The 144,179-nt window shown below is 45.3% G+C and overlaps 1 long non-coding RNA gene across 6 annotated transcripts; it reads left to right on the top strand.

The window, feature by feature from the left end:
• The first annotated feature begins 32,181 nt into the window (after nucleotides 1-32,181).
• On the top strand, nucleotides 32,182-138,204 carry LOC149122958 (uncharacterized). 6 transcript variants are annotated; one of them, XR_016217750.1, is made up of 5 exons: nucleotides 32,395-32,576; nucleotides 32,841-33,003; nucleotides 51,996-52,087; nucleotides 134,306-134,688; nucleotides 137,529-138,204. It is a non-coding gene; the product is annotated as an uncharacterized LOC149122958 (long non-coding RNA). The 6 variants fall into 6 exon arrangements; XR_016217746.1 differs by lacking the exons at nucleotides 32,395-32,576; nucleotides 51,996-52,087 and adding an exon at nucleotides 32,182-32,334 and having other exon boundaries at nucleotides 137,529-138,202; XR_016217747.1 differs by lacking the exons at nucleotides 32,395-32,576; nucleotides 51,996-52,087 and adding an exon at nucleotides 32,320-32,358 and having other exon boundaries at nucleotides 137,529-138,202.
• Nucleotides 138,205-144,179: the final 5,975 nt, after the last annotated feature.

The following is a 144,179-nucleotide window of genomic DNA, read 5'->3' as shown; positions in this document are numbered from 1 at the left end:
GTTCCTCTGGAACACAGATAAGGGCTGTGAAAATAATCAAATCTTAAGATGCCAGTTTCATTCTTACACTTTGTATTCTGTACTGACTACCACATATCAGAGAAACCATGATATTCGTTTTTTTGAGACTGGCTTATTTTGCTAAGCATGATGGCCTCTTTTGTAACCATTTCATTGCAAAAGACAGGATTTCATTCTTTTTTGTGGCTGAGTAGTATTCCGTTGTGTATATACACACCACGTTTTCTTTATCCGTTATCAGTTGATGTGCATCTGAGTTGATTCCACATCTTAGCTGTCATGAATGGAGCAGCATTATTTGTTTGACTTTGCCTTCTGCATTACCACTTTTGTCAGAACACCAATTGATCTGTTTCTGGATTCTCTCCTGCTTGATTTATCTATATTTTACTTCTTCACCAATGCCAAACTGTCTGGATTTCTGTAGCATTGTAGAAAGTCTTGAAATCAGATAGGGCAAATCCTCCAACTTTGCTCTTTGCTTTCTCCTTCTCCTTAATTCCTTTGATTATTTTAGATCCTTTGCATGGTCATACGCAGTTTAGAACTAGGTTGTCAATGTCTACAAAAACAAAAAAGCCTACTGAAATCGTATTGGTTTCTCATGGAGTGTGGCTCACATGGGGATAACACCATCTTAAGAGTAATGAGGGGCTGGTGCTGTGGTGCAGTAGGTTGAGCCACAGTTTAGGATGCCCATGTCCTATACTGAAGTGTTGCTTAAAATTCCAGTTTCTCTGCTTCCAATTAATGTGCCTGGGAAGGCAGTAGATGATAGCCCAAGTAGTTGGGCCGCTGCTATTCACGTAGGAGACCCAGGTGGAGTTCCTGGCTCCTGGCTTTGGCTTGGTCTCCACTCTTAGCTGCTGTGGACACTAGGAGAGTGAACCAGCCAGTGGAGGTCTCTCTCTCTCTCTCTCTCGTCCCCCCCCCCCACTACTTCTCATGCTCTGCCTTTCAAATCAATCTTTTAAAAAAATGGTAAGTTTTCAATCCATAAATCTGCTATGTTTTTACATTAATTTAGTTTCTGAGTTTTTTTCAGCAATGTTTTGAAGTGTTTAGAGTGGAGGTCTTGGTCATCTTTCCTCAGGCTTATTTTATTTCTTTTTATGACTTCTGTTGATATTGTGAATAACAGTTTTTGTGTTTCAGTTTCCAATTGTTTGCTGGTGATATAATTGCTATTTGCATATTAACCTTAGGTCCTGCACCTTGCTAAAATCATTTACTAGTTCTAGTAACCCTTTGGTAAAGCTCACCTTTTGATATTGTCTTTTTTTTTTCTCTCATTTGGATTTTGATATTGTCTTAAAAGTCTGTAAGATTTTGTTCTTTTCCTTTTTCCTGTCTTTTCTCTTTCTCTCCTACAGTTTGGATAATTTCTATTGATCTGTCTTCATTTTCACTTAATCTTTCCCTTGTTATCTCAATCTGCTCTGAGCCCATCTAGTAATGTCCACTTCAATTTCATTTTTTTTTTTTGACAGGCAGAGTGGACAGTGAGAGAGAGAGAAAGGTCCTCCTTTGCCGTTGGTTCACCCTCCAATCGCCGCCACGGCTGGCACGCTGCGGCCAGCGCACCACGCTGATCTGATGGCAGCAGCCAGGTACTTATCCTGGTCTCCCATGGAGTGCAGGGCCCAAGCACTTGGGCCATCCTCCACTGCACTCCCTGGCCACAGCAGAGAGCTGGACTGGAAGAGGGGCAACCGGGACAGAATCCGGCGCCCCGACTGGGACTAGAACCCGGTGTGCCGGTGCTGCAAGGCGGAGGATTAGCCTAGTGAGCTGTGGCGCCGGCCCTCAATTTCAAATATTGTATTTTTCAGTTCTAAAGTTTCCAAATGGCTCTGTTTTTGAAAGAGTTTCTATTTCTCTACTGAGCATTTTTGTCTTTTTGTTCATTCCAAATGTATTTGCCTTGGTCTTATGGATCGCAGTTACAATAATGCCATGTGAAGTCTTTGGTAGTTTCAACATCTGTCTCATTTTGGGGTTGCTGTCTGTTAACTGTTTTTCTCTTGAGAATTGGCCACATTTTCTGTTCTTCAGTTGTTAAGTAATTGTGGATTCTATGCTGAACATTTTCGGTGTTCTATTGGATAGGCTGAGTCCTTAGGAGAATGTGGCTGTTTTGGCTTTAGCAGGCAATCAACCCAGCTAGGCTCTGACTCTAAGTTCTGCTCACTTTCTGTGGGCAGTGGTTTAAATCCCAGTTCAATGATGTCAGCCTTTGCTATGTTGCTTTGGGTCTATCCTGCACATGCACAGTTCAGGGCTTTGTCTGAGACTTAACGCAGGTGGCTGACGTCTCAGTAAAATTCTCAAAGCCTTTGCTGCTTTGGTTGGTGTGTATCCCTTGCATTCTTGGCTCAGATATTCAACTGAGCTTAGGGTTCACATGCAGAATTAGAGGACTTCTTTCTCTAGATATTTCCCCTCTTCAATCCCCCCCCCACCCAATCTTGCCTCATAGAATCAATATTTCCTGGTTCCTCTGACCAGAAAGGCACACTTCTATCAGAATTTTAGCTGCTGCTAGGTCATACTGCTCTGAAAGGGGGCTATCTTCAGGAAAAAGAAAAGAAAAAAATAGGAAACTCACCCATCTTCCCAAATCCACCTGCTTTTTTTTCTTTCCACAGTTCTAGGGTAGCTAACCTGCCCCACCCCCTACCCTATGTTTTCATCATAGTGTTTAGTTGTTATCAGCAGGAGTGACAGGTTCCAGTAGGCTCTAATGGCCCTGGCAGAACCAGAAGCCCACTGGCCCATTTATTTTTCACAGAGAAAAGACCCTGTGGAGTTCTTTCCCAGCCCACTCTGAAAAACACTCACAGGCTCTCTGTGTTCTGGTTTTAAAATCTGTTATAATAGTAAAAGTCATTAAGAGCAAGGAAATTCTTTATTGATGTTGAAGAGGGTTTATTTAGCATTGGCACAGTAACTTTTATTTTACTTCTTTTCCAGGCACAAGCCTTTAATTTGGAAGGTAGGGAAGAGCTATGTAATTATTTGTTCCTATACAATTCTTTCTTTGGGAGCTAAGAAAAAAATAACATTCCAACACATAGGTGTATTACCTAAATTGCATAAGAGCACCTTTTGTTTCGTTGGGAGTCAATCCGTTTGGTTTCAGAACTGTCACTTTAATTATTTACCTGATCATCGTATCTCTGACTGTAATATAAGTACAGTACATAATTATGCTTTTGAAACGGTTATTTACTTCTTGGTCCACCGTGGGTTTTTTGGAGCTGTTACAAGCTATCTGTTAAACATAAGGACTAACAGCATGGAGCCCAAGGCTGATTCAGAGAATTATTTTAATCCAAGGACTTGTGCCCAGGTAAACAACAACTGCTTTGGAAGCATGGCTGAACCCTTCTATGACTAATTCACCTTTATATTTGACCACCACACGGCCGGCGCCGTGGCTCAATAGGCTAATCCTCCACCTTGCGGCGCCGGCACACCGGGTTCTAGTCCCGGTTGGGGCGCCGGATTCTGTCCCGGTGGCCCCTCTTCCAGGCCAGCTCTCTGCTATGGCCAGGGAGTGCAGTGGAGGATGGCCCAGGTGCTTGGGCCCTGCACCCCATGGGAGACCAGGAAAAGCACCTGGATCCTGGCTCCTGCCATCGGATCAGTGCGGTGCGCCGGCTGCAGCGGCGGCCATTGGAGGGTGAACCAACGGCAAAGGAAGACCTTTCTCTCTATGTCTCTCTCTCTCACTGTCCACTCTGCCTGTCAAAAAAAAAAAAAAATATATATATATATATATTTGACCACCACAGATAAAGATTTCAGGGTTACCAGAGTTAAAAAAAAAAAAAAGGCATCTTAACTATCACTCATTTATTTAGCTGTTATTTTTAAAGGGAATGCAGCTTGGAGGGTTTCATTGGGAAACTGGAATTAATGATGAACAAAATCAAAATGGTCAGAGAATGAATTTGGTTTCAGTAAACAACCCCAGAGTCTGTTTATTTGTCACACTTATGCAAAATGGATAAAGGGAATCTTGCAAAAACCATTCTTTCCCATGAGATTTTCTTTTAAAATTGGATTCCTTTCTCAGGAGGGGTGACTTCTGCATGTCTGCTTTCTAATGGCTTCTGGCGCTGTATGTGGAGTATGGGACTAAGCCAGACTGGGGAAGGAAAGACCCAAATGGTTAAGACTAAGGAGAGCTTTCTTTTCCAAAAAATTGAAAATCTTTTATTATTGCAAATATCACGTAAGTGTGTTATAGAAAATAACACAAGTATGCAAAAAGTAAGAAAATAAAGACACAATTTTTATTATTCAAAAATGACTCTTGTCAGCTCTGTATTATCTGTCCCTCCAGATCCCCTGTATATTTTTTATTCTGAGAATGATATCAACTTTACTTGCTATTTCGCCACTTTTTTTTAAGTTTTTTTTTTTTTTTTTTTTTTATTGGAAAGGTAGAGTTCCAGAGAGAGGGTGGACAGAGCATGAAATCTACTGGTTCACTCCCCAAATGGCCACAATGACCAGGGCTGGGCCAGGCTGAAGCCAGGAGTCAGGAGCTTCTTCCAGGTCTCCCATGTGGGTGCAGGGGCCCAAGGACTTGAACCATCTGCCACTGCTTTTCCAGGTGCTTTTTAGGGAGCTGGATTGGAAGTGGGGCAGCTGGGACTTGAACTTGTGCCCATATGGGATGCCAGTATCACAGGCAGAGGCTTAGTCTGCTATGCTACAACCTCAGCCCACTATTTGTTTCTTTTTTCTTTTTTTATTTATTTAATTAATTTATTTGAGAGGCAGAGTTAGAGAGAGAGGGAGGGACAGGAAAAAGGTCTTCCATCCGCTGGTTCACTCCCCAGATGGCAGCAATGGCAGGAACTGGGCCGATCCGAAGCCAGGAGCCAGGAGGCAGGAGCTTCCTCCAGGTTTCCCACGTGGGAAAAGGGATCCAAGGACTTGGGCCATATTCTACTGCTTTCCCAGGCCATAGCAGAGAGCTGGATCAGAAGAGGAGCAGCTGGGACTTGAACCAGCACCCATATGGAAATTCAGCACCACAGGTGGAGGCTTAGCCCACTACACCACAGCGCTGGTCTGCAAGAATCTCTTTGGGGCTGGCGTTGTGGTGTAGCAGGTAAAGCCGCCACCTGGGATGCCGGCATCGCTATTAGTGTTGATTCTAGACTCAGCTGCTCCACTTCTGATCTAGCTCCCTAAAAATGCACCTGTGAAAGCAAGTGCTTGACCCAGAAGAATGTCCGGGCTCTTGGCTTCGGCCTGGCCCAGCTCTAGCCATTGTGGCCATTTGGGGAGTGAACCAGTGGATGGAAGATGTCTCTCTCTCTCTCTCTCTCTCTCCCTGTAACTCTGCCTTTCAAATAAAAATATATTTTTTTAAAGACACTCTTTCTATGTAAAAAATTTTTTCCTTTTTCTAGTTGCCAATCCATAATTACATTTTACCAATTGTTTAGAGTAGCTTTCACAAACATTAAAAAATCTAAATGAAAAAATTTAATTTCCCAAATAAAATATCTATCCTTGATAACTAAGGATATCATTCTAGCTAGTGGCTTGGATTGATTTGGTTCAGGGAGTTTATGGGAGGTCTTTGGCTGACACTGGTGATCACGTAGCCAATCTCTGATACAGGTTTCATAGGCTCGGATCAAGGCCACAGAGATGCCAAAGTCACAGGTGACCTCCTTGTGCTGGGATGAATTGAGGGGCTGAAATGACACCTGTTCTCTCAGGAAGTTCCTAATAGGAGTGGAAAAGTGTGTAACGTGAGGAAGGTAACAGTGCTTACATTGGTAACATCTTCCTTTCTTTCTTTCTCTCTCTCTCTTTTTTTTTTTTTTTTTTTTTTTTTTTTTTTTTTTGACAGGCAGAGTGGACAGTGAGAGAGAAAGAGACAGAGAGAAAGGGCTTCCTTTTGCCGTCGTTTCACTCTCCAATGGCCACCACGGCCAGTGCACCGCGCTGATCCGAAGCCAGGAGCCAGGGGCTTCTCCTGGTCTCCCATGGGGTGCAGGGCCCAAGCACTCCGGCCATCCTCCACTGCACTCCCTGGCCACAGCAGAGAGCTGGCCTGGAAGAGGGGCAACCGGGACAGAATCTGGCGCCCCGACGGGGACTAGAACCCGGTGTGCTGGCGCCGCTAGGCGGAGGATTAGCCTAGTGAGCCGCGGCGCCGGCCCAATAGCTACCTTTCTGCTGTGTGCCTCGCACGATGTGTGAATAAGGTTCAACATGGAGCGCGTTAGGACATCGCAAGGACGTAGGTGATCGGTGACCCTTAGAGTGTATCCCACACATTCTGAGTTTTGTTCTCGAAATTATATTCCGTCTCAAGCAAGAGTTAAAATTCTTCCCAAAGAGCCAGAACTAGCCCAAAGGAGGAACATTCTTTCTCCAGGATCTCAGCAATTGAGATTTAGAGGAAAGGATTTAGGAGGCTAAAAACGTGGCTCATTGCCTAAGACGCACGCATCTTTCTTGAGAAGCAGACTTCGCAAGAGCAGACCTGCATTTAGATAAACGTACCCAATTTTCTTTTTGTTCTGCTACTCACATTTCAAAATATAAAATAAGAAACCTCTACATTAAGTAAAACTGAACAGAGAAAAGGCAAATCACCATTACTTTACCTTTCTAATCAAACCATGATTAGCATCTTGTATGCTTCCTCTAGATCCTTTTTCTATGTATATACCATCATTGCTATCATATAGATGTATATATACTAATATGTAAGTACACATTGTACGTACAACTCAGTATATATGTACATTTATATGCACATATAAGGACATGTGGTATATATATAGGGCACGTACTTAACGTAAACATATAAGGATATACCTATTGTGTGTGCATAAACATATATATAAATAAATATATGCTTAAAATTAGTCAGGGGTTGTCTCAGATTACTAGTCTTTTTTTTTTTTTTTTTGACAGGCAGAATGGACAGTGAGAGAGACAGAGAGACAGAGAGAAAGGTCTTCCTTTGCTGTTGGTTCACCCTCCAATGGCCGCCACAGCTGGCGCGCTGCGGCCAGCGCACCACGCTGATCCGATGGCAGGAGCCAGGTGCTTCTCCTGGTCCCCCATGGGGTGCAGGGCCCAAGCACTTAGGCCATCCTCCACTGCACTCCCTGGCCACAGCAGAGAGCTGGCCTGGAAGAGGGGCAACCGGGACAGAATCCGGCGCCCCGACCGGAACTAGAACCCCGTATGCTGGCGCCGCAAGGCGGAGGATTAGCCTAGTGAGCCACGGCGCCGGCCACTAGTCTTTCTATCCGCATTTCATAATGGCTACATACTATTCTATCGTGGTGTTCAGTAATTTATTTAGCCATTCCTCTGCTACTTTATCTTCTTTCTACTCAGGACTCAGAGTCTCCCAGCCCACCCACTGACTGTGCCTGAGACGCCCTGGAGAGGCTCCTTCCTTCCCTTCCCCACCCGTTTGTTCTCAGGGCATTTCTCCAGGATCCACTTTCTGGAACATTCCCCGAGGGCCCGGAGCTCAGAGGTCAAGCTTCATTTTAGCTCTCTGGCACAGCTCTATCCTGATGCACTTGACATCTTGAACTATTCCTTCTCATAAGTCTGTTTTGCCCGGAACTTGGACTAATTCTTCCTTCTTTTCTGACTGTTCCCAACCCTGTCTGTGTCTTCCCAGCCAGTCCTGAGTTTGGAAAACTGGGCCTGGGCGGTCTCCAAGGCCTCAGATCACCGTCAGATGGAGGAGGGGTGGAGGGAGAGGGCACTCCGTGTCTGGTTTGTGCATCGTAAACAACACCAGGGTGAGCGCCTTTGTGATAAGAATTTCCCTCCATACCGAGAAGTATTTTTTTAGGACAGAATCCCAGAAATGGAATGCCTGGATTAAAGAACATGGCTATTTTCAAAGCTGTTAATATTTATTGCCAACTGAATACAGCCAATATTTGTTAACCCTTTTGGTGACATTATCTCATTTAATTCTCACAGCAGTCCTATGCATGGCCCCATTATGGATAAGGAAATGGGAGCATTGGGGTGTGTAAGGCTACAAGGTTTAATTATGAACTGTTATCTGTGTTCACTATAATTTAAAAGGTTTCACGAGTAGGGCCGGCGCCGTGGCTCACTTGGCTAATCCTCTGCCTGCAGCGCCGGCATCCCATGTGGGTGCCAGGTTCTAGTCCTGGTTGGGGCGCCGGATTCTGTCCTGGTTGCTCCTCTTCCAGGCCAGCTCTCTGCTGTGGCCTGGGAAGACAGTGGAGGATGGCCCAAGTGCTTGGGCTCCTGCATCCATGTGGGAGACCAGGAGGAAGCACCTGGCTCCTGGCTTCCGATTGGCATACATCTGGCTGTGGCGGCCATTTTGGGGGTGAACCAACAGCAAAAGGAAGACCTTTCTCTCTGTCTCTCTCTCTCACTGTCTAGCTCTGTCAGTAAATAAATAAATAAAAGGTTTCAATAGCTTTTGTGAGTCTGTTTACCTGTTTGGTCTTTTTTGCTTTGGAGGGGGGAGTATAATAACAGAAAAGTTTGGTTAAATCATTTTTCTTTATTTTAAAAAAATAGTTGTAATTTTTTATAAAGCATTGGTTGTGTGATAATTCTCACTTAAAAGCACAGAATCCGATTTACACCAAAGAATAAGTAGGAGGGCTTGTTGTTGCCTTGTATGTCAAATACTCGTGTTGCAGGGCCAATCTGGTGCCTGGCTAGGAGCTGTGAGGAGGCTGAGCTAGAAAGGGTGTGCAGGGACTCTGCCTGTTTTCCTTTTTTTTTTAGACTTATTTATTAATTTGAAAATTACACAGAGAAGGAGAGGCAGAGAGAGAGTTTCCCATCCACTGGTTCACTCCCCAGATGGCCGCAATGGCTGGAGCTGCGCCGATCCGAAGTCAGGAGCCAGGAGCTTCTTCCGGGTCTCCCATGCAGGTGTAGGGACCCAAGCGCTTGGACCATCCTCTACTGCTTTCCCAGGACACAGCAGAGAGTGGGATGGAAAGTGGAGCAGCCAGGACTCTAATTGGCACCCATATGGGATGCTGGCACTGCAGGCAGCGGCTTTACCTGCTGTGCCACAGTGCCGGCCCCTCTGCCTGCTTTCTTAGCTGCTGCATTTCTAGAGCCAGAAAAAGTACTTGGCACATAGTAGGTGCTCAGAACATGTTTGTAGAATGAATAATAAAACAGTGACTGTTTTTTACCAGTTAGAGTTAGGTTCAGCTGTGAGTGATGGAAAACCCCTAATAACAATGGCTTAAAATGTTTGGAAGCTTGTTTCTTATATGAAATAAATCTAGAGAAATTCAATTCTCTGGATTAGGGAAAGCGTTAGGAAAAGTTCCCAGTATCCCCAGAGTTTAGTCTCCTCCTGTCTTGCTGCTCTGTGTTCCTCATCATGTGCCTTTTGCTTCAGGTTCCTAGCTCACCGCTTGGCTCCAGCCACCAACATTTCCCAGGAAAAGGTATGGAGCACTTCCTGGGGATGGATGTCGTGGTGCAGCAGGTGAAGCTGCTGCTTGGGGGTGCCCGTGCCCCACTTTGGAGTGCCTGGGATCCAGTCCTGCCCCGGCTCCTGCTAATGCGCACCCTAGGAGGCAGCGAATGAGAGCTCGGGTGTCCGGGTTCCTGCCACCCGTGGGGGAGATCTGGATGCAGTTCCAGCTCCTGGCTTTGCCCTGGCCCAGACCTAGCTGTTGTGGGCATTTGGGGAGTGAATCAGCCGAGGAGCGGGATTCTCTCTCAATCTCCGTCTCTCCCTCTCTCTCTCTCTTTGTCTTTTAAATAAATAAACTTTGAAAAAGAGCACTTCCTGGAGGTTGCACACTACCCTTGTACTTACATCACATGGGTCAGAACTTAAGTCACGCGTTGCAGCTGGTGGCAGCAAGGCGCAGCTTTAATACTGCTGGTTGACCATGTGCCAGAATGAAAACGAGAGTCCCATCACTTCAGGAGAAGGAGAGATTGTATTTTTTAAAAATATTTATTTATTTATTTGAAAGTCAGAGTTACACACAGAAGGAGAGGCCTAGAGAGAGAGAGAGAGAGAGAGAGAGAGAGAGAGTTACACACAGAAGGAGAGGCCTAGAGAGAGAGAGAGAGAGAGAGGTCCTCTATCCAATGATTCACTCCCCAGATGGCTGCAATGGCTGGAGTTGTGCCGATCTGAAGCCAGGAGCTTCTTCTGGGTCTCCCACTTGGGTGCAGCGACCCAAGGACTTGGGCCATCTTCTGCTGCTTTCCCAGGCCATAGCAGAGAGTTGGATCAGAAGCGGGGCATCCGGGACTCAAACCGGCGCCCATGTGGGATGGCGGCACTGCAGAAGTGGGTGGCTTTACCCTTATGCCACAGCGCCGGCCCCGAGAGAATGCATTTTGGGGGATGATGAGCCAGGATCTCTCGAGAACGAACTTCCTTCTCCTTAGGAAGTGAAATCATACCCAAGTTAAATTTCAGATAGCCACATAAAGCTGTGTATTATTGGAACCAAATGAGCAGCGCAAGTGCTGTGAAGCACAGAGAGCCAGTCCTCACAAAATGCTGGTTGAACAACTAAAAAACATAATCAAGAGCAGCATCGCGGGCCTGGAGATTCGGAGGGTAGCAGGGAGAATTGGACCCGAGCCCAGGGGCGTTTTAGATTGGGTAGAAGCGGTAGACACACATCATGGTGGCTGTGACTGAAAGTCTTCCTTTGATCATCAGGGAAAGGTCATGGCAATAGTTTCAAAATCAATATATTTTCTTTAAAGGGGACTTTGACCTCCTTTAAACAAGTCTTCAATCCTCCTTGCTTGGCCTTCCCCCTTCCAGTCTCCTGCGGTTCCTCCGTGTTTGATCTGGGGTTCCCCAAGGCCTCAGTTTGCTTTGTGAGGCTCTTCTGTTCGCTGGCAGGGCCCTGGGGCACTCCAGGAAGTCCTGTGGCCGCAGAGCCTGGCTCAGAGGTGGAGAACTGTGGGGCCCCTGTCCTCCAGCAGCGTCCCCAGGCCGAGGCGTGAACGCCGGTCCACATGGTTAGAGGCTGGATTTCTTTTTTGTTAACTTAGTATTTTAAAAAGCACACATTCGTCAAAGGATAGAGAAAATGAGGGACAACAGAAAGAAGAAATAAACGGAAATGCCAGCCTCCAGAGATGAACCCTGCTAAGCTGTTGTTGTGAACCCTCCCTGGCCTTTCAATTTTCTAAGATTTATTTATTTGAAAGGCAGAGTGACAGAGAGAGAGGGAGAGACAGAGAGAGATCTCCATCCGCTGGTTCATTCCCCAAGTGGCCTCAGTGGCCAGGGCTGTGCCAGGTTGAAGCCAGGAGCCTGGAATTCCCTCTGGGTCTCCCATTTGGATAGTAGGGGCTCAAGTACTTGGACCGTCTTTCTCTGCTTTCCCAATGCATTAACAGGAGCTGGATTGGCAGTTTAGCAGCTGGTATTCAAACCAACACCACAGGGGCCGGTGCTGTGCTGCAGTAGGTTAATCCTTTGCCTGAAGCGCCGGCATCCCATGTGGGTGCGGGTTCTAGTCTCAGCTGCTCCTCTTCCAATCCAGCTCTCCGCTATGGCCTAGGAAAGCAGTAGAAGACGGCCCAAGTCCTTGGGCCCCTGTATCCACGTGGGAGACCTGGAAGAAGCTCTTGTCTCCTGGCTTCAGATTGGCGCAGCTTCGGCTGTTGCAGCCATTTGGGGAGTGAAGCAGTGGATGAAAGACCTTTCTTTCTGTCTCTCCCTCTTACTGTCTGTAAATCTACCTCACAAATAAATCAATCAATCAAAACCAATAAAACCCAAACCAACACCCCAACACAAGATGCCAGCATTGTAGGCAGCAGCTTCACCCACTGTGCCGCAACACCGGCCGCTCTTCACAACCTCTCAATATCATCTATGAATATATTCACAAAAACATTTATGAAAACACTGTCAGATTGATATTTTACAATCTGCATTTTAAACACATCAATGTAGTGTGATTTTTTTTCTTTTGTCAACAGATATGGGCTACGTCGTCGTCTCAAGTTGCGTGCAACATCATGGAAAGAACCGGGTTTCAGCGATAGGAAATCTGTCTGCCAGGCTTCTTTGATCAGAACTCAGAACTGCGAGCTGGCAGGAGCAGAAGGCCGCGAGGAAGGTCACAAGCAGAGGTTAGCCGCACAGCTGCCTGGGGCTGCGAGACTGAACCTAATACCTGGGCAACTGGTCCCTCCCAAGGAGGCGCCGCCAGCACCATGCGGGTGGGTATTTACTCCTTAGCCTGTGGCTCCCCGAGCAAACCCAGGTGAGGGCCTCTTTGGAGACAGATGGCTCTCGGAGGCGTCACCTCAGGCCAGCTGGTGTTCTGTAAACAGCCTCATCTGCCGGGGCCTTGTCTTCTCTCCAGCTGGTGTTAGGGAGAAGGAGCTTTCTCTGGCTGTTTGGATGTAGTTTGAAAAGCCTTAGTAGCTGCTTCCTCATTGCCCAGTTCCCTTTCCCCCAGCGCTGCTCACACTCTGCTACCAAGAGTGGCTGTGCATTGGAAGCAATGACTTCATGAGCTAGGTATGTGCACTGCTTAAGTCTTCCACTCAGGAGCCTTTAGAAATGAAACTCAGATTAGGTAGCAGCGAGGGCAGGATAATGGAGGCATTTTTTAGCGGTGACATAATGACTTTACTCAGTTATTTCCCATTGTTTGAAGGGGATCATTATCTCTCTGGGAACCCACATCTGACATTAAGGCTCAAGTGAATTTCTGAAATACCGGCCCTTACCTCTGAATGGTAAGAGCCCACCTGCCTCCTTCTAATGCGTCTGTGCCATCAGGGCACTGAGTGGATGCTGGGCGCTTGCAGGCTGCCCTGATGTTATGCATTAAGGGTACATATCTTACAGGGTGAGGACTACATCTGATACAGATTCTGCTCCACAAGAATAAACTTGTTCTTTCTTGAGGATAAATGACCTCAGGGATCATTGGCTTTTAAGTGTTATAAATTTTTATGACAGTATGAAAGAAATGGGGGCTACAGTAAACCACTTAGGGTTGTGTTTCCATTTTCTGGATAATGGATTAGATGTAAAGCCCCAGCACATGTGAATAGACTACAGAGGGGAGACTAGAAATAGAACAGGAGAGAAAAACCCACATAACAATGTTACCCGAGAAAGTCAAGTGAATGTTCCTCTGCTACGGTGCAGTATTAAAATACAGGGCAGATGCTAGGGAGAACCGCTCATGATTGATGGGGAATTACATTAGAGTAAAACCTGATTGACTTCTTAAGCTAAAATAAGAATTTGAAAAAGGTTAGGGAAGTCAGAAAGCAGAGATTAGGGCTACGTAAGAAACAATGACGCAGGGAGAGAGCAGAAGAAAGAAATCGGGAGAATTTGGAGGGGGGATGCCAAGATCCGAACTTGAAGGGGAAAAGAAGAAAGGAGCGAGGGGAACTTTGCCCATGGAACCGTCAAACAGGGCAGAAATGAAATATTTAAAAATACTGAAAAGGGCTTTTGAGCTGGGACAGCAGGAATTCGAGTAGGAGTCACAGTTATTTTTGCCCTTTCTCAGAACGGGGCAATGAAAAGGCAGGAAGAGGCCTTCTAGTCCCAGGGGACTGTGTTTTTGCCTTGTATTGCCTGGAAGCCGCCCCTCCTGTTTCTTTGGGGGAGGAGGGCTGGGTAGGGACTGAGATTAGGGACGGCAGGAATCTTGTGGTTTGGCAATCAAAGCCACTGGCCACTGGGCCACATGTTCTAGCGCTGGGTTTTACAGAGGCAAAACACCTCGAGAACCGTGTGAAGGTCACACTGCTGAAAACCAGCGCGGCACACGGCCCAGTGAGCCGGATATTGCTAAGGTAATCGATGACCCTAGGGGAGGTTGGAGACTGATGGGCGGAGTCAAGTGAATAGGATGATTGAGTACATTTTGATGCCTGACACTTTATGATTTTCTTTTTCTTTTTTTTAATGATTTATTTTATTTTATTTGAAAGACAGAGTTACAGAGAGAGGTAGAGACAGAGAGAGAGGTCTTCCATCCGCTGGTTCACTCCCTAGATGGCTGCAACGGCTGGAGCTGTGCCGATCTGAAGCCAGGAGCCAGGAGCTTCTTCCAGGTCTCCCATGTGGGTGCAGGGGTCTAAGCACTTGGGCCATCTTCTACTGCTTTCCCAGGCCATAGCAGAGAGCTGGATTGGAAGAGGAGCAGCCATGACTAGAACCGGCGCCCATATGGGATGCTGGCACTTCAGGCCAGGGCGTTAACCCGCTGCGCCACAGCGCCAGCTTCTATGATTTCTTTCTTTCTTTCTTTCTTTCTTTCTTTCTTTCTTTCTTTCTTTCTTTCTTTCTTTCTTTCTTTCTTTCTTTCTTTCTTTCTTTCTTTCTTCTTTCTTTTTGACAGGCAGAGTGGACAGTGTGAGAGAGAGACAGAGAGAAAGGTCTTCCTTTACCGTTGGTTTACCCTCCAATGGCCGCCGCGGCCAGTGCGCTGCGGCCGGCGCACTGTGCTGATCCGAAGGCAGGATCCAGGTGCTTCTCCTGGTCTCCCATGGGGTGCAGGGCCCAAGCACTTGGGCCATCCTCCACTGCACTCCCGGGCCACAGCAGAGAGCTGGCCTGGAAGAGGGGCAACCGGGACAGAATCCGGCGCCCCGACCAGGAGTAGAACCTGGTGTGCTGGCGCCGCAAGGTGGAGGATTAGCCTAGTGAGTCACGGCGCTGGCCAGCTTCTATGATTTCTTAATCTCCATTTTCATTCTGTAAAATGATAACTTTGACACAGGTGGTTGCAAAGGCTGAGGAGAGGGTTGGGACTGTGCTGTGGCAAAGTTGATACTGTCTAAGATGATAAGGGATCGTGTAGGCAGAGCTGTCCAGGAGGAGCAAATGTACAGGAGTCACGAAACTTGCTGGGTAGAGGGTCTAATTTGGAAGGGGGATTTCTTGGATAGGTCCCTAGCTATGGTCAAGTGGACATGCTTTGGCATGTTGCTTTTTTTTTTTTTAAACTTACTATTTTATTTACTTGAAATGCAGAGCAACAGAGAAAGAGACAAAGGCACACAAAGAGAGATCTTCGATTCACTCCCCAAAGCCAGGATCCTGGAACTCCATCCAGGTCCCTCACGTGCATGGCGGAGACCCAGTGAGCCATCATTTGCTACCTCCAAGGTGCACACTAGCAGGAAGCTGGATAGCAAGTAGAGGTGGGACTTAAAGTCAGATCTGGAATGCCAACATCCCAAGAGGCACCTTAGCCATTGTGCCACAACACCCACCCCAGCATTTTGCTGTTAAGGTCTTCTTTCTGTCTTTCTCTGTCTGTGAGCTTTATCAGTCTGCAAGCAGCTATGTTTGGGAGCAGCTGTAAACCACAAATAGTGCAAGTGAGAGAAGTCTACAAGCATCAGGACACAGAGGAGCCAATGCCTGCAAAAGAGAGGCCCCTACTCTTAGGAGAGAGGAGAGCCCTGGGGCCCGGGGAGCAGACTGGAGACAGAGACTAGAAATCCGGTGGAACTTTCATTTCTGGTCTTTTTTCCTGCCTGTGTTTCTGCTTGGTCTGTCAGGCATAATTGTATTCCAATCAGTGTGTCAGTACATAGCTGCAATACAGGGCCCAGGCCTGGGCTCCGCACCCTGAGGGCAGGCATGAAGACTGTTTAAAGGGAAGCCATAGGAGTGATTACAGCATTAAAAAAAAAAAGTTAGGCATGAGATGAGATGCTAAAAGGCTGGGGAGAATTCCTTGAGAAGTTTGCTATTAGGTGTAATAACGTTAAGCTTAAGATGGGTTTTCAGTGTAAGAAGATGGTGACTGATTGCTTTTTGTCTTCATTAAGTACAAAGCAAGAGGGAAGAAATATTTAATTACAACGAACAAGAGTCGGATTAGAGGGGCCGGCACTGTGGCGTGGTGGGTTAAGCTGCCACTTGCAATGCCTGCATCCCACATGGGTGCTGGACTGAGTCCTGCTGCTCTACTTCTAATCCAGCTCCCTGCTAATGCACCTGAGAAAGCAGCAGAGGAAGGCCCAAGTCCTTGGGCCCCTGCACCCACATGTGAGACCTGGAAAAAGCTCCTGGCTCCTGGCTTCAGTCTGACCTAGCCCTGGCTGTTGTGGCCATTTGGGGAGTGAACCAGCAGATGGAAGATCTCTCTGTCTCTCCTTCTCTCTCTGTAATTCTTCCAAATAAAATAATAAATATTAAACAAAAAATACCGAGTCAGGCTAGAAGAAAGGAAGGGGCTGGCAGCAGTGGAGACTGCAAGCATGGTTGGAAGAAGACTTGAGACCTCTCCTGGGGCTACTTGGACAAAGGGCTGATTCTTGTCTCTCTGGAGCAATGTCTGCTCTGTCTTCAGGCAGGACCATGGCTGGGGGAAGACTTCGATTGGGTCTCTTCCTTTTTTCTCTGGCATTTCAGTGCCTGAAGGAGCTGCCTAGGCTCCCTGGTACTTTATCAGGCTTAAGACCATTACTGCGCCATCAAGTAGCTTGCTACCCGCTGCTCCTTGGTCTCGCATTTCAGTGTCCAGCTGACAGAGTGCATTCAGGTTAGATTTGGAGGTGTGGGACGTTTTTATTGCTGGTTAAGTAGACAGATGATTAAATCACATAGAGTCCACGCTGCCATTTTGCCTTGAAGGCAGTTAGTTGATTACTTAATAGGAATTGGAAATGCTTATTTATTTTGCGTTCAATCATATGATTTTAGTTTTCAAATTAAAATAATTAATGTATGCCTTTGTGTGTGTGTGTGTGTTTGACAGGCAGAGTGGACAGTGAGAGAGAAAGAGACAGAGAGAAAGGTCTTCCTTTTGCCGTTGGTTCACCCTCCAATGGCCGCCGCGGCCGGCGCGCTGCGGCCGGCGCATCGCGCTGATCTGAAGGCAGGAGCCAGGTGCTTCTCCTGGTCTTCCATGCAGATGCAGGGCCCAGGGACTTGGGCCATCCTCCACTGCACTCCCGGGCCATAGCAGAGGACTGGCCTGGAAGAGGGGCAACCGGGACAGAATGTGGTGCCCCCACCGGGACTAGAACCCGGTGTGCCGGCGCCGCAAGGTGGAGGATTAGCCTATTGAGCCATGGCACCGGCCAATGTATGCCTTTCAATTGCAAGAAAGAACAAATAAGGGAGCTTCCTCACTGCTAAGTGCTTTAAACTCAGTATTTACGTCATTTGGGCCCTTGGGACTCCAGTATTGAAACCTGCTCCTCTCACAGTGTGAGGGTGGAGGGGAGAAATCCATTCTGCAATGAAATCCTCCAAACTAGATGTTGCGCCCCATGTGTGCTACACGGAAACCCTCAGCTGACAGAGAAAAGCCTGTGGAAAGCTTCGGCTGGGATTTCCCGGGGAAAAATGGTGTCTGATGTTCTCCAGTAAAAACACCGTGGTGCAAAAATTACAATGAAAGAGCAGACGTGCTGTTATGGGAATTTCATGCCTAGAAGGTGATTAGAATAAAATGCGCCCTCCATCCTGCTGGCCTCTCGCCGGTGTGTTCATCTGTGACTGGGGGCCCCCGTCGAGGTTGGTGGTGTCTGACCAGCTGGAAGTAGTTTTATTAGTGAACAGGGTTCTTTTCTGACAAAGTGAAGCTGTCACCAAAAAAACAGGCCTCCGAATCAAAATAATGACTGCATCTGATTCTACACCACATCTGTATGAGCCGCACGTTCTGACATTAATAGACCATTTTGCTTCCAGAAGGATGTCGCTGTAAGTCACCCTATAAAGTCTACTCCGTATACATAGTACCGACTTTCCCACCATAGTCTCCAATGATAGGAATTTCGAAATTGCTGTGACCCCGATTTGTTCCATTTGCTATGTCTTTGGGTTTCTTTTTTTTTTTTTTTTTTTTTTTTTTTTGACAGGCAGAGTGGACAGTGAGAGAGAAAGAGACAGAGAGAAAGGTCTTCCTTTGCTGTTGGTTCACCCTCCAATGGCTGCCGCCGCCGGCGCACCGCGCTGATCCAAAGGCGGGAGCCAGGTGCTCCTCCTGGTCTCCCATGTGGTGCAGGGCCCAAGTACTTGGGCCATCCTCCACTGCACTCCCTGGCCACAGCAGAGAGCTGGCCTGGAAGAGGGGCAACCGGGACAGAATCTGGTGCCCCGACTGGGACTAGAACCCTGTGTGCCGGCACCACAAGGCGGAGGATTAGCCTGTTGAGCCACGGCGCCGGCCTGGGTTTCTTTTTCTATGTTAGGTGTGGGTGACGTGCTCGAGAATCTGGTTCAGAAGTATGCTAGCCTCCCTCGGCACCCGTCGCCTGGCTGGGTGGCAGGTGTGCAGACGCTGGATGCTGCCTGAAGCCATGTGCCACCAAGAGGCAGAGGCCGGTGGCCTGGTGAAGCTTCTGGGAAGGGCTTGTGTGGCTCTGCAGCACAGAGAGTGAGTAGGGCTGGGAGCGGGGGAGAAGTGGCACAGGCAGTGGAGACCAAGGCTGAAGGGTGACTTGGCTGTCAGAGCCCTGTCCCAGTGGTGTTGTCCCTAGACACCTGCACTCCAACCTTCCCCCCCAAGCCCCTTCAGAAATGTTGCCACTCTCCTTAGACAGGCTGTTCCCCCCAGTGTTCAGATGATCCCCAAGTGTTTGCACCATTAGCTTTCTCTGTTTTTCTTGTGATAATGTCCTGTAACTCAGCACCACTGCTGTTTGAGCGAATAGCCCAAGGGCAAGGCTGAGTGCTGGCCACTCTGCTGTTTATCCAGGCCCACAGCCCCTGGGAGACCGGGTTGTGTAGGTGCTCTCAGGTACAGGGGTCTCCCCAGCTCTTAGGTTAAGGGTCCTGACCATGTTAGGAATCATAGAGCCACACTTCCATGGTCAGCGAGGGAAAATCATTGCATGTTCCCTTAGACAAGGCTGGCCCACCACAGTACACCTTATTATTTTATGTTTTTAAGAGGAAGAGAGAGACAGAGGCAGACAGAGTCAGAGCGTCAGAGAGGGAGAGAGAGGGAGGGGGGAGAAGGAGAGAGGGAGAGAGAGAGAAAATGAAATCTCATCGGCTGGTTCAATCCCCCAAATGGTTGCAATTGGCCAGGGCTGGCGGGGGCGGAAGGTAGGCACTGGGGACTCAATCCAGTTCTCTACATAGATGGCTGGAACCCAGTTTTTTGAAACATCATGGCTGCTTCCCAAGGTCTGCATTCGCTGGAAGCTGGAGTCAGAAACCAGCAACAGGAATCCAACCCAGGCCTTCTGATACGGGATGTAGGTGTCTTACCCAGCATCTCAACCACTAGGCTGAGCACTGCAATTTAGGTGGCATCAACTCCCTAATTGGTTACAAGTAGACTCTCCAAGGTGATTAATCCATTTTGAAGAGAGAGTTGCAACAAACAGAAATGCATATCTCTTTTCCTCTTCCTCTTAACAAGGCAAACGGGGCAGCTGATACATGGATATTGACACAATACCACTTTCATCAAAGTTACCTGGTGACACATTGCCCACGTCCTATCCCTAAAACACATCTGTGCCATTGTACCCCTTGTCAGCCCTGGGATGTTGGTCTTGAGGACATAGCAAAGAACAGGGATGAGGTGAGTGGGTGAAGATGCCTGGTGAGATCTTGAAGTGGTTAACGCTTAATTTTGATCTCTTCCTGAGGTCTGGTTTTGGACTTGCTTGGGGTAGAGGGCCAAGGTTTGAGGGCATGGCAGAGAGGGAAGTGCTTGTTAAAGAGGTGTTGAGATGATGGGGTCGGAGGGCCTCAGCAAAGCCAAGGGTTTGCTTATTAAGAGTTGGGGCAGTGTCCGTGTTGCCACTTGGGGGTGGGTGAGGAGTGAGCCCACTGGCCCAGTGGTGCTGCAATCAGATTGTGCCCTGCTGCCTGAGCTCCCCGGGGTGGGGTCTGAGCACAGTGGGGCCCATGTTCCAAGCATCTGACAGCTGGAGCTCCTGATAGGGAGCCCTGGAGAAAGCGTTTGCTGGAAGGGGCGCCTGGGAAAGTCTCCACCCCCAGGCTGTGGGACAAGCGAAAGAAGGCCTTGCCACCCTCGAGTGACAGCTGAAGATCACGAGGGCGCCTTCTGTTTGGGAGTCACGACCTTTCGTGTCACATGTCTGCGTCCGGCAGGCTGTGTTGCGGAGATTGGTGTGACAGGCTCATCTTTCAGCACGCCTTCGTCACACCACTTAGATTGCAAGGGTGAGGAGGAAGGGGGGAGGAGGGAGCCTGGCTCTGCTTCCCAAACAGCCCTTCTCTCCGGTCAGCAGCAGGTGACGGAGGTCACCAGTCACGTGGTAGCATCCTGATGATAAGGCAGAACGCCCCCACGCCATGCCTCCTGGGGCGGCGTTTGCAAGGCTGCTAAGGAAGAGGCTACTGGTCTCACCTGGGCCATCGTCCATGTGCACGGGTATCAGCCCCTCTTCCAATCCCACCAGTGAAAACACCCACCTCTGTCAGAATCCAGGCATTCCGTGGGGAACCCTTGACTTTTAATTATGTGGAAACCACTTTCTTTTTCAAATGATAAATGACTTAGAAAAGGCAGACACAACCGTGTCTTTTCAGGATTATTGAGGAGATTTGGAGGTAGAAATATGATGGATTGGATTTGAATTCGCTTAACTCTGACTAAGATGAATTGTCACTAAAATCATAAGGTTGCATATTTCCCTGGCCAAGCCCAATCCACTTACAAAACTGGCTATTCTCTGTAGGCTTTTTGTCAGCACGAGGAAAGAAACGTGATCAGATTAGAAGAAAACCATTAAAATATTAAAGGCTATTCCTTTGCATGGTTGAGGCATTTGGGGAGGCTACTTGTCTCCTGGCTTCCTGGAGTTGCGGCAGGAGCACTGCGAAAATGATTGGTCCCTGCGGCCACCAGGATAATGAGACTTACCCGTTCCTATTATAGCAAGCACCGTGCTGTTCTATAATACACTGAAAGCAGTTCTCTGTTGGCATAATTTAAAAATGCATTTCTTTGTAAAAACAATTTCTTTCTTTTTGAGGTAATGTTTTAAAAATACACTATGGTCAAAAGTTTATTGGTTCTACTAAATAAAGATGATCTATTAGAAATATATCTATGAACTCCATTAAATCTGTAGATTTTTTAAAAATAGTAAAAACATTATAGTCCAGTGGAAAAATAGGCAAGAACTATAAGTAAGAAGCAAATGAAAAGATGTTCAACGTCATTCATACAAAGTAAATTTTTAAAAAGTCACAAAATCATTAAAACTATAGTAGTACACAATTTCTATCAATTTGACAAAGATTTAAAACAAAGTTTGACAAAACAATGAACTTGCAGAAAAAACTGATATACCTAAGCATTTCCAACTTTAAAAAATACATTTCTAATTTATCTTAAGACAGTCAGATAAAAACAATTGACTTATTCTGGGCACAATTTGTCAACTCTGAAATAATACACAAGAGACTGATACCTTTGGCTGCCTCTGTGGAGTGGAACTGCATGATGCAGAGTGAATTGTTATTTAATACTTTAAAGACTAATCATTAAAATATTACCCATTAGCATATTAAACACATTCCTTTTAACAATGCCTTTCTTGAAATTGGGACACCACGCTGACTGGCTTGCTTTTTTGGTTCATGTGTGGGATCAACACTGAGTATACATTGACCCCTTTTGGCTTGTGTTGAAGACAGATGCAAACTTCCAGGCACAGAGTAGCAAAGGAGTCGCTGGCAGCAAAATTGAACAGGGGAACTGTCCAGCCTACAGAATCTCCCTGGAGGGTCTGCGGTGTGCTTGGCCAGCGACTGAGAATGACTGCTGATTTAAACATGGATTTAAGATAAGCCACATAGATATTGTGTCTGTTTAGAGTAGATCACCTAGAAATGCTGATGAATGGAAGAACATCACCCATAATCTAATTACTCAGGGACCAATGTTGTTAATGTTTCAAAATATATCGTGTCCATTGGTATAGCCCCTTTGTTGTTTTTAATTTTCTATATGTTTGGCTGTGTCTGGATAAGCAGGTGCAATGCTATCAACTAAGTTTCCTCCCACAGCCAGGCAGATAACATGAGTGTGTGAAATCAACTCTATGTAGGTAGAGAATGATAGGAATTATACTAACTTGGGCAGTCTAAGCCTAAGATAACTCAAAGTTTCAATAATATGTGGCCAAATAGAACAATGTAGGCTGGCTTTAGCATGGAGGCCCCCAGTTGATGTAACCAAGATTATTTCCTTTATGTCCCTTCAAAGGCATCATATGTATGTGTGCATGTATGTGTTCACACGTGCACACACACATATAAATCCATTCTCCACCACTCCTCTTCCCCTTTTGTTTAGCAAATGATAGCATGTGCATTTCAGTTTTGCCTCTGAGACTCAGTCAAGTCTTTTGGCTGAGAATTTGTTTCCATCCGCGTTATACTAGTTACCTCTCTTCCCATCATCTCTTAAGAGTCTTCTTGGTTCTCTTCCAAGATTGTAGGCGTTCCTCCCTATGACAGTGTGCTTGCTTTTACTTTTAGTGAAAAATATCTGTCCACTTTAAACTCTGTGCAATTTCCTATCCTTTATCTCTGCTCCTTGTGTCAAGGTCCTGTTATGTTCTTTCTCCTCTTTATCACTCTTCTCACCTACCCTTACAATCATCTTTGGATTCCATTAGCATTTTGTTAAGCACGCAGCAAGACCCATAAGAGATGTTAAACAGGACTAAGTCTGATCTCGACCCTTGGGGTCACCCTATTAGACAGCCACCTTCCCCAAATTGAATACTATGTCATCCATCATTGGACTTGCTAACTGCTCTTGCCAACAGCTAGTTGAAAGGAGCTGCTTTCGCATCTACCATCTGCTACCAACTCCTATATAACAACTAACAAATTTAATGAAGAATCTTTTTCAGCCAATATGATTATCTGGCATGATTCTATTGACAGTGCACACATTGGCAGCTTTTCTTGGATGCTTTTAAAAAATTGTCTTGGATGCAGATACCGTAGCACTTTCCCCCCAAGTGCTTAGAGTTACCAAAGTGCCATGAAGAGAAAATTCCAGTTTTGGTTTTATGGATGTGTGTTCTTGGTAGGCATCTAACCACTGAACCTCGATTTCCTCATCTACAAAACTGGGCTGGTAATACCCATTCTAGTTATGTCACAGGCTTGTTGGAATAGTTACAACACAAATGCAAAAGCACCTTATTAAATGCTATGTGAATTGATCCTTTTTTATTCTGGGGTTGCTCAACAATCAACTGAGAAAATAGAGTAGCAATGGACTCACACTGATGTGATCTAAACCTGTAGTATCTCCCCTCCCCCGCCAAATCACTCCACTTTGCTTTAGCCTCTCTCCAGGGTCTGTGTTTAGCATCTAATTTTGGCTGACTTCTTAGAGGCTCTAGTCCAAGGCTTCCTCAACATCTCTCTTCTCTGCTGGGTTCACCTCTTCCTCCCTGTATGCTCTTCCCACTATGCTCTGTGTTCCTTCTCATCTCCATCCTGACCCTGTTCCAGCTTTCTAGGGAATTTTGTCCATCTCTCCTACAAATGTTTTCACATTTCTTCTAAAATCCTTCCACTCGGTGCATCTATTCCTTCAAGGCTACCCCTCGCCCCATCTCCTTCCTCCCTCCCACTGCCAGACATCTGCTCCTTCCATTCCTCTCTCACTCTCTTGGACCTTAGCTTCTTGTGGTCCCATCCTCCCCTGTCCCAGCCTGCCAAGGCCATATTCTAACAACCGCATCTACTGGTATTTACTCCACTCTCCTCTTTCTTGAATTCTCCTCAATGTTTAACCCTATTAGGCATGAAGCATAATCTTGTGTTCATTCCTAGCTTTCCAATAAAAGCTGGCATCTGATTCTCTTGCTGCTTACACTTTGATGTCCTTAAAGGTTCTGTCCCCTAACCTTGGTGGTCTCTCAAGTCTCATCAAAAGCCCAGGTCATATCCTCATGGTCATCTCAAATTTCACTCTGCCTTCCCAACAGCTGACTGGTATCTCCAGGGGAAGGTCACGATGAAGCATTCAGACTCTGTATCTCCTACATCGCATCTAGGACTGTTCCTCAATCTTCCTGTGTTCTTTAGTGATGGGACACTTTGAAAAAGTACTGGCCACTAGAGAGATGAATTACAGATACATGTAACTAGGCTTTTACACACCCATGTTGGTACATGTGGTCCAAAAGCAAATTAATTTTAACAGTAGTAAAACATGCTCTTATGGGATTATTCCAAAGTTGTTTATTCTTTCAACACTTGATAGACATCTGATTGTACTCACTTTTGCTGTTTAGACATATCCTTCTAAGCTTTCTCCTTGATCCATTATGTTAGAGTTTCACTGGGCTATATATTAGAAGTGGAATTACCAGACCCTAAGGTAAGCAGGACTTCAACACTGTTAGATGTTGTCTCCAAGATGCTTGTTTTTCACTTACATTCCTACCAGCAATGTGTGAGAATTTCTGTGTCTACAAGTCTTCACCAACAATGGTACTGTCAGTCGTTTAATTTTTTTTTGCCAAAATGGTAAGAGTGAAATGATATTTGTGGTTTTTATCTCTGTTTCCTTGATTGTTAGTGAAGCTGTGCATCTTTAAATACTTATTGGCCATTGCTCCCCTATAATCAGCTTCTTAATCCTCTGTCCGATTTTTGTTGGGTTGTCGTTCTCTTGTTGATTGCAGTTTTTTCTTAAGTTCCAGCCAGAGGTACTCTGCTTGTTATCTGTAATGCAAGAATCATCTCAGTGAATGGCTTGTCTTCTAACATTGCTTGAAGTGTCTTTTTATCCTTTTAATTTCAATTCAGTCTTGGAGCGGGGTTCCTAATTGGACATGTTAATGAAGTGGCCTTTGGCATGCTACTCATAAATCAATTTCATTTACGAAATTTGTTCAACAGGACTTTGAAACAATTGGATGAGCTTAAAATGAATTTTTGGACTCAAGGATCAGAAGTCCACTCGGAGATGTTTAAAAAAGAAAGAAAAAAGCAGCTTTGATCCTTTCACAAGTGAGGTGTAGCCCTCATCTGTTTCTTTGTAATAGAATCTGAGGCTGGAAGGGGGCTCTTTGATATCTGTAATATTCAATTTAAAATTCACAGAATTCTTGAAATAAAGTCCTAGAAGGAACCACAGGGACCATCTGGTCAACCCTCTCATTTTACAGGAAATAGAGGTTCAGAGAGATGAAATGAAATATTTAACACTGAGACCTAGTTTCTTTTCCCTGCAAAGATTCCAAATTTTAAAAGGATGAATTTAGGTCTTCATTCCCCCGAGGGAATGAGAATTTCATGATTTGACTCTGACACATATAATCTAGGAGTTTCTCTCTTCTTTTGAGGTGCCCTCTCTCACTCCCCCATTACTAACACTTTCGGAACTGTAGATAAATCCTAGTCAAATGTTCTGGACACATAGCAACTAATATTCCTCTGAACGTAATGGGGATTATAAATCTGCCTGCAGAATGGATGGGGGACTTCCGTTTTTTCTTTGTTTTCTTTCTTCTTTCCTCTCCCCCCCCCCTTTTTTTTTTTTAAAATTAAGATCCATTTCCCTTCTCTAGGGAGAGAACACAATAATATTCTTTCTTAGACTTTGGAAACTTTTGTTAGAAATAAATCTTTCCAAATTGTTAGATGAGAGTCCCTTGAGCCAGACTAAAAGGCTTCGATATTTTTTTCCCGCTGATTTTTTCTTATGCAGAGTTTGCAGCTACATGGCCTAAAGGTTTATTTGGTTAAATCGGTTTTCTTTTCTAAATAAAACGCTAAATGAGAGGTTATGTTTCTAGTTAGAATCATTTTTAGCTCTGAAATGTCTGTGAATCTAGGATAAGATACATCAAAAGGATTTTGAGAAAAAGCAGAGCAAGCAGCTGAATAAAATATCCATTGGGATTACTAGTAATGACCATCTATCTTAACTGCCCAGGGTTGTTAAATCACTCCTGGATTTCTCCTGCTTTAACCTGCTTTCTTAGTAATTGCTAGATTTCACTGGGCCCTTACTTTACAAAAAAGCTCTGCACAGTCAACAACTCACATGCTAGAACCCAGATGGTCGGCTCCTAGAGGCAGCACAGGATCTTAGTCACCCCTGTTCACTGGTGCTGCACAGTGATGGCGATAATGGTGAGTGGTGATGGTGGTGGTGGTGATAGTGAAAAATAAAATAGTCATGCTGGTTACACACCAGGCACGGCTGTAAGTATCCCACATATATGAAATAGTCACTTAATCTCCACAAGTGCATTTATTTTTGAATGTTTCTTTTTAAGGCTTATTTTATTTGTTTGAAAAGCAGAGTCACACACAGACCACATATACACACAGGAAACATTTTGTGCCCGATACGTTGTTTTGAAATATGTGTACCTGTGGAATGGCTACGTCACAGTCATTAACATATGGATTACCTCATAGACATCATTTTTCTGTTATGAGAACACTTAAAACCTACTCTCAGCAATTTGCAAGTAAAAACTACATTGTTAACCAATCACCATGTTGTATAACACATCTCTTGAACTTCTCTCTCCTAACTGAAGTTTTGTATCCTTTGACCAAAATCTCAATACCAATGTCCTCCACACCTGGTAACCACCATTCTTTTCTCTATTTCCAGGAGTTCAGCATTTTTAGATTACACATTCATGCTAAGTGAAAGAACACAGTATTTGTCTTATTGTGCCTGGCTTATTTCATTAATATAATGTCCTCCAGATTCACCCATATCATGGCAAATGAAAGAATTTTTTTTAAAGGTCGAGTAGTATTGCATTGCAAAGTCCATTTCATACATGGAGGCACAAAGAGGCATTTCTCCAGAGCCACAGTGGTTATCAGTTGGGGTCTGAATAGAACATCATTGGCTCATAAAAATAGATGACTTGGGAGGTTTGTATGCAGCGTGAGCTAACTACAAGTGTGGGTGTTGAGGAGACCTGATGGAACCAGGGGCCCACGAGCTTCTAACACCCTCTGCCTGCATGCATGAGAGAAGGGAGCGGTCAGCAGAACGCAGAAGGAGCAGTTGTGTGAAGCCAAGTGCACCTTGCGTCTTGCACTGAATAGGGGTCTGTGGTCAGGGACACTTCAGCCCAGTGCTGCCTTGCAGAGGAGCCAAGGAAACAAAACCTCACTGCCCTCTCCTCGTCCCTCTGCGCTCCTGACGGGACCCTGTGCCCTTGGACTTCAGCGGAGCTTCAACATCCTGAAGTCTGCTGAGGTCCCCACAAGTCTGGTACAAGGGTAGGCAGGAGGTCCATGTGGAACATTCTAGATAGTAAATGGCAGGGCCGGGATTTGAACCCGAGAAGTCTAGCTCCATTGTTTATATTCCTAACCACAGTACACAGTGACTAGCATGTCACGGGAATGTATTAGATAACTCATCTAAGAGGCAGTGACTTGTTCAGAAAATGACTGGAGTGGCTCACAGGCTGCCAAAGTATGTCCTGATGGCAAAAGAGCCAGCACAACCATGTTGATTCCATTACTGGCTTATTTATGTGTGCTAGCTCGATCCAGACAGGATTAGGAGCTGTTGGGCTCATCTTCCTCCCTGTCATTAATCATATATCTGTCTACACTTTTGAGGTGGAGGAGCAACCATCTATTGGATTTTCTCCAATTATGTGCTTTCTCATTGTTGGATTCTCTTGTTGATGATCCCAAAAGAATTGGAATACCGCTGACCTGTTGTTAAAATAGCAAAAGGTTAAATTGTTCTTTTAGTTCGTTTGAGGGGAGATCATGTAAATTGACTTGAAGACATAATGGGATTTTTAAAAAGAGCTTTATATATTTATTTGAAAGAGAGAGAGAGAGAGAGGGAGAGAGAGAGAGAGTGAGATATCCCATCCTCCACTGGTTTACTCCCCATATGCAGCCAGGGTTGGGCTGAGGCCAAAGCCAGAAGTCAATCTGGATCTCACACATGAGTGACGGAACCCAATTACGCGAATCATCACCATTGCCACCCAGGATCTGCATTAGCAGGAGGCTGGAATCAGGAGCTGGAGCAGGGAGTCAAACCCAAATACTTCTATGTGGGATATGGTGTCTCAACTGGCATCTTAGCCACGGGGCCAAACGCCCACCCCTGTGAAATGCTTTGATGTCCTTGTTTTCAACTTAGATTCTGTCTTACGTAACAGAAAAACCCCGGGGCACCCTGATGGTTGTAGAGAAGGAAAATTGGCGTAAGGGATGTTTGGTTAAGTGAAAAGTAATTGAGGAGAGGGATGGAGAGCGGTGCCACCCTGGGAAAGTGGCCCGAAGGTAGGTTCCACACCAGAGCCTGCAGCAAGGCGCTGGCCCAAAGGGAATGCACCATCCTACGGGGAGCACAGGAAATAGCAGCCAGGAGAACAGAGCGCAGCTCGAGAGAGTTATGGGCGCCTTTGATGTTCTTGTTTAAACTTCGAGACTTGAAAAATCGCCAACAGGAACCAGAATTCGATTCACATATTCACGTTGAGATGTGTTCTGAGCTTCCCAAAAGAGGGTGTCGTTAGAGAGGCAGGTACAACCCTCTCCAACTCCTTCGAATCGTGTGTACCCACAGCCTTTGCCCAGGGGCCCAGAGCAGGGGAGGACCCTGGCATGGAGAGGGCCAGGAATGGAGCTCACCACGTGGGAAGAGAGCAGCCAAGGCGCTGGGCTGCAAGGTCTTGTCTTTCACTTAGAGAAACAAACAGCTCTTTTTTCTGCCAGGAACGTGGAGAACGGTTTCTGTGAGAAGGAGCACCAGCCGTTTATGGATTGCTAGGACTGTGAATAGCGTGGTTCCACGGACAAGGCCGGTGCTTTGACAGCAGTGGCTTCTGTTCGTGGCACCAGGCTGATTGGGTTGGGCAGGGGAACGGAGGCTCTGTGGCGTGCAGGAGCTGCTGTGCCAGAGGAGGTTCTGTGTTCCTGCCCTGCCACTTGGACCAGGAGCTGGCTGGCTGTTTCACATGTAGGCAGAGACGGAACACAACTTGGAAGCGCATTTCCCTTGCACTCTGAAAGACTTGCTTGCACAGCCTCCCTTGGTTGCACGTGTCTGTGAGCAGGGGTCACAGTGTGGGGCGAGGAAGGGTGGGGGTCCTCCGTCAGCCTCCCTGGGGTTGGCTTGCTCGCTTGGAAGTAGCTACGCACGTGAACTGATCCCTAAGAGGGTAACACCTGGGGGCCTTTTGGAGGGGGCTCTTGTTTGGGAGGAAGCAGGCACCAAGCCTTACAGAAACCATCATGTTCCACGTAGCTATTTACCACGTGGGCTGTGTGCTCTGCCGTGGTGCACAGCTGTCACTCCTTACTTCTCATCAACTTTTGGAGTCTTTTTCCTGGTGCAGGGAGCACCTCCCCTCCCCCCAGCTGGTGTCTTAGTTGAAATTCCATTTGCCCCACACCTGGGAGAAATGACATTTGAGCCCCATACTCCACCTGTCTCCACAGTCTGATTTACACTAGGAGGGACAGGCGTGTGGTGGAAACAGCTGAGTAAGGAAGTGAAAAAGCCCCGGTCTAGGATGTACTGACTGGTTTATCAGGGAGCCTTTTTATTGAACTCAAACATGACATCCTAGTTTAGAGTACTGGTTCAAGTCCCGGCTTCTCTGATTTTGATCCAGTTGCCTGCTAATGTGCCTGGGAAGGCAGCAGATGATGGCCTGAGTACCTGGGCTCCTGCCACCCACATGGGAGACCTAGATAGAGTTCCTGGCTCCTGGCTTTGGCCTGGCCCAATCCTGGCTGCTGTGATCATTTGGAGAATGAACCAGCAGATAGAAGATCTCTCTTTGTCTCTCCCCTACTTCTCTGTGTCACTCTTGTCTTTCAAATAAATAAATAAATAAATAAATCTTTTTTTTCCCTAAAAAAGACTTCCTGCTATTTTTTTTTTAAATTTTATTTATTTATTTGTTTATTTGACAGGCAGAGTGGACAGTGAGAGAGAGAGAGACAGGGAGAAAGGTCTTCCTTTGCCGTTGGTTCACCCTCCAATGGCCGCCGCGGCCAGTGCACCACGCTGATCCGATGGCAGGAGCCAGGTACTTCTCCTGGTCTCCCATGGGGTGCAGGGCCCAAGGACTTGGGTCATCCTCCACTGCGCTCCCGGGCCACAGCAGAGAGCTGGCCTGGAAGAGGGGCAACCGGGACAGAATCCGGCGCCCCGACCGGGACTAGAACCCGGTGTGCCAGCGCTGCAAGGCGGAGGATTAGCCTAGTGAGCCGCGGCGTCAGCCTTCCTGCTGCTATTTCTATGTGGATGATTCAACATGACTCTCTAGGAATTACTGTTGTGTGTTATATGGTGTGTGTAATCTTAATGGTACATATTGTTCCTTGTTTATAGAGCATATAATCCCCACTCTGGTAGAAGATTCTCCAATTGTAAAATTGTTTGTGAAAAATGTAAAGGATAGCTAGACATTTTATCCTGTGCCAAGTGATTTGAATGCTGGCATGCAAAGCATTGTATAAGTTTTAGTACTTTTTTTTTTATATAACTACAAGAATCTGTAGGACCACGGGGAAGGAGATGAAATCCTTCATTGATGGTGCCATCTTTGCGCCTCCTTATTTGACACTTGTTTCAAAAACTGCCAGGCTTCTTTTGGAAAGATTTCTGCTGGCCTTGACATTCTTCAGCCAGCCCTTGTGGGGAGCAGGTAGCACAACGGATGTCTTCCTACCTGACACGGGGGCTTAGGTGCTCCACAGTAAGCAGGTGTCATTGGAATAGGCAGATTGGAAAAATTGCTGTGTTTTCCGATTTTATTTTTTTAAATATTTATTTATTTATTTGAAAGGTGGAGTTACAGAGGCAGAGAGAAAGGCCTTCCACCTGCTGGCCCACTCCCCAAATGGCCACGATGGCTGGAGCTGGGCTGATTTGAAGCCAGGAGCCAGGAACTTCTTCCAGGTCTCCTGAGTGGGTGCAGGGGCCCAAGAACCTGGACCATCTACCGCTGCTTTCCCAGGCACATTAGCAGGGAGCGGGATCCGAACTGGAGCAGCTGGGACTCGAACTGGCATCCACCACAGGTGGTGGTTCTACCCGCTGAGCCACAGCGTCAGCCCTGTGTTTTCTGATTTCTAATACCCGGGCAAACGGCACAGAATGCTCCAGTAATCAGGCACCCAAAGGCTGCTAGTGGCTGAAGATTCTACCCACTGTGCTTTGTGGAAGACGTCAAATCCCCGTTCTACAGAAGCGGCACAGGGCTCCAGGCGCGGCTCATCTATGTGCAGCACTGATGCCCTTTTCCGTGTGATCCGTTAGAGCAAAGATAAAGCTGGAGTATTAGGACTTCGGGACAATGGGGCTCACCTGAGGAGTGCAATGCTGCACTGTGCTGGGGGGTGGGGGGTGGGGAGGAGTCACCAGGTTTGCTCTGAGCACCCTGGGGTGAGTGAGTCATGTTCTGTGTCACTTGGGAGGGAGTGAGCCTGGGCCCCACAGCTCCCTCTTTTGCTCCTCGGGATGTCTTCTCAGGTGGCCCGAGGCTCTGTCTCTGGCCTTTGAAACAAGAGCTCTTTCAGATATGACCCTGGGGTGCTTTCCCCGCTGGGAAGCAGGCTGTCCTGGGAGACTGCAGGAGAGGGCTGGAGAGACAAGCCTTTCGTCCCATGCCTGGTGGTGCGCCTGACCTGGTCCCCGTGCAGTGAGAGGTCAGGCCCGGTGCAGGCTACAGCGTCCTGTCCCTGCCCTCCTGGGACTTCGCGCTCTTTGCTTGCTCCTTTCAAATGTTTTGAAGACAAAGTGGTGCTACACTTCAATCATTTCAGGATTCAATTAGGCTCCAAGTATTTACTGTTTACCTACCTTCTGTCTAACTCCATGCTGTGCTCCTCTGGTTCTTCATTGAAAATTATCCTAGCTTTTAAAAGAACTTGAGAGGAGGAAGAATTAGAAAATAATGGGGCTGGCATTGTTAAGCTGCTGCCTGCAGTGCTGACACCCCGTATTGGAGCACTGGTTTGAGTCCTAACTGCTCTTCTTCCTATTAATGCATCTGAGAAATTAGCAGAGGAGGACCCAAGTGCGTGGACCCCTGCCATCCATGTGGGTAACCTGGATTGAGTTCCAGGCTCCTGGCTTTGGCCTGGCCATTTCAGGAGTGAACCAGCAGGTAGAAGATCTCTCTCTGTTGCATTGCCTTTCAAAAAAAAAAAAAAAATCTGAAAATAGCCTGGAATATTCTGGAACTCAAGCTTCCACAAGTGGCTGATGCCCGAAGGTTTTGTGCACAACAGAGGCAATGGTGCACTTCATGGAGGACGTCGGATCCCTTCACATTTCCCTCCCTCGCCTTGCGTCCCAGGTGCAGAATCAGGTCAGTGTCAGCGGCTTCCTTTGGGTTAGTAATGGGCTCTGACTACCTTCTATGTATTCATTGCTTTATTCCCTTATATCCTCAACAAATATCTGAATGCCTTGCACGTGTGAAGAATTGTGCTGGGTATGGGAGAAGGGTGCAGTGAGCAGGGAAATGCTTCCCGGAACCCTGAGCTGCCTTCTACACAGAGACAGCTGCTGTACATCCAGTTAGACACTGAGTGACCTGACTTGCATCAGGTATGACGTATAAAGGCAAAATGCATCCTCTGGAGCTTATGACAGAGGGTTTGGAGAACCAGGGGAGGGACTTAGGGTGAGAGATGTCGGAGCTCCGTGAGGAGTACTGAAGTCTCACTGTAGGCCCTGCGGCTTCAGCTCCCTGCCCCCTGACATCTTCCCCGGAAGGGAGATTTTATTCTAGACTCTCCTCTGTCCTTTGCCCCGCCCCATTCGAGGACACTTTCCTCTAATCGTCTCTTGAATCTGACTTTCTCCTCGCAGGTACAGTCCTGATGGCTTTGCTCCAAGGCAGCTGCCAGGATTTCTCTATAGGGTCCAGGTGTCCACGTGCAGACTCGAATCAGTACCCCGTGGAGGCCACAGGGGTGAGTGATGAGTAAGGCCAGTGAACCGGCATCCAAGTCTAAAGGAGAGAAAGGAAAGGGTATGTTACTTTGTTTCCTTTTGTTGTTGTTGCTTATTTCTGTTGTTATTTGATTTGGCTTGATTTGGTGTAATGGGTTTTAAAGCAGGAAGTCATTAACTCCAGCTGAGTGCTGCCCTGAGGGAAGACAGGATCAGAGTTGACAGTTCGGATTTCGTTTTTAAAAGGGAAGCTGGGAATGTGCGCGCTCATGTGAGCGTCACTGGTTTTTGAACGTTGGCTGATTATTCACACGTATTTCACCCGGCTTTGCTGGCCCCCCTACATGTGGCTTTGGGTTATCTGTGGCTGGGAGACGGCTCGCTTGCACCCTCCGTTTAGGCTTTTGGAAAGTAAAGGGTGGAGTGTCTGGCAGGTGATTTCAGTTTTGTTGTCAAGTCCTTCCACTGAAAAGCGAGCCCGTGGGTTTGTGTAGGAGTTCGGAGTGTTGGAAGGCGGAGAGAGGTACATAAGGGAGAAGAACTCAGCTAACGTGGAAATGTAGTAGATTTTAAATGCGGCAGATCCTAGCGAACACGGTCACTCCTCGCCAGAGCGTGCGGCTGATGAGCATGGTTTCCTGCACGGGAAATTGGAATCTTCATATTCCATGTATTTTTTGGCGAGATATGGTTATTTATGAAACAAACGACTTGGGCCTTTCAATGGCATGGTTCTCCCTGAAGCAAGGGGCTTCCAGCTGTCCCGCCATTCCTCCTAAGAGGTCCTCAGCCTGCACAAGCAGCTGTGTTTGCATTGGGAGAACCAAATCCAGGTACCCCTCGGAGCCAGAGGAAACCCACAATACAGTCAGCATCTAAGGATCTACACCAGGATTGGTGAGTAGGTGGCATGAATGCCACAGACACAGGTCTCTCCTTGTCCAGGGCAGACATCACTGATGTGCAGCTGTTTGCGACCAAACAATGACATTTGTAAAAGTTGTGATGTGTTGTCTGACTGGCAAATGACAATAAACACTTCGGTTTTTTTTTTTTTGTATGATAGGAGATGTATTACCAATCCTAGCCAGGTTTTTCCAGTGGTCGTAACATGTACCTGGCATCCGGGGTACTTACTAGCTCTTAATCCTTGGATTAGCTGGGTATCGACTTGGCAACATGGCTCCATTTGCCCCTGTGAGCAGAGCACTGTCACAGCCCTGTTGCTTACGATCACTCCACACTGGAGAAGTGAGCCCTGCCCACCTGAGGTGACTGCTTTTTCAATCACATGTATTGGCCTGTTTGGCAGTTTAGCTTTTACTCCTATCTGAAGTCAGACCGTTGGTCTGCAACTCTTGGGCTATTTCATCATGGATGCTAATTTCAGGGTTCCATGGGGAAAGAAAGGAAGGCAACCTTGTTTCCCATGTTTGGTGGCTTAAGCCCCCGAAGGTTTTCCTTGGAAGACTGTCCTGTACCTTCCCAGGAATATTAGGTGTGATGGGATAGAGGTAAGTGTGATCTGTTTTGGAAACAGGACTCTGCGTCTTGTTAGGTGGTGTTTGCCATGTATAACCACTGGCTAATTGTTGAGTTACTGAGTGGCCGGTAAATCCTGCAGAGTTTTAGATGTGATTACAGGGTCACAAGGGAAGTCAAGGTCACTGAGCAAAGTGACCCGTTTAACTGTCAGTTGGGTTTGTGTCTAATCAATAACCAAAGCAAACAGTTTACACGCACACAATCCGGTATGACCGAGAGACATGTACTAAGCTTTCACCACTGGACATCTGGAGATTAAAGTTATACAGAACTTGATTTCTGTCTTTGGAACCCCTAGCTTCTCACTAGACATGTGGAACTTCTGCACAGAGAGGTGACCGCTTGAGAGAGAACATGTGAATCTGTAGACATCTGTGTGGGATGGGTGCGGGGAAGGATCCGTTTCCAAGATCCTGAGCCCTAGGAGGAAGCAATCCGAAAGGAGAGATTTGGGCAGCCTCCCAAGCAAGGGTGGGAGTTGATCAGGATGAGTTGAGATGGTGGGAGTGAGTGGAAACCACAGAGCTGGAAGAGGCTTTTCTGGAGTTTAGAGGGAAAGGAGGAGATATATTTGCCTGGAAATATAAGGGTTCATGTGTAGTATTACAGAAGAGGCTGGAGAAATAGGCCAAGGCCATACTTGAGATGCCCTTGAATTATTCTAGTCCATGGCACTGGGAACTTCTTATGGTTTATGGACAACCTCTAATGATAGGTTAATCTTTTTTAAATGCCCTCCAAAAGCTATCCGTGTTGTTTAGGAAAAACTGGAGTGGTGGAAGGACTAGAGGTAGGTGACGTACGTAGGAGACATTTAACTACTCTTGTAGTTGTAAGATTTTTATTTATTTTAAATCTAAGAGCAAAGGAACAAGTTGAATACCTCTTACTGGGATAAGGACAAGGCCAGGCAGTAGGTATTTTCCGATTGTACGTTTTCTTTTCGGTTTATTACTTGTGAAAAATGAGAATGACTGGATTTAGACTGCTGTGGCTCTGATCTGTGCAGACCTCTGGATTACAGCTGGGTTTAGTAATGGGTGAGAGACGCCCTCATTTCCTGGAAAGCCCTCTGAGAGTGGGAGAGCTTGTGCTGGTACATCTCTGCACCCTCAGGGCGGGGAACTGTTGGTGCTGAGCACTCTTCCCTAAATAATTGAAAGCCATTAAAGAGAAAAGTGGATAAACAACAGAACGGACAGAGGAAAGATTCGGGAAGAGAGTAAAAGGTGGTCCCAAGAGACAGGAAGGGGTCCCTACAGTCCCTCAAGCGGTGGAAGCTAGAGAAGAGAGACAATCGCTGATGGACGGTTTTCCAACTTTATAACGACGTGAAAATGATGCACATTCAGGAAACCATCCTTTGAGTTTTGACTTTGATCTCTTCCCAGTCTAGCACTTTGCCGTCTGATCCTCTCCTGTGATGATGGGCAGAGGCGCAAGCATGGCGTCTGGGCCGCCCCGTCGTCCCAGGGAAGTGACGGATGCTCTGCCGTGTGCTGTGTTGCTAAGCTATGGTGTTGGGGAGGTTCGTTGTGTTAAATGCACTTTCTCGACCTGTAATACTTTGCTTTTACACTGGCTTATCCGGACATAAGGCCATTGTAAGTGGAGGAGCATCTGATTAGCATGTCAAGGCCATTGTGTTAGAGGTTGCAAGGTCAGAGCTCGGTCTGCTTGCCTTTAACGGGGATTTATCATAGGGATTCCAGGGAGCCTTACGGAAGACAGGAAATGCTCTCCCTGTAGTTAATCCTTGGTTATCTGGTCAGCTGTCCATTTAATAAACAAAAAGATAAGCATTTACTCTGAGGAAAAAGAAGTTAGGATGCCTGGGTTGAGGAGCAGTATTTGCAGAGGCGTGAATAGGTACATAAAAGCCAAGTGTCAGGGCACTGCAAGTATTTAGGAATTGCTAGAGCAGCGAAAGTCCCAAACTGGCTGCCTGCACAAGTGTAGTATTTGGCTGAAACCGAGTTTTATTTTATGTTTAAATTTATGTTAGCTCTCAACGCTACAATTGAATCGCACACACAAATACCTGTTTCATTTATCAATTACTAGGTAAGCAATCATCCTCAAGCCTAATGATTTAAAACTTAACCCTCGTATTATCACCTCTCTTATTTCTCACAGTTCTGGGGCTGGCTGGGCTCAGTGAGATGATCCTTATTTGGGGTCTGTTAAGTGGTTGCTGTCAGAGGATGACTGGGATTGAAGAGGACTTCAATTCTCTTGAGAGCTTCTCGCCCACGTGTCTGGTGGCCAATGGGTCCGGAGCAGGGGCTGTCAGCCCACATGGTCTCTCCATGCAGCCTGGCTTTTTCACCACATGACTACTGGGTTCCAAGAGCAAGTGTCACCCAGGCGGGGATGTGGGCACTCTTCAGTTTCTTACTGCATCACTGCTAGTCAGTGCTGGGGGCTGAGCTGTGTCTTCTCCAGGTTCACATCTTGAAGCCCTCACTCCCAGGGCCTTGGATTGGGATTTGGGGGTAGGGTCTTTTACAGAGTTAATGTTTTAAAAAGATTCATTTATTTAAAGGGCAGAGTTACAGGGAGGGGAGAGAGGGAGGTATGGAGGGAGAAAGGGGAAGGGTGAAATCTTTATTGTGGGTTCACTCCCCAAACGGCTGCAATGACCAGGGCTGGGCCGGACTGAAACCAGGATCCTAGAACTCCACCCAGGTTTCTCATGTGGGTGGTAGGGCCCAAGTACTTGGACTATCATCTGCTGCTCTCTCAAGTACATTAGCAGGGAGCTGTATCAGAAGTGGAGCAGTCAGGACATGAACTGGGATGCAAATGGGATACAGGTGTTGCAGGTGGCGGCTTAACCCTGTATACCACCACGCTGGTCCTTACAGAGGCAATTAAGTAAAAGGGATGTGTTAGGGTTGGTTGTAGTCAATATGGTTGATGACTTTATAAGAGGAGATTTGGGCATGGAGAGACACCAGACGTGCACACAGGGGACCATGTGAGGGCACAGGGAGTGAGAAGGCAGCTGGGGAGAGGGTCTCAGGGAAGAGACCACATCTGCCACCAACCCTGGTCTTGAACTTGCAGTCTCCAGAATTGTGGGAAAGTAAGTTTCTGTTGTTGAAGCAGTCCAGTCTGTGGTATATTGTTATGGTAGCTCTAGAAGATAAATATGAGCAGTTATCATATAACTAACATAAACTAATATCCACAGAATACGAGGAAGGAACTCTTCCAGTCAAATCATTTTGGGAGTTTTAAAAAAATTTACTCATTTATTTGAAAGGCAGAGTTCCGGAGAGAGCGAGTGAGCCATCTTCCATCTGCTGGTTCATTTCCTAAGTGGCTGCAATGGCCAGAGCCGGGCTGAAGCCAGGAGCTTCATCAGGGTTTCCTACGTGGGTGCAGGGGCCCAGGGACTTGGGCCATCTTCTACTGCTTTCCCAGGCTCTAGCAGAGAGCTGTCTTGAGCTGGCGCCCTCAGGGGATGCTGGCCCTTCAGGCCGGGGCATTAACCTGCTGCACCACAGTGCTAGTCCCCTGGAATATCGTTTTAAAACTACTACATTTCAGGTGCTCAGCTTCTGTTTAAAACATCAGAAGATGTAACAACACAGAGATGATAATGTGTGTCTATGTGTATGGGAGTTTTATGAACTGAGAGCTATAACACTAGACAGGCATGTGGTGCCTGATTAACATACTTGGAATATATTGCAAGGGTTGTGGGGCGTCCTTTGTCACAGAGGGAGTGCTTGTGTGCCTCCCAGGTTCATATATTGAAATCCTAATCCTTGGTGTATCTGTATTTGGAGATGGGAGACTCCAAGGAAATAATTAGGGTTAAATGAGGCATAAGAGTGGGGCTTTGGGTTACTGTCCTTATGAGAAGGCACTCAGCAGTTTCACCCAGTGCGCACACATGGAGGGAGGGCCGTGTGTAGATATAGTGAGACTAACTTTGTCTACAAGCAAAACAAGGCCCACCCCAGAAACTCAATTGGCCAGAATCTTTTTTTTCTTTTGAGTTTCTATTATGTTTTTTTCTTTTTTCCTTTCACTTATTTATTTGAAAAGAAAAAAAAGAGAATGAATGAATATGTCTTCTAGTCTCCCATCTGCTGGTTTATTTCCCATGTGCCTACAATACCTAGGTCTGGGCCAGGCTCCAACCAGGAGCACAGAACTCCAGCCAGGTCTCCCATGTGAGTGGCATGGACCCAACTCCTTGAGCCTTAACCACTGCCTCCCAGCGTATACGTTAGCAGGAAGCTGGAATTGGGTGCGGAGCTGAGCTTGGACCCAGGCCCTCCAGTATGGATGCAGACATCCCAAGTGGCATCTTATCCCCTGCGCCAATGACCCATCCTGTTTGTTCTTTTTAAAATTTTTTAATTGACAAATCATCATTGTATATACTTAGAGTACAATGTAAGGTTTTGATATATTGACACATGGAATGATTAAATCTGTGAATAGATCCCTCACCTTGGCTACTCTTTTCTGTGGTGGGATATTTGAAATTTCCTCTAAGAAATTTTGTTATCTACAATACTCCTAGATTACTATGAACAGTGCTCACTCTGCCATGCAGTAGCTCTCAAAAGTGTATTCCTCTTGTGTAACCGAAACTTTGAACCCTTTGGCCAATACGTTCCCATTCTCCTTGGCTGCCTCCCAAGCTGAGTTCTTGATCTCAGATCTCTAGTCTCCAGGATTGAGTGGCTTATAACAGAATTTTACTTTTTCACAATCTGTGGTATTTTGTTACGGCAGTCTGGGCAGACCAATCCACCGCTTACGAGTTTTGGGCCCTCCCTGCCCTGAGTCTCTCGTCATCCACCCGCCCATCTATCTAGCACTCTGGTGGCAGTGTGACAGGTGTGGTGCACGTTAGCAGCCTGAGGCAGGGAATCCGGCTCAGCAGTTCTTTCAGTAGTTAGGTGATGAACAGGCATTTATCAGAGTTGGATATTAAGTCAGATGTCAAATATCCTCCAAAGATCCATGTGTAAAAGTGTAGTTCCCAAAGTCTTCTGTTAATGGTACTTAGAGGGTAGGGACTGAATTCAATTGTGGTGTTTTTAGGTGGGGCCTTTGGGAGGTGATTGGATTAGGTTGGGTCATTAGGGGGAGCCCATATGATTACATCCTGATGGCTCAGTAAGAGGCTGCATAGACACCCATACCCGCTCTGGCCATGTGATGCTCTGTATTGGCTCTAGACTCTGCCAGCAAGAACAGCATCACCAGAGGCCAAACCAGTGGGGCCTGCCAGACCATGGACTGTGAGCCTCCAAAAATGGGAGCCAAAATAAACCTCCTCCTTTGTACAGCTGGTTGCCTCAGGCATTTCATTGTAGTAATAAAAAGCATATTGAGGATAGGGGAAGCAGAGAAAGAGTTACTAAGTAAAATTGCAGTATCTGGTGATGAGAAAATCGGTGCGGCAAATCCAGATGGAGACCACTGAGGCCCTGTGGAGGGGGAGATTTGCTTGGCAACTTTCCAAAGCATCGTTTGTTGACAGAAATCTACAATGGTGTGAAGTCATACAAAACACCCATGGGGATGGGGTCCAGAACTGAGAGCCCTTGATTTCACGCTCTTCCTTCTAGGGTAGGTGGGCAGGTTCTGTTTAGGTGAAGTGATTGGCAAAGGGCATTTTACTGCTTTTCTGTTTACTTCTTTGCCAAGTTGATCCCAAGCACACTAATACCTGGGGAGTAGCTGGGTGTCCAGCTGGGTGGGCTCTGACCCCACAGACACACCTAAGATCAGAGATGGAGAGGAGCCTCCTTTGCCTTTGTGGCTGTCAGCTGGCCAGATATGAACCTCCTGACACCCCTATCCTGTAGGTGTCTTGGTTGGCTTTGTTCTCAGGGGAACCTGTTAATAAGATTCCACCGCAAAGCAACTATGATGGTAAAACCAGATGTGTGGGACAAATATTTAAACAGGGAAAATGGATTAATTTGGAATGTGTGATCATTCCAACAAGAGGTAATGTTGACTTTTACTTTAGCAATACTAGGAGGGGAAAAAACCCAATGAGTAGAATAGACAAGATTTCCATGGAGAGTTTACCTCTCAAGGAAAGGAAGCCTAGTTTAGTGCATTGAGTAAGTCATTTGCATACAAACAAAACATTTATGGGCTGAGGCTGTGTGAAATCCAGGAGTCACTTTTCTTCTGGGCAAAGCAGCCTGCCTTCCACTGCATCTCTCCTGCATTGAGGCTGCCTGCCCTTGAAATTTTAAAAACTCACATTCTCTCATTCAGACACCATTTCGGACTTTAAGTAAGTCTTCCTCAAACACTGGAGTGCAAATTAAGGAGGAAGAAAAAAAATGGGTGCTAGGAATTGACAAGACTTTAAGTGCAAATGAACGCACCTGTTCTCACTCCGTTGCCATCTCCCTTGCTGTCTCTCTGCTGCTGGAAGTCCTGAGCTGGGCACTTTGCCCTGGGTCTCCACGAACACATCGCCAGCCAGAGAGTGGTCTCCTTCTAGGTTGGAGCTCTGGCAAGCTGCAAATCTGCTATGTTGTACATGGCAACTCAACGGGAAATTTTTCTCCCTAAAAGATGCCCAGAGATGGTGCGTTTTGATTTAAAGGGGGGGGGGGGGGAGCCTAGAATTTTTTTTTCCACTTAAGGTTGCAAAATCTCCCAATGGTGTTGTGCATATCCAGATATGCTGCTGGTGTTTTCTTGGCCTGACCCTTCAACTCCTGGCCCAGCATTTCCATTCCCGGACGTGAAGGAGAACACCGTCCATGATTGTTAGTCACCTCTCTAGCACCCCTTGAACCTCTCCCCAGCCCCCCCCCCCCCCGCCTTCCTCTTGGATCTGTTTAAACATTTCAGCTCAGCGTGCAATGTGTCTGAAAATGGCTCTGATGTAATTACTTACAATGATACCTCTCTGCTGAAGCCTGTAATTCCCTCTTGATTAAGATGGCGATATTGATTTGGCTGGGATTGCATGCAAATAAACCGTGACACCGGGAGAGGTGTAGCTTTTCAGCCTGCCAGTGTGTCTATGATTTCAGTTGAGTAGTCAAGTTGCCCTTGCCCATATGGTTTGACTACAGCATTTATAGAGATTAATAACTGTCTCCTAGGCTCAGATGGAAACCATAGCCATCAAAAGTTCTCATCTGGAGCCTTTGTTTAGGTTGTGCCTATCAACTCCCGCCATCTCTGCTCTTACATTTATCAGAGTAATTAAAGACAAATGGGCTCCCTCAGCCGGACTGGCTGTCAAAAGGTCATGGCACTTCAGAAGGAGACAGGTGGAGGAGGGGACAGAGAAAATATTTTGAAAGCAATGGAGCGATTTAGTAATTGACCACCACAAAAGGGTCTCTGCTGCATTCCCCAGGCATGCATGGGTGAATACAGTCTTGCAGCAAGTGGCTACCAGTTCACAGTCCTTTGCAACAAAATTTGCAGCTATGGACCCTTCCGAAGATAAGGGGAAAAAAATGCTTTGAGAGAATGTAAGTATAGCTTCTGCCCCAACAGATTTTCTGTTACCTGGAGTTCCTGTGTGAGAGACATCTGGCAGGATCGAGAGCAAATCTGTGGGGCAATAGGTTGGCAGGGAGTCCTCACAACATTAATTTGGAAAGCGCAATTCAAATAAAAGTTGATGTTTGAGTCAAAAGGAATTCTTTAATGTTCCGAATTAAAGGACACCAAGGGGATATGACAACTAAAGGCAATGCTTGACCCTACACTGGACCCTGATGTGCTAGACGAAAAAGCACCTGGCTCCTGGCTCCTGCCATCGGATCAGTGCGGTGCGCCGGCCGCAGCACGCCGGCCGTGGCGGCCATTGGAGGGTGAACCATCGGCAAAGGAAGACCTTTCTCTCTGTCTCTCTCTCTCACTGTCCACTCTGCCTGTCAAAAAAATAAAAAAAAAAAAAATGCTACAAAGGACGTAATTAGGTCAACTGACAACTGTAATGGGGACACTGGATTAAATAAAATTACTGCACTGATGTTAAAATTGCTGAAGACAATGCACAAGAGAATGTCCTAATTTTGGGAAGTATACATGATATACCTGACTTACTCTTAAGTGATTAAAAATTACATGTATATGGTACTTGTCTGTCTATTGGGAAAAAGAGACAAAGAAAAATGTTAAAGTAAAATATTAATAGTAGGTGAATCTGATTAAAGTGTATGTGGATGCTCTTTATTCTTGCAGTTTCTTTGTACATTTAAAATTATTTCTAGATGGGAAACAGAAAAAGAGGGAGATTGCTCTAAAGTTTGCCCGACTCAGAACTCTGACCCGGAGCTGGCGTTGAGGTTAAGCCTCTGCCTCTGCCTACAGCACTGATGTCCCATACAAGCACCCATTCGAGTCCCAGATGTTCCAGTTCTGATCCAGCTCCTTACTAAGGCACTTGGGAAAGCAGTGGAGGACATGCTTGGGCCCCTGCCACCCACAAGGGAGACCCAGATGGAGTTCCTGGCTTGTGGCTTTGGCCTGGTCGACCCCTGGCCATTTCAGTGAATTGGGGAGTGAACCAGTGAATGGACAATTTCTCTCTCTCTGTCTCTCCCTTTCTCTGCCTTTCAAATAAATGAGATAAATCTTTAAGAAAAGGAAAAAAAAAAAACTGACCCAAAGCTTGCTCGACTCAAACCTCTTTTGCTGTGGGGTAAGAAAAATCTAGACTTTGCCCTCTTGCTGTCATTGAATAAGTGTTAGTGTGCTACTTCCCTCCTGCTTTCCTTTCTACACTGAACTGGGGAGAAGGCACCAAATCTTATTTGTGGATGAGATTGATGTTGAATTACTCCAGACGCACTGCAGAGCAGACGTATCTTGCTAAAGTCGAAGTCGTGACCAGGTGAAAGGACACTGATTATAGATGTGTGTGCACGCGCAAGTTGATTTTGCTTCCAGGAATGTTTGAAGCCCTTTGTCTGTTCTTCCTCTCTCTCTTCTCTTCAGCAGACTTCTTCCCAGCTGTGAGAACTGCCTTCACCCAACGTTGGTTTTCTTGCTTGGTGTCCTGGCTCCAGCACTTAGAAATCCTTGTGTGCGTGCTTTGTCCATTCTCAAGTTCCTCTTTTTTCGTCATGCTTAATCTCAAAATAGAACTTCCCTTCATTCTGCTAATCCACCCGACTCAAACTTTACATACTTCAACCAAACAAAGCCCTCAGATGACTTTTATATTCTTCCTTTTAAATAATGTGACTTTTTGTAACTTATGAGAATAATGCAAGTTTATATAAAAGATTTGCTAAACACATGAAGGAAAATGAATAAATCACTGATAATCCCACCACTCAAGACAACCACTGTTAATATTGTGGTATAATTCCTTTCCTGTTTTTCTGTGCATACATTGGGTATGTGTGTATAGATTTTATATGTAAGATTTTTTTTCTACTTTTCATTGTGATGTCACTAAGCATTATTTAAAAATACAATTTCTTTTTTAAAAAATTATTTATTTGAAAGGCAGAGTTAACAGAGAGAAGACACACACACACACACACACACACACAGATCTTCCTTCTACTAATTCACTCTGTAATGATTGTATCGGCTGGGGCAGGGGCAGGGGCAGGCTGAAGCCAGGATCCTGGAATTCCATTTGGGTCTCCAACGTATGTGACAGGGACCCAAGCACTTGGGCCATGCTCTGCTGCTTTCCTAAGTGCATTATAGCAGGGAGCTGGATCAGAAGTAGAGCAGGCCGGCGCTGCAGCTCTCTAGGCTAATTCTCCACCTAGCGGCGCCAGCACACGGGGTTCTAGTCCTAGTCGGGGTGCCAGATTCTGTCCCGGTTGCCCCACTTCCAGGCCAGCTCTCTGCTGTGGCCTGGGAGTGCAGTGGAGGATGGCCCAAGTGCTTGGACCCTGCACCCCATGGGAGACCAGGATAAGCACCTGGCTCCTGCCTTCGGATAGGCGTGGTGCACTGGCCGCAGCACGCCAGCCGTGGTGGCCATTGGAGGGTGAACCAACGGCAAAAGGAAGACCTTTCTCTCTGTCTCTCTCTCTCACTATCTACTCTGCCTGTTTAAAAAAAAAAAAAAAAAAGAAGAAGTAGAGCAGTGGGAACTCGAACAGGTGCCTGTATGGAATGATGACATCATAGGTGGCAGTTTAGCACATTGTGCCACAACACTGGCCCCAAAACATGATTTTTAACAGTTGCATGATTTTGGCTACATGGCAAGGCCTTCAGCTGATATCTAGCTGCTGTTCATTATGGTGGCTATATGTAAGTTTATTTACACCTTCAGTCTAATTGGTTGGTATCTTTGTTAATGATTCATTGGTCTATTGGTTTTGGTTGGTTGGTATGTCCATTCTTTTTCTTTTCTTTTTTTTAAGATTTATTTATTTATTTGAAAGTTCCAGAGAGGCAGAATTAGAGGCAGAGAGAGAGAGAGGTCTTCCATGCGCTGGTTCACTCCTCAAATGGCCGCAACGGCAGGAGCTGGGCTGATCCGAAGCCAGGAGCCAGGAGCTTCTTTCGGGTCTCTCACGTGGGTGCAGGGGCCCAAGTGCTTGGGCCATCTTCTACTGCTTTCCCAGATGAGAGCAGAGAGCTGGATTGGAAGTGGAACAGCTGGGACTTGAACTGGTGGCCATATAGGATGTGGGCAATGTAGGTAGCAGCCTTACCCACTACTCTATAGCACAACCCTAGTATGTCCATTTTGATTGGTGTATTCATTATAATTATAAATTTATTGGTGGGGCTGGCACTGTGGCGTAGCGGGTAAAGCTGCTACGGATGGAAGACCTCTCTCTCTCTCTCTTTCCCTCCCTCCCTCCTTCTCTCTCTGTGTAATTCTGACTTTCAAATAAATAATAGATCTTTTAAAAAAAAATTGATTGGTGCCTTTGCCATCCCAGGTGTTAACTATTTTACATACTGCCTGTGGTCATACCATCTCGGAGCTAACCTTTTCCCTATCATTGGACATTTAGTTTTTTTTTTTTTAATTCATGCTACAAAATCCACAAAAAAAAAAAAACAAAGAAAAACTAAACACAACCATTTTATAAGAATGTCTTTGTAAATGGTTGGTAATTCCTCGGGTTACATTTCTAGAAATGCAATAACATGTTGATGATACACTAATTCCAGCACTTTGATGCATGCTGGCCTTAGGAAAGGCTGGATTCAGTTATGATAGACTTGCCGGAGGAGGACACGGCTTCCACCAAGCCCTGTAAGCCTGAATGTTATCGTTTGAAAAAGATCTTTGCCAATCTAATGGTGGCAAAATGGTGTCTTGTTTTAATTTGTATTTCTTTTGGTTATACTTTTAATGTGAGCATTTGATGACTTTTTTAGAACGAGCTCTGCCATTTCCCTCTGCTCACTTTCTGTTCCACATTTCATCAAGGCTCCCAGGCCTTGTCATGAATCTCTCTGTGTGTGTGACAGCTGTTCGCTCACTGATTGCCAGCTTTGGTTTGGCTACTTTCCTTGGCAAAACTGGTGCCGCTTTTTCCTTTTACAAACTCAACTGCGGGCCTCCTAAGACAGTCTTTTGCTTAAAAATATTGCTTTTGTATTTGTGTTTGTGGGTGAGTTACGTTGTAGGGTATTTAGGTTGCTTTCTGTAAAAGTGTTGCTGCCTTACCTGTAATCCAAGTTCTCCCAGGGCAAGGCCTTTGCCTGTTGTTTTTTTCTTCCTATTTCTAACTGACACAAATTTTACATATTTTTGGACTATCATGTAATATTTAAATACATGTATATAATATGTAATGTTCAAATCAGAGTAAATATCTATCTCATTTATCAATTATCGATAGTAAAAACATTAAATTCTTCTAGTTTTTTTTAAAAGAAAAATGTACAGGCCATTATCATTTTCTATACTCATCCTGTAGTGCAATAGAACACCAGAACTTTTATCTATAACTTTGTATACATTAATCAGCCTTCCCACTCCCCCCCTAGCCTATGAAACCTGTTAACTTCCATCAGATCAATTTTTTCAACTCACATATGCGTGAGATCACACGATGCTTGTCTGTCTGTATCTGGCATATTTCACTTAACATAATGACCTCCAGTTCCATCTACGTTGTTGCAAATGACAAGATTTCATTCTTTTTAATGGCCAAACAATATTCCATTGTGTATACACACCACATTTTCTTTACATATTCATCTACTGATAGACACTTGGGTTATTCCCATTTCTTGGCTATCTGAGTAGTTATAAACATGGGAGTGCAGATGTCTCTTCAACAGGTTGATTTCATTTCCTTTGGATATCTGTCCAGTTATGGGATTGTTGGATCATATGATAGTTCCTATTTTTATTTTTTGAGGCAAGTTCAGTCTGTTTTCCACAATGGTGATACAATAATTTATATTCCTTTGACTATTAGTAGAAGTACAATAATTGTTTAGAATTGATTGATTATGAACGTCTCTGTAACAAACCACCCTTAAATGCAGAGGTTTATAATGCATTAGTATTTCTCATGGTGTGTGTGTGTGTGTGTGTGTGTGTGTGTGTGTTTTACCTGGGCTGTTTGTGCTTGACGTCCCTCACGCAGTAGTAGCTGGGTGGTAGAAGAGAGGAGAGTCCTTCGATGGCTTAGTGGATGAATGTACTAGATGGCCTCCGGTCTGCAGGAATGGCTTCTTGAATGACATAGCCGGAGTAGCTAAGGGCAACCAGGATCTCGGTTTCTCTCTCTTTTCCATGGCCTCTGCCCAAGGCCAGCTGCAGCTTTCTCAAAGCATGGCACTCTGAGCATGTCTGAACCTCTTCCTGGTGGCTGACTTCTCCCAGAGCAAGCACTGCACAGAGACGGGGGCGGAAGCAGAGTTCTCATTTCTCATGACCTAAATTTAGAAATCCTGTGCATCACTCCAGCCGCGTACTAGTTCTGCAAGGGGAGTCAGAGAGTCTCAACAGTGAGAGCTCAGATTAAAGAGGAGGAGATTACATGTGCGTGAATTCCGGGAGGCCCGGCGGCGTGGACATCTTTGGGGACAAGCTGTCACACGTTCTCGGCGTTGATTGTGTCAGGTTCATATTTAATACTCAATACATGCTTATTGGATGAACAGCCCGGCAAGTGGACATACATTGTTTTCTGAAAAGCCATTTAATTTTTAATTTCCTTTGCTGGTGGGGAGGGTCAAGCGAGTGAGCCATGAAAAATGAGACTTTGGCTTAGCAGCAGTCTCATCCTGGAAGAGTAAGCGACCTCGAAGAAACTCGCTTGTGGGTGTAAATATATCCTACTGACAAGTGGATGTTTCATTCCAAGACCACTACCCTGGGTTATCTAACCAGCTTTCCTATTTGCCTTCTTTCTCTGCTTCCGAGCAGGGCGACATTGGCAGTGATGTCAAATCTGCCGTCACACATTCTGTTGCTAAATGTTGCAGAGTTATTACCCAGCCCCTGCATACGTTGTATAACTCACAGCGATGGGAAGTTGGGTGTTGGTTACAAGGGCAGCTTATCTGGTCAAGGGAGACCTTGATCTCAAGGTTTGTTTCTTACTATCAGTTAGGGGCAGGGGCAATTACTGTGTCTGGTTGAGTCACTCGGAGATGTTTTTGGTCAAGTCTGCTTTGGGCTAAAGTGTAAAACTGATCCATTAATTTCCCATGCAATGACCACTTACCCTGATAGCATCCAAATGGAAAACACATGTTGCTTTAAGATATCATTAATTTAATTAAAAATTATTGCTTATTTGCTGTATGTAAGATTACACCACATTCTTTGCAGAAGCTTATAAGAGAGGGAGAGATAAGACACACATACCTAGATACCAGGCAGCCCACACTAGGGGTCATATAAATGGCACAGATTAAAATGTCACAGGATTTCAGAGAAGGAAGAAATTACTCAGACTATGGTGGCATTTGTTGGCTTCTAAGCAGTTTTGATAGTGAGATGATTTTGTCCAATTTTCAGAGCAAAAAAACTGTCTTCACACAGAGTCCCACACAACTGAGAAACGAATTGAGCTTTTTCTGGCAGCATTTTTTAAAAAATATTTTATTTATTTACTTGAGAGGCAGAGTTATAGACAGAGGGAGAGACAGAGAGAAAGGTCTTCCATCTGCTGGTTCACTCTCCAAATGTCTGCAATAGCTGGAGTTGGGCCGATCCTAAATTGGGAGCTTCTTCCAGGTCTCCCACATGGACCCATGGGCTGAGGCACTTGGGCCATCTTCCACTGGCCATAGCAGAGAGCTGGATCAGAAGAGGAGCATCTGGGACATGAACTGGTGCTCCTATGGGATGCCGATGCCGCAGGCAGAGGCTTGACCCACTATGCCACGGTGCTGGCCCCTTCTGGCAGCATTTTCTAAGCATGCTTAGGTGACATGGGGAGACCAAAGAAAGTCAACCTACTCCATGCCCTCTCAACAGAAGGCAGACAACCAGAGGAGGAGCCTTCGTGTAACCCCACAGAAGGCTGTCTCATGTCCTCTCCACTTGCGCCAGTATGGGCAACCGCAGTAAGTGTGGTGGTCTCTCTGCTGTAGGCTTGCAGGTCCCCACATGGCTGGGCAGCCCCGGCAGAGGAACAAGTCCAGCACACGTTGGGAAACAGTCAAATGTTCATTTGAGAGGCGTGGAGCAGCGCCTGTCCATTTCCACTCCTGAGATGGCAAAGGTCCTCCCCAGGGAAGCAGTTCATGCAGGACAGGACGCTGGCCAAGTCCCAAGAATCTCACTCCCTTCCCCCCAGCAGGGGCTGGCTTCTGACGGGTTGAGGGGATTTGGAAGGGATTTGAGGTGAGTGTGGTCGTGCTGTTTCAGTTTCTAGGAAATACAGCCATCCTTTCCGTTGGCCTTTAATGTGAGTCTTACACAGAGCATCTTCCTGGCCCGAAGCTCTCAGCACAGGCTCTCAGCATAGCCGCCGGAGCCTTGGGTTTTGCGCTTCCTCCCTCTGTTGCTAGCGGCCTGAATTCCGAGTGGGAAGCTGGGGGCTTGGGAGGTCAACCTCTGGCTCTTGTATTGGCTGATGCTCAGGAAGTTCAAAACCCAGCCCAAATCCTGACTCATCAGGTAATTGCTTTTCCTTCCTTATCTGTCAAGGCTGGAGGAGACTAGGCCTCCTTTAACACTTGGTGAATGACAGAATTACAGGGGCTTAGGAAAGGACTTGCAGCCAGCGACTGGCTGCTCAGGAGCCACACTTTGGAATTGTCACCTAATCCCACCTGGTGCACATCAGGCTCTTCGGAGGGAGGCTGAAAAGCAAGAATCCCACAAAGCAGGGACAAAGGAATGTGCAATGAACTCCCTCACAAACCAGGGATTTGATTAATCCCAATGGAGTCACGAATCTGACTGTGGCGAGTTCTGTCTGTGGTGTGCTCCCTGGTGCTGAATGCCTGTGCTGAAATGGAAATCCTCCTGTATACTGAGTGTCCTGCTCAGGCCTCATCACACTCTGACTGTTCAATTTGCAGCTGAGAAAGGAGAACGTGTTTTTACATTGCATCCAAAATAAAAGCCTTGGTTGCACTGTTGGTAGCTTTTAAAATACATATATGAAAGATAAACTTTTCCAGTGTTAAGGAAACACAGATTTTTTTTGGGAAAAGATTTATTTTAGAGGCAGAGTTATAGAGAGAGGGGGAGAGACAGAGAGAGAGGTCTTTCATCTGCTTATTTACTGCCCAAACGGCCACAATGGCCAGAGCTGCACTGATCTGAAGCCAGGAGCCAGGAATTTCTTCCGGGTCTCCACATGGGTGCAGGGGCCAAGCACTTGAGCCATCTTCCAGTGTTTTCCCAGGCCATCAGCAGGGAGCTGGATCAGAAGTGGAGCAATCAGGACTCAAACTGGCACCCAAATGGAATGCCGGCACTGCAGGCGAAGGCTCAGCCTATTATATCATAGTGCCATAGATCTTAAGTAATGGAGCTAAACAAGTTCACCTACAACAGAGGTAGGTGATCTTCTCTCAGTGATAAAGACTAATTGTTCAAACTGAAGTTAGCTAATGTGCAGAAAAGTGGTATGGAAAGCACCAAGAATGGCATTGTTTGCCCAACTGGGCGGTTTCCAGAGCTTCTGATCCAGCAAATCTATGTTGATGGCCAGAAAGCAGAGTCATAAGCAAGCATCTTGGGAAATTCTCATACACAGAGTGCACAGAGAAGCAGAACATAACTCCAAAGTGGATTTTGATCTTCTATGCAAAAATGCCAAGATGGAGATTCAGATCCCAGGTAGCTTAAACCATAATCGGGATCAGTCCCTAAAATCTCACCAACATTCTCCAAGTCAAGCAGTCTAGTAAGGGAATGTATTTGGCTATTAGCTACAGAAGTTTGAAAAGTGGTGGCTTAAACCAAAAAGCAATTTTTGGAAGGTTGAGGGGTGGGAAGTGAGCAGTCTTGAGGTAGGCAATCAAGATAGAGCAGGTGGAATGGTGTCTCCTCCCCACCCCCCCACCAAAAGCTATGTCTATGGCCAAATCCCTGGACTTGGGGAATGCTGCTTTATTTGAACAAAGATTCTTTGCAGCCATAATCAAGTTAAGTATCTTGAGCTCATCCTGGATTATCTGAGTGGGCCCAGCTATCAGACAGACAGACAGAGGAGGTGGCAATGTGATTACAGAGGCACAGCCTGGAGAGATGTGGCCACACGTCCAGGGGAAGCCATCAGAAGCTGGAAGAAGCAAAGAAGGGAGTGTCTCCCGGAGCCCCAGAGGGAGCACAGCCTGCTCAGTTCCAGACTCGCAGCCTGCAGAACCGTGAGGGAGTGCATTTCTATTTAAGCCATCAAGTGGACAATGGTTTGTTACAGCAGCTCAGGGAACTCATCCACCAGCATCAGGATGGAGGCTCCAGCAGCGAACCTTTCTCCTCTTTCTGCTCAGCATTCTTACTGTGGACTTGCTGCCTGCTCTCTGTCTGCTCCAGGAAGAAGAGGGAAGAGCAAAGAGAAAGACACGGGCTGGTTTAGTTTGCCCCTATTTTAAGCGACTTCTCCGGAAGCCTCACTGCTATGGTTTGAATGTCCCCTCCAAAGCTCAGGCTCAAATGTACTTGCCACTAGGATGGCTTGGGAGGTGGGAATGTTCAGAGCAATTAAGGCTGATATTTCGGGAGTGCATTAGTTTCCATGGGAGTGGCTTTGTTATAAAAACGAGTTGAGGGACATTGTGGTGTAGTGGGTAAAGCCATCCTTGCTATGTCAGCATCCCCTATGAGGACTGGTTCACATCTTGGCTACCTCACTTATGATCCAGCTCCCTGCTAACGGCCTGGGAAAAGCAGCAAAAGTTGGCCCAAGTGTTTGGCCCCTTGCCACTGACGTGGGAGATCCAGGCGAAGCTCCTGGCTTTGGTCTGGCTCAGTTTTGGCTGTTGCATCCATCTGGGGAGTGAACCAGCAGATGGAAGATCTCTGTCTCTCCCTCTTTCTCTCTCTGAAACTCTTTCAAAATAAATAAATAAGCAATAAATAAATCTTAAAAAATCCCATAAAACAAGTTCAGCCTCCTGTTTTCTGGCTCTGTCTTGTTCCCACAGCCTTGCCGTGTGATGTCCACTGCTGTGTGACAACACAGCCCCTCACTGGATACTGGCACTCAGTCTTGGACTTCCCAGCCTCCAGAATGATTGTAAGAAATCCTTTCTAAAAGTTAATTAATTAGTTAATTTGAAAAGCTTAGAAGGTGGGGGGGATCTAGTTGCTCACTCCTAAATGCCCTCAATTGCCAGGGCTGGGCCAGGCTGAAACCAGGAGCCCAGGACTCAGTCTAGGTCTCCCACGTGGGTAGCAGGGACCCTAGCTCTGCTGCCTCTACAGGGTGAACATTAGCAGGAAGCCAGCATCAGGAGCAGAACAAGGCCTCAAACCCAGGTACTCTGATATGGGAAGTTGGGGGGGAGGGGGTTATCCCAAGTAGCCCCTTAACTGCAATTCCAAATGCCCACCCCTAAGTTTTTGTATGAGTTCAGTTACCTGTGATATGCGGCTTTCTGTTACATCAGAAGGAATGCACTAAGAACCTACACAGACGTTTTCTATTGACTCTCTGACCAGACTGCCACCCCATGTGCAAGGGATGCTTGGGAAAGCATTCTTTATTTATGTTGGGTAAATTTTGACATCCAGCAAAACTGGGGTCTTTTTAGCAAAGGGGAGGATGGGTGGGTGAACACTGCGGAGGCAGTCAGAAAACTACGTCAAGGCGGGGGTGTCCAACACAGTCCAATGTCCTGGTGACTCAGCTCTTTGGTGCAACCTGAACAGAGACAGATTGGCTGGATAAAGATACCTGAGGACACTAGTGAGGAGCAGAGGTTCCCTCTTGACCAGTCCTTGGTGATCAGTATTTTAATAACTTTATCTCATCCAGCAACATACGGTTAGGGAGCTTCTGTGACCTATTGGCTACATTCTGTGCTTAAAAGGGATTTTCTGGGACTGCTGTTGTAGTGTAGAGGGTGAAGCCTGAGACGCTGGCATCCCATATGGGCACTGATTTGTGTCCTGGCTGCTCTACTGATCCAGCTCCCTGCTAATGTGCCTGGGAAAGCGGTGGAAGATGGCCCAAGTGCTTGGGGCCCCGCACACACATGGGAGACCCAGAAGAAGTTCCTGTCTTCAGACTGACCCAGTTGCGGATATTTGGGGAATGGATCAGTGGATGGAAGGTCTCTATCTCTCTCTCTGTCTCTCCACCCCTCTCTGTCCACCCCCCCCCCCATAACTCTGCTTTTCAAATAAATAATAAATCTTTTTTTAAGGTTTATTTTACTTGAAAGAGTTACAGAGAGAGAGGTCTTCCATCCACTTGTTCACTCCCCAGTTGGTTGCAGTGGCTAGAGCTGAGCTGATCTGAAGCCAGGAGCCAGCTTCCTCTGGGTCTCCCATGCTGGTGCAGGGGCCCAAGCACTTGGGCCATCTTCTGCTGCTTTCCCAGGCCATGGCAGAGAGCTGGATCGGAAGTGGAGCAGCCGAGACTAAAACTGGTGCCCATATGGGATGCTGGCACTGCAGGCTGGGGCTTTAACCTTCTGTGCCACAGCATCAACCCCAATAAATGAATCTTAATAATAAAAAGAAGGAATTTGCTTTTAACCCAAAACTGGCAATTGTGTGGTATATGACCCATAAGTTTTGCAAACTTGGATCCCTAGAATGAATTAATAAAAAATTTTTAAAACAATTTTTTCTCAAAATATAATGTTCTTTCCAATGCTTCCTTTTTTTATATTTTTTGTTTTATTTGACAGGTAGAGTTACAGACGGTGAGAAAGAGAGACAGAGAAAGGTCTTCCTTCCGTTGGCTCACTCCCCAAATGGCTGCAATGGCCAGAGCTACGCTGATCCAAAGCCAGGAGCCAGGAGCTTCTTCCTGGTCTCCCATGTGGGTGCAGGGCCCAAGCACTTGGGCCATCCTCCACTGCCTTCCCAGGCCACAGCAGAGAGCTGGACTGGAAGAGGAGAAACTAGGACTATAACTGGCGCCCACATGGGATGCCAGCGCCGCAGGCAGAGATTTAACCAAGTGAGCCATGGCGCCGGTACCCCAATATTTCCTTGTTATTAAATTAGGGGGCTGATGTGGTTGAAAGCAGTTAAGGTAGTCCTTCCTTGGCTGTGGGAGTTTAGAAAGAGCTGAATATGGTAAGGAAATTGCATTCTTTAGAATTCAAGTTCAAGTTTCTTGGCCAATACCCAAGTTGCCAAAGGGTCCGTGGCAGTGGGGGCTGAAGTAGCTGTGAACTACAAGCAAGGCAGGCCAGACAGTGCCTGACTGCAGCAGTGGCCGCTGCGGCCTCGCTGTCCGGTTTTGACAGCTGGGTTACTGTGCCGAACGATGCACTTCTGAGAAACGGAGCTCCTGAGAGAAGCTTTCGCAGTTAGTGGTGCTCCAGGCAGAGCCGTTTTCGCTCGTCACAACTCGGGGGTGTCTTTGGGTGGGAGGAAGCGCTACTGGTATCCGGAGGTTGGAGGCCAGAAACATCCTATATCACCCAACAATTCCCACAGGAGTGCTCTAACCTTAGATACCAACAGGGTTGAGGCTGGCATAAATCGACAATAACTTTTAAGGGAAAAAACATAAGAAAAACTCTAGGTTTCAATAAAAAGACAAGATAGTTCCCTAATGTCTTTCTAATTCTGCCATAGAGGCAAAAGAGGCAGGAAAGAAGCAAATTGGTCACTTGCTGTGAACAGGATTATTTTGTCTGCATGAGAAGAGTGTACTTCCGAGGAAAGATAAAAGTAGATAAAGATTAACCATCTGTTTTTGAAAATCTTTTCACAGGGTTGTTCTGCTTGACTTTTGTACAAGTTTTATTTATTTTCATTTTATTTGAAAGGCAGAGAGACAGAGACAAGAGACAGAGATCTTCCATCTGCTTGTTCACTTTGCAAATGCCTGCAACAGCCGGGGCTGGGCCCGGCTGAAGCCAGGAGCTGGGAGCTCCAAGCTGGATCTGCTTTGTGAAGGCCAGGGACCCAACCACTCGGGCCATCTACTGCCTCCCAGCAGCAGAAAACTGGGACTGAGTGTGGAGCTGGGACTCCGACACAGGCACTCTTTTGGGCGATGTGGGTACCCCAAAAAGCATCTTAAGTGCTGTGCCGAGTGCTTGCCCCGTGTAGGTTTTAAGTGGAGAACACTGGACGGTGCTACAAACGTCTCTCATCCTGGCAGCACTTCCCAGGAGGCAGATGGCTGAGACCAGCCTGCCAGAATATGGGGACAAGCCCTGGGCCGTCCTGACCATGAAGAGGGACAATTTGCTTCCTATTCAATAAAAATATAATTATTATTTCTAATAATTACAAATGCGTAAGTACATATTGGTCCCAGGGGGTAAGGCTGTTGCACAAAGTAGACATTTTTGAGAAAACTTGTGCGACACCGTGGAGTAACAGTGTTAGTTTATATTGTGTGATTGCTTTTTCTTTCCTTTCGCTGGCCTCTTTAGTTCATGTCCAAGTGAGGATCTGTGAAGTAGATTAACTTAAACCCAAGAGAGATAACATTACTATTTGAAACATTCCAAGCAAGCTTGTATGGCTTTGTTTCTTAAACTTCGGTTAATTTACAATAAGAGCTGTTTCCCAATGAGTTGATGGCATATTAATCACGTGTATCAAACAGTGTTCCATGACCGCTTTTAAGTTGCTTCATCATCTTCCCATTGCAGCTTTTGTCTAGAATCCTCCAGGGTTAGTAGGCAGACAATCAGATGCCTGGTAATAGTTACACCTACTCTGGACGCTCCCAGAGAAAATGTTGGTGAGAACATCTGCGGAGAATTCAGCCCTTCACTGCCCACAGGGATTAACCACATGAGAAAACCGTTATGAATCATGTTTTTTCCTCCTTCAGGCACTGTTTGCATCCAAGCCTTACGTGAGCCCTAGTTAAATACATTTCTCTTCCTGAGTATTGTTATTTACATAACTCTCTGGATCTTAAAGTTTAAGCTTAGGAAAGCCAACTTGTAAATATCTCCTTTAAGGTTTTTATCTTTTTGGAGATGAACTTTGACTACACGAGAACTTTGACATTTTGAGAAAAGAAGTCTATTAAATGTCTCCTTTTGCTGTAAAATATAACTAAGCTTGGCTGGCTGCTCTATGATGAATGCTGAATTCTCTCTGGGCAGTCTTAAGTCTGTTTGCGTCTCTGACCCATGGTCAAGAAATGCAAATATATGTGAGCTTGTGTTGGGAAATTGTTCTGTGCCAGTGGAGAAGTGTGTGGAATTGATTTTATATCTGTGTCTCCAGGTGGATGCATCTTTTCTCTTTCCCACCCTCGGGTTCTACTTCCGGTCTTGTTGCTGGCCATTTCTGCCAACTTACTGATCTGATGTTAAGGGAATGCCTAGCTTTGAAAATCTGGCTCCATGGTTGTTTCTAGTTGCAAAAGGACTTGCTCAGTCTTGTTTGGACTTAGACAAACAGTTAAATGTTCTTTTAAAAAAACTTTATTGAAATGGAATTTGTATTTCATAAATGTCCCTACATGAAATGTGCAATTCATGGCTTTTAGTGTATTGACAAAGTTGTGTCTCCATCATGACAATTTTAGCACATTTGATAAGCTTTCTTTTTTTATACCATTTTAAAAAGATTTTATTTATTTATTTGAGAGGCAGAGTTACAGACAGAGAGAAAGGTCTTTCATTTGCTGGTTCACTCCCCAAATGGCAGCAACTGGTGGACCTAAGCAATCCGAAGCCAGGAGCCAGCAGCTCCTTACAGGTCTCCCCTGTGGGTGAGGGATCCAAAGGACTTGGGCCATCTTCTGCTTTCCCAGGTCATAGCAGAGAGCTGGATGGGAAGAGGAGCAGCAGGGACTCGAACCGGTGCCCATATGGGATGCTGGCACCACAGGTGGAGGCTTTACCCACTAAGCCACAGCACCAGTCCCTTGATAAGCTTTCTTAAGATCCACAGTATTTTGCTTCTTTGAGTTATCCTAACAATCCCCAACTGGAAATTTTACAACCTCAATTATCTGAAAGAAAGGAAACAGTTTGTTCTGATCCAGGATATGTATTTTCTAGTTAACCACCAAAGGCCTGTATCTTAATCCCTCATACTGCAATCAAGATTTTATGATTCACACAGTTAGATTCATGTCATTTGGGCAAATCATTTAACCTCAATATTTCTGTCTCCTTATCTATAACATTAGAGAAAGTAAATCGTGACCTCTAAGGTTTCTTAAAGGTCTAAAGTTATGTGAGTCTACAATTTATTTTCCATATGCACGTTGCCTTTTGTTGAAGTGAAGTTCAAGGTCTCCAGCACTTTCCACAAGGAAACAAGTGCCAGTTTATACACGTGGAACAAGATCTCAGCTCCTATTTACTACACAAATTTTAACTTCTTGAACACCTCCACGAACTGAATTCCTTTATCCGTGAAATGTGAAAAGTATTACCGATCTCAAAAGATTCTCATGAGAGTCAGAAGAGATTTCATAAGGTAACTGAAATAGTGCCTGGCACGTAATAGATGCTCAATATATGTTAGTTCCTTCTCTTTGGGAGAGTTATAATAAAACTCTCTTAGATTCTCTGACTTCTTCCCCTCTGTGAGTCATTCATCAGCAAGCAGACATTGGCGTGGCCACTCATTTCAGTAAGAGACGGCCAAATGGGACAAGGTGAAACTCAGCCCACGAGGTCTGTCTTTTGCTGTAGACACAACTTCCTCATTTTTGTCATTAAGAGCTTTCAGCAGCAGAAGCAACTTGGGATTTAACAGGAAAAAGCTATCAGCCAGATTGACTCCTGTCAAAGGCTCCTCGTCCACAAACATTTACAACAAGTGAAGCTTGATAAGTGTGGCCCTGTTCCAAGAATGCATGGCAATGACAGCTTTGTGTCCAACTTTGGGATCTCTCCAGGTTGTTTTTCCATTCTGCATCAGTTTTCCTCCAGGACAGGAGTCCTTGAAGCCGAGTGCCTGTGACGAGGTTTATAGATAGTGACATTGCCCAACTTTAACCAAGGAAAACAGTAACAAAGGAAGACCATTCCTCCTAAGATCGGACTGACTTCCCCCTGCACTAAACACTGAAAAATCCTTGCCTATCGCTAAAGGTGAACTTGCCATTCTTCACGCTGGTCAAACATAGCTCAGGTTGATTTTGTCCGGAGAAAACTTTATTTGTTCAAGCCTGGCTATGCTGATGGAATCTCAGGATTCTGGAACTGAAAGAGCACTCCAAGATGACTGACTCCTTCTTCCTCAACTTGAGATTGAGTGGGGCAGGGAGGCCCCCCCAGGATGTTGGTGTAGTAGGACCCAACCCAGAGTGATATTTGAGGAGCAGCCAAGCTCATTTTCCTTCCAGGGGAGTGAAGAGACAAAACAGCAAAGTCAACCAGAGAGGGTGGGGATGCTTGTGTCTGAGCAGAGCAGGGTCAGGCTGCTTGAAATTCCACGGAGATGAGAAAGCCCAGTGCCTCCACCTTTGAGAAGAGGAGGCTGCTGCCTAGAGAAGTTCGGAACTAACATTAATGTTGGTATTGCTTATCTGGGGCAGAAGGCGTGAGCTCTGGGGTTTCCAGACTTCTCATCTGTCTCCCTTCCCATGATTCATTTAATTTTTGGAATTTCATGTGTGGGACCCACTTACGCTTTTGATTTTTTTTAATTGCAGTGATTATTTCATTGACATTTTTTGGTTATGGTGGGTGCTGTTCAGGATGATGTATATATTGTTTTACAAGATGAAGTTGTGCTTAAACCACATATGTTAGGGACCTACCTGTTCAGAAATGGATTCTTTACATAGCACATTTGTAAGGATGAAGTGATAGTAAATTTGGGAACAAATTGCCATAAATGATTTTACTGTTTTTCATTATCATTTCTCTATGAAATTAAGATTTTTACTTGGTTTTTGACTAATAGAGTTCTGTTAACAGTTCTGGGATCAAGTGTAACTTATTGAAAATTATTAGAAATTTCCTTAGAATAATTTTTATTTACCCGTTTCTTTTAACTTTTAATTAATTTTAACATATTAGGATAACTTTCTTAAACTAATTCAATTATATTTGTTTTATTTTTACCAATTTAGGAGTCTCCATAATAATATTACACTGGTTAACACATCACTTCACAAGATAATTAGTTCAGGAAACTCTGACTAACCATGGACAAAATGAATGCATTTTTTTTTTTATCGTATTCCTCTGGAAACTTTGTGAAAACAAGAGGGACTTTGGGGCTTAAAAGAGAGATTAAACCCAAAGAACAAAGATTACCGGCGAGGCGACACGAGGGATGGCCACACACTTGGAAGACAGAAGTGGGTGACTGAGCAGGAACTGACCTGGCAGAGTGGAACACTGAATCCAATGTGAGCAGAGGAGGGCCTCACCCCCAAAAGGCACCCCAGTGTGTGCTGCAGAACCCCAGCAGAATCTGTTATATTTGGAGACAAGAGTGATGGGGGTTGGGAGCTGAAGACAGAAACCAGATTGGTTGAATCTCAAGCAGCTGCAGACTCGATACCATTTGGTCCTTAAGAACTGCTGAGTTTCCTCTCTCCTTTTGTTTACAAAGATTCACCACATTTTACACAGGGCCACGGCTCCACACGCAAATTGAATTGGCAAAGAATTGGATTTAAAAATGCTTATTTTGGAATTAGTGGAACTGAGCAGACATCTGAGTGTCTACTGTGCTGAGTGCATTCAAGGGTGACTCAGCCAAAACCTGCTTCCCTCCGGGTCTCAGAGTCTAGCTGGGGAGACAGACGGCCCAGCTCGCTGTACACAGCACAGAAGGTGCCTCAGGCCTGTGTGAGAGGAGTGAACAGGAGAAGGAGCCCACGCTCGGGTCTGGAGGGGGCGGGGAGTGGGGCACCTGGAAGACCTCCGTGAGAAGGGGGCTCTTAACTGGGTCATGAACAATAAGTAGGCTGCGACTGGGGAGGGAGAAGCTTCCTGGGAGCCAAGGCTCATGGACCTCCAGGAGTGTTCTTGGGAGTATTGGGCTGTCGGAGTGTGGTAATGCAAGATCTCCTACAGAAAGAGCAAGTGCGTCAGGCTTATACTGTGAAATAGGTAGAGAAATGTATGGCCCTGGGTTGGGAAATGAGAAAATGGCTTGGCTTTGCACTTACTTGCCTCTAGTTCTTTGGCTCCGCCTTCACCCGAGGGTGGCGCTCCAGAGAACAGTCAGGCTTCACATGTTTGTGGCAGGTGAGTTGTTGCTGCTGGCCTTCAGCCAGGGGTACCCCGAGGGGAGCAGGCTGGTAGTCATGGATAAATTCCTCTGAGGGTGTCAGCCCCTGGAGGTCCAGGTCGTCCTTTGAGGGCCACTCCGTGGGTTGCACTTGCAGATATCCTGAAATCCTGTGGGGAGGAAGCTTGGGACGCACAGAGCTTCACAGGGCTTAGAGGGAGGAACCTGTAAATCAGACTGACCCTAACTCTCCATGCTCTCCCGCCCAATGCCGCAGAGAAGAGAAACAAGGAGACAGGGACTGAGGGAGCGCCATCATCTGCCGTGGTGGCTCCTGCAAGGCGAGGCCCGTCATGAACATAGCTTGCCATCTCTTGCGCCCACGTTGGCAACCTGCCACGCTGCAATGCATGGAACTGAGTTTCCCCTTCCAGTTGGTAGAAGTTAGTGATATTCTTACCTGTTCATTAACTTAGCCACTCTACAGTACTTAACTAATTCAACAAATCATTGTTGAATAGTTTCTCTATGCCAGGCATCGTTATTTGAGTTTCTTACCTCTTGCAAATCACATCTGCCTTTCATGGTCCCATGGGGTTTGCCATGATGAGCCTTTTCCTGAATTGTCTTGCCTAAAGTCCCTCATTCCCCAGTCCTGGACAACCTAGACTCAAGTCACCACATTGTGTTTGCCCGATTTTATGATCCAAAACTTATATTTGACGATTAAATGCTCAATTTTATTGGCTATTTATAATGATTTATGTTCTACTTATTTACCTAACCATTTGGAGTTACAAGAGTTGTTTTATAAGCATCATAACTTACTGGTTTGGATTAAGTATCCATTTCTAAAAGTTCCTAGCATTTGCTACAAATCCAAAACTTAACAAGCACAAAGTTTATTTTGAAATCACAGCAGTGAAATTGTATGGTCTTCAATGTTCACAAGGGAACAGACTTTCCCTGCATTCTGCACCACAATTTATTATTGTTTAAATCAATGCACGACTCTTTGCATACCAGCCTGTACTTTGGGTCATACGGACTTAACCTCAGAACAGAATCACTTTGTTCAATGAAAAACAGGGCGCCTCCAGTCCTCTGGACTCCTTTCCATGTATTCCGTAAGAAAAAAGTTTATTTGACTGCTTGATAACCTCAAGCATAATTCCTCATAGAAATAAACCTGACAGAGGTCCTGCCCGCCCTCCCACAGAGGGGACCTTAAGGTCAGCTCCAACATTAGCTCCTGCAAAGCAGGTAGACAGTGCTCTGAAAGTCGGTAGTCAGGAGGGTGGACCCAAACGCTCAACAGCAGAGCAGAAACAACGTTTCTCGAATTTGTGCCAAGTCCTTTATGTACATTCTCTATTTTATCCTTTGCAGCAGGTCCCTAATGTTTTCATGATATGTGGCTACTGAAGACATTGTCTTGAATTATGGAAATGACTCCAGGTTTAATTTTCCCAGAAGGGAGGTAGTTGGTATGTCTGCAGTTTACTGACCCCCTTTAAAAAGCGCTCACCCAACAGCCCTAGTGTTTCATGTCATCTTAGAGATTTGAACCTACCCTGTATAATCTTGCTTGGTTCAGGGTGTCTGAGATACTTGCAAGAAATGATTTGATTTAAATATTGAAAATTTGCAGCTTGGCAGGGCCAGAGTTCTGAACGTCTACTTTTTTTTTTTCAGATCTAGTTACCTCCATGTCTGAGAAGTCGAGAAGGAACAGTATTCTGTAGAATCGCTTTCAAGTCATGGATTCCTCCCTGCGGGTCCCTCCTCCCTGGCCTGGTCCCTTCAGTCCCTGTCTGTGCCTCTGCCCATCATTCAGGGTCTATGTGTAGCATGCATCCCAGCATTCAGTTTGCTCTTTATAGCGACTTTTATCTGAGAAGAGCGACCCCTCCATGACTGAGTTTTCTGAGGACGTCTCCCCCCTCACTCTCACCAATGCAGTCCCGGTGAAACTGCCATGGTCTATGATGTACAGGCACTGTGGCCCCTGTGACCGCAGCTCGTTGGCCAAGAACTGGAATTAAGTCTGGGCCAATCAGAGTCTCCTCAGGCAGTTTTCTTTTTCTTTTCTTTTTTTGACAGGCAGAGTGGACCGTGAGAGAGAGAGACAGAGAGAAAGGTCTTCCTTTTTTTGCAGTTGGTTCACCCTCCAATGGCTGCTGCGGCCGGTGCGCTGTGGCCGGTGCACCGCGCTGATCTGATGGCAGGAGCCAGGTGCTTCTCCTGGTCTCCCATGGGGTGCAGGGCCCAAGGACTTGGGCCATCCTCCCCTGCACTCCCTGGCCACAGCAGAGAGCTGGCCTGGAAGAGGGGCAACCGGGACAGAATCCGGCGCCCCGACCGGGACTAGAACCCGGGGTACGGGTGCCGCAAGGCGGAGGATTAGCCTAGTGAGCCGCGGAACTGACCTAGGCAGTTTTCCAACTGGTGTGAAGAGGAGTCAGTCCCTCTTTGGTGCGGCTGTGGTGGTACAGGTCCTGAGAGCCCTGGCAGCTGCAGCCTTTGCAGGGAGAGAAGCAGAAACAAGAACTGGAGCAGTGCGTTGTGTGGCTGGTTCCCAGTACTCCCTCGCCTTTCTTTCAGATTGGTCCTTCACCATTTCTTGGATTTTCTGAACCAATACATCGCTCCCTTCAATGCTTCTAGTGCAAATAGAATCTCTATCCCTTTACAACACCAAAAGCTCTGTCTGATACCCTGTACCCCACTCCTGCCTCCTGTGTTTGACAGGGACCCACCTTGTGATTCTTTTCTGTGCCCCAAACATCAGCTCTCGGATTTGGTTACACAGCCAGTTCATCGTGGTCTATAGGAAACACGGATGAGTTGCTACTGACTTGACCCGGGGGAACCTTCCCTGCTTGTTACTCGATCACTTGTTGATGCTAAGGTGGGGATTTTCAGGTCTGGGAGAGGATTATGAAGAGAACTGGTGGTATGCCTCAAATCATGGGGCACTGTCACGCATGAATACCTTCTGCTCTTGGAATAAGGGAGATCTCAGCATTTTTCAAGTGCTGAAGATACGTGAACCTGAAGGAATGACTGCGATTATAGTTGTGCTGCATTGTGCAGTTTATAACAGTATGTTTTCTTGACAATATTTGAGTCAGACTCAATAAGGAATTTTATCTACTGACTTTCAATTGTGCTTACCAGCAGGATTGGTATTTTATCTGAATATTGTAACTTCAGGTTGATCTAACTTTCTGGGAACAAAAACATTCATACTTCAGACGAGATCGGGCGCGTTCAGGGTGGTATGGCCGTAGACAGAAACATTCATACTTCAAATAGGACATGGAAGAGAGAAAATGCAGAAACTGAAAAGGACAAAAAGAATGGAGAAGGAATGCAACACACATGGGAAAATGAGCAAAGCAGCACCAGGCAAGGATTTGAGCAGGGAATGAGGTAGAAAGATCAGGAAAATCAAAAAGAAATGAAAACAGGGAGTTTGAATCCTCTCCCTCTCTGTTAGAAGAAACGGAGCAGTGCTTACGCTTTCAGAAGAGAAAAAAAGTCAAAAGTAAAAGCAAAATTCTAACCCACGATTTCCTGTCCAGCTGGAAGGAGTTTTTAGCTGAGGATGGACGCCAGCAGTATTAGCCTCGTAACATTTCCCACTGGCTTGCAATCCAGGTTGGTTCTAATTTCGTTCTGGGTATGAAGTCCTGAGCCAAAGTAAGTTCTGTCCGGTTTCACCTGGATCCTTTGGTTTGGATAGGTGCTGGGAACAGTTTGACATCCTGAGTGTCATTCCCTGAGCTCTCTTGGTGAGAACGATTTGAAGACAGGGATCCATGTAGCATTCCAGCAAACTTTCTCCTTGACTTAGAACTCCAGGCGTGCGTCCACCCACCACCTTTTGTAAACGCAGCCCCTAATTTAGGTTCTGGACTGAGTGAGCTGAGCACTATAGCTACAGGATGCTGTATCTGTCTTGTGGTCTCATTTTTCCCCTTTGTTTTCCTTTCCTTGCCATCAAGTGTTAAATAGATGAGCTATTTTCTTGCATTTTCATTAACGGATGCCTCTATTAGCTTGTAAAACACAAAGAATCAGCTGATTCATCTAGAAAACAGCTTCATGCTTCCTACACTCTGCGGATTCAGCAAAAATACAATTTAATCCTATCATCTCCCAGACAAAGTCTGTCTTTCAGTTCTTTCTTGAAGGAAGAACATTAATAACAGCATGTTTCAGTGGTTTCAGGGTGGTTAGGAGCAAGAATGTTACAAGCCATAGAATATACAAAGCCTTTGCCAGCCAATATGTTTGATAGATGGTAAATGTGTTTGTAAAATAAATCCACTCTTGGGCAGAGACCCATTATCGACAGCTGCAAAGCTTAGGGAAGATATCCTGCAGGGGTGTCCTTCACAAGCACAAAAACACATAAATAAATGCCAGGGTGGTTTCAGATGGATCCTGTCACCACTAAAAGTTCACTTTTTCTAGATAAAATGTTACCACAAGAGTTCATTGCTGCGGAATGACCTTCGCCATGGTATTTATATGCTACAATGTCCGATAAAGCCTTTTTGTCAATATGGTGCTTTACGGAACTGGAAATCCAAGGGAGCCAGGATTGTGGGGAGGAAATGTTTGTTTGCTGTTGTGACTGAGCAGTGTGAAGATCCCAACTGCTAAAAACAGCTGCATCGTAAATAACCCATGGGGAACAGATGCAACGTGTGTGTGTGTGTGTGGGTAAGGGGGTGCAGGCTACAGGATGAGTTTATTAATGGAATGGTTAATCACATAAGACCTTCTATAAATATTGAAAGATTCTAAATTTGCTGGCATGCATTTTATTAGAAACCCGAGTTGGAGAGTTACGCTCTACACTTAATGGTGATGCAATGGCCAGTCTTCATAGATTCTATATTTTAATGAACCTTTCCATTTTGTAGTCTTCCAGGTCAGCAACTTGAGCACAAAATCTTCTCTTTCTCTTGCATTCCCAATATCCTGTAATCAGGCCCATAAATTCTAGGTTTCTCCTGAGTCCAGACCATGTGCTACTCCCCACGGCCAATTCCCTTGGCTCAGGTTATGTAAGAAATCTTTGAGATTCTACTCCATTCTCCTTACTCTCATCTCACCCATCCAGCTCACCTTCCATACTGCTCAAGGGGTGACACACAGTTTTTAAACTTTCATGTGTGTGGGATGATGTGTGACATTTGTCTTTCTGTGTCTGGTTTGTTTCACTTAATCTCCAGTTCCATTCACTTTGCTGCAAATGTCAGGCTTCCATTCTTTTTTATGGCTGAATAGTATTTCATGATGTACACGTAGCACATTTTATCCATTCATCAGTCCACAGACACTGAGGTTGACTCCATATCTTGGGTGTTGTGAGTACACATAAGGGTTCAGGTATCTTTTCCTATGCTAGTTTCATTTCCTTTGAATGTATACCCAGAAGTGTGATGGCTGGGTCACAGAATAGGTCTAGCTCTAGTTTTTTTTTTTTTCTTTAAGATTTATTTTGTTGATTTGAAAGACAGAGTTATACAGAGAGAGAAATCTTCCATCCCTGGTTCATTCCCCAAATAGCTGCAATGGCCAAGGTGGGGGCCAGATGGAAGCCAGGAGCCAGGAGCTCCTTCTGGGTCTCCCACATGGGTGCAGGGGCCCAGGGACTTGGGCCCTCTTATGCTGCGTGCTGAGGCACATTAGCAGGGATCTGGATCAGAAGTGGAACAGCTAGCACTCAAACCAGTGCCCATATAGGGTGCCTGCATGACAGGTAGCAGCTCTACCTGCTGTACCACAACACCAGTCCCTTTCTAAGTTTTTTTTTTTTTAGAGAACTTCCATACTGTTCTCCACAATGGCTGTACTAATTGCATTCTCACTGGTAGTGTATAAGAGTTCCCTTTTTTCACCATTCCTGTCAACATTTGTTATTGTCTGTATTTTTGATAATAACCATCCTAACTGGGTTGCATTGATCTTTACTGTGATTTTGATTTGCATTTCCCTGATATTGAGCATTGTTTCATGTATTTGTTGGTCATTTTTGAAAAAAAGAAATACCTGTGCAGATTCTCTGCCCATTTCTTAATTTGTTTTTACTTTTGTTGTTGTTGAGTTTTGAGTTCCATATATATTCTAGATATTGGTGCTTTATTTGCAAATATTTTCTCTCATTCTGTTATTTATCTCATCTCCTCACTTTGTCAATTATTTCCTGTGCTGTGCAGAAGATTTTTAGCTTGATAGAATCCCATTTGTATAGCTTTGTTTTTGTTCCTTGTACATTTGGATCGTATCCAAAAAGCCACTGCCTAAATCAATGTCTTGAATTATTTCCTCTATGTTTTTTTTTCCAGCAGCTTCATAGTTTCAGGTATTACATTAATGGTATCATCCATTTTGAGTTGATTTTTTTTATGCCAGTACCACACTGTTTTGGTTTCAATAGCTCTGTAGTGTGTCTTGAAATCTGGTCTGATGATGGCTCCAGCTTTGCTCTTTTGCTCAAGTATCACTTTGGATACTTAGGGTATTTGTGTTTCCATATTAATTTTAGTATAGTTTTGTTCTAGATCTATGAAGAATATCTTTGGCATTTAAAAACACTTTTATTTATTTATTTGGAAGGGAGAGGAGGAGAGAATCCCCATTTTCTGATTCATTTTTTTATGTAAAGGTAGCTATTGTTATTTGCAATTCTTTTTTCTAAAGATTTATTTAATTTTTTTGAGGGGCTGAATTAGAGAGGGAGAGAGAGAGAGAGAAAGAGAGAGAGGGAGAGACAGAGAGGTCTTCTATCTGGTGATTTACTCCCTAAATGGGTGGAGCTGGGCCTATCTAAAGCCAGGAACCAGGAGCTTCTTCTGTGTCTCCCATGTGGGTTCAGGGGCCCAAGTATTTGGGCCATCTTCCACCTTTGCCAGGCCATTAGCAGGGAGCTGAATGGCAAGTGGAGCAGCCGGGACTTGAACTGGCACCCATATGGGGTGCTGCCACTGTGGTATCAGCTTATCCTACTACGCCACAGTGCCAGCCCCTCTGATTCACTCTTAAGTTGCCTGTAATAGCTGAAGTTGGGTCAGGCAGGACTTGGGAACTGGGAATTCAACCCATGTCTCTCACCTGGGTAAGAGGGACCCAAATACTCAAAGTATCACCTGCTTCCCAAGTGCATATTATCAGAGTTAAAATTGGGAATGGAGCTGGCACTTAAACATAGGCACTCTGATATGGGATGCAATAGCCCACCTGGCACTTTAACTGCTACACCAAAAGCCTGGTCTTCTTTGCTGCTTATTTGGGAATTGTGTTGCATTTGTACGTCACTAAGAGTAGAATGGACAAGTTGCAACATTAATTCCTCCAGTCCACACGTATGGAAGATGTTTCCATTTTTTGTGTGCATGTGTTAATTTCTTTCAGTAGTGTTTTGTAAAAGTTTCAGATTGAGGGAGCATTTTGGATTTGGATTTTAAAATTATGACTGCTTAATCTGTAACTACTATCCTATTGCTACTTCTGTGAGACTCGCTTTTTTAGATTCCACAAATGAGAGAGATAATATGGTATTTGTCTTTCTGTGCTTGGTATTTGTCTTTGTGTGCTCTTGATAGAGTGTTCTCCAGGTTCATCCATCTTGTCTTTCATATATGTATTTTTCTTCATCCACTTATCCATTGTTGAAATACATATAAAAAGGGGGCTGGCGCTGTGGCACAGCAGGTTAAAGCCCTGGCCTGAAGTGCCGGCATCCTATATGGGTGCTGGTTCTAGTCATGGCTGCTCCTCTTCCGATCCAGCTCTCTGCTGTGGCCTGGGAAATCAGTAGAAGACGACCCAAGTGCTTAGGTCCCTGCACCCACGTGAGAGACCCAGAAGAAGCTCCTGGCTCTTGGCTTCGGATAGGCCCAGCTCTGGCTGTTGTGGCCAATTGGGGAGTGAACCAGTGGATGGAAGACCTCTCTCTCTGTCTCTACCTCTCTCTAAAACTCTATCTTTCAAATAAATAAAATAAATCTTTTAAAAAAAGAAATACATATAAAGAAGATAAATATACCTTTTATTTATCCATTCATCCATTGATGAGCACATTGGTTGACTCCATATCTTTGCTATTGTGAATAGTTCTCCAATAAATATGGGAATGCAGACATCTCTTCAATGTAATGAATCCATATTCTTTGGATATTTATCTATGGTAGTTGTATTTGTAAGTTTTTGAGAACTCTCCATACTGTTTACTAATTTACATACTACTATCTAATTTCCATTCCCATCAACAGTGTGCAGGGGTTCCTTTTTTTTTTTTTTAAGATTTTATTTATTTGACAGAGTTGCAGACAGTGAGAGAGACAGAGAGAAAGGTCTTCCTCCCATTGGTTCACCCCCCAAATGGCCGCTATGGCCGGCACTGCGCTGATCCGAAGCCAGGAGCCAGGTGCTTCCTCCTGGTCTCCCATGCAGGTGCAGGGGCCCAAGCACTTGGGCCATCCTCCACTGCCATTCCAGCCACAGCAGAGAGCTTGACTGGAAGAAGAGCAACTGGGACTAGAACCCGGCGCCCATATGGGATGCCAGCACCACAGGTGGAGGATTAGCCAAGTGAGCCACGGCGCTGGCCCCAGGGGGTTCCCTTTTCTCTACACCTCTGCCTAAGAAGCACTTCTTGACCACCCCTGCACAGCTGTGGAAATGCAATGTTTATTAACTTTGCCATTCAACACCTGTACAATGTTCTTGGAGACGCAGCTTTATTTAATGGCACCTTTCCCTCCATTCTCAATCTTTGACTTCATCCTGTACCTGCGAGAGTGGAGCATGTAATTAGTTTAGGCTGAGTCCATCTGTGGACTCCATTTCTAGACAGTAACCTCTGGACATGTAACCAAAAGTAGACCAGTGGAAGACAAAAGAAATCCGATTTTGATACTGCTCTTTGAACATTTTCTTCCTGTTGGTTGGGGGTTGTGAAACCATGAGCTTGAGCTTGAATTTGTCCTTTCAGAGGCATAGACTGGAGTTAATTCAGAAAGAAAACTGCTATAACGAGGAGCCCAGAAATATTGTAACTGAGCCAAATTCCTCCAACAGGCAAGATCCATTGTGGATTTTTCAGTTTTGTGAACCCATAAACTACCCTTTTTCTTCTTTTTTGCTTATACATCTTGGGTTGGGTTTTTAGCTACTTGTAACCAAAAGAATCCCTGCTCTGTATCAATTATTTCCTCTGTGCCATAGCATATTTCACATCCTTTTATTTTGCCCTTGCCCTACTGTTGCCTGACATTTGGTGTTTGGCTAAGGAGGAGAATCTAGGGTTCTTCTGTCTAAGGGAGGCAGGCATAGAAGTCAACTAGCAGGGTCTTCCCTCAGTGGAAATGTTGAGTTATATTAGGTGTCTGTTACAGAATGTGTGTGCCTGAAAGAAGGAAAAAATGGAGAGAACAAAACTGGAAGAAAGAAGGGCAAGGAGAGGTGATTTCCATACTAAATGAGAGGCTATGGAGTTATCTCTGGCTGTTTGCCTTTACTCAGATACAGAGAAAGAGCAGGACTGCACTGGGAAGGGAAGTAGACAGGAGAGACAGGAGGAGGTTCCTACATAAGCCACTCACATTCACAAGGAGAGTCCTTGACTTTAGAATTTGAGAGTGAAATCGGGCAAGGTAATTTCCAACGGTGGTAACCTGGAAAATAGGGACTGGCTTAATATTTTTTTTTAAGATTTATTTTATTTATTTGAAAGACAGAGTTACAGAGAGAGGTAGAGACAGAGAGAGAGGTCTTCCATCCACTGGTTCACTCCCCAGATGGCTGCAATGGCTGGAGCTGGGCCTATCCAAAGCCAGGAGCCAGGAGCTTCTTCTGGGTCTCCCACATGGGTGCAGGGGCCCAAGGACATGGGCCATCTTCTACTGCTTTCCCAGGCTACAGCAGAGAGCTGGATCGGAAGAGGAGCAGCCATGACTAGAACCGGCACCCATACGGGATGCTGGCACTTCAGGCCAGGGCTTTCACCCGCTGTGCCACAGCGCCGGCCTCCTGACTTAATATTTTGGTTGGAAGACAGCTTAGTGATCACAACGATGTTCAGCTGGGCCCTGATGGATTTGCTCCTGATGCCCCCAGGAGCACTGCTTGATAAAGTCTTATTACTTCTTGGACTAAGCCTAGGTTTTTCTTGTTGGGGGAATTACAAGTTTGGATATATTCTCACCAGATCATGTGGTGGATACTAGAATAACACATTTAGAAGAAGTGTGTTATCTCAACATTCTCTTGGATTAGAGACAATGACTGTTCGATTTCAGTGTGAAAATGTCCACTTAATTGTCCTTATTCTTGAAGGGCGAAGCACTATAGGCAATAATTAAGACTCCAGGGCAGCTAGTCAAATGCCCACATGGAATCTAGAGACAGTTTGAACTCACTGCTTCTAGTGTTCAACCTGAGAGTGATGTTCCTTTTCCTTTCAGTTCTCTAGGGTGGTAGACATTGGACAAGTCCGCTTGTCCCTGAACTCTGCCCATGCTGCTGGGGCCTTCATCTTAAATTTTGGGACACATCATGTGGTCAACCTCATGGACAACTAAGAGGCTTTGACGCCTCCCTCTTACAGCCTCTTTGCTATCCAGTTTCCCAGGGCTCTGCTGCTCTGTTCTTCCCTTTCTGCCTCTACTTTCCGGCTCATTTGGTTTCTAGCCCTCGGGAAAGTTGACTGTCCTTCTCTGCTAGTGGGAGGAGTTGGAGTGAGATGGGGCTGTTAGATTCTAAATGGAGAGGAGGGGAGGGATGGAAAATATCCTCTTTGAAGATAATCTTAAGGTAGATTTATGTAATTGGGTTACAAATACTATTTTTTTAAACTCTTATTTAATGAATGTAGATTTCCAAAGTACAGCTTATGGATTACAATGGCTTCCCCCCCATAATGTCCCTCCCACCCGCAACCCTCCCCTTTCCCACTCCCTCTCCCCTTCCATTCACATCAAGATTAATTTTCGATTCTCTTTATATACAGAAGATCAGTTTAGCATACATTAAGTAAAGATTTCAACAGTTTGCTCCCACACAGAAACATAAAGTGAAAAATACTGTTTGAGTACTAGTTATAGCATTAAATCTCAATGTACAGCGCACTAAGGACAAAGATCCTACATGAGGAGTAAGTGCGCAGTGACTCCTGTTGTTGACTTAACAAATTGACACTCTTGTTTATTGCATCAGTAATCACCCTAGGCTCTTGTCATGAGTTGCCAAGGCTATGGAAGCTCCCTGAGTTCACTGACTCTGATCATATTTAGACAAGGCCATGGTAAACAATTAAGAGTCATTTCTTTAAAAAAAATTTTATTTATTTATTTGAAAGAATTACACCAAGTCAGAGTTACAGAGATAGGAGAGACAGAGAGTGCTGGTTCACTGCCCAGATGGCCACAATGACCAGGGTTGTGCTAGGCTGAAGCCAAGAGCCAGGAGCTTCATGTGAGTCTCCCACATGGGTCCAGGGGTCCAGGAACGTGGGCAGTCTTTGGCTGCTTTCCCAGGCACATTAGCAGGGAGCTGGATTGGAAGTGGAGCAACTGGGACTTGAACCAGTGCCCATATGGGATGCCAACCCTGCCGATGGCAGCTTAACCCTCTGTGCCACAGTGCCGGACCCCACCCCCCAACCCCCATTGGTTTTTGGTGCTCCCATCTTCTGAATACAAGGGTGAAAATAACCACACGGCAGAGAACGTCAGGAAGGTTTATTTAAAGTTCTCAGAAGAAGTGTGGGGGAAATGTTCTTGTTTTTCTCATGTGTGAGACATCTTCAGGGATAAAAGTTTGTTTTTAAGGAAGCAATGATAGAAATAAATATAGAACCGGCGCCGTGGCTCAATAGGCTAATCCTCTGCCTTGCAGCGCCAGCATACTGGGTTCTAGTCCCGGTTGGGGCACTGGATTCTGTCCCGGTTGCCCCTCTTCCAGGCCAGCTCTCTGCTGTGGCCTGAGAAGGCAGTGGAGGATGGCCCAAGTGCTTGGGCCCTGCACCCCATGGGAGACCAGGAGGAAACACCTGGCTCCTGCCATCGGATCAGCGCGGTGCGCCGGCTGTGGCGGCCATTGGAGGGTGAACCAACGGCAAAGGAAGACCTTTCTCTCTCTGTCTCTCTCTCACTGTCCACTCTGCCTGTCCAAAAAAAAAAAAAAAAAAAAAAAAAAAAAAAAAAAAAGAAATAAATGTGAAGAGTTCCATCAACTGAAAACATAGTCCGTGTTGACAATGGTTCTCAGAACGTGGCTTCTGCCAACGTCTCTTCCTCCTGCCAGCGGGCTCGTGGTCCACAGGGCTGTTTTTCTCTCTCTAATTTTGTGTCCTACAGCCCCTAACTCTCCTACAGTTTATGAAGTGTAATTTATTTTTGCTTCAAGTCAAGGGAATCCTGTGGGACTTCTAGTCGTGAAGCCACAGAAATAGAGTGATTTCTTCTGTGCAGCCGGTGAGTCCCCTCCTCAGATCTTATCTGGCGCTCGCCTCCCTGTTTTAAACATCCCGTTTGAGATGGAGCTAGTGCCCTCCCCCACCCATGTCAAAGCAGATGGAAGAAAGGTCGGGGAAAATGAAGTAAGCATAGTTTTTTTTTTTTTTTCTGAAAAACAAATGCACCTCAAGGATTTTTTGCTATTTATTTCATTAATATGATCATCAAAAATAATCCCCAGGATCAATGAATATTTATATTGCAAACACAAACTAATGTATCCTCAGAGATAGCAGTTTATAAATTCTACCCAGAAGCCATCAAAAAGGAGATACTTTTCTCTGAAGGGAGGAGAGAACTTCCACTTTGACTATGACCTTGTCTAAGATCGGAGTCGGTGAACTCAAAAGGCTTCCATAGCTTTGGCAACTCATGACAAGAGCCTAGGGTGATTACTGACGCCATAAACAAGAGTGGCAATTTGTTAAGTTGACAACAGGAGTCACTGTGCACTTACTCCTCATGTAGGATCTCTGTCCTTTTTTTTTTTTTTTCCATTTTTTCATTAACTTTTATTATTTTTTTTAACTTTTATTTAATGAATATAAATTTCCAAAGTACGATTTATGGATTACAATGGCTTCCCCCCCATACCGTCCCTCCCACCCACAGCCCTCCCCTTTCCCACTCCCTCTCCCCTTCCATTCACATCAAGATTCATTTTCGATTATCTTAATATACAGAAGATCAGCTTAGTATACATTAAGTAAGGATTTCAACAGTTTGCTCCCACACAGAAACATAAAGTGAAAAATAATAGATGATTTTTTTTAAATGATGATGAAATCAGATCAGACCTATTGTCATGTTTAATCCCAGTGAGAGTCAAGTTGGGAGTTGATAATTTCTTTTCTTTCTTTTTTTTTTTTTTTTTTTTTTTATACAGAGGATCAGTTTAGTATGCATTAAGTAAAGATTTCAACAGTTTGCACCCCCATAGAAACACAAAGTGAAATATATTGTTTGAGTACTCGTTATAGCATTAAATCTCAATGCACAGCACATTAAGGACAGAGATCCTACATGAGGAGTAAGTGCACAGTGACTCCTGTTGTTGACTTTACCAATTGACACTCCTGTCTATGGCATCAGTAATCTCCCTATGCACCAGTCATGAGTTTCCAAGGCTATGGAAGCCCTCTGAGTTCTCTGACTCTTATCTTGTTTAGACAAGGTCATAGTCAAAGTGGAGGTTCTCTCCTCCCTTCAGAGAAAGGTACCTCCTTCTTTGAAGACCTGTTCTTTCCACTGAGATCTCACTCACAGAGATTTTTTGCCAGAGTGTCTTGGCTTTCCATGCCTGAAATACTCTCATGGGCTTTTCAGCCAGATCCGAATGCCTTTAGAGCTGATTCTGAGGCCAGAGTGCTATTTAGGACATCTGCCATTCTATGAGTCTGCTGAGTATCTCACTTCCCATGTTGGATCACTCTCCCCTTTATTTATTCTATCGGTTAGTGTTAGCAGGTACTAGACTTGTTTATGTGCTCCCTTTGACTCTTAGTCCTTTCATTATGATCAATTGTGAACTGAAATTGATCACTTGGACTAGTGAGATGGCATTGGTACATGCCACCTTGATGGGATTAAATTGGAGTCCCCTGGTATGTTTCTAACTCTACCATTTGGGGCAAGTCAGCTTGAGCATGTCCCAAATTATATATCTCTTCCCTCTCTTATTCCTACTCTTATGTTTAACAGGGATCACATTTCTCTGTCCTTAATGTGTTGTACAATGTGAATTAATTCTATAACTAGTACTCAAATAGTACTTTACACTTTGTGTTTCTGTGTGGGTGCAAACTGTTGAAATCTTTACTTAATATACAGAAGATCAATTTAGTATATATTAAGATAATTGAAAATGAATCTTGATGTGAATGGAATGGGAGAGGGAGTGGGAAACGGGAGGGTTGCGGGTGGGAGGGAAGTTATGGGGGGGGGAGCCACTATAATCCATAAGCTGTACTTTGGAAATTCATATTCATTAAATAAAAGTTAAAAAAAGAAAAATGTAAAAAAAATACAATATTCACTTTGAAAAAAATAAATTCTACCCAGAAAATTAAGAATTATAAGATGCATATTTTGCTTGACACACATTTTACTTCTTTTTTTTTTAATATTTACTTATTTAAAAGAGTTACACAGAGAGAGGAGAGGCAGAGAGAGAGAGAGAGGTCTTCCATCCAATGGTTCACTCCCTATTGGCCGCAGTAGCCAGAGCTGTGCTGATCCAAAGCCAGGAGCTTCTTCTGGGTCTCCCACGTGGGTGCATGGGCCAAGGACTTGGGCCATCTTGTACTGCTTTCCTAGGACGTAGCAGAGAGCTGGATTGGAAGAGGAGCAGCTGGGACTAGAACCGGTGCTCATATGGGATGCAGGCATTGCAGGCAGTGGCTTTACCCTCTATGCCACAGTGCCACCCCCCTTCAAGACTTATTTTTTTTGTGTCTTTTTTATTCTCTTTTTGGTGGGCTATAGAATCACTTTGCTTGGTATATTAGGGAATAATTGCTTGGCAAGTTCACAAAATACAGAGTGGAAAAGAATTAGTTTCTAGTCAGACTTTAACCAGTGGACATGAACCTGATATTTGTAAAGGTCAGCGGTGACCAGCATGTGTCCCATCTGCTGAACGGTTGCTAAAACACACTGGGGCGGAGGAGAGTGTCCCTTTACACCTCCTCGCTTCCCCTCCCCTCTTCAACCCTGTAATCCTGTCTCCTTGTTTCATCTCTCTCCTCTCTCTCTCCCTCCCTCCCTCTCTTCCCCTCTTTTTCTCTATTTTCTTTCTCTTGCTCATTCTCTCTCTCTCTCTCTCTCTCTCTCTCTCTCTTTTTGACAGGCAGAGTGGACAGTGAGAGAGAGAGAGACAGAGAGAAAGGTATTCCTTTTGCCGTTGGTTCACCCCCCAATGGCCGCCACGGCCAGCTCGTTGCGGACAGTGCACCGCACTCATCTGAAGCCAGGAGCCAGGTGTTTCCTCCTGGTCTCCCATGCGGGTGCAGGGCCCAAGCACTTGGGCCATCCTCCACTGCACTCCCGGGCCACAGCAGAGAGCTGGACTGGAAGAGGAGCAACCGGGATAGAATCTGGCGCCCCGACCAGGACTAGAACCCAGGGTGCCGGCGCCACAGGCAGAGGATTAGCCAAGTGAGCTGCAATGCCTGCCGCTCATTCTCTTTTCCAGAATGTTCCATATTAAGGGAAAACCAACTACTGGGTTGGAGCAATTTTGTGTCCTTAGTCTCCCTAACTGTCTGTGGTCCAGGCTGTTAGGTTTCTAATGTTTTGCAAGTTGCAGTGGTGTTTGGTAAAGTAAAGCTACTCTAGTGCCACGTGGGGAGAATCCAGAGTTCCGTGTTTTGTACATTTGATGACTGCATCTGGGTGGGGATGACAGAGGGAATGTGGAGGCTGTTTGGCTGGGGATGGGACAGTGGTGAAGGGGACAAGACATGGTTCCTTCAGACTGTTAGATGGAGTTAGAACTTTGCCTAATCATCGCTTTATAAATTAAGTTTTTCCAACTCAAGAAAGTAAGACTTGAGGAGCTCAGAGCGTACCTCTCTCCTCTAGGTTTCCTGTTTTCCTGGGCCAGTTTCAATAACATGAACTTAGCATCAGCTTCCTCCATGGCTATCTGGAGTACAACCAAAGAATCATAATTTAACAATTAATACTCTTATGTGTGATGTCAGTGATCACCTGAGGCTCTTGACATGAGCTGCCTAGGCTATGGAAGCCTTTTGAGTCCACAAACTCTGTCAGTATTTAGACAAGGCCATAAGCAAAGAGGAAGTTCTCTCCTCCCTTTAGAGAAAAGTGCATCCTTCTTTGATGGCCCCTTCTTTCCACTGGGGTCTTTCGTGTAGGACATTTTGTGGCACAGTGTCTTGGCTTTCCATGCCTGAAATGCTCTTGTGGGCTTTTCTGCCAGACCAGGAAAGTGCTACTTAAAGCAATGGTCATTCCTTGAGTCTGCTGTGTAGACTATGTCCCATGCTGGAGCATTCACTCCTTTTTAATTCTATCTATTATTATTACCAGACACTGAATCCTATAATCCTATCTATATGATCACTTGAACACTTAATCCTATCCATATGATCATTTTGACTTTTTAAAAAAAGTATTATTTATTTGAAAGTCAGAGTTACACAGAGAGAGGAGAGGCAGAGAGAGAGGGAGAGAGCGAGAGAGAGGTCTTCCACCTGCTGGTTCACTCCCCAGTTGGCTGCAATGGCTGGAGCTGTGCTGATCTGAAGCCAGGAGCCTCCCTGGGGTCTCCCACATGGGAGCAGGGGCTCAAGGACTTGGGCCATCTTTTACTGCTTTCCCAGGCCATAGCAGAGAGCTGGATCAGAAGTGGAGCAGCTGGATCTCAAATCAGCACCCATATGGGATGCTCGCACTGCAGGCCGTGGCTTTATCCTCTAAGCTATAGCACCGGCCCCCACTTTAACATTTGAGATAGTATTTTTTTTTTTGACAGGCAGAGTGGACAGTGAGAGAGAGAGACAGAGAGAAAGGTCTTCCTTTGCTGTTGGTTCACCCTCCAATGGCCGCCGCGGCCGGTGCGCTGCGGCCGGCGCACCGTGCTGATCCGAAGGCAGGAGCCAGGAGCCAGGTGCTTTTCCTGGTCTCCCATGGGGTGCAGGGCCCAAGCACTTGGGCCATCCTCCACTGCACTCCCGGGCCACAGCAGAGAGCTGGCCTGGAAGAGGGGCAACCGGGACAGAATCCGGCGCCCCAACCGGGACTAGAACCCGGTGTGCCGGCGCCGCTAGGCGGAGGATTAGCCTAGTGAGCTGCGGCGCCGGCCGAGATAGTATTTTTACTACTCAGCTTCATACTTGAGTGTTAATTGTTAAATTAAAAAAGGGTTCATTATGCACTAACTTCCCATGCCGGACCTCTGTCATCAAAGAGTTGTATTATGAGAGTTAACAGTAAAACTTGTTCTCGAAGATTTATTTCATTTTAGTGTATTAAATGGAGAATATTCTTATATCTCATAAGTTTTAGTTATGCCTAAGTGTCCAACTCCATTGCTTGTTTTCTTAGGTGCATCCTTTTTTTTTTTTTTTAATTTTTTGACAGGCAGAGTGGACAGTGAGAGAGAGAGAGACAGAGAGAAAGGTCTTCCTTTGCCGTTGGTTCACCCTCCAATGGCCGCCACGGCCGGTGCGCTGTGGCCGGCACACTGCGCTGATCCGATGGCAGGAGCCAGGTACTTCTCCAAGGACTTGGGCCATCCTCCACTGCACTCCCTGGCCACAGCAGAGAGCTGGCTGGGAAGAGGAGCAACCGGGACAGAATCCGGTGCCCCGACCGGGACTAGAACCCGGTGTGCAGGTGCTGCAAGGCGGAGGATTAGCCTAGTGAGCCGCGGTGCCAGCCTAGGTGCATCCTTAATTAATGATAAAACTTGTCCTCAAGGACTTATTTTCTCTTAATATATTAAGTGGAGGATATTCTTATGTCTTATAAGTTACGGTTATGTTTAAGTACTCGCAAAAAATGTATCATTCTTAGGTGCTTCTTTAAAAATTAAGTTTCTTTAAAAAAAAAGTGAAATTAACTTTGAGATGCAATGACTTTGAATAGACCTTGTCTCTACTATTGAACAGTTTTGTGTGTGTGTGTGCAAATTACTGAACTCTTTACTTAGAGTTGGTCTTTTGTGTATAAAGTTAATTGAAAATGAATCTTAGTGGAGAATGGAACTGGGAATGGGAGAGGGAGGAGGAGGAGGGTTGGGAGTTGGGGAGGAGGGCAGATATGGTGGGAAGAATCACTATATTACTAAAGTTGTACTTATGAAATACATGAAGTTTGCATTCCTTAAATAAAAGATTTCTTTGGGTCCAAACAATGAAGTTAGCTTAGTATCAGCCTGATACGAGTTTCCTGGTTCCAGATAATAAAAAAAGAAGGAATTATGATGATTAAGACATCACACACACACACACACACACACACACACACACCATAAGAGTTTTTCTTTCTATATGTAACTTTAATTTTACAGCACACACATAAACCCAAAAGTTAAACAGTACAACTGACTTGGGATCTTTACAGGGGACAAAAGTCTGGAGCTTTCAAACCAAGATGGCTTTATACCATGAACTTTCCATGGCAACCATTTCCCTCACAGATGATTTTAAGTGACATTGAAGGTCCAATTAGGAAGTGGAGAAAATAGCATCTTTTAGCAAAGCAACATCACATCAGAGAGGTTATGAATACACCAAAGAATTCCACAGACTTGTGTGTGTCGCAGTTTTGCTGAAAACAAGAGTTTTTCTGTTCTTGCATGAAAAGTGGTATAATACGACAAGGTGCTGCTGTTGTCTACATGGAACCATGAAACCATTTGTATGATGACGTTTCTTGGAATTTTGTAATGCATGTGCATCTGAGGATGCGGATTGGATGTGAGTTAGAAGCATCAAGACCATAGCAATAAAGATGCTGCTGTTATTTTGACAGTGTGTGGTGTCCAGAACATTGTACTTTTCTGTGTGGGCTTTCGCTTTACAGGATAAATATATATGTGAAGCTTTGACAAATGAAGTGGTTTTTTTTGACTGTGGCAAAAAAAGAAAAAATGATGGCAGAAAATCCGCATACTCCATGCTCATATAGAGAAGCCCTCTTCAAATGCTCCTATTAAAGTTTTCCATATTCCAGATGGAGTATGAGATATTCCAAGCTTCACGTCTATATTTAAAATTGTATCTGTAACAAATTTTCTCTTGTTTTTTGTTAGCTGCTATTCCTTGGAATATTGTTTAAAAAGATTTGCTATATATGTAAAGGATTTAAATATTTTGAGGATTTTTAAAAATCTTTTTTCCTCAAGAGTCAAAACATCTCTGAAGATCAAAGGACTCTTTTTCAGATTAGCCAGGAGTGGTAGAATTTGGGATTTTATTTTAGGAGAAATACATTCAGAAAAGGCAAAGTGAAAAACAGCAGAACTCCCAAGTGGAGTGAGAAAAATCAACACTTGCCGGGTAGTTTTCTGTGGCTAATTGTTGACTTTCCAACAGAGTCTTTTGAAACCTGGCTTCCTCTCTTGGAAATCAAAGTCGAATCTTGCCTTACAGAGAAAGTCTCTACCGTTCTGTGAGAACTCTCTAAATGTCCCTTCAGGAAGCAAAGGGAGAACATTTCTGAGCATCTTGGAGTTGTCAACAAATGCTTTCACAATTTAACTCACATTCTATTTATTCTCCCTTGTCATGTTTGCTGGCTTAAAACAATTTCCATTTTGAAGGCTAAATAACACCAGAAATCTTCCTTAACAAATCTTGGCCACTGATCATTATAACACAATGTGATATTCACAGAGTATTCACAAGTGGCCTTTAAGTTGCATAATATTAATCTTTCTGATTATCTCTTTGGTTCATCAGACTTTGGTGGTGACGTGGTTGAGATTGTTTGGTTATGAAAATAAGGCAAACCAATGTAGCTATAGAAAAAACTAATCAGTCTGTTTAGGTCCTATGCATTTTCTGTACTGGCCACCATACATGGGACTATAGAGGATAAAGCAAATACACAAGCCCTGTCTAAAGATTGTGGAATCTGGGGCTGGCATTATGGCTCAGTGGATTAAGCTGCCACTTGTGACATTGCTGGTGCTCTCATGTCAGAGCGCTGGTTCAAGTCCCAGCTCAAGGCAGTGGGCAATGGCTTGAGTGCTGGATCCCTATCATTCACATGGGAGACCTGGATGGAGTTCCTGGCTCTTGGATTTGGCCTAGCCCAGCCCTGAATGGTATGGCTAGTTGAGGTAGATCAAATGTGGCCAGCAGATGGTAGATCTCTCTCCCTCTCTCCCTGTTTACCTCTCCCTCCCTCTTCCTCCCTCTCCCTCCCTTTCTCTCCCCCTCTCTTCCACCCACCCCACCCCCAACCCCTCACTATGTTGCTCTGCCTTTCAAATACATAAATAAATCTTTAGAAGAAGAAAGAGTGTGGAGTCTGAAAGGAGACTGAGAGGCAAAAATGAATCAGAGGCAGTGGTGTGAGCAGTGGTCACAACAAATACTAGGAAGAGAGAGAGAGGAAGATGAGAAAGAGTTCTCAGATGGCAGAAAACGTGTAACTAAAATATTACAGCCTTTTTTTTTTTTTAGCATAACACTTTGCAATTTGACTCTTGGAAGCTAACAGACACCACAGTTTGCTTTTCAAATGGCTGTGGCTTCCTTTGGCATTGTCAGGAGGTGATCCCATAATATCCCGTATCTACCTCCTAAGGACCCAGGAGCTTAGCTAATGAGTGTTTGCAAGCATCACCAGTAATTACCACCCTCCTCACTGAGTAGATGAGCTCTGCTGTAGGGCAGGTGAGGGGTTAGTGGAGACCACCATTATCAGAAATAATTAGCCATTTCGCCAGAGGGGAAAGCTTAGTGGCCCAACTAAGGGCTTTACCCATCCAAGTGGAATCACGACTTCTATTCTCTAGGGAGACCAGTCAGCCTCCTTATGTCAGAACCAACAAGTTTCCTATTTGTGTCTTTTAGTTAAAGCTTCTCCTTCCTCTCAGAAACCTTTGAAAAGTCACCAAGGAACCCCCGGGAGAAGCACACCTGACTTTGTCCCTTTCACTGGGGCACTCAGTGGTCTTGTCCTGTCCCAGAATCCCTCTTGCAGCCCCTGGTTTCCTGGTTTGACTGCTCCTCCAACAGAGATGCTTAGGAAAACCAAAGGGCTTCACAGTCACCCCCACAAGAATAGCAAGACACAGATTAGAGAGGCAGCCGCTGGGACAGCTGGAGGTAGGGAGAAGCCATGTGTAGTCAAACTCCAAGGACAGAAAATGAGGGGAGGGTCACAAAAGAACCACAAGGTGAAGGATGTAAAGGCAGAGGTGCCAGAGCACGGAAGTTCACTGAGGACAAAGCTGTTTCCCACAGAGACGTCTCTATGCGGAATATTCCAGGGTAAGTAGTCTTAGGTACTTATCAAACAACCACAAATCATTTGTAAGTGGTTGACGTTCAGTAGAAATGGGATATGATCCACATATATAATTTTACATTTTCTAGTAGCCATGCTAAAAAAGGAAAAAGGAATAGGTGACATTAATTTTAATATTTTTTTTGACAGGCAGAATGGACAGTGAGAGAGAGAGACAGAGAGAAATGTCTTCCTTTTTGCCATTGGTTCACCCTCCAATGGCCACCACTGCTGGTGCGCTGTGGCTGGCGCACCACGCTGATCCCAAGGCAGGAGCCAGGTGCTTCTCCTGGTCTCCCATGGGGTGCAGGGCCCAAGGACTTGGGCCATCCTCCACTGCACTCCCGAGCCACAGCAGAGAGCTGGCCTGGAAGAGGGGCAACCGGGACAGAATCCGGCGCCCCGACCGGGACTAGATCCCGGTGTGCCGGTGCCGCAAGGTGGAGGATTAGCCTAGTGAGCTGCGGCACCGGCCTAATTTTAATAACATTTTAAAAAATTTTTTCATTCCTCAGAAATCTTTTATTTAAGGTATACAAACTTCATGCATTTCATAAATATAACTTTAGGAACATATTTATTCTCCCAACTGTACCCATTTTCCTACCCACTCTCCAACCCTTCTTTTTCCTTCTTCTCCTATTCCCATCCTTATTTTTTACTAAAATCTATTTTCAATTAATTTTATACAAAGAAGATTAACTCTATACTAAGTAAAGAGTTCAACAAGTAATATGAAATGTAAAAACTGTTCCTCAACAGTTTTTTGATTTCTCTTTTGACTTCTTCTGTGTTCATGCAGGAGCCTGTTGTTCAGTCTCCATGTGTTTACAAATGTTCTAGAGATTCTTGAGTTGTTGATTTCCAGCTTCATTCCATTGTGGTCTGAGAAGATGCATGGTATGATTTTGATTTTTTTGAATTTGCTGAGACTTGCTTTATGGCCTGGTCTGTGGTATATCCTAGTGAAAGTTCCATACACTGGTGAGAAGAATGTGTACTCTGCAACTGTAGGATGAAAAGTTCTGTAGATATCCAGTAGGTCCATTTGGTCTCTAGTGTCGATTAACTGTTGTTTCCTTGCTGATTTTTCTGTCTGGTTGATGTGTCCATTGCTGAAAGTGGGGTGTTGAAGTCCCCTATTACTATTGTATGGGAATCTAGGTCTCCCTTTAGATCCATTAACATTTCTTTTAATAGCCAGGTGCCCTGTAATTCGGTGCATGTACATGTATTATAGTCATATCTTTCTATTGAATTGATCCCTTAATCATTTCATATGCCCTCCTTTGTCTCTTTTTAGAGTTTTTGTGTCAAAGTCTATTTGGTCTGATATTACGATGGCTACACCAGCTCTTTTTTCATTTCTGTTAGCATGGAATATCTTTTTCCATCTTTTCACTTTCAGTCTGCATGTATCTTTGTTGGTGAGATGTACTTCTTGTAGGCAGCAAATAGTTTTTTTAAAAAATTATTTTTTTATTTAACAGGTAGAGTTATAGACAGTGAGAGAGAGAGAGAGAGAAAGGTCTTCTTCTGTTGGTTCACTCCCCTAATGGCTGCCATGGCCGGCACTGCGCTGATCCGAAGCCAGGAGCCAGGTGCCTCCTCCTGGTCTCCCATGTGGGTGCAGGGGCCCAAGCACTTGGGCCATCCTCTACTGCCCTCCTGGGCCACAGCAGAGAGCTGGACTGGAAGAGGAGCAACCAGAACTAGAACCCGGTGCCCATATGGGATGCTGGCGCCACAGGTGGAGGATTAACCAAGTGAGCCATGGCGCCAGCCCTGAAGGTTTTGTTTTTTAATCCATTCAGCCAGTCTGTATCTTTTAACTGGAGAGCCGAGGCCATTTACATTCAAGGTGACTATGGATAAGTAACGACTTAGCCCTGTTGTTTTCCCATAAATATTCCTATTGTTTACTTTGGATTTCCTTTGTACTTTTACTGGGAGATTTTCTGCCTTCACCTTCTTTCATAGTGATGACCATGTTTTTGTGTTTCTGTGTGTAGCACATCCTTAAGCATCCTTTGTGAGGCTGGACAAATGACAAATTTTTTTGATTTATGTTATAGAAAGTCTTTATTTCACCTTCATTCATAAATGAGAGTTTTTCAGGGTACAGTATTCTGGGTTGATAGTTTTTTTTTTTTTTCTCTTAAGACTTGGAATATATCTCTCCAGTATATTCTAGCCTGTAGGGTTTCTGATGAGGAGTTAGCTGTGAGTCTAATTGGAGATCCTCTGAAAGTAATCTGGTGTTTCTCTCATGTACATTTTAGTATCTTTTCTTTATGTTTTACTGTGACAAGTTTGACTACAATGTGTCATGGTGAGGATCTTTTCTGGTCATGTTTATTAGGAGTTCTGTGTGCTTCCTGTACTTGGACATCACTTTCTTTCTCCAAATTAGGGAAGTTTTTTTTGTAATTATTTCACTAAAAAGGCCTTCTAATCCATTTTCTTTCCATACTTTCAGGAACTCCAAGATCTGTATGTTGGGTCATTATCTGATAGTAACCCATAAATCTCCAACATGTTTTTTAAATTTCTAATTTCTTCTTCTTCTTCTTTTTTTGTCTGACTGTGAAATTTCCAGGAATTTGTCTTCTAACTCAGATATTCTTCCTTCTGCCTCACTGAGTCTGTTAAAGCTTTTTTATTTGATATGATATTTTTTATTTGATATGTTGAATTCATTTCCAATATTTCATTTTTATATCTTTAAAATCTCTATTTCATGTGAAAAATGTTCATTCATGTCATGTATGGATTTCCTTAATTCATGGATTTGCTTCTGATTACTTGTAAGAAATCCTACGAGCAATTTTTTGAATTTCGTTTCTGGCGTTTCTTCAGCCTCTTCATCCTCACTTACTAGGGCTGTAGTACTCCTTTGGAGACTTCATGTTGCCTTCCTTTTGCTTGTTTTCTGAATTGCTGTGTTTATTTTTAGACATCTGTGGAGATACTATGCCTCTGTGGATTAGTGGAGTGTTTGCTCTTTGAAGACCCAGAGGTTGTGCTAGGTGTGGCCAGGAGCTCTGTTCAGTTCTCTAGGGTGAGAGGGGTGTCCAAGGTGACACCCAAATTGAGTTTGGTTAATCTTTTTTTTTTTTTTTTTTTAAATCAGAAAGGAGGTTTAATAATCTGCTCCTTTGGCGTAGTTTCATGCTTACCTTTTCCCCTTCAGGGAGACCTATGCCTGGTCACTAGCCCCAGTGGGTATAATATTAGTTCATGCTGCCACAAGAACCACACTAAGGATCCACACGGTCCTTGCTGTGAGCATGGATCCCTCAGCAATGACCCTCATCATGGAGCTACCATAGTGACTGCCCAATGACCCAGCCACACCCTGCGCCCTCACATGCAGCCACAGTGTTTTCACAGTCCCAGAACACAAGGCTCCCACAGTCACAAGCACCTATCCCCCATCAATTCTCAGCCAGACTCTGAAATTTCCTTTTAGCTGGTTACTGGGTGCATGGACATGAGCTGGTACAGCTGTTACATATGTCCAAAATGATGACCACCCTTTCTTGGCTAGTTACAGGATGCTGGTGCTGGGTGGCTAGGGAGAGAGTAATGTGCGCCCCCCCCCCCCTTTCCCTCTAGGTTGGCAGGTACACTGTCTCCCACAGGGCTTTAAGTTGGACTCATGCCGGGTTCTTCCTGAAACTTTATCACTAGCGGCTTGGACTGTTGCAGCCTGGTCTCACCTCACTCTCTAAAGCTGGTACTGTGCTGTTGGCTGCTAGAGTCTTGAGTAGATCCACAGTGTCCCTCTAATTTGTGTGGACTTTCTTGAGACTTCCATCTCTCCACATTTTTTTGAAACTCTTCCCCTAGTCTAGAGCAGTAAGCTCCCTCCCTATTCTGCCATTTTGGTATCTCTAATAACATTTTATTTAGCCCTACATATATAAAACATTACCATTTCAGTATGCAATCCACAAAAATTATTAGATGTTTCACAATCTGTTTTCTTCTGTACTAGATTTTCAGCATTCCATGTGAATTTTGTCTTCACAGCACATCCCACTTGGCCTGGACACATTTTCAGATTCTCAGTAGCCACCTGTGGCGAGTGGCTTTCACACTGTATATGGAGCTCGGCTCAAGAGCATGGCCTAAATAAAAATCAAGCCATTTTACTCAAACTGTAGTACTGAACAGAATTAACTACAGAAATAAACCTTTCCCTGCTGAAAACAATCAACCAACCAAATAACCAAGAAACTGTTAAGAACAGCTTGGCTGAATTCTCATCAAATTTGAATTCATTGTAATGGGTCCCAGGAGTTGGCCTTGGTGAAATAGGCACTTCTTCACCACAAAAGTTTAGTAAAAACTTTGTAACTAATTGCTCCTTTTTTATATAAAGATTTATTTATTGTTTTGAAAGCTAGAGTTACACAGAGATCTTCCATTCACTGGTTCATTTCCCAAAGGGGCACAAAGGTTGGGCCTGGGATAAGTCAAAGCCAGGAGCCTGAAACTCCTTCTGGGTCTCCCATGTGGGTGGTAGGAACCCAAGCACTTGAGCCATTCTCTGCTGCTTTCTTCTGTGTAATAGCAAGGACCTGGATTGGAAGTGGAACAGCTGGGACTGGAACCAGCACTTCTATTGAGATGCCAGCATCCAGGCAGTGGCTTAACCAGCTGTACGTCTTAACTAACCTTTCTCATCACCTCCACACTAGATGCTACATTCAGGGTCACAGAGCAATGTATGAACTCATCGCTGTTTAGAGGCTCTGATAAATGAGGCAGGGAAGGCCAGAAAGTGTATTTGATACACAGGCAGCCACATTGATTCTTCACCGGGAGTCCAGCCAGTCGGACAAGAACTGAGTCAAATGTACTCTGTTTTCTGCCCTGCACTGAGATCAAACCCAGATGGTGTGGTCTGTCCACCAGGGCCTGGGTGTTCCAAGGCTTTGGCTGAGAGCTAGCACCTTGGTGGAAACGTTGGACTTGGAAATGGTGAGGGGATTGGAATAAAGGATATTTGTAGTGGAGTGAAAAATGATCGTTGGCTTGCTACCTTAGTTTTTCTCAATACAAAGTGGGTATTTTTACGCTCATTTTAAATGAACTCGGGAAAGAGGCGGTGCCCCGGGTAAGCCATTTACCACCCAAACTTGCCAGTCTTTGTTGTTCTTCCTTGGTAAGCCGTGATGTCTTCCTGATTGTTGGTGAGTAAGAATTTGGCTTGTAACTAAAAGTGAACCCTATCTACAGATGACTTAACTTCCCCTGTTATATTAACAGTTTTGTAGAAAATTGTATAATCCAGAGAAGTAAAAAGAAAAAACTACTCATTATTTTCTTGTGTCAATATATTATCAGTCATTATTTTCTTGAGTCCTTTTCCCCCCTCTGTAAATGTAAATATATATATATATATATTTAAAGATTTATTTATTTGAAAGAGTTATACAGAGAGAAAAGGAGAGGCAGAGAGAGAGAGAGAGGGGGGTCCTCCATCTGCTGGTTCACTCCTCAATTGGCCACAATGGCCAGAGCTGTGCCACCCTGAAGCCAGGAGCCAGGAGCTTCTTCTGGATATCCCATACGGGTACAGGGGCCCAAGGACTTGGGCCATCTTCTGCTTTCCCAGGCCATAGCAGAGAGCTGGATTGGAAGTGGACATGAACTGGTGTCTACATGGGATGCCAGCAGTGCAGGTGGCGGCTTTACCCGCAATACCACAGCACCGGCCCTGAAATGAAGGTTTTATTTTTTGGCTCTTTGCCTTGTATCCAGGATCTTTTCACTGAAATGGAGATGTGCTGTGTGCAGCTACCAGTTGTGTGCAAGTCCTTGAGAACCTTGCTTTCTGGTTATGGGCTTTCTGGATTATTAGACACAATAACACTGGACAGAGTGTGTCAAGGGCAAAGCACATGCCAACACGAGGTGGTCTACCTCACATTCAGGAGACTGACATTTGCTGGGACTTGTTCTTACAGTGCATTTGCTTCCCAAATGCACATCTTCTGGGATGCCTTATTTTTTTTTTTAAAATAAAGTACTGCCTAAAGTCCTGAGGACACCAACAATAAATTGCAAGATATATATATATATATATATATATTTAACTTTTTGTCAAATGGAAATTTCAAATAGATACAAAATAAGCAGGAGACTAGAATGACATCACTCCTGAATCTATCATTCAACTTCAACCATTATCAATATTGCTTCATTGATTGATACTTTACTTTCCATACCTCCCACTTCGTACACCTGTGTAACTCATATCCCAGTTCAGATATAAAGCATTTCTACCTCCCAGAGAATTCCTTCATGCCCCTTTCCTACAAGGCAGCTACTATTTTGATCTTTTTTTTCACCTTAGATTTGCTTTACCAGTGTCAGAATTTCATGTAATCTGAATCATATAGAATATATTCTTTTGTGTCCAGCTTCTTTGCCTTGCATTTATGTTTGTGAGAGACACACCACAATTTGTTTTATCTTCAATTCTTAACTGATATTTGGCTCTTTTGCAGTTTGAGGCTAAGAACAATCTTGTGCAAACCTTTGTGTGAACATATGTTTTCAAGTTTTCTTAGGTTAAATATATAGGAATAGAATCGCTGGGTCAAAGGATAGGGGTATATTTTAACTTTATCAAAACCTGCCAAGCCCTTTTTCCATTTCTGCCCACCATGTGTGAGAGTTCTTGCCGACATTTGCCATTGTCAGTCTTTTTACTTTTAGCCACTGTAGTGGGAGTGTAGTGGTATCTTGTTGGGGTCTCATTTGGCATTTCCCTGATGACTAACAACATCAAGCCTATTTTTCCCCCATGTGCTTATTGTCCGTTTAGCCTTCCTTCATGAGGTATATGTTGAAGACTTTTGCTTAGGACCTGCTGCACTTATCTTACTTCATAGGCACTCTTTCTTTGGCCATGGGGTGCTTAGGGAAGCTCTGCAGGAGCTCAGTTGTGTCTGTTTGTGGTGGTAGATTTTCCCTGCTCTCCCAGCCTTGTGGCCCCCTTCCACACTGCTCCTATCATTCCTCTCCTGAAGCATTCTTTCCGAACGTATCCCTAGGATGAGGTTGTGAACCTCTTCGCCTTTCCTCTGCCTGCATGACTGAGGTCTTTACTGCTATGTAGCTGTAACTCGTGTGTTAGCGTCTCAGAAGTTCCATTGACAACTCAGGATTCCATTCTAACCCAGAGACATGAAAACTAAAAATATCTCAAAAAACTATTTTGAAACATTGGAATTGAGTCAAGATGTAATATATTCTGGGATTGTCGAATGACACTGATATTATTCATAGAAACTTCAGAGTGTTTGGAGAGAGGCTGTGATTTATATCCAAACCACTGTGCTCCTGCTAGAAGCTAAAATAATATTCCCCAAACTCTATGGTAAAGGACACGATTTAAAAAAATTCCGATCTACCATAGACTGATATTTTGATAAATATAAAATGTTACAACAACGTTGACCTGCTATAAGGGTTCCTAGGCATAATAATATCATAGACAACTAATTATTTGTAGACCAGCATAGTCTGTGGGCCATTCTAAGCAACCTTGATTCACAACACTGAATCTGGAGCTAGATTGCATTGGAATCTTGACCATATTGTTTATCAGCTGCTGTTCTGTAGGAAGCTTTTTTCTTTCATTTCTTCATTTTATAAAATGGAGAGAATGATGATACTAGCAATAGCTGCTGCACAGGAGTGTGGTGAAGATTTAATAAGTCGATATATAGGAGGTTTTTACTCTAGGGCTTTACATACAGTAAGTACTGTGTGAAGATTAGCTACTACCATCATCATCATCTCGTAAATCTACAACAGTCAAGGCACTTTCAGTTTTAAATAACAGAAATCCTGTTCAAGTTAACTTAAAAGAAAATAAAAGGAATATGCTGGCTATTTGTAACCAGGTGCTCATAGGATGTGATCTAAATACAATACTCTGCTTCTTTCTTCTGTGTGGGTTCTGCTCGCAGATGGACTCTCCTGTGGGTAGCAAGACAGCCACTAGATGCTCCAGCTTACAACTTACCAGCGTAGCGTCCCAGCACAATGAGGTTCTCATCTTCCTACTTTCCCAAAATTTGGGTTATTAGTTTCATTGGCCTGGCTTGGTTCATACCATGAACCTACCAGTGGTTGGAAGACCTCTTTCTTTCTCTGTATGTCTGCCTTTCAAATAAATAAAATAAATCTTCTAACCACTGGTTCACTCCCCAAAGGCTGCAACTACTGGGGCTGGGCCAGGCCAAAGCTCTGAGCTGCTTCTGGGTCTTCTGCATGGGTGTCAGGGGCCCAAGCACCCGGACCATCTTCTTCTGCTTTCCCAGGCCATCAGCAGGAAGCTGGATCTGAAGTGGAGCAGCCGGCACATGAACCGGCACCCATATGGGATGCCAGCAGTGCAGGAGGAGGCTTAACCTTCTATGCTACAGTGCCAGCCCCTGAAGGAAGGTTTTGATCCATGGTGGGGCTTTGTAGGAAAAGATGTGCCTGATGAGGAAATGAGCAGAGCTTCCCATGGAGAAATTTCTGGCCAATAGGGAAGAGTGCTGCAGGTGGTAACTTGATGAAAACGTGAGCTGGGCCTTCTACACTATGGTCTTCTTAACAGCAGGACATAGTGTGTTGAATTGTCTTAGTCTATTTTGTTGCCACCATAGGAGAGTTCTTGGGATTAGGTAATTTATGAAGAACAGAAATTTATTTTCTCATAGTTCTGCGGGCTGAGACATCCAATATCAAGGTGCCAGCATCTGGCAAGGGGCTTCTTGCTGTGTCCCCTGAGAACAGGGATGCCATGTCCTCACAAGGGGCAAGAGAGAGCTAAAGAGAGCTCCCTCCATCTTTCAAGTCCATTATAAGTGCATTGATCTATTCATTGAGGCAGAGATTCTGTGACCTTAAATATGCCCCACTGGGTTCCAGCTCCCCACATTGTTCCTTTGGGGGTTAAGTGTCCAGTACATAAATTTCTGAAGGGATGTATTCAGACCACAAAAGAACTGTTTAGCAAAATGCCCTTATGAAATTAGCCAACATTAATCAGAAGGGCATAGTCATCTACCATTAAGAAGCTTAAATGGGCAATATGTGGAAAAGTTGATTTTTGTGGTTAGAGACTGGACACCTGCAAGATGAGGGCAAAGAAGGCACCAACGTTTTGTTCAAATCAAATAAAAATGAGTGAGAGCCCCGTTCATGGCATCATTTGTTGAGAAATTCTGTGCTGAGAACTCCAAAGTTTTTTGTATGCTGTGATGTAGGAAATGATCAGAGTTGTGAATGGCCGTCTCACTTGAACTCTTAAACCTTGCCAGGCAATGAGAGGTTGGAATAAGTTGATGGATACAGAGTATGGAAATTTTTTTTCTCTGTAGGCAGATGGCTAGGTCATAGAAACTTGTTGAAAAGATGGGATTTATATCAAGGACTTGGTTGGGATTAAGGTACTCTGAGAAACCCAGTTTATTGGATCCCAGAGAGTCACAAGGTTGTCCTTCCATGCTGGTGAGAGAAGACATCTGGACATATTCTTCTTGAAATAGCAGAAGACAAAACCGAGACTTGGTGAGAGGGTTAAGGGAGTATCGGCATCCGTACTCCACTGCTTATAACTGTATCCTCCCCTCATTTTCCATTGCCAAGTTGCTCTGAATTCCCCGTTAATGCAAAATTTGAAGTACTGCATGGCTATTTGTAAAACATTTTATATATTTATTTGAAAGTCAGAGTTAGTGAGATCTTCCATCTGCTGGCTCACTTCCCCAATAAGGGCAACAACTGAGGCTGTACCAGGCTGAAGTCAGGAGCCAGGAGCTTCTTCTGGATCTCCAGTGTAGGTGCAGGGACCCATGGACTTGGGCCATTTTCTGCTGCCTTCCCAGGCACACTGTCTGGGAGCTGGATTGGAAGTGGAGCAGCTGGGACTTGAACCAGTGCCCATGTGGGATGCTGGTGCTGCAAGCAGTGGCTTTACACAACTTTGCCACAGCACCGGCCCCTGCATGGCTATTTAACAGAGACCAAGTCACATGTACTGACCAGTCTCACAATTTTTTTTTTAAATATTTAATTTTATTTTATTAGAAAAGCACATAGAAAGAGATGAGAGATCTTCCTTCTGCTGGTTCATTCCCCAGTGCCTGTGAAAGCTAGGGCTGGCCAGGCTAAAACTGGGAGCCTGGGACTCCACGGAGGTCTCCCCCGTGGGTGGCAGGGATCTGAGTAGTGGAGTTGTCTTCTGCTGCCTCCCTGGGATGCATTACCAGGAAGCTGTATCAGAAGCCAAGTCAGGACTTGCATTGGCGTTCCTATATGGGATGTGTATATTCCAAGGAGCGCCTTAACCTGTGCAAAGTGCCCACCCCAATCTCACAACTTTCATTTCATGTGATTCTAACTGTATGTTTATATAGCTGTCTGTTGTAATGTAAATCTCAGAGTGTGTCTGATTAACTAAGCATCTTCTTTCAGAGGAGTTGAAAAGAGGAAGTGATTGAGTTGAATTCCTCTTTTGCCCACTATCATGAAAAATCTCTCCAGAACTTTGGAGATGAGTATGTGAATTTTAAATAATCCAGAAATGTGGTCAAACTTTAGGAAATGTTTGGATCAACATGGCTTTGTGATGTAAAGTTATGAAACTGAATCTATCACTTGATATTGAAATTGAGTAGAGCCAGCACTGAAAATGTTGAGTGATTTTTTTTAGATGCATTTATTTTATTTGAAAGGCAGAGCTATGGTGGAGGAGGGAGAGAGGGTGAAGGAGAGGGGGAAAGAGAGAGAGAGAGATCTTCCATCTGTTGGTTAACTCCCCAGATAACTGCAACAGCTGGGTCTGGGAAAGGCAGAAGCCAGAAACCAGGAGCCAAGAGCCAAGAGCTTCATGTGGCTATCTCACATGGGTGCAGGGGCCCAGGGACTTCGGTCATCTTCTACTGCTTTCCCAGGTGCATTAGCAGGGAGATAAGTTGGAAGTGGAGCAGTGGGGACACAAATCAGTGCCCATATGAGATGCCCTCATCCCGAGAGGTAACTTAACCCACTGTGCCACAACACCAACCCCTACTGAGTGATTTTTAAGCATGGCTTAAGACCACTTGCTACTCAAAATGTCATCCATGGAACAGCATCATAGGAATAACCTAGGAGCTTGTTAGAAATGTACAATCTGTCTATCGACCCTTTCTCTGGGTCTACAGGTTCCGAATCTGCATTTTTAACAAGATTCCCCAGCTAATTTCCATGAATCCTAAGGTTCAAGAAGTATTGATACATATTTTTTCTTTCTCTCTCAGATACCCATGATGATGACCAACACGAGATTGTTGTGGCCTTCCCTAGACTCTCTGAATTAGAGCTGGGATTCTGAGAGCTTTTTAAATCCTCAGAGGGTTCTGCTGGAGTTAGCCTCTTACATGCAGATTCTCACTGATCTGACGAAAGTCATTAATGTTAGCCTTAGGTCTCTGCACTTACAGCTGGGAAAGTTCATGATGTTGCTTTTATGGTACTGCCAAGATTGTGTTTTTGGACAGTAAACAAGTGCTATTTTTGGTGCTATCAATAAAACACATGTATCTCCCTCTGCCCCTTCCACCCTCTGCCTGCCATTCAGAGATTTTGGACACTGTGCTCACTACAGAAAAAAAATTGGGCTATTTTGGTCCCCACAAAACTTCTTTGATCATAGCTATATGGATATACTCAGTGCCTTTGCTTCTAGAGTCTAAGCACACATCCTTTGTAAAAAGTCATTATGGTCAGCGCCGTGGCTCAATAGGCTATTCCTCCACCTAGCGGCACTGGCACACCGGGTTCTAGTCCAGTCAGGGCGCTGGATTCTGTCCCGGTTGCCCCTCTTCCAGGCCAGCTCTCTGCTGTGGCCTGGGAGTGCAGTGGAGGATGGCCCAAGTGCTTGGGCCCTGCACCCCATGGGAGACCAGGAGAAGCACCTGGCTCCTGCCATCGGATCAGCGCGGTGTGCCAGCCACAGCACGCTAGCCGTGGCGGCCATTGGAGGGTGAACCAACGGCAAAGGAAGACCTTTCTCTCTGTTTCTCTCTCTCGCTATCAACTCTGCCTGTCAAAAAAAAAGTCATTATGCAAGTTATTATAATTAATTCGAGGAACCAAAAGATACCAAAGAGTACAAATTTAGGAGCTTCAAAGCTGGGAGAACAGAGATCCCACTGGATAAATGTGTTTCAGGAGTGATGCTGCAGTTTGAGATTAGGATGGACAAGCAGGGGATTAATGTGGTGCTGGGGAGGACATTTCAGACAGAAGGACCATGAGTAGACTTAGAAGGGGACAAGCATGGTGGATGTTCATGCAATAAGGGACAATCTAAGTTAGATGGCTGTGTAATAAAATGCAGTCATTTCTCTGTATCTTTAGGGGATGGGTTCCAGGACCCTCCTTAGACTGCAAAATCTGAAGATGCTGAAGTCCCTGAGGTGAAATGGTACAGTGTTTTCAGGTGACCTTTATATATCTTCCTAATACTTTAAATCACATCTAGATTACTTACAACACTTAATGTAATGTAAACTCTATTCTAGGGAATAAGGGCAAAAATGGCCATGCATGTTTAGTATAGATGCATTTTTCTGCCAAATCTTGTTGACTCATTATTGGTAGTTGAATCTGTGGATGAAGAGCCAACCATATAAGTAAACTACAGGTAGGATTTAGGTCCCAGAAAGTTGGGACAGTTGAATAGAGAGTAGTAAACAATGGGTTGAGGAGATTGGACTTCATCATCTTGGCATTTAGGAGCCAGATGGGTCGGCGGGCAACATGACCAGATACCAGTCTTTAGATCTATTTGGCAGAAGGTCTTTGGGAGGAAATAGAGGAATGGAACACTGGGAAACTATGGAGGCAGTGACAGTGAGAGTGGAAAAGAGGGATCAGGTTAAAGGTCACCAAGGGTTTGAACTATGAGAGTGGTAGTCAGAGCGAAAAATAAGAGGAAAAATTGAGAAATATGGAGGTTGAGTCTAGAATTTGATGAAGGATTGTGAAACGACCAAACGTAACTCAGTATGAATGGCAAGATAGAATGGAGCTTATAAAATGGGGGAAGAGTTGGTTGGTTTGCGGTGGTGCAGTGACTTAGAAGATGGTATGCACAAATGTTCAGTCACCAGGTGGAAATTGGAGTCTGGAGCCAAGAAGTTGTTTAACCAAAGTGTGATCACTGCAGACACACCAGGGGAGGACCTTGATGGAGGAAGAAGTGTTGGTGAAATGGAAATGGAGCCGTGATGTAAGACAGGGACCATCTACAATTGCAGATGAGAGAAGAAAGACTTTTCAGCTGGCGCTGTGGCTCACTAGGCTAGTCCTCTGCCTGCGGCGCTGGCACCCCGGGTTCTAGTCCCGGTTGGGGCACCGGATTCTGTCCTGGTTGCTCCTCTTCCAGTCCAGCTCTCTGCTGTGGCCCAGGAGACAGTGGAGGATGACCCAAGTGCTTGGGCCCTGCACCCCATGGGAGACCAGGAGGAAGCACCTGGTTCCTGGCTTTGGATCGGCGCAGCACGCCAGTTGTAGTGACCATTTGGGGGGTGAACCAACAGAAGGAAGACCTTTCTCTCTGTCTCTCTCTCTCTCTAACTCTGCCTGTCAAAAAAATGAAAAAAAGAAAAAAAGGAAAAAAAAAAGACCTTTCAAGGAAGTAAAAGACCAGACAGGTGGGAAGAGAACGAGACGCTGCTGTGTTTCAGACGTCAGGTGGAGCCTTCACAGTGAGGCCGGTAAACAGCAGTATTCCATAGTACAGCAAGATTGACGAGTGTCAGCACGAGAAAACGCTGTTGCGGAGAGAAGGCAATTAAATGGCTCCCAGCAACTTTGGGGGGAAGCAGTTTGAGGAGAGCAGTAGGAACGGAAGCGAAACCACAGTGACTTCAGACAGTATCTCCATTGCGAGAGCACGGAGGGAAGAGTGTCTTCTCTCGTGGAACTGGTGGTGAAGGGAAGCAGGAAGAGAGGGCAGGAGGGAATAGAAAGGAGAAACGAGAACTGCAGGGTTGAACTGAGGGTTTTAGGATACGGATGACCAGACGTTTGGAGCATAGGGAGATTACTGATGCCATAGACAGGAGTGTCAATTGGTAAAGTCAACAACAGGAGTCACTGTGCACTTACTCCTCATGTAGGATCTCTGTCATTAATGTGCTGTGCATTGAGATTTAATGCTATAACGAGTACTCAAATAATATATTTCACTTTGTGTTTCTATGGGGGTGCAAACTGTTGAAATCTTTACTTAATGCATACTAAACTGATCCTCTGTAAAAAAAAAAAAAAAAAAAAAAAAGAATAGAAACTATCAACTCCCAACTTGACTCTCACTGGGATTAAACATGACAATAGGTCTGATCTGATTTCATCATCATTAAAAAAAATCATCTATTATTTTTCACTTTATGTTTCTGTGTGGGAGCAAACTGTTGAAATCCTTACTTAATGTATACTAAGCTGATCTTCTGTATATTAAGATAATCGAAAATGAATCTTGATGTGAATGGAAGGGGAGAGGGAGTGGGAAAGGGGAGGGATGTGGGTGGGAGGGACGGTATGGGGGGGAAGCCATAGTAATCCATTATTCGTACTTTGGAAACGTATATTCATTAAATAAAAGTTAAAAAAAAAAAAAAAAAAAAAAAAAAGAATAGAGAAGGTGGACCCAACAGTGGAAGAAAACCTACTATCATCCTGCTTGGGATACTTGATGGAGCAGAGGTCTTGGGAGGTGAGGAGGGAGTAGAAGATAAAATCAAACTCAAGCCTGACATAGTTCTCGTTCAGAGAGTAGTTTCAAGGACAGTCATTCCTGCTCTCAAGGATTGCAAACTAGGGGAAGAGGTATAGGTCCACCAGGCAGCAATGACACAGAAGGTTCCACTGCAGACACTTCTATCCTGTGTTCCCAAAGATTCTTTTTCTGTTTCTGCATCCAAAGCCATGAAAAGCAGTGTCACTCTCTTCTGAGTCACATATGCCTTAAAAAAAAAAAAAAAAACTTCATTAAAAGCAAAAGCTTTTTTCCGTCTCTGGAACTTTCTTGGGCTCCTGAGTTTCCCCCCAGCGTGTTTTGCAGCTTGTAGTTATAAGAGAAACCTGAACTACCAATGGGAAGAACAAGCTGCATCCTATTTATGTGAATTGGTAGTTATCTTGGAAAAGTTAGCCAGTTTATCTGAACTGTAGTTCCTTTTGTAAAAAGGTGGTCACAGTGTTTAGTAAGATACTGCGAAGACTCACCCATGTCAATGAGTCATTAATAGATTCTCTTTGAGATGCGACCAAGTAATATCCAAGATGGCAGAGATCCATCCCCTCGGCTTGTCCCTCCTGTGGTAAGGGGGCTGCCATCTTCCTTAAAGACGTCTCTCTAGAAGGTTAGCCCATCATGTTAGTCTCTTTCTGGAGCCCTTTCTCCTCCAGTGGTTGTTGCTTCCTGTTCACTTCTCTTTCCTGTGTTACTGTCTCTCTGTGCGATCACTCTCAGGCTGCACATTCTGCAACGATCACCAGTTGCATGCTGAGATACACACAAAGAAGTTGTTGACTTTTCAAGAAGTATTTTAATTTAGGAGAGGATGGTGGGAAGGCAGCGATACTCAACATTGTGGACCAAAGTGCCATTCACAGGTTGAATTTTCCCATCAGCCTCTCAATCACATAAAGGTACTGCCACTGTCCCAAACACAGACCAATCTGCAAATGTGGTCTACAGACATGCACCACCTGATACCTTGCAAGAAATGGGCATTCTGCGCTCCCATCCAGGATTCTGATTGTTTTGAATGAGAAGGTGTATGTTAAGGTCCTTGGGTTATTTATAAGCACATTAAAGCCTGAAAAGCACTTTTTAAAAGGAAATGGAAAATCAGGCATGGATCAGTTAGCAAAAGCCATGCTTAGTAAATACTCTCAGTAGGGGCATTTGGCCTAGTGGTTAAGAGGCGCTTGATGTGGTTGCATACATATCGGAGTGCTGGGTTCAAGTCCCGATCCAGCTTCCTGCTAATATGTCCCTAGGAGGCTTTGGACTGGCCCACCCCTAACTTTTGCAGGCATTTGGGGAGTGAATCATTGCATATGAGATCTCTACCCTCCCTCCCAATGTCTGTCTGCATTTTAAATAGGATGAACATAAGTAGATAAGTAAAAATTATTGTTTTAAAAGATGTCACTTAAGATGCCCACGTCCCATATCAGACAGCATAGATTTGAGTCCTGGCTATTTTCCTAATTCCAGCTTCCTGAAAATGGTTACCCTAGAGGGTAGCAGATGGTAGTGCAAGTAATTGTGTTCCTACCACCCATGTGGGTGACCTGGGTTGAGTTCCTGGATTCTGGCTTTAGCTGGCCCATCCCTGGTCATAGTAGACATTTGGAGAGTGAACCAGCAGATGGGAGATCCCTGTGTCTGTCTCTCTGCCTTTCAAGCAAATAAGTAAATAATAAACATTTGGAAAAAATACTCTTAGTAAATCTCAAGAAAGAAGAGTCTTCTGTCTTCAGGGTCAATGATATGAATTGAGACAAAGAGAAAGGACAAATTAACACTCTCTGGAGTAGAAAAAGGTAGTGTGTGTGTGTGTGTGTTGTTTTTGCCAGAGGAAAGGAAAATAGCAAAGGTGGAGGAAAGAAAGAAAATAACTGGCAAGTCAGAGCGAGAAATCGTGGAATGGAAAAACAAGGTCCTTGGGAATGAAATACCTTGAGGTAGTGAAAGAAGAAATAAACAAGGAGTAAAGTGCTCTTAAAACGTACCCTGCTGAAAATGTGGATGTGGGGAAAACCAGATCTCTCCAGACTGGCAAGCAGGCATGAGCGTGTGATGTTCAGAGCGAGCGTGCGAGTGAGCGCCAAACCAAGTAATTTAGCATAAGGCTGCCTTAAAGTGTTTCCTAGCCCTCGTGTAACATGGTAAGCTTGTGTTTTGAATTTTCACTCAAGGACATCTTTGTACAGAAGAACAGCATGGTTTGGTTTTGTGCCCGGGTGACTGGAACGAGTGGGAGGCAGGTGGCCAAGACGGAGTCTGTGGGGGTGTGTTGAGGTGTCAGTAAACAGGCAGGAGACACACTGGCCCTCCACAACAGGCCTTTTTGGGGTCCAGATGACTGGGTGAGTTTGCTGTTAATCAGATCCACACAGATGGTTGGGAATGAAATCTTACCCCCTGTCTTACCTCATAAGGATGGGATGGTGGCCAGCGTGTGGGGTGAGTTAGGGACACCGTGGCTTCTCCAGGAAGCCCCATGACAGTGTGGAGCGGGATGGCGGGCAGTGTTGGGGAAGGGTGAAGGGATGCACTCTAGTTTTCTTCAGTGGCACCTCAGTTAATGTCAGTGAAGCATCCCAGGCAGGCTGGGGAAGGGGAGGGACTGGCCATCCAGGAGAAAGAAAGACAACGTGACACGGTTATTGGTCTCTGGTTCTGTGATGAAGGGCTCAGTAGGACAGCTAACCTTTCTGAGTCTCTTCTGTTCGTCTGCAAAATGGGTCATGTCTCTCCAGGATGTGATGTGGTGAGTTAGCACCGTTCAGAGGAATCTCAGTGTGAGATCAAGATGGGAACTTAGAAATCTTGCAGAACCAAATCCCTTCCTTTTATTGATAGGAACTGAGGCTTGGGCAGCTGAGTGGTGTGTTTAGGGACACACTGTCCTTAGTAACAGATCTAGTAGGAGATGCTGGATCTCCTGTTTCCCAACCAAGGGCTTAAAACATTTGGGAGCTTATTCTAATGTCTGCTGGTTATATTCTGGAGATAAGGGTAGTTGTACTTTAATTTCTAGATCTTTGGTTTGTTGATATTCAGTGGTAAGCAAGGACATCTATGCTTAATGGTTCATGTTTTAACAGTTGGCAATTCTGCCTGACTTTCCATTTTACTGAAAGGAATAACCTTTACATGTTACCTAAATTTTAACTTCTGGCTTGGCTCATTTCTCTTGACCTTGTAATTCCTGTGAATTTAGCACACTTTCCTGTTATGGGATTTGTGAGTGTCCTGGAAAGAGAACAGATGAATTTTAGAGTTACACAAGCCTAGCTCAAATTCTGTCCCTGTCACCTATTCACACTGTACCTTGGGCAAGTTCCTTAATTGCTTTGAGTCCATTTTTTTTAAAGACTAGATTCTGTCTGTCTTCTGGGGTTGTCTGAAGATTACTAAAAATAATGTTTAAAAGTGCTGAAAAGAGTCTGGAATATTGAAGGGTCTTCAAAGACTTCACAACTTTTTGCATCAACTTGAACTTACCTTTTAATTCTATTTTCCATGCACTTTTTGAAATGACCTTGTACTAGCAGCTCAATAACTACCAACAACTATTTATTGAGTACCTTACTGGCTGAAGCATGGTGGTTTATTGGAGTTAGATATAAAATATTTGCCAGATTTTTTTTGGCAGTGTATTTGTTATAGGAAGCAACACCAGTAATTTGATAGTGTATCGTCTACCCCCATCCAAAAACAGGCTGAGTCTCTGTCTGCAGGTAATTTTTAAAAATACTCAAATGGCAGTTGCCTATGGTGCCTTTGACAGACACCCTTGTTCCCATTCATCGTCTGGGTTACCTGCTTGCTTTTATCTGCCTGCCTCTCACCGGCTTGGGTGGCTGCTCTCCCAGCAGGAGGTTCATCCCCAAGACAAGCTGCACTGCTTTCTTCCAGGGTGAAGGACCCCTTTCCTGGGTTGTTCATTGCTTAATTGACTTTCTATAAAGACATTTCCCTGGCATCTTAAAGGTCAATGTCTTGTTTGCATTGAGATCTCTTGTTTGGCCCTGGTATGATTGGACTGATAGTGAATCCCAAAGGTGGGGCAGAGCTACAGAAGCAGCTGCTTTTATAAAGAAAAGGGGTAAAGGTGGTCCACTTGCCTGCTTTTCTTTTTTAAGAAAAGGAGAATTCCCTTTTGCGGGTTTGCATAAAGAGAGGAGTTTGGGCTTCATCCATATTGATAAGTGTAAAGGGGCTATTCATGTGAGACAACTGGGAGATGACTTTTGTGACCACGGTAGGAAGAGACGTGCTAATGTGATACGGAGTAGAGTCTGGATTTCCATTTTGTCCTGCGGTTGGTCTCTTTGTCCAGGGAGACACACAAATGCAACTCTAGAATACTGACAAGCGGTAGCATTAATATTCAGTGGAAACCTTGGTTGGTTGGCCTTGGGATAATGGTGTGAAGAAGGAGATAGAATAAATAATTAGAATGTAATCTAATATTAGCAGCTATGGCCTGGCTTCCTGGGAGGTGGATTTAGGGATGCTTTAATTCTTAATACCACCAACAAGCGATTGAAATATGCACACACATCAGACGCTGGGTCACAGCTGGTAAGCCACTGGGGTATTTTCAGGAAAGGAAATAAAGGATTTCCAAGGGGCAGAAGTAAATAAGTCACATTTCCCCTGTCTGTGTTGTGCCAGACCGGGAGACTGTATATTTGTAAAATAATCCATTTCACAGTTTATTTCTTATTGTCTTAACATGCACAGAGGAAATGCTGCCCATCCCCTTTGAAGCTTTATGCCAATGCCTTGAAAGCTCAGGATCAATGCCCTTCAACCTTCTAAGGTTGGGCAAATGCCCCACTAACTCCAGGAGGTTAATTTACAAGATTGATTCTCATCTGCTAACCTTAACACCAGCAGACTCAATTTGTAGTTATTTTACCTAGCATCAAAACTTGATTTTTAACAGGAAATAGATGTTTACATTTCAGAAGCAATTCTATTTAATATCTTACATGACATATAGGTCTCAAGGGAATATATGGAAGGAATTGTTTATGGGAGTTACCAAGCAAAAGAACAAGATCTTGATTTTCTCCACACTGAATAGGGCAAAGGGAGTAAACCTCAGGGCTTGTTTTATTTGCACAACAGCATTGGGCAGCCAGCCCATCTGTGAAAGAGAACAGAGGCTGGGTTGTGACTAGCAGCCAGTGTGACTGATTCATGTTCAAATATAGCAATAAAAACTCTGGTGGCCATATAGCAAAATAGCAAGAATAAAAAAGGAGGGGAGAGGGCAGATGTTTGGGTTTAAGGTTGAGATGCCCAATCCTAATCTCAGTCCCAAATCAAACCCAGTCCAGAGTGCCTATGCTGGATACCCTGTTCCAGCTTCCTGCTGAGGCAGACCCTAGGAAGCAGAAGTCATTGCTCAAGTGATTGGTTCCTGCCAATCACATGGGAGATTTGGATTGAGTTCCCAGCTCCCAGCTGCAGCCCACGCTGTTGGAGAGTCTCCCAAGCAGGTGAAGCACTTGGTCCATCTTCCACTGCTTCCCCAGGCCATAAGCAGAGAGCTGGATCAGAAGAGGAGCAGCTGGGACACATATCTGCACCCATTTGGGATGCTAGCGCTGCAGGCAGAGTATTAGCCTGCTATACCACAGTGAGAGTTCCTCTCTGGGTCTCTCCTCCCTCTATCTGCCTGTTAAGCCAACCACCCAACCAACAAGCCAATAAGTGAAGTTCGCTCTCAGATGACCTGTCTCAAAAAAGAAGCAGCACTTCAGTGGTGGTCCGTTTTGGCTGATGTACTGATCACCCGTCGCTGAATTTCAGCAAAACTCACTGACCCATTCCTCAGACAGGTTCCTAGAGCCTTGATTCACTTGTTCTTTTCCTGCCACATTCCACTGTTGCTTGCTTAGGGAGCTTTCGGAGAGTGAGTGGTGAATAATCAAAGCTCCAAACCATCCATCTCTCATCTTCGGAAGGCTGACGGTTCTTGATTCCTGCAGGCCACTTTCTCTTCAGCGGACAGGTTGCAGGGGAGACAAGCTGCAGGACTGATTTTGCTGGGTTCATCCCATGCTGACTTTGCCATCCTCCTGGACTCGGGTGTCTGGGGTGTAGCAAATCCGAATGGCACCTGCCAGGGTCTTGTTTCTCCAATGCTGTTTAGGAATATACCATCAAAACACAGGACTCTGATGATGGGTCTATAGCTTAACAATCTCTCATTGAGGGGTAGAGTGACTTTTTCTGGAAAGGAGAAATGGGAGCAGACAAATAAAATACCTGCCAAGTTAACTACAATACCACCCTGGTTTGAGCAGGCCTATTGGTTCTGGCAAAGCAAAGATGCGTTTCTGATTTGGTGGGTGAGCTGAGTGCCCTTTGGGGCTGACGGGGGTCATGGGTGTAGGGAAGCAGTGCTAAGATGGAAAGGACAGAGTTGATGGGCAGGTTGCCTTCCTCATCCCATCCCCAGAGAGCGTGAAGGGATCCCAGGATAATCCACACACCAGGGCCTGGCTGGTCTGAAGGCATCCAAGCTTGTGTCAGGGCCCCATCCTGGAACAATTGTGCCATGCATGATGCCAATTCACAGGTGACATTGCTAAGACAACTCACCTGGAAGTGTTGAATCTGGCCGGTTTTGGAGCCTGTTTCTCTTCTGGTGACGTTCTCTGTTTTGCAGTCAACCTCTCAGTGGGAAGCTCTGTACCTTGTTTTTTGCAGGTAAGTTATACCATGCAAAGGAGTCCTCTTGTACCGTAAGGACCATCTAGCACTGACATCACCTTCTGGAAGACAGACAGTAGTGAAATATCCAGGGATGTCTGAGACCTCAAAGGCCACTGTGCCTGTGAAGTTTTTCATGTCTCGGGCTGGGTAAGAGAGAACACGGTCTGATCTGTTGCATTTGGCTCTGAGCGAAGCTTTCTGGGAGAAGTGGTTAGAAATGTGTCCTCTGCAGAGTGAAGGACTCGATGGAGTTCACACTGAGGGTGCTCTGTCATCCGACTTTGGGAATGGAATCCTGGGAGGCAGTTCCCAGGGCATTATAGTGGCTCTTGTCCAAGAGCTGCTCAGCCCCAGGAGTTCTTTGTGCTCACAGCCACCTGATGGGCAGGTAGCACGGAGTGGGAGCCTTGTGTTTCAGAGGAGGCGAAGGTGGAGCCTGGAGTTCTTAGGATGGGGTACCCTGGCTCTGGGCCCATTTCTTGTTCATCACCGACTTCTGGGAAGTTCACTTTCCTGACAAGGAAATGTTTTGCTCTGAGATAGCAAATATTGCCACTGGTCACATGGCTTACGTGATGTTCATGTTATTCACATGGGGGTTAATTGAGAAAAGATCTGAGGTTTCTCAACAGAAAGTCTGCTCCTACATGGCAGAGACTAATTATATCCAGCAGAGAGAGGGGGAAGAAGGCAAGAATTTCTATTTTGGGCACGACAATAATACAAGAAATAGAATCAGTTCACTTGGTCATTTTTCACCCAGCAGACAAAGACTAAACAGTCCTAAATCAGGCGATTGTTTTATTAGTGATAATTTTAGTTTATCTTGAATGATTTGCAAATGCTTAATGAAACAGAATGATTTTTTTTATGACCAGTGCTCTCCATTCAACTGAAAGGGTGTTCCTTGAATTTGTTAACCTCTAAGATGCGGGTGGGCAGAGGGGAGGCCCTGGTGAGCCATGCTGGATGTCTTAGAGTCTGGCAGAGCCTTCCTTAGAGGAGGACCTTTGTTCCCACCACCTGACCCCTTCTGAAATAGCTCGCTCTGCTCTTTCTCTGCTAGGTTTTGCCAGCCAGCTCAGTCACAAGCAGGCCTCCATGGATCTTGGGGAGCCAGAGGTATTCAGAAGACAGATATAGCAGTTTGATTTTATTTGCTGAACCAAAATAAGTGGCTCAAGTTTATTGAGCAGTAATCAGAGTCTGTCAAACTTGCTTAAGCATTGCCCAAGACCAGCAAAAGAAATATGATAGCGATGAAGAATGACCAAGGTTTCCACTCAGATGTTGGAGGCTGACAATACTGTCATTGACAAAATTGCACTGAATAAGAGATCATGGGCTATTGGGAGTTTTGTTTTCTCTGTGTGAAATATTATCCTGAATGGCAGCTTGATTTTATTGTGAAGAATGAATTTTGAGCAAGCCAGGGAGAGGAACAGCGGGGAAGCTACCTACAGAGCCTTTTAACTTCTCTCCTACTGCTACAAAGATGCCATTGTTGGATTTATATCTAACACAAAAGCTCAGTGAATATTTGTGGAGCAAGTGCTTATGTGTTTATTTTGCATATTAACATCATTTGTCTATGTATGACCTTTAAAAAAATTAAGTGATACCATGAACCTCTGTGAAATCATCACCCATGCCAGAAGTAGAACGTAATCAACTTACATCAACACTCAAGTGTTCCTCCCTGCTCAATCTTGTTCTCTCACCCTTAGAAGCGTTTATTATCCTCTTGAATTTTTCCCTTTCTTTATGACAAAGTGTTTATTGTCTTATTTATTTGTAAACATTTATGATGAAGAGTATTACGCTACAGAAAGTTTGCAGCTTGTGTTTTACGCAATATTATGATACTAAAATTGTTTCTGTGTTGAACACAGCTGTAGTTCATTTTATTCATTGCTGTGGAATACTTTATTACGTCACTATATTGCCATTTGTTCATCCACCCTTCTGTTGATGAGTATGCAGTGTCCAGGGTTTTGTGTTTTTTTTTTTTTTTTTAATTTTTTGCATTGCATTGTTCAATTCTCTGATAATTCTTCTGTTTCTCTCCTGGTATATGTGTGTTGGATTAATGTGTGTCTTGGTTACATGTATATATCTAGAAATGGAAGACTGAGCAGTAGGACATAAAAATGGTCATCTTTGAAAGGTAACACCAGTTGGTTTTTCAGGAATAGTTGCATTCCTTATCAAAGAGTATGCCACAGACCTGTCCTTCCTGAGAGCTCTCGATGGCTGTGTAGAAGCCTGAGGTGAGTGCTCAGTGGGTTGTAGTGGTGTGGAGTAAGGCAGCATGCAGAATTTAGTGATGTTTTCAAAGAGGTCGTGTCAGACAGATGCCTTCAGAACTTAAATGCATCAGAGAGTTGTTTACCTTTGGACCAAAGCCAGGATCTTCTAGAGCTGGAGAGTGCTGACTCGGATGGATCAGGGTCAGTAGCACCTCTGCTACAGAAACTCTGAATTGTAATATGGGTAGAATATGAAGAAGGACTTTGAGACTCGGTCACATAACCAATTACCCTTAACATGTGGTTCAGCTGCCTACTTTCAAGTCATGGGGGCCCTGAAAGGCTGACATGTGCTGTCACCAGCACTTCCGGGACTCTCAATGCTGCTGTTTTTGCAGCCTTTCAGGGACAAAATAACAAGGGGGTAATTGCAGATCTGCCTTCATTCTTGCTTGTGGAATGGCTAGAAATTGTTTGCTTTAGTAAGCTGCATGTGCTTGCATGGATCCATCAGTGGTGGGCAGGGCCGTTGTTCCTGCCTTGCTTGCTGCCTTTCTTCTGTCGAGGCCACTTCTGAGGAACCCCAGTCTTTAGAGTACTCCCTCCCTTTTTTTCCCCAAATTTCCATGGGTCAGTGCTCAATAGTCTGTATATTTTCTGTCAGATGAAAGGAGCCGGCTTTCTTATTTTTTTCTGTTTTCCTCTCATACAATAGATATCTTGCCATGTACTGTGCAATTTTGAAATAAAGTTATGTCATTGCATATCTATGTTGGAGCTGCTAGGTTGGAGAGAAGTTATTAGAGGAAATGGGATTGCTAGCGTCTGCTCTTCCTAGGGAAACTTAAGGGACAAGTCACACATTGACTCAGAAGAATTACTGCTAGGTAGGATCCTGCTTGGAGACAAAGGTACTGAAATGTGACTACTGACTTTTTGAAGTGCCGTTCACCATGCAAGTCTCTAGTGGTCTGTTCAGAGGAGTTCCCTGAGCCAATCTGAGAAGCTGTCTTTAGGTATCGCTCCCCTTCTCCATCCACTCTTTTCCTGCTCAGGCCTTCCTGTCTTTGCTGCCCTCCCTCCTCACTTTCACATCTTCTGATCGCTAGTGGAGAAGCCAGAAAAAAACAATTAGCTGAGAGAATCATCCACTTGAGCAGTGTTCTGTTCACACTTATTTGAGCCCTGTGTTGCATTATATATGAGCAAACTCATAAAGGAAGTAGAATTATGAGACTGAATTCTGCAGTAAATGATGGTGCTTCTTCCCATATTTTGTTAGCCTGTAGGGTGGAGGGTGAGATTAAAACTGAGCAGCTTGGCAATTAGAAAAAGGCTTAAGGCCAACAGTATACCCAACAAACACTATCAAACCACACCCCCTTTCTTCGTCCTAGTCACCCCATCTTACAAACAGTACTTATAATTAGATCCACATAACAATCTTATAGGGCTAATACTATTGTGGTTGTTTTACAGATAAGGCATCCGAGGCTTATAAAAACTAAAAGCACTGTCCAAAGTTATATGTCTGGGTAGAGGAGGAGCTATATTAACCTTGACTGAAAGCCTAGTTTGGCAAAGTACCCTTTGAGTGCTTGCTGTTGTTGGAGAGTACAGGGGCCAGCACTAGCTGACGGAGAAGTAGAGGTTGATCCTTCGTGTTAACTTCTGAACTACCCAAACCTGGGCGTATGAGCTACATTCTTGGTCACTGGCAGCTAGAGCCCAGTCTGCTTCCAAGACTTGGACCGAAGCCACAAATGACCTGATTCAATGTGCTTCTTAATTCAAATTAGGAACACTTGGCTTCACTCCATAAAACAAGTCCATAAAATTATGGGTGCCATTCTTCCATCCAAGCAATCAGAAGTTAGACCTCTTCCTTATTCTAACCCACACTACACCTTGAGGAACAAAGTGATCTCTTAGAAGCTAAATATATGACAGAGTGTGACACTTTAGTGAATGTGCAGCTTTTGGGAATCCAGTGTGTATCTCAAGCTCAGGTGTGGTCTAAGCTCGTTCCAGGTTTTCTCCCTCCGTGTGGCTACATGCCAGGAATTTTCATAGCAAGGACAAAGCTCAGTTATAGGCAGCGGTGGAAAACAGGGCCCAGGCGGAAGACAGAGGCAGCATGCTGCTGGCAGAGGGATTTGGCAGGTGGTGGCTGGGCATTTTCAGAAAAACAGCTGAATAATCTGCCGAGAGTCCCACGGGCAATGCTCAGCACATCAAGAGAAGGAATCGCATGTGATCAGCCCGTTGTGTCCTCTGCAGAAGGCTCATCACGTGTTGTAGAGGGAGGCTGCTGCCCTGACTACTAGTTCTTGTTTTTCTTCTAAAGTTTAATCTTCTTGGTGCTGACTTAACTAACAAAAATATATTTAATGAGATTTCAAATTGTGAAGAGTTAAGTGCAGAAGAGGAAGCAGAAATTCTTAAAACCAGATGGGACTGGCCGGTGCCAGGGCTCACTAGGCTAATCCTCCACCTGCGGCGCCAGTACCCCGGGTTCTAGTCCCAGTCAGGGCATCGGATTCTGTCCCGGTTGCCCCTCTTCCAGGCCAGCTCTCTGCTGTGGCTGGGAAGGCAGTGGAGGATGGCCCAAGTGCTTGGGCCCTGCACCCCATGGAAGACCAGGAGAAGCACCTGGCTCCTGGCTTCAGATTGGCTCAGCGCGCCGGCCGTGGTGGCCATATGGGGGGTGAACCAATGGAAAAGGAAGACCTTTCTCTCTGTCTGTCTGTCTGTCTCTCTCTCTCACTGTCTAACTCTGCCTGTCCAAAAAAAAAAAAAGAAAAGAAAAAGATGGGACTATATGAAAGGCAAGGAAGCTGGAAACTTTTTATTTTAATGACAAATTTTTAAAATTCCTATCTTGCAATTTTCTTTTAAGGTGGTTGTTACTTCCTTCTTAACACTTCTTGTACTTTCCACTCTTTAATTCTGTTTTACTTTTGCCTCACAGAAGCAATATCCAATTTGCAAACATCATCTAAGAGATTATGTAAACTGGTTGTTGGGAACAAAAACAACATTTCCCATAGAATGTTTTATTATGAAAAATAGCAGTTAGAATCCCAACCAAGCCTACAGTAAACACTATAGTCGTAGCAGCAGCAGATTATTATTTCTAAAGGGAGATGAATTCCTCATTCTAATTCTAAACTAAGCCTCTACCTAATCGATCAACTCCCTTGGGCTCTCTGTTGTCCCAGTCAGGATTAAGAGAACAATCCAGGCTGGCACCGCGGCTCACTAGGCTAATCCTCCGCCTGTGCCGCCGGCACACCGGGTTCTAGTCCTGGTCAGGGCGCTGGATTCTGTCCTGGTTGCCCCTCTTCCAGGCCAGCTCTCTGCTGTGGCCTGAGAAGGCAGTGGAGGATGGCCCAAGTGCTTGGGCCCTGCACCCCATGGGAGACCAGGAGGAAGCACCTGGCTCCTGGTTTTGGATCAGCGCAGTGCAACGGCCGCAGCAGCCATTGGGGAGTGAACCAACGGCAAAGGAAGACCTTTCTCTCTGTCTCTCTCTCTCACTGTCCACTCTGCCTGTCAAAAAAAACAAACAAACAAAAAAAAAAACCACAATCCAGACTGAAGAATCTCACGTGTTTGCATGGAGCACCGCGTGGACTCTGAGAAGTGGAAGAGTGGCCTGAAGCCCACAGGCCAGGGCTCTTGGAGGAGGCTTTAACAAATGGTGAGGAGTTTGAATTGCTGGAAAGGCACAAGCATTTTGGCAAAATGAGCAAAAATCATGAAAATGGGAATAGTCATGGATGGGAATGGGCCATGGTTCTTGGGAAACCTAGTACATTAAAGACTTGTTGTTGCAGACGTGGCAATTGTACAGCTTTGGACTGTCTCAGATAAGGAATTTGGAAATCTTAAGGAAGGAGGGTGTTCAATAAATATTTGCTGCGTTAATGGATGTCTTGTTTTTTGGTCCCTAGGTTCTTTCCGTTGGGTTATTCTATCTCACCTTCTTTTCTTTTTTTCTCTCTGGCCTCTCAGGCCTTCTATTCACTTCCTCTTCTCCCCAGCTCGTGTAAGACTTTCTCCACCTCCTATGCAGTGGTTCTTAATCGGATTCAGTCGTTTTTCAGAAAGCTGGCTAATGAAGCTGTAATGCATCACACTCCAGTGTCTGGCCCTTCGCTCTGGTTCCAGGCCTCCTACTTTGTCCTCTGTGCGTCTGGGCCCTGAGAGAGAGCACACATGGGGATCTTCAAGGTTCTGAGCAAACTGCTCTCCAAAGGGCTCTTCTGGCAGGTTCCCAGCCTCTCAGAGCCATGTGGCTTTGCCCATATGCACAGCAGATTTTCACTGAGCCATGCTCGGGCTGGGAATTGGTGGGATGAGCGTCCCCATTGTTTTGGTTCTGGCCATGACATCATCAGTGGAGCACGAGATGTGCCATCGAGGAAGATCTTCCCCAAACATTGCCATTCTCCTGCCTGCTCCTGTCCAGGGTCCTTCGGCCCTTCTCAGCCTCTCTGGCTCTAGAGCCAGGTACTTCACCCTTCCCGCTGCCTTCCAAATGATTCTTCTTCTCCTAGCTTCTCTAAGCCGTGGGTTGTAAGATGTAGCTTTGCAAACTGTTTCACAGGGTCATACTGAAGATTAATCTGTATTAGTTTTCAAATTGCAGTACCCAAATTGTGATTGATTCCTCATTGAAAAAATCCTCAATGTTTTAAAAATTTGGTTATTTTCTTGTTTTGCTTTTGTTTGTTTTAGTTGTGGTCTTGATTGCAGTAAATTGAAGCCATGTTTAGGCATTGTGAACATAGTTTTTTTTTTTTTTTTTTTTTTTTTTTGTTTTTTTTTTTTTTATCCCTGTTTGAGACTGATGGCCTCATAATACATGACTTCTGATGGGGATAGTGGAACAAAATATTCAAAATTGGAATGAATCAGCTATATATTTGGTATAACATGTTATATCTATGTGCTCATCAGCAATCTCCAAGGGCAGACATACGGCACAGCAACTATGACATCACTCGGGATGCCCACTCCTATATTGGAGTTCTGAGTTCAAGACCCAGCTCTGTTTCCAATTCCAGCTTCCTGTTATTGCTACCCTGGGAGGCAGCCAATGCTGGCCCAAGGACTTGAGTCCTTGCCATCTATAGGAGGCCTAGATTACGTTCTTGGCTCCTGGCTTCAGCCTGGCCCCATCCTGGCTCTTGCAGGCATTTGAGGAGTGAGCCAACAGATAAAAGATCTCTCTGTCTCTGTCTTTCTGCCTTTCAAATAAAAATAAACAGAGAAAAGCCTAAACAAAGAACAACAAAAAACAATCTGCATCCATTTAATAGGATCTGAACTCTCACTCTTAGAGAGACCTTTCTTTCCTTTAGACCAAAGACCAGTTAAAACAAGTAGGAACTTTTATAGAAAAGACTAATGGCTCATTCAATCCTGAATATAAATCAGTTTCAGATTTTCACAGCTGTTGGACTCTTGAGGAACTACAGGTGCTTTGAACCCGGGGAGCTCGAAAAGAAATGCAAATTCTTGGGTCTCATTCTTAGAAATTTACTAGTTCTGGGGTATGGCCTGGAAATCTTCATTTTAAACTTCTTCCCTCCCTGCCCCCAAGACTCCTCCCATGATTCTACTGGCTGGTTGAAGTTATGTGTCCACTGATGATAGCACCGTGACTTTCCCTTTATAGGGAATCATTTTGTAGACCACTTGAATGGGGGGGAGGGAAGGGTGGCTAAGACCTGACAGATGGGGCCCAGGTAGGATTCAACCATCCAGGTTGGTTTTGCAGTATGTTAAGGCGGGAGCAGTCCTCATAGAAGGGTGCTGGCCAGAGTGGGCGTCTCACTTAGGAGACAATTTCTGCTGCCAATAGCAAAAGATTTCTCAACACTTTGGAGACCAGACTGGGTGTACATAGCCTCTGTGCCGAGCAGAGCAGCAGGGAGAGGAGGAGCTGGCAGCTAGCAGTTGGCCCTGAAATTAGCATCTGTGTGTAAACACTCTAGCGCTTACCGGCAGCTTCCGCACCTCTCGTGCCACCTGACTACATGGAGGCTTCCTCAGGGCCTTACGTGAGACTTGGTGACCCCAAATTTCTTCAGTTTACAAATAGAGTGTTCCCCAGATAAGTTTATTTGGATGCAAAAAATTTAAAATCTCTTATGAGGGGTCTTCAGAAACTTCATGGAAAATGCATTTGATGAAAAACTATGCCTGGATTTCAAATGTTTTTACACCAAAGTAGTTGTCTCTTTTTAATTCCATTTTCCATGAACTTTTTGCAGTCTTGCCCATCCTTGGGGGAAAAAAAAATCCTTGAAAAAAATTACTCTATAATCTGCTTGGTGACGGCCTTTTGCCTTTCACTTCTCCCACGACATCCAGATGGCAAAAACAAAACCAATAATAGTTCTTTTTCTGGATCTTTTGGCGGGTCTGCCCCAGTGGGGTGTAGACAGGGGGAAGGAATCATGATTTAGAACAGATGTGCTATTCTTACGTAACCTGAGCTCGAGGTACCAAGGGAAACTGGAATCATCTGGGCCCTGAAACCGAAGCTCGGAGGGTCTCTGTACCTGACAACCACTTTCCTTCCTTTCCTGCCCCTTCCCCACCGGGTGCACAGGAGGAAAGGCGGCTGTTGGACCCCTTTGTCAAGAGAGAAGCCTCCAGGAAAGTTCAGCAGAGCCGAGGGTGGTTCCGCTTTGCCCAGCTGCAGGGAGGGGACTGTTGGGACGGTTGGCAGAGCAGCCCCACCAGTGATGTCATATTCCAGCCATTCTCTTGCCTCTGCCTAAGAACTGGGTCCTTCCATTCCTGCTCTCTATAATTTTTAAATTGTTTTATTTTTATTCATTTGAAAGAGAGAGAAAGAGACAGAAGAGACATTTTCCATCTGCTGATTCAGTCCCCAGATGTTTACAACAGGCAGGCCTCGGCCTGGCTGAAGCCAGAAGTTCAGAACTCAACCTGGGTCTCTCAAGTAGGGAACAGGGACCCAGGTGCTTGAGCCACGGCCTGCTGCCTCCCGGGTACATGTTAGCAGGAAGGTGGGATCACCCAGCTCTGATACGGGATGTGCATATTTTAACTGCTGCACCAAATGCCCCCCATGCTTTCAGAAACGATTGTCTCTGGGCACCTAGAGGGTACGTTCCAGATCCTTGGAGGGGGACTAGGAGTGTTTGTCAGTGCAGCCCAGCATCTGGCATGGGTCTTGCTGCCTAGTGGCTGCCTTTACGCGTCTGATGAGTAACTGGTAATGACCACTCTACCTCCTGGCTTTGGTCAGATGAAGGTTGATGATTTTTCCATTGTGGAGCTCCCAAGGTTTTCTCCACAGCTCAGCAATAGCCTTCATGTCCTGCCCACTCCCTTCAAAGCCAAATTTGGGCCCTGGGAGGTGGAATAGAATGACTTCCACATGGCACTGATGCAGAATTGCAGCCTGGCCCTCTGAGACACACGTGTGAAAGCCTGGCTTCTCCTTTCACGTCCCTTTTCTTAGCAGCTCTTCGCCCACTGCTGACAAGCTGAGACTCGTCAAGTGCCCCTTAAATAAGCCAAAGCAGGGTGTTGCCAGCACAGGCAGCGTCAGCTCCAGGCCCAGCCTCCAGCCAAGTTTCTTGGACCAGTGTCAGTTGTAAGCACTTTTTTTTTTTTTTTTTAATCTGTGGAATGGGGCTAAAAATATCACTTCATTTGTGGTAGGAGCCAAATGTGTTAAACAATTAGTGTCACGGTTAATCGTGTGGGCTCTGGATCCAACTGCCTGGGTGTGGATTCTGGCCCTGTCACTTCTTAGTTATTTGACTTTGAGCAGGTGACTTAATCTGCCAATGCCTCAGTTCCACCAGAGTAAAATTAGGGTAATGAGAACGCGCACCACAGGGGTTGTCGTGAGAAATAAAACGGAAGTACGTATGCAGTGCCTGCACGCAGTAAGACTCGGGAAGTGTTCACTTTAACAGCAGACGCTCCCCGGATGATCGCTTTCCAGTGTCATCATGACTTTGCCAAATTGAAAATTTGCCCATGAATTTTACTGATGATTTCTCCTGCCCTAGCAACTGTCCGAGCTATCGTTCTGACTTTGGCATTTGGTGTCTGCTTAAAGTCTAGAGTGGACACAAGTATTGGAACGTTGCACGTTTCCCCCTTTAGAAGCAGGCGAAGTGGAGCCTCTTATTTTAAGCTGAAGTGGTGTGGAAGGACTGCCAAGGGACTGGAGGCTGAATGGACAGATTCTGGTCTGGGTTAGGAAGAAAATGCAGCTTTCCTCCATAAATTTCCTGGTCCATTTGTTTCTCCTTTTTTTTTTTTCTTTAAAGATTTACTTATTTATTTGAAAGGAGAGAGAGAAGAGGGGAGAGAGAGAGAGAGAGAGAGAGAGAGAGAGAGAGATCTTCCATCTGCTGGTTTGCTCCTTAACGAATGGGCTAGGCCAGACCAAACCCAGGAGACCCAACTCTGTCCAGGACCCCCATCTGGGTGGCAGGAACAACAACTTGGGCCATCATCCTCTGCCTCCCAGGTGCATCAGCAGGAGGCTGAATTGGTTGGGACTCAAACCAGCGCTCTGATACGGGATGCAGATGTCCCAAGCAGCAGAACCCACTTCGTCACAGCACCTGCCTTCAATTTTTCTTTTACTTTCATCTTTCATGTGTGTCTCTAGAAATATATGATGTCCTCAAAAGATGACCTAACATAAATACAAAGTTAAAAACCGCAGTGGGCAAATTATGGCCTGGGAGCCAAACTCTGCCTGTGGCCTCTTTGTATGGCCATGAATTGAGACTGTTTTTTTTTTTTTTTTAATTTTTAAAGGGTTGTGGGTGAGGGAAGCCCAAAAAAGACAGGAGAGAGACTTGCATGGCCCATGAAACCTAAGCTTTTTGCCCTCTTATCCTTTATGGAAAACGTTTGCCAACTCTGTTTTAAGGAATAACAGTGGTAGCCCCGCCCCCCACTACCTATCTTAGGGAGCGGAATGTCTCTAATTTTGTTGAGACTCCAGACAGCCCTCTCTGACCACACACATTACCCTCCTCCAGAGCTAACTCCATTCTGAATTTCCTGTTATTCTTCCTTTGCTGAAGAAAAAGTGTTTATCATATACCTATATATAAAACTATAAGATACGGTCTACTCCATTTTTCTTGATTTCCTTATAAGTGGAATAACACTTTATTTTCTCCCATCACATGCCTCATTCTGTCTTATGTTTCATTATCTGTGGATGTCTGCAGTTATAGCCTATTAAGTTTTACTGCTGTGGGGTCTCCTATGTGTAGACACAATGCACATATTTATCTCTCCTACTCTTGATGGGCATTTGCGTTGTTTCCTATCGAACATTCGCTATCAAGACTGTTATTCCCATTTCGTGGTTCACAGGGGCAAGATGTTCTGTAGAAGTGGAATCAGTGGGTCAGAGGTATATGCATCAAATGATGCCAAAGGGTTCTTCAGTGTGGTTGTATCCATCTCATTCTGTTCCAGTTGTGTAATGCCGCATAACAAACTGCCCGAGCTGACTGACTTTGAACACCACTCTTATTTTGCTCATGATTCTGTGGGTCAGGAATGTGCCAAGAGCATGGCCAAGCAGTCTCTCTCCAACCCATGTGTCATTCACTGAGGCTACTGGGGCTGGGGACCCACTTCCAGGCTGGTTTCTTCCTCATAGGTCTATACCCTGATGTTTCTTCAGTCTCTCTCCCTGTGGCATCTCATCCTCCAGGGTCTGTCCACATGGTTGGGGGTCTCAAACAATGGTGGCCTTGACTTTCGTGTATGATGGTGCAGGGTTTCAAGACCCTGGAAATAGAAGCTGTGAGTGTCTTACAGCCTGGGTCTATAAACCTGCAGAAAATCATTTCTGCCACACGCATTCTATTGGTCAAAGTGCACCCAGAATCAAGAGGAGTGGATATGGACCTCCCAAATCATATTGGGGTAAATATAATGCAAACTAATTTGATCATCATCTTTAGTGTGCATGTGTATCCTGCGGTAAAATATGAGGCTCTTACTGCAACACATCATTGTTAACACTAAAGATTATCAGACTTCAAACATGTTGCCAACTGGTGACTACAAAAAGATAAGAAAATGTTTAAAATGCCATTTATTGAATATTGAATATTTACTGTGCCAAGCATTAGAATATATGCTTTTAATTCTCTCCCCCTCATTTTAATCTTTGCAATAACCATGTGAAGTAGATAGTATTATCCTCAGAGGTTAATTAACTTGCCAAAGGTCATATAGCTAATAAGCAGCAGAATGTAGATTTGTACGGAGATTTACCTGACTTCCAAGCTCACACTTTTAAATTTTCCTTCTTATCTCCAGCTGTCAGCTGGAAAGATGATTTGAGGCTGAGGATGAACCATGAAGGAAATTTAAAGCTAGTAAGCCATGATGATTAAATAACATATAAAGCAATAAGACAAAATATGATTAGATTTTATTCCACTAATGTGGGAGTACCATTTCTTCTTTTCCCTCTCTCAAGCAATAACAAAAAACTTGATTCCAATAAAAAGCACACCCCTCCTCTGCCCCAGAACCCCAAACTTTTTTGCTCAATAGGAAGTGTTTGAGTTTTCAAAGAGGACCTGGAGCCGACCTCACAGTGCCTAGAGCATGGTTGAAGAAGCAGATATTTTAGTTTTATATAAATCAGGGCAACATTGCAGCTTTTTTGGTTTGAACAGCCCAGAGGGGAGGCTAAAAATACTCTTGTCACAGTAGATTGGGGACCAGACTTTCCTTAGAGCCTAAATCCTTCTCTTGGGTCAATTTTCTATTCTTTCGCTGTCCTTTTCCCCACTGAATAAGAACAGCGTGTCATCTGCAGCCAGACGTTTACAACGAAAAAAATCTACTTTCCCTAAGTGGGAGGGTTCCCAGGGCAAGAACCAAAGGCTCTCAATGTCACATGCAGACTTCTTGGGGTAACAGAGCTTCATGACCAGCAATTTCCTGCCCTGGTTCATTCCTGGGGTGGATTCCTTTGTCTTCAAGGAAATTGCGTCTTCGTGGGCACATGTCAGAAATAACTCATGAGTTCGAGTCAAAACTGCTTTCCATGACTGTGTTTGCTGCTTCGTGCCTATAGTCCCCGATTTCAATCCATTTGGAATCATTTCTCAGATGTGCGATTCCCTCCCCAGACTTCCACTCCTTTCACCAATGACTCAACCTTTCCCAGTCTTTCCTCCAGCTGCTGATTTCCAGGTGCCCCTCTTGGTTCTCTGCCTCCTGAAGCCTCAGTACCTCTGTCTTTTACACACATGTACGGAAAGCAAACTATTATAAGGAATAGGCTCATGTGATTACAGAGACTGGTATATTGCATTTCATCTTAATCAGCTTCTGTTTCATTAAAAATTAGGACTTTGGGGTTTCTGCCTACTGCTTTGAATGGTGCTCAGCGTGGTTGCAGTTTTAGCTATAACATTGAGCCACGTTTGAGTATCACCCTAAGGGAAAGCGATGTGGGTTATACGTGGGATCATTCACCCTTTGTTTCCTTATCTTTTGGATCCTCGGGAAGTTTGGATTACCAGGCTGGCTGCACTTTCTGCGCAAAGTGGACTGAAGAAGTTGTGATCATGAGGAAATTCTCCAGTTCTACTACCCATCCTCTCCCACAGAAGTTACTGACTTAATGTAGTGGGCTTAGAAATTGAAGCTTATAAACCTCAAGCAGAATGTTATTTAGGATCTATTAATATATTTGTGGCTTAAAACATAGCAGAATAAAAAGGAAGAAAATTTGGGCTTGAGCATAGCATACTACCCACTTAATTGCAGGGGATTCAACTCTTTCACGTCGGTGCTCTTGGGTAATTTAGCAGCTTTCCTAGTTCCTGGAAATGGATTTCAACTGCGGTGACTTCTAATGCTGACCATAAGACATGAAGTCTGGGAGGAGTCTGCAGATATCTCCTGTGAGGTGGTGATGCCAGCCAAGTGCAAAAATACACCTCCCTCTTCTTTAAAGATTTGTTTTATTTACTGGAAAGACAAAGTGACAGAGAATGAGGGGGAGTGGGAGTGGGAGAGAAATATCTTCCATCCACTGGTTTACTGCCTAAATGGGTGCAACAGCCAGGGCTGGGCCAAGCCAAAGACAGGAGCTAGAAATTCCGTCCTGGTCTCTGCCATGAGGGGCAGGGCCCATGTGCTGCTCTTCCAGGTGCATTAGCGGGGAGCTGGACCAGAAGTGCAGCAACTGGAAGTCAAACTGGAGCTCCAACATGGGATGCCAGCGTTTCAGTCAGCAGCCCTCCCTCCTGTGCCACAGCACCACGCCCATCTCCCTCTTCTTTAAATGAAAGCCAGCAGTCCCTTGAAAAGATGTATCGTGTATTTTCGAAAGCTTTAATCTAAACTTTGCTGTAACATCAGCAGGAAGAAGACCTGTGGTTCTACTTAGCCTGGGAGAAAAAGTCAGAAAGCTTTTCTAGGGTCCTAAGGAAAATACCTCTTACTGAGAACATAAGTTAAAAGGGCATAAACGGGTGTTGGTTGTCCTGTACAGAAGTGTGTCCTAGGCAATCTGTAGGATTTCTTCTTGCTCCAGAATTCTATGACCCTGGGGAGAAATGGAATCCTCGGCATGAAGAATCAGAATATCTCTCTCTCTTTTTAAAGATTTACTTATTTATTTTTGAGGCAGAATTACAGATGGGGGGGGGGAGGTTGGTCGGTCTTCCATCCACTGGTTGGGGTGGAGAGAGGGAGGGAGGGAGGGGAGGGGTCTTCCCGAAATGACTGCAATGCCTGGTGCTGAACCTATCTGAGTCCAGGAGCTGGGAGCTTCTTCCGGGTCTCCCACGTGGGTGTAGGGGCTCAAGTACTTGGGCCATCTTCTGCTGTACCCAGCCATCAGCAGGGAGCTGGGTCAGAAATGGAGCAGCCAGGACTCAAACTGGTGCCTATATGGGATGCTGGCACTGCAGGCTTTACCTGCTACACCACAGTGACAGCCCCACAAGTAAGATTCTTGGGAGGCTTCCCCAGCTGATGCTCATTGCTGAGTTCCCTCTTTTTAGACTTTCAGGGGTGTTAGAAAAAAAAATAAAACTCAACAAATATTGTCTTTAGGCCTTACTGCTCTCTATAGGTTATCACTGGTCTGACTTTGAAGAGCCATGATTTAATTATAAGCTATTCACCTTCCAATCTGTGGAACAAAGGGTCAGCTGCCTGCTAATGCGACTGGGAAAGCAGTAGATGATGGCCCAAGTAGGAGAACCAGATGCCATGTAAAGCCACAAGTGCTTATGAGGGGACTTCAAAAAAACTTACGGAAAATTGGAATTAAGAGACATGTTTGTTTTGGTGCAAAAATCCTTTGAAATCCATGTGCAGCTTTTTAATAATATGCATTTTTCATGAACATTTTGAAGTTCTCTTGTAGCTAAGTAGTTTTCTTCTCATTGTTATGAGATATATATTTGTAATCTACAAAGTATAACCACTTACCAAATTGTCTTTTTATTTTCAATTAATTTATACACAGAAGATTAACTCTATACTAAGTAAAGATTTCAACAAATAGTAAAAAAAATAAAAATAAAAAAATAATATGGAAAAAAACCCTGGTCCTCATCAGTTTTTTTATTTCTCTTTTGGTTTCTACTATGACCCACTGTTCTTTCAGGAGCCTGTTGTTCAGTCTCCATGTGTTTGTATATGCTCTAGCGATTCTTGAGTTGTTGATTTCCAGTTTCATTCCATTGTGGTCTGAGAAGATGCTTGGTATGATTTTGATTTTTTTGAATTTGCTGAGACTTGCTTTATGGCCTAGCATGTGGTCTATCCTAGAGAAAGTTCTATACACTGGTGAGAAGAATGTGCACTCTGCAACTGTAGGATGATAAGTTCTGTAGATATCCAGTAGGTCCATTTGGTCTCTAGTGTCAATTAACTGTTGTTTCCTTGCTGATTTTCTGTCTGGTTGATGTGTCCATTGCTGAAAGTGGGGTGTTGAAGTCCCCTATTACTATAGTATGGGAATCTAGGTCTCCCTTTAGATCCATTAACATTTCTTTTAATAGCCAGGTACCCTGTAATTCGGTGCATGTACATGTATTATAGTCATATCTTCCTGTTGAATTGATGCCTTAATCACTGCATAGTGGCCTCCTTTGTCTCTCTTAACAGTTTTTGTGTCAAAGTCTATTTGGTCTGATATTAGGATGGCTACACCAGCTCCTTTTTGGTTTCTGTTAGCGTGGAATATCTCTTTTCATCCTTTAACTTTCAGTCTGCGTGGTGAGATGTGTTTCTTATAGGCAGCAAATAGATAAGTTTTGTTTTTTAATCCATTCAACCAGTCTGTATCTTTTAGCTGGAGAGTTGAGGCCATTTACATTCAAGGTGACTATTGATAAGTAATGATTTCGCTCTGCCATTTTCCCATAAATAATCCTATTGTTTACTTTGGATTTCCTTTGTACTTTTACTGGGAGATTTTTTGCCTTCACCTTCTTTCATAGTGATGACCATGTTTCTGTGTGTAGCACATCCTTAAGCATCTTTTGTGAGGCTGGAGGAGTGGTGACAAATTCTTATAATTTCTGTTTGTTATGGAAGGTTTTTATTTCACCTTCATTCATATGTAAGAGCTTTGCAGGGACAGCTTTTTTTCTCTTAAAACTTGGAATATATCTTGCCATTCTCTCCTAGCCTGTAGGGTTTCTGATGAGAAGTCAGCTGTGAGTCTAATTGGAGATCATCTGAAAGTAATCTGGTGTTTCTCTCATGTACATTTTAGAATTTTTTCTTTATGTTTTTGAAGAGTTTGACTACAATGAGCTGTGGTGAGGATCTTTTCTGGTCATGTCTATTAGAAGTTCTATGTGCTTCCAGTACTTGGATGTCCCTTTCTCCAAATTAGGGAAGTTCTTTGTAATTATTTCACTAAAAAGGTCTTTTAATCCATTCTCTCTTTCCATACCTTCATGATCTCCAAAGATCTGTATGTTGGGTAATTTGATAGTATTCCATAAATCTCCAACACATTTTTTAAATTTCATAATTTCTTCTTTGTTGTCATTGTCTTCATCTTTTGTTTTTGGACAGGCAGAGTTAGACAGTGAGAGAGAGACAGAGAGAAAGGTCTTTTTTCCATTGGTTCACCCCCAAAATGGCCGGTGCGCTGTGCTGATCTGAAGCCAGGAGCCAGGTGCTTCCTCCTGGTCTCCCATGTGGGTGCAGGGCCCAAAGCTTGGACCATCCTCCACTGCCCTCCCAGGCCACAGCAGAGAGCTAGACCAGAAGAGGAGCAACCAGGACAGAACCTAGCGCCCCAACTTGGACTAGAACCCGGGGTACCAGTGCCACAGGCAGAGGATTAGCCTAGTGAGCTGTGGCACTGGCCTCATCGTCATCTTCTTCGTCTTTGTCTAACTGTGAAATTCCAGAGATTTGTCTTCTAACTTGGGCATTCTTTCTTCTGCTTCACCGAGTCTGTTGTTAAGGCTTTCTTTTGCATTTTTTATTTGATCTATTGAATTCTTCATTTCCAATATTTCATTTTGATTTCTCTTTAAAATCTCAACTTCATTGAAAAATGTTCATTCACATCATGTCTGAATTTCTTAATCTATGGATTTGCTTTTGATTACTTCTAAGTAATCATGTGATCAATTTTTGAATTACATTTCTGGCATTTCTTAACCTCTTAATCTTCACATTTTAGTATTCCAGTGTTTTGTTCCTTTGGAGGCATCATGTTCTCTTCCTTATTGTTTTTTCAATTGCTGTAGGCATTTGTGGAGAAACTTGAGTTGTTTTCTGTGTTGTTGGTTTTCCCCTGTGATGGCTTTCATCTTTGGCCTATGCCTCTGTGGGTTAGTAGTGTCTGCTCTTTCAGTGAATAGTCTTAGGCATGTGCTAGATTTGATCAGGGAGCTCTGTTCATTGCTCCAGGTGGAGGGGAGTGTCCAAGGTGACACCCAATTGGGCAAGGTAAATTATTTTTTTTATCAGAGGGGAGGTTCAATCTGCTCTGTTGTTGTAGTGTCATGCTCACTTCCTCTCCTCAAAGGGGACCAATGCCTGGTCGCTAGCCCTAGTGCAAACAGTATTCATCTACGCTGCCACAAGAACTGCACAAAAGATCCATGCAGTCCTTGGTGTGAGCACAGATCCTGCAGCAATGAGCCTCACCAGGGAGGGTCACACCCTGAGTGTGTGGAGCCACCCACAGTTACAGCCCAAAGACCCAGCCACATCCTGTGCCCTCACACACAGCTACAGTGTTTTCAGAGTCCCAGCATACAGGGATCCCACAGTCACAAACACCCAACCCCCTGTTAATATTTCCGGCCAGACTCGGGCATCTCCTGTCGGCTGTTTGCTAAGTGTTCGGACGCAAGCTGGTGCAGCTGTTATGTTTGTCCAAAATGGTGCCTGCCCGTCTCAGCTAGTTACAGGTTGCTGGTGCTGGGTGGTTGGAGAGAGAGAAACGTGCCCCCCCCTTTCCCCTCTATGTGGGCAGGTACACTGTTCCCCCAGAGGGATCCAAGCTGGGCCTATACCAGGCTCTTCCCGTAGCTTTATTGCTAGTGGCTTGGGGTGCTGCAGTCTGGTCTCACCTCACTCTAAAGCTGGTGCTGAGGCTCTTAGCTACTAGGGTCTTGAGTTGTGCATGTCCAAACCCTCCACAAAGATCCACAGTGTCCCTCTTAATTTTTTTTTTTTTTTTGACAGGCAGAGTTAGAGAGACAGAGAAAAGTCTTCCTTCCGTTAGTTCACCTCACAAATGGCCACTATGGCCGTTGCGCTGCACCGATCGGAAGCCAGGAGCCAGGTGCTTCCTCCTGGTCTCCCATGTGGGTACAGGGCCCAAGCACTGGGCCATCCTCCGCTGCCTTCCCGGGCCAAGAGCTGGACCGGAAGAGGAGCAACCAGGACAGAATCTGGCGCCCCAACCGGGACTAGAACCCGGGGTGCCAGTGCCGCAGGTGGAGGATTAGCCTAGTGAGCTGTGGTGCCGGCCCCTCTTAATATTGTTTTAAAAGTAATTTAAAAATTTGTTGGTTTAAACCTCAAAATGAATTTGATTTATTTTTTTAACCATCTGATAATTTTTATGTCAATGTGATATTAATACAAAGAGAACAGATTTAAAATAGTCATAGTTGCAAATAAAATGTAAATAAAAATTATATTTATTTGAAAGACAGAGAGTGGCCAAGGGAGAGAGGGAGAAAGTGGGAGAGAGATCTCTCATCCTCTGGTTCACTTCCCAAAAGCCTCAGCAGTCCAAGGCTGAGACAGGCTGAAACCAGGAGCCAGGAATTCAATCAAGTCTACCACGTGGATGACAGGTTTCCATTAATTGAACCATCACTTGCTGTCTCCTTGTGTCGGCAGGAAGCTGGAGTGGAGAGCAGAGCTGGGACTGGAACCCTGGCACTCTGAGATGTGGGCATCTTAACTGCTATGCCATACACCTGCCACAACAAACACAAAGCTTAACCTTTGGGAACAAAGGAATTAAATCTGGGTTAAACTTCTTTCATTTCCTTTTGTACCATTTTCATGCTGACATCTGTAAGTACCCCAAACAAGCATGAATTGAAATTGTTTTAGAATTGTCAACCTTCTTCCTGAAGAACTTCGTAGTTAAAAAAAATAATAATTGAGAAAATGTCTTGTTATTTGTAAGATTTTGTAAGAAATCTAATGGGGCTGGTGCTGTGGTGTGGTGGATAAAGCCTTTGTCTTTGGTGCCAGCATCCCATATGGGCACTGGTTCAAGTCCTGGCTGCTCCACTTCTGATCCAGCTATCTACTGTGTCCTGGGAAAGCAGTGGAAGATGGCTCAAGTGCTTAGGCCCCTGCACCCACATGGGAGACTCGGAAGAAGCTCCTGGCTTTGGATCAGCTCAGCTTCGGACAGCCATTTGGGGAATGAACCAATGGATGGAAGACCTCTCTCTGTGTAATTCTGACTCTTAAATAAATAAATAAATATTTTTCTTAAAAAGAAGTCTCATATAAGGTAAGTCCCTTAATAAGGGATAATTGGGGAATTAAGAGAACACATTTGCCTTATATTAGGACAAATTCCCTAACAAGAGATAGGAGACCTACAAGAATTCTGTTTCTATTTAAAGTACCCATTTTATTGGGACATCATATGTGGAAGTGCCTGTTAAAGCCTTCCCTTTTCTTTCTTCTTACTTAGTAAACCAGAGGGGTGAAACTCAGAAGAGCTCAGCCCCCCGCCCTGCTTCCTTGCTGCTGTTTATCTTGCAGATACATCTAGAAATCCCCTTAGACTAGAGACACGGAGGATTAGGTTTGCTGATCACACCCTTTTGAGCAAACCTAGCACTTTGGACATAGAAGGAAAATTGGATCATGCTAAAGTAACATTAAGCGTTGAAAAGATCTTGAATCATGTAAGTCCAGCAGGGCACCTTTCAGGATGCATGAAATGGTCTCCTGCAAGATGATCTTGGACATCTCCTGATTCCAGCCTCACCATCACTGTCACCATCACATTACTGTTGTTTGCTGATTACTGGTGGTCTGAGGACTGCACCTGTTGTTGACACCCATCCTTTCTCTTGGCTTGCACAGTTCTGTCCCAGCTTGCCTGTGATAGGAAGTTGTAGGAGGCAAAATCATTGCTGTGTTGTCTTGCACTCCCCAGGAGCTTGTTTTCAGCCACACAACAGTCTTTGCCATGTCACTCCCATAAGGCTGTGAGGGAACTAGCCTTATGCAAAATGACAAAGACCAAAGAAATGTTAGGTGCTCTTTCTTTTCAGCTTCCCCTTGGCTGCTGACTCAACTCCAAGTCCATCCTTCCCTTAACCTTCCTCCTTGCTCTTTTTCTTTCTTATTTTTAATGTTTATTTATTTATTTGAAAGGCAGAGATACAGAGAGAAGGAGAGAGAAAGAGCTTCATTGGCTGGTTCACTCCCCAAATGGCCACAGTGGCCGAGGCTGGGCCAGGCTAAAGCCTGGAGCCAGGAGCTTCTTCTGGGTCTCCTACACAGGAACCAGAGCCCAAGCACTTGTGCTATCCTCTGCTGCTTTCCAGGGCCATTAGCAGGGAGCTGGGTTGGAAGTGGAGCAGCCAGGACTCGAACTGGCACCCATATAGGATGTCCGCACTGCAGGTAGAGACTGAATCCTCTATGCCACAGTGCTAGCCTCAGTCCTTGCTCTCTAACTCTTGTTTTCTTTTAGTATCCTGTCCCTTTGTAAGGCTAATTTGAGGCAATTAGATGGTTGTGTCTAAGCTTGAAAAAAAAATTTTTTTAAGATTTATTTATTTACTTGAAAGTCATAGTTCCACAGAATAGAGAGATGGGGAGAGAGAGACAGAGAGGTCTTCCATCCGATGGTTCACTGCCCAATTGGCCACAACAGCTGATCCAAAGCCAGGAGCCAGGAACTTCTTCCAGGTCTCCCACACGGGTGCAGGGGCCAAGGACTTGGGCCATCTTCTACTGCTTTCCCAGGCCATAGCAGAGAGCTGGATTGGAAGTGCAGCAGCCAGGACTAGAACCGGTGCCCATATGAAATGCCGGTACTGCAGGTGGTGGCTTTACCCACTACGCCACAGTGCTGGTCCCTAAGCTTGAAAATTTGAAGACCCGACCTTGAAGCTGCATTTCTCTTAAGAACTGTGCTACCTGGAAGGAATCAAGTAAGCATTCTAAGCCTGAGTTTTCTTACCTGTGTTAAAAGTGTCTGTGTATGAATTGGAAGAGATAATGGTTGCTGCCAAGGCTAATGTGTGCATTTTAATATGGCATCTCATTTCAAGCTGTGTCTGACATGGGAATTGGAGCTATAGAAGCCTGATGAGGAGCCAGGACATTGCTTGTGGGGGGGGAGGGGGTGAGTCTGCAGGCAGAGCTGCAGACACCCTGAGAATAAACTGTGGCTGGGAGAAGATGTTTGTTGCTTGTTCACATCTACCCTGACTTCTGAATTCTCAGGTTAGAATCATGGACTCTTCCAGTTCAGGCCTTAGAGGTTGTTTAAGCCCAGATGAGGTTATTGAGGCCTGGAGAGGTGAACGGGCTTGCCCAAGATCGTGGAGTTGGCTCATGCCAGGGCTGGGGCCAGAGCCCATGGTCATCATTGCCAGTGGTGGACTTGGCGTTGAAAGACCAGGCTTGCAAGTATCTATGTTTAGTCTGAGGGAGGCTCATTGTGTTCCATTTCCTGCAGGAGTTCCTAATGGAAGCTTTTAGATACCTGCTGTTTGCTTTCCATGAATGCTGTGGGTGGAAGGATTTCACTTGGGCACTTCTGCAGGGAGCCCTTGGCCCTGGGCACTTCTGCAGGGAGCCCTTGGCCCTGGGAACTTCTGCAAGGAATCCCCTGTCCCTGGGCACTTCTGCAGGGAGTCCTCTGGCCCTGGGTACTTCTGCAAGGAGTCCTCTGGCCCTGGGTACTTCTGCAGGGAGTCCTCTGGCCCTGGGCACTTCTGCAGGGAGTCCCCTGGCCCTGGGCACTTCTGCAGGGAGTCCTCTGGCCCCGACACTCCTCAGCAACCGCTGGCCAGGGTGCACCAGGGTGGAGAGTAGCTCTGGAGCCTCAGGGACCCTGCTCCGCTTCCAGAAGTGTGACGAGCCCTCGGAATGAATTGGATTGATGTCTGAGACTGTGCACTGGCTTCCACGTGAAGACTCTTGTCTGAAATCCTTAATGTTTTCAGATGAAACGTTTCAAGCATACAGCAAAGCCATAAACCAAAATACTAAGCATTGTGAACTCTTGAAGCTTCCCAAATGTATTTTTTCCATTCCTGTTTCCCATCTTTTTTTTTTTTTAGATTTAAAAGCAAGATTTATTGGAGTCAAAGACCCCCAGCCAGCGTGGTGTGGAGGTGGGCTCCAAGAGAGGAAAAAACCCAAAGAGGCTGGTGGTACTGGGGTTTTTAAACACAATTTTGGGGAAGAAAAAAAAAACAAGCTTGGCATTCAGTTACAAGGTGGAGACAAAACCCATCAAAAGGCATGATTTGCAATATTTTATCGTGTCTGGTTTGCTCATGATAAAACAAAGAGCTGTCACTTTTTAAAGAAATAAAACAGCTATAGTGGGTTTTTTTGGGGGGGGGCATTGTTTTGTTTGTTTAAATTTATTTGAAAATCAGAAAGATTGATCGTCCTTTCACTGGTTCACTCTTCAAATGGCCACAGTGCAGAGGCTGTGCCCGGCGGAGGTCAGGAGCCTGCAACTCCATCCATGTCTCTCATGCGAGCTGCGGGGATGCCAGCTGCTTTGCCAGGCACATTAGCGGGTGCTGGATGGGAAGCAGAGCAGCTGGGGTACAAACCAGCACCCAGGTGGGTCTGACATCACAGCAGCTTTACCCGCTATGCCACAACACCAGCCCAGGGATGGTGGGGCTCTTCTTCTCCTAAAGAGACCACCACTCTGAATTTATCATTAGTAATTGGTTTTGCACATTTGATTTTAAAAATTTGTTTTAACAGCCAGTGTTGTGCCGTAGCAAGTAAAGCCGCTACCTCTGATGCTGCCATTCCGTATGGGTGCCAATTCAAGAACATGCTGCTCCATGTCCAACCTAGCTCCCTGTTACTGTGCCCGGGAAACCGGTGGAAGATGGCCCAAGTGCCCGGGCCCCTGCCACACACATGGGAGACCCGGATGAAGCTCCTGCCTCCTGGCTTTGGTCTGGCCAGCCCTGGCCATTGAAACCATTTGGGGAGTGAACCAGCGGATGGAATCTCTCTCTTTTCTCTCACTCTAACTCTGCTTTTCAAATAAATAAAATAAATCTTAAAAACAAACAAACAAACAAACAAAAAAACCTGGGAGTCAGAGAAGAGAACTCTTCCATTCACTGGCATACTCCCCAAGTGCTCCAATGTCTGGGGCTGGGCCAGGGCCAAATCCAAGAAACAGATTTTCAATGCAGGTTTCCCACACGGGCGGCAGGGACCCAATTACTTGACCCATCACCACTGCCACTGCCACCCAGAGTCTGCATTAGTGGGAAACTAGAGACAGGAGCTAAAGCCAGGTATTGAACGCAGGCACTCTGATGAGAGATGTAGGCTGAATGTGCAGTACTTGCATATTTTTTACTTTACTGTGTATGCATAGCATTTCCCTCCTTACGAATAGTGTATGCTCAATTTTTGCTTGTTTTAAACTTTACATATAAAAGCATTAGACTGTTTTTTTGTTTTTGTTTGTTTGTTTGTTTGTTTTTTGGGGGGGGGGGACAGGCAGAGTGGACAGCGAGAGAGAGAGACAGAGAGAAAGGTCTTCCTTTGCCGTTGGTTCACCCTCCAATGGCCGCTGCAGCCCGCGTGCTGCGGCTGGTGCACTGCGCTGATCCGAAGCCAGGAGCCAGGTGCTTCTCCTGGTCTCCCATGGGGTGCAGGGCCCAAGCACTTGGGCCATCCTCCACTGCACTCCCAGGCCACAGCAGAGAGCTGGCTTGGAAGAGGGGCAACCGGGACAGAATCCGGCACCCCGACCGGGACTACAACCTGGTGTGCCGGTGCCACAAAGCGGAGGATTAGCCTAGTGAGCCGCGGCGCCGGCCTGAGTTGATAATATTTTAACTGCTATAGTTTACCTTGTAGGGATACAGCACTATGCATTTATCCATTTTTTGTTGTTCATGTCTCTCAATATCATCACACTCTAAATTAACATTTAAAATATTTTTACTTATTGGAAAGGCAGAGGGAGAAGGAGAGAGAGTGATATTTTGCATCTACTGGTTCCCTCCCCGAATGCCTGCAACAACCAGGGCTAGGTCGGGCCCAAGACTGGAGCCAGAAACTCCATCTGGGTCTCCCACGTAGGTGGCAGGGACCCAAGTACTTGCGCCCTCACCTGCTGCCTACCAGGGTGTACAGAAACAGGAAAGCTGGGTCGGAAGCAGGTCCCGGGCAGGAACCCAGCAGCTCTGACATGGAATGCAAGTGTCCCAAGCGAGGCCTGCACCACTGTGCAAAACAACCGCCCTGTCGCTGTATTTTAATCTCTTTTCAGTCACTGCCTTTTGTGACTCCTTGGGAGCCTGGAGATAAACACAGCTTGCTGTTAGAAGAGGAAAGTGCAGGTCCCAGCGCAGCACTGAGAGGGGAAGTGGGTGGTGTTTCAGGAGTGCTAATAATGCGCCTCTGTCTCTGGATGCTGGGAGCCTTGGAGCTCTGCGTAAGAGATTTGTTTGTGCAGTGCTAGGTTTCATTCCTTCCTACAGCATATTTAAAGCAGACCTCCGAGCGACTTTTGGCTTGTATTTTTAAGGATTTTTTTTTTTTAACTTAAACAAACTATCCCTTCCCCCGCCCCTTCGTTCCTGTGTTTTCTTCTCCCAATTTTGACAAGGCCCAGTTGGACCTGAATCATTGCCTGGGAAGTGCGGGCTGATTCATCCTCTGTTTGCTACTTGCTCCATATTCTTAAAAATCAATATAAAGGAGCAAAAGGACAAGAAAGAAAAAGGCTGCCAAAGGTGAGGTTAGTTGTTTCAGGGAGAAATGGCAGGAGAGACAGTTCCCAGTGTCACCCCTGTCAGTGTGGTCTCATGTCCCTCCTATCCCTTGGTGCTCCAGCTGGATCCACGGACCCTGCTGAAGCTGTCTGTGCACATGGCCATGGCGCATCCATAATTTCAGCTGTATTTAGCGAGGCTGGGATCGCCCGACCCAGGGATCTTTGGGGAGAGCTATTTCCAGGAAGGCGGGGGTGGGGGGGTGGGGGGGTGGGGTGGGGGTGGGCGGCAGACAGCACAGCTGCAGGGGATGGTTGTAAAAAAGATCAAACCCTCCCCACAGCTGAGTGTATTTTACCAATGTAAATGTTGATCTCCGCCTTTGAAAGCCTCAAGGGACCCCAGGATGGGGCTGTGTCTCTGGAACCTTAACTAGGCAAAAATTGGTGTTACGGTTAGGAGTGCAGCTGACCCAAAGCTGGAAGCTTCCAGAGTTGGGAGAGGGTCACAGAAAGGTCAAGGGGAAGGAAGGTGGGGGAGTGAGGGGGGTCAGATGGAATATTTCAGGGCCTGTAAGCTTTTAAATAAATATTCCTGCCCCCACCCTTGGCTTATCAAGTCCTCCCGAGCTTTTGAAGTTTGCTAATCTTGCCACCCTCAAACTCCCTGTGTTCTCCTAGACAGAGACTGGATCTGGTTGCAACTTCACATTGTCCCAGAAAGAAGGCAGAGGTCTGCAGTGGGCAGGATAGCATATGTGGGGCCTGGGGCCTGCTGAGGGGAGGTAAAAGCTCTCTGACCCCAGCGTCCTCTCTCCTTTTGTCTCCTTGCATCCTAAGGACTGGGCTGCTCCCGTGGCTCCTGAGTGGCATCTTCCAGATTCTAGTATAAGCTAATTATCTATGCTATTTCAACTATGATGCTAATATCAACTAATTTCAGGATTATCAAAACCCAAGCAGTAAGAGCCAGGTGCAATGAATTGCAGAGGGAGAAGCGGCGTGGGATGGACAGGGTTCCTGAGTTGTTGCTGTCAAGTGCGCCCTGCTGTTTCGGGCACTCTGGTGCTATTGATGAGGAGTTCATGCCTTCTAAACGCTCACGCTGTGTCTCATACGTTGCTAAGCCCTCAAGCTTATGTAGTCACTTCTCATCTTTCTGCATCCCTGTTTGACCCATGAGAAGACTGGGGCTTAGAGTCAGGAATTCACAGAGTGCATGGAGGAATCAAGATTTGAACCCAGGTCTGAAAGGGTCCAGAGCATAAGTCTGTTACTGTTCCACTGCCATGGCGGGGGCCAGATGTCCATGTGTGCACGCAGCTATGGGGTTGTGTTTTATTCTGGTGATGCGAGGATGCTGAGCGATTGCATAATTGCTTATCAAACAAAATTAGGAGGAATCTTTGGATGTTCTAGGAATTTCTCACTCTTTCCGGAGTCAAACTGACTCCTTCAATCATTCATCCATTCATTCAAATATTTATTACCAAGACTTTCTCTCTTGTTGTACATGCTGTGGAAGGAGGAGTGGATCTCACAGTCCCCAAGTTCTCTTTTGTGACTCAGTCACTTTCCACTCCTCCTTGGACGCTCATTCTCCCTGGGGCACGTGGGCATTTTTTTGGTCAGTGACTCTTCTGAAATTTGGAGCTGAGTGTTAAAACAAAGGCAAATGCCTTTGAAACATCTATCACTGAATGGTGCCAACATTTTTCTTGTTCCCTTAATATGAGGGAATATCAAAATGTGGAAAATGGAATTAAAAAATGAGCTTATTTTAGGGCAAAAAAAAAATCTGAAAACTATGCATAGCTTTTTTCACAGTACACATTTTTGTGGGCTTTTGGAAGATCTGTCTTGAAAATTTGAACATTATCATTTCATTGCAAAGGCACACTCATTTTTGACTCCTGGGCTTGGGCTTTAGCCAATGAATTTTTAGGAAAATATTGATTTTTTTTTAAATTGCTGTTTGATTACTCTTAGAGCAAGGGTAATAAAGGTATCCAAACTGGAGGTTGCAAACTCATCAATTTCCTCTTGTATTTGTCTAGGCCTAATATCTCTTTTTCAGATTACTTTTTGTTGTGTTATTTCTGTGTTAAGTGTAGAATTAGTTACTAATAGGTTTCTATAAATGTCTATCCTTGAGATGTAGTATCTTCTTGCTGGGTGATTATTAACAGTTTGAAATTAATTGATTACTAGTAAAGCCATCCATTGAAAATAATGACATACATATTTTATTTGAAAGGCAGAGAGCGAGCGAGTGCAGTCTTCTGTCTACTGGTTTACTCCACAATGCCCACAACCGTCAGGCTGCAACTAAGAAATCAATCTGGTCTCCCACGTGGGTGAAAAGGACCTAAGTACTTGAACCATCACTGCGTCCTTCCTCAGTGTGCATTAGCAGGAAGCTGGAATTGGAAGCAGCATCTCGAACTCAAACCCAGGCAATCTGATGTGGGATGTGGGCATTCCAACTGTGGTCTTAACTACTGTGCCAAATGCCTGCACCATCACAAGTAAATAATAACTGATGACCCTTGTGTGTTACAATTAGGGTACCTTGACATTCCAGATCTATGTAATCAACCAAATTGTAATAACTTATACTGTACTTTTATAGTATGTGTTATGTCTTAGGATGTGTCTCAACCAATTTAATATACCTCATTTTAATTCTCACAACAATCCGTGGAAGGACATGTTGTTATTTTTTCTGTTATACAGACGAATGGGCTGTGGGTAGCATGTTCGTATCCAGTATGTTAAAATGTCACCTTTAGTTCTGTAATAAGTATATAACTTCTCTCGCATCATTCCCAAATCTTCACTAAATATGCTGAACCCATCTCCAAGCTAGCCATTTGTTGTGCAAACTAACATTGATTTTCCATCTCTCCAAGTCAGAGCTGATAATGACTTTGGCCACCAACTGGTTCCACTGCCCTCCCTCTGAGATGCTCATCACCAAACTTCCCTGGGAAATCACAAGCTTCAGTAAAAGTCTCAGCACACTCTTCCCCCTGCTTCAATTGCCCGGGTCTAAATCTCTCTAATGATAGGCTCCTAATGAGCTCATCTTTGCAATTGAAATCCTGGTTTTGTTATGCTGTTATATTGTTGTGTTGGCTCTAGGGGAGGTCATTTAACACATGAAAACACCCCTTACCCCCTTCAGGGCTGCAGACCCTGGCCTATTTCATCTAATCAGTCTGCTGGCTTTGGGCAAGAAGTGATGGATGTGTGGGAGGGATCCAGGGGTCAAAAGTTCTACTTGTTCACTGCTCAGAAGTGTGGTCCCCAGATCAGTCTCATGATCCCACCAGGAAGCTTGTTGGAGGTGCAGATGCCTAGGCCCCATCCCAGGGTTGCCAAACCAGAATCTGCATTGAACAGGATTCTCCTTGAAGTTGGAGAAGCGATACTTTTCTCACTCAGGGTCCAGAGAATGGGGTTGGTTAGGTTAATTTCAGGATTTACCCCTTTATCACTACTGTTTCTTTCTTGCATCTCCAAGTGTCCAGAAGAGATCTTAGCTTTGTTAATTTCTCTCATACATAAGCATTTCTGTGAAAATGGGTGTTTCCCTCTGGACTTTACACCTGTTCTCTTTCCACGAAGCATAATCTCTCTGGACAGCTTACACTAAAAAGGAATTCTGAAATGCTGTGCATGGTTCACAGTGTGACAGTATTTATTTCTCTGAAGTTTTCAAGAAATATTATCCTTGTTTTCCCATGCTTCATATTGGTTGAAACGAATTGTTTTCTTTTCATAAGCCAACACGATACAGCTGCTTTTGATGTGAGATTAGAACCAGCATCACTGAGCCAAATTATGTTGCTTTGAAGTCTTGTAATTGCAGCTTGATTTTGACTAGATGTATTTCTTATCTAAACAAACCAACAGTTAATACTTCATTGGGCGCATTCTACTGTTGTGATATGTTTGGAGTAGCACTTTACTTATCAAACTATTTATTTTTCAAGTGAAAAGGCATATATTACATTTTTACCCATATTTTAAAGTTCCCAGGATTTAAGGAGGCACCATCGGGTTTTGGTTTTAAATTTAATTTTAATCTGAAAAAGAAAACAGCAATACTTGAATGGATCAAGCCAAGGAAGGCACATAATAAACTGGCCTGGTTCTAGGATCTGAAGGACGCTAGGGTTTTTGGAGAGACCCAGCTGTGGGTAAGATTTCTGAAGACAATTCCAGATGCCTTTTAAAACATTGCGGTGATTTTTTTTTTTTTCAGTGTAGGCACTTACTAAGCACCTACTGTGTACTTAGTTCCATATAGCTGCGGTTCTGGAGAACATATGCCTTAGATCTGCTGGAATCCTTCTTACTTCGTTTTTTCGTGGCCAGGCCATGTGTCTGGGTTTTTGGTCCAGCACATATGTTCACAACAGGGGAAGGAAAGAGAGCAGGAGGTGGAGAAGCCGACTCTCAGAGTGGAGTCAAGATGCCAGTGTTTCCTTACTCAGCCACCTGCTCAGGGCAAGAGATGGTTCAAAAGTCAGGCTGGGAACAGATTACGCACATGGAAGAATTTTAGATTTCTCTTCCCCCACCCCCTTCGTCTCACTCCACCATAGAAAAATTTAGTTATCTGCAAAGCTCAATTATAGACTAAATTAAACCTCTACTGGCATTTGGACCTTGGGGATTTTTGCAAATAAATTGTGCAATCAGTGCATCAGGCATCAGGCAATAAAGTGCACACAATAAAATATTTTCATTGGTTTATGCACAAGACTAACAGTTCAAGCTTGCCTAATTTTATGGTCAATTTAGATGAGCTACAGCAAGGAGTTTAAGGATGGTGTGGTTAATTCAAATTTAAAGAAAAATACAAACATCTTTTTACACAGTGTACTTTCTGTTTTTTTGTTTTTATTTATTTGAAAGTGGGGGGGGGGTAGAGGGAGAGGGAGAGGGAGAGACTGACAGAGTTATCTCCTATGATTCCCTCCCTAAATGCCTGCAGCAGCTGGGGCTGGGCCAGGCTGGGACCAGGAGCCCGGAACTCCATCTGGGACTCCCACGTTGGTGGAAGGGACCCAAGTGTTTGAGCCATTATCTGCTGCCTCCCAGGATGCGCACTAACAGGAAGCAGGACCAAACACAGACGTGGGACTCCATCTAGGCGTTCCTGTACAGGACCTGGGTGTCCCAAGTGGCAGCTTACCCTGAACAATGTACTCTGAACTTCCTTCCCCACCAGTACCCTCCTAATACCCTTCTCTTAAGCAAAGAAACAAAAATCTCTCGTTAATCACTTACAAACAGCCATGATGTCCCCTCTGAGTTTATGTTTTTATTTATTTCTTCACTGTAGTCTCTAACAGAGGTGCTAATATGCAGAACGACATGCAGACCAGCTGAGGTTTGGGAGGCGAGAATCTGAGAGTGTGTCCGCTTAGCTGTGCTTTCCCTGTCCTGTGTGCTAGATGGACAGACTACAGGACAAACAGGAGCCCACCCCTCTCTCTGCTGGCTTGTAATGTCCAAACAAAAAGCCTGGGAACTTCTACTTCAGACACAGCGTCCTCGCTTTAATTCCCAGTGCTTCTAGCTCTTTTTCTTTGTGAGGTCTTCTGCATTTGTCCACGGCATCCTTCTGGGAGGTAAACTCCGGCTCCGCGGTGTGGTGTGGAGGGAAGTGAGCCTGCCTCTCAGTCTGGACTGTGACGTCACTGCTTCCCGCTCTCTGATTTGGAGGTTAGTCATTTAAACTCTGTGGGCCCCTGTTTCCTTGTCTGTAAAATGGGCACCATAATAGAGCTTTCAGAGACTCAGCGTGTTAACTCTAAGAACCTTGATCGGGGACAGCAGCAGTCAGAGAAAAATCCCATCAAAGATTATTTTGTTTTCTCTTGATGGATGCATTTAAGATCTCTGTTGGCACAACAGCCCCTACCCCAGCTCAAGCCCTCACCTGTGGTCTGTCTCAGATGGTGCTTCTGCCTGGGAAAGCCTGTAAGTCATACATTCCTTCCTTCCTCATTCATTCAACATTTATCACGAAGTAGGCATTAGGAGGGTAAAGCGCCGGCGCCACGGCTCACTAGGCTAATCCTCCACCTTGCGGCGCCGGCACACCAGGTTCTAGTCCCGGTTGGGGTGCCGGATTCTGTCCCGGTTGCCCCTCTTCCAGGCCAGCTCTCTGTTGTGGCCAGGGAGCGCAGTGGAGGATGGCCCAAGTCCTTAGGCCCTGCACCCCATAGGAGACCAAGAGAAGCACCTGGCTCCTGGCTTCGGATCAGCAAGGTGCGCCAGCCACGGTGGCCATTGGAGGGTGAACCAACGGCAAAGGAAGACCTTTCTCTCTGTCTCTTTCTCTCTCACTGTCCACTCTGCCTGGCAAAAAAAAAAAAAAAAAAAAAAAAAGTAAAGCAAGGAGCAGATACACTCCTGAGGGTCTCTGCACGGACCCCTCACCATGTTTATCTAAATTACTCTCTTTTACAAAGCCCTCTTGCTTGGTCTCATGTTTCCGACCAGCCACCTGGAATCAGTTGTTTGCTTTCATTTTGAGGTCATTGGCCAGTGGCACGGACCAAGAAACTATTTAAAAGTAATCTTGTGTTCTCTGTATTTAAATTATTTTATTTTCTCTTGATAATCATTGGTTCTCATCATCAAAGAGAATTATTGCTTTTTGAAACTAAAGTCCAGACACCTTAGGGAAAGATACAAACACACTCTCACCTATGCAGTGTTTTGTGATACCCTTGGAATACTTATAGTTAGCATTAAATGGATGACTAGAGACATCTAACACTAACTTGAATGAGTTCTAGTTCTAGAGGGCAGGTGACACAGCATTTAGATTCCACTTTGAGTGAAGGAACCCAGGAGCAGTATCGTTTGCAGCTTTTGGGTGGACTGCAGCTTTTTTCTAGTTGGGCACCTGCTAGTGTGGTTGTAGGAGCGTATGGGATGAGGGTTCAAAGGCTTTGGAGTCAGAGTAAGCTCGTGAACTGTTCGTGTGATTTTGGGAGTGCACTGGGGCTCTCTGAACTCCTGTTGCCTCATCTGTCAAATGGGCACGTGGTGGGGATTGAAGGGGACACTGTATAAAATGCCTGGCCCTCGGGAGGGCCAGCAAGGCATGTCCACTCTCATAAGTGAGGTGTAGAGACCCAGGTGATGGAGTGACTTTGCTTGGGAGATTACCATTCCCTTTATTATCACATACCTCAAATGAGCAGTCTTTGAGGGTTTATGGCCTGTCCATCTTCTAGGGGCACTGCTCCCTACAGATGTAGATCTTACCCAGAGGCCACCTAGAGGCATTCCCTGGGGTGTCTTTATGAACAGGGCTGGGGGTGAGGCCAGAAGGGAGCAGGCTGCCAATTCCTGGGGGTGGAGACAGCAAACCTGGGGTGGCTCCAGGTCCCTGAACCCCACCCCCACACTTTCTCTAGCTTTCGTTCAGGGAGGGGCACCGGGGCTGCAGATGGGACCTGTTTCATCTCCGCTGGGTCAGAGGTTAATGGAGATAAGTAGTGGCTTCTTACCAGGAGGCCTCGGGAAAAGCTGAGTGTGTGGCTGGAGTGCGATCAGGACGGTGGAGATTCACAGACTGATGTCTCCTACCTGGGGAGGGGGAGAGTGAGGCCGGGAGAGAGAGCTGCCGTCTGGCTCCGCTGGAGGGAGAGGGTGGTGAAGGGGCCTTCTCCGGCTCAGGGGGAGAGATTGTCAATGCCTCCTGGGCAGAGGTCTGAGGTCATTGCACTTGCCTGCCTCAAGCACAGGGCTTCTGTGCAGCTCTGTTTCCGAAGGAAGGCAGCCCCTCCCCTCCAGTGCAGCAGCACCCAGGTGGGCCCCACTGTACCTGCTGCCGCTGTGACCCAGGGCCCTGCAATGCCAGCCAGCCCAGGGTCTGAGTCTGAGCGCCCCCCGGCCAGAGTTGGTTCTGATGCGGACAGCAGGTCTGTGAAGTCTGTGGGGGTTTAGACCCAGGGAGTCCCCTCTGCTTTCTCCAAGTCAATCCACGCTGCTAAGGCTGGGGAAGTGTTTCTAGGCTGTGCGTGTGTCTACGGTCCCAAGCCTTCTCCTCTGGGACGCCTGCCTTGGTCACCCTACGCAGGAACAACGCCTGCTCTGTATTCTCCAGCTCGTGGTGTCATTTCTGCTTTACCATCTGTCATTGGCTGCCTACAGGCCAAGCTGCTTGTTGCCTTTCACCCGATCTCCTTCCTTCCCTTCCTCCCACCCTTTAGTTCACAGGAGCCAGCGATACAGCAGTACCCCCCAGGTGCTGGGGACAGCTGGGAACAAAGCAGGCACAGCCCCTGCCCCTGTGGAGGTGGCCTCCTGGTGGGCACACTTACCCTTATCCTTCTGTGTGTCTAGTAGCCGGTGCAACAACTTGTGCTCGCTGTAAAGGGGGCTCCAGTGCTTGCTGGGTGAACAGGTGCTTCTTGCCATGTGTTCGGGAGCTCCTGGGATCAGCAGCGGGAGGAGCTGGGCTGTCACCCCAGGGAACGGCGGTGACTGTGGCAGACTGGAGGGTGTGGGCGCTGTCTGACACACAGTTTCTTCGCTCATTTCAGGTGGATGCGGCTATCTGGGAATTCGAGCCCTGCCTTGCTGAATCCTCTGAATTTTTCAAGATCAGCTAGAAATTGGAATCCTGATGTGAAATCTCATTTTTAGATGTTGGAATTTGGTACAATTAAAAGGCACCCGAAGAAGCCGTCTGCAGGCCAGATGAAGAGCGCGGGCTGCCAGTTAGCGTGCTTTCGTCGGTAGGGAGGTGTTGCGCTGTGGCGTTTGTGAAGAGGTGGAGCAGCCTGGGCCTCACAGGAGAAACGCGCTTACTCACAGATCCCTCTTCCCCCGTCCCCAGGAGCCAGGCATCCTCCTCCTGCTCCCGTGCTGCAGAGACGGACCGACTCAGCACCCGCCTGTCCGTTAGCCCTTTCCATATTCTCCACAGAGCCTTGTACGTGGTTGAGAGGGGATGGAACTTTCTAGAAAGAAGGGAAGCATGGCAGAGGCGTGCCCCGGGAATGGCGGCATTGCGTCGTGCGCTGTGGTGAGAGCATTTGTTTAGGAGACGGACGGACCTGGGTTTGAATCTTGGCACCACCTGCTTCACTTCTCTGACCTCAGTTTTGTTTTGTTTTTAATTTGTAAAAGGGTGACAATGTCTGCTGTGCAGACTGGTGATAATTTGTTAACCTTAGCTTTGATTCTTATCTATAAAAGAAATAATGACTAAAATATGCATCATCTTATTTGGTGTTCAGGGCAGCTCTGGGAAGGTATTTAATCCCTGGAAGGTCATGACCTAGACAGGGCTGGTCCTGGATTTGCTGGGATTTGAGTGAAAGTAGCAGGGTGGGGGTTGCTGGCGAGTCGTGGGGCTAAGGAGGGGTGACACTGGGGGATGAACTGCAACTCGCTCACAGTCTGGGCTAGCTTCCTGCCTCGTGATGGCTTCTAACGTCATCCATGTTCTCATTGTAAGTCAGCGATCAGAACTCTCACTGAAACCGCAGAGGTAAAAACACGATTTCCTTTCCATCTCTTCTGTGAGCTGTGGCTGGCTTACCTTGTGTTTCCAACAGGCTGCATGGCTCGTGTGGGGTTCTGAAGACGGGGCTGGGATTTAGGGGTGGGGAGTGGTGGAGAGTTGGTGTGTGGGGGGGTCTCGCCGTCTGTTCCTTGGGTGCATATGAGGGAGTGAGAGGATTGCTAAAAACAGCACATTGTGGAGTAAAGGCACAACAGAGGGATGAAACCTCTCTCTGTCTGTCTCTCTCATACTTGCACACACGCACACACATACACCCCTTCCGGGTTCCTGATGTGCTGATGAACTGAGATACATCTGAGAAAATAAATTCACCAGACTAAGAGAACACGGTATATTTGGTTTCCAAAGTATTTCTGTAGAATCTACCCCGTTGTGGCTGTCAGCATTTAGGGTTTCTGGCTCTCTGTGCTCTGCCGAGCAGGGACACCCCCCTGGGCTGATGAGGGTGTGGTCTGCTGGCTTCTAACAGAGATACACAACCTGCAGCACAGGTGCAGGGTGGCAGGGCACTCCCAGACTGGCTCATGGGGGGGAATTCTCTCTCTCAGCAAGACGGGTGGAAGTCGGGGACACAGAGCTCTTCCACTTCTGTGAGTCTGCGGGGAGCTCCCTTTACCTTCCCCGGCCTCAGTTTCTCCATCAGTGGACCTCAGGCTACTTCCTGCTCTGCAGGCTTCTGGCAAGCCTGGCCGGGGAGGGGGGGGGGGGCAAGGTCTGGCTGAGTGCTTTCTCTGTAGTCCTTGCTCTTGACAAGGCTCAGATAAGTGTACTTGCAGGTGTGTACCTAAGCCCAGGGCTGATCCCAGGAAGGTACAGCAATACATAGGTTGCCACTTTTATACACTGAAGAAAAACTTTTGCATTTTTACCCCAAGCTCCAGTCCTACACCTTCCCTGGCAAAATTCTAGAAAGAATCTTGTGATGGGGACTAAGAGGGATGGAGAACGTGTGTGCCTAACAGGATCGCGAGCCGATCAGCTGCGGAGAAAGCGACCAGCCTGGAAGCTGTCTGAGGTCCCTTGGCGGGTGCACGGGCGTCTCCCGAGGAAGACACAGCACCAAGATCCACCCGATTGACTGCTCACCCCCGCCCCACGCGTTCCCAGGGCTGCTGTGACCTGGGAAGTGGAAACACAGCAGTGGGGGCCGTGAGAGCCTCCCGGGTCTGCTCCGAGGACTTCCTCCTATAAATCAGCGCAGACAGCTGCATCCACTTGCACCATGGGACAGAAAACTAGACCCTGCCACTAGACAGCAACGCGGGCTCCACAAACATCATGGGATCAGAGGGCAGCGGCTTAGCCCAGGCGCTGGCCCAGCAGGCCCGGGAGCGCCGTGCATCCGTTTGTTTATTTTCCCTGTCTGTGCCCCGTGGAGGAGGGAGCCTCCCAGGCCCCCTTCTGCTCCGCATGTGGAGGCCACTTAGTGCCCCCCGCCGGAAAGGCCCGCTGACCTGCGGGCGAATTTATTTGTTTTAGTTGCACATAGATGCCTGCTAGGCCTCCGTTTTGAAGATGATGGGCAAATCACCCAGTGTAGGACAGGGTATTCGGTAATTGGATTTTATTTGGTCTGCTGAATATCTGATTGAGCAAGAAAGGGCAACCTCGTCCTGACACATTCGCAAGCCGCTTCCTCCTGCCGGCTCCCCCCGCCCCTGCACTTCCATCCACAGCCTTCAATTTCCAGTGAGCCTCTGATCACCAGGCAAGCAGGGTTACCGTCCCTGCAGGGTAGGGGGTTATTGGGTCATTCCTTTCACTTGAATTGATCTCTTCTAGAGTGACTTCTCCAACATGCTGGGAAAATTTCAAAACATAAGCTGAGGTAGAAAGATTTGTCCAGCAAATGCCTATAAACCTATCACACCCGAATCCCACCGTGAACCTGTTAGTGTACTTCCAAAAAAAAAAAACCTGGACAAAGTATAAATAAATAAAGTTTATTATGGTGCAAAAGCATTGAAACCCACACATAACGGGATCTTCAAAAAGTTAACAGAAATGTGCATTACTAGAAGTAAATGCATGAATTTCTTTCTTTTTTTTTTTTTTTTTTTTTTTTTAAGATTTATTTATTTGTTGGAAAGGCAGAGTTAGAGAGCAAGCACTTCCATCCACCGGTTCACTCCCTAAATGGCTGCAATGGCCGGGGCTGGGACAGGCTGAAGCCAGGAGCCAGGAACTCCAGGTCCCCATGTGGGTGCAGGGGCCCAAGGACTTGGGCCATCTGCTGCTGCCACCTTCCCTAGGTGAATCGGCAGGGAAGCTGGATCAGAAGTGGAGCAGCTGGGACTTTAACTGGCGCCAATATGGGAAGCAGGTGCCACAGGCTGCAGCTTAACCTGCTATGCCACAGTGCTGGCACCATGCATGAATTTCAAATTCCTTTTGTACCAAAATAAACTCATCTTTTAATCTACCTTCCATGATTTTTTTAAACAAATACCCTCATAATATACTTACTTTGTTACATGTCTGTCCATCTATCCATTGATCCTCCTCCTATCTGACACATTTCAAAGAGAACTGCAAACATATGTGTATTTCTCCTACATGTTTCATTAGGTATACCAGTAACTTGAAATCCATATTGATTTACAGTTGTTTCTTTTGATATGAAACTCAAAACTTGTATGTATCTTTCGAATATATTCACTGAACCGGTGGATGAGACATGCAGGGATGCACGTCTATCTAGATATACAGAATTGGCATTATCCAGAGACTTCCCTCATGTCTCTGCCTAGGCTATACCTATCTTTGCTCTGTCAGAAGCAGCTCCTCTTCTGATTATTTTCCACCAGAGGTTAGGTTTGAGGGTGCTGCAGTGTCGTATAGATAGAGCCATGGGCGATTCTGTCCTTGGGTAAGGTCTCTTTCACTCTGGCCGTTTTTGAGGTCGATCCATGCCATCTGGATTGGTAGTTTGTTCCTTTTTTATTGCTAAATAGTATTCGATTGTATAACGTACTATACTCTTGTATAATCTGCGTTCATCCATTCTCCCATTTAGGAGCTTTTGCAGTTGTTGCCTGCAATTTTTAAAAAAGTTGCTATGAATATTCTTGGTAAAGTTATATTGTGGGAATATGCTTTCCTGTCTCTGATATAAATATCTAGAATTGGAATTGCTAGCTTACAGACTATTTGTAGAGTTCATTTATAAGAAACTGTCAAAACTGTCTTCCAAAGTGGATTTTAACATTTTTCATCTCACCAATGAACATATGAGAGCTCTTGCTGCTCCAAGCCTTTCAACACGTACTGTTGTCCGTCTTTAATTTTAGCCCTCCTGGTGGACATGTTGGATGTCTCTTTTTATGACTTTAATAAAGCCTTAATTTTAATAATTTTTGTTCTAAACTCTGAGACTGGTTCCACCGATATCACTGACTTGATTTCAAATTTCATTTTCTAGAAGTAGGTTGGAGCCTGTGGATTCTTGCCTTACAAGATCCTGAGGCCAAGTTAAATATATATATATAATGTAAATATATACAAAAATATATATAAAAAATATATATCTTAATTGTGATAATCTCTGGTATGAGAATTTCCATTATAATATTTTTAAAAGGAAGTATGTTTTAGGAAGTAAGGATGTGTTTTCAGAAATAGGGTTTGACGAAATAGAATCTTGGGGATGTAGTCTTTGAATGAATGAAGCTAGCAAGCATAGCAATGTGTGGGCATAGTGTGCTTCGTGACCACTTGGGATGCCAGTTGCTCAGCCCTTGGAGATCTCTGTCCCTTCTGAAACATTTGGAAGCAGATTCTAGCCCTACTTGCTGGCGTCCTTGGGTTCCCCAGCAGTCTGTCCTGATTTCTATCCTGCCTTTCTTGTTGCGTTGGCTAGGCTCCCGCTTCCATGAGCCCTCTGCTTCAAACCCTAGCCTCTTGCCTCCAACTCTTGTGTATACATTCGTTTATCTCTCTAGCTTTGACCTTTCTCCTGCAAGGAGACACATCTCAGCTACTTTCTCAAAGCACAAGTCTGTTTATGATTATTGAATTAGCTCCCTCACCTATAAGAGAAAACCCAGGATCATCAGTGATATTTTTAATGTCCATGCTGAGCCCAGATCTGTGTTAAGCACTTTCTTTGCATCCTTTCATTTAATTTCCACAGCAATATCTATGAGGTAGGTTGTAGTTTTATGCTAATTTTTAGCTGAAAAAAAAAATGAAGGCTTAGAGAGGCTAAGCAATTCTCTACAGTCACATAGCTGATAAGTTTGGAACCATTGAGCAAACCCAGGAGATCTGACATCAGAATCTGGGTTTTCAGATTCTGTATCGTCCCCTAGTGAGGGAACATGCGTCATCCTGTCTCCCCAGCTTCGATCCAGACGCTTCTATCTCCCCCTTACCTCACTCTGCTTCGGCCCCACACTGACAGATTTACTGTGACTTGAAACAAGCCAGGCTCTTTCATGGCTTCTTGACATGGCAAATGCTGTTGCATCTGCCTACAGTATTTGGTCGGCTCTCCACTTCTTCCATCAGCTGGATTCATCCCTGTAGAATGAGGCTAAGCGTCGCAGCCCCCGTGGAGCCTTCCAAACCAAGTGCTGTTCCTTGCCTCTCCTGTTTCTCTCTAGCATGTGTGTCTTTGTGTTCCTCTGAGGTTTCAGCCTATGAGTCACTTGAGCCAGGACCAGGCTGTCCTTCAGAAAGCATTGGAGGACTCTGATAGTTGGCTTGTGTTTGGAGAATCATGGTTACTCCATCTCTTTGGTAGGGGTCTCTGGGAAACAGCATTGAGAACAATGCCTGGGAGGAAGTAAGAGTAGACTTGGATGGAGGGAGCAGTTGAATGGAGGTATGCTACAGCTGATCTCTGAGGAGCCCTAGGCTTGGGGGCTGTTCTTCAGACTTGTTCCTCGTTGGGTCCAGGAGTCAGGCCTTTGTCCTCTAGCATCTACCAGTCACTGGATGTGGGCTACTCTAGGGAAGGGGCGCAATCTTAGAAGGCACTAGAGTAGTTTGGGAACAAGAGCACAGCTTTGAGCCTGCAGCCTCTGCAACACTTTGGACAGCCAGGAAATGAGTGCTGGGTCCCGAAGGGGATGTGAGAGCACACCCCTGTGTGTGTGAACTGGAAGAATGACTTCATGCTGGGAGTTTGTCTTAAGCAACTGCCTCAGATACAATGTATAGCTTACTCTCTGTATGGTAGTCTTTATAAACTAGAGGAAACAGTTTAGAAAATTTGGAAATGGAATATTAGTAGGACATCCCTCTATTACATTTGTGTTTTTTAAAAAATAGATACTTGTCTGCTTTCACCAGGTCAGATAAGTTCCCCATCCTGCACATTTGATCAGTTTGCTTGACCTTCCTAACAGAGGTAGGGTGCATGTCACTAAACTAAAAAAAACTTCTGTTTTGCTTTTAATCTGATAAACATGCTAAGTGGTAATCAGTGTATGGTTAGCATGTTTATTCGTCATGACTAGATCCTAAGGCCATGAAAGTGGCTTTAGTGAATTCTTTTTCTTTCCTTACTAAGGTCACTTAGGTCAGTGGTCCTATTCTCACTTTCCTGACAACTTCCTTTCTCAAAGAGAGCCCACACCTCAAGGTCCGGGTGCCTCTGGGCGTCCAGTTCAGCTTGATCCCATAGGGTTTGTGAGTTATCAGTTTTCCACCTCTGCAT

This window comes from Oryctolagus cuniculus, chromosome 12 (genome assembly GCF_051225735.1).
Source record: "Oryctolagus cuniculus isolate XC-2025 breed Fujian yellow rabbit chromosome 12, ASM5122573v1, whole genome shotgun sequence".
NCBI lineage: Eukaryota > Metazoa > Chordata > Mammalia > Lagomorpha > Leporidae > Oryctolagus > Oryctolagus cuniculus.
This window is presented reverse-complemented; position numbering and strand designations above follow the sequence as displayed.